Source organism: Schistocerca nitens, chromosome 10, assembly GCF_023898315.1.
Source record: "Schistocerca nitens isolate TAMUIC-IGC-003100 chromosome 10, iqSchNite1.1, whole genome shotgun sequence".
NCBI classification, from domain to species: Eukaryota; Metazoa; Arthropoda; class Insecta; order Orthoptera; family Acrididae; genus Schistocerca; species Schistocerca nitens.
In genome coordinates this window covers 122,141,123-122,285,301 of record NC_064623.1, presented here as the reverse complement: position 1 = coordinate 122,285,301, position 144,179 = coordinate 122,141,123, and the positions used below count along the sequence as shown (strand labels likewise).

Here is a 144,179-nt window from a genome sequence, read left to right as displayed (position 1 = left end):
GTACAGACACAGCGAAAGCGGTGTTCTGCGTACTGGTCGTCCGGTTCCCTTCTATCTGACGAAGGTCGGCCTCTTCAAACTCGAGAGTGGAGCACCACAGTAAACCTTCCCACTTGCGAACATTCTCTGACAGATACGTTAGGTAATGACCAAGGCCAGGATTTTTAGGTGTTCACCATTTTTTGTTAGGTTGAATGAAAGCTCTTCGGAAAGATGCCACAGCGCGAAATTTTGCCTCTAGTTGCGAAAACACACTTTTTTTATATCTTTCTTTCCCTTTTTGGGACTAATATCCATTCTTTACTCCAACAATTACCCCAGATTTTCACTGTAGCTTTTCCACGACTACACCTACCTAGATACTTCGCTAGCCACCGTACGGTGCGTGGTGGAGGGTACCCTGCTCCATTACTATTCATTTCTTTTCCTGTACCACTCGCGAACAGAGCGATGGAAAACTACTACCCAATCTCTGTATGAGTCCTAATTTCTCGTATCTTATCTTTGTGGTTTTTACGTGTAATGAATGTTGGCAGCAATACAATAGGTCGACAGTCAGTTTCATATGCCGATTATCTAAATTTTCTCAGTAGTGTTTCTCGAAAAGAATGTCGCCTTCTCCCCAGGGATTCCCATTTCACTTCCTGAAGCATCCCGTAATGCTTACGTGTTGTTCGAACCTACCGGAAACAAATCTAGCAGCCTACTCTGAACTGCTTCGATGTCTTCCCTCACGCCGACCTCCTACGAATCCCAAACACTCGAGCAGTACTCAAGAAAAGATCGTACCAGTGTCCTGTATACAGCCTCCCCTACAGGTGAACCAATCTTTCCTAAAATTCTCCGAATAAACCGAAATCGACCATTCGCCTTCCCTACTACAGTTCTCACACGCTCATTGCGTCTAATAACGCTTTGCAGCGTTACGCCCATATATTTAAGCGACTTGACTGTGTCAAATGGTTGAAATGGCTCTGAGCACTATGGGACTCAACTGCTGTGGTCATCAGTCCCCTAGAACTTAGAACTACTTAAACCTAACTAACCTAAGGACATCACACACACCCATGCCCGAGGCAGGATTCGAACCTGTGACCGTAGCAGCAGCGCGGCTCCGGACTGGAGCGCCTAGAACCGCACGGCCACCGAGGCCGGCTGACTGTGTCAAACAAGACACTATTAATACTGTATTACACGTTTGATCTTCCTACTCATACACTCCAACTTACATTTCTTCACATTAAGAGCTAGCTGCCATTCATTACACCAACTGGAAATTTGGTCTAAGCTGTCTTACATCTTCCTACAGCCACTCACCTTCGACACCAAACCATACACCAGTAATCCTACCGTTTTAGTAACCTTCTCGAGCGCATTTTGTTGTTTATAAGAGAAATGACTTGCGACTTCAGTCTCATTTCTTTGTGGCTCCGAATTAATATGAAATATTTAACTTTAATAAACATCTGCTAAGTTTCCAGAGAACATGTCTTGAACAGAGTAGTTCGTTGAGTAAGCGTGTAACTGAAACCACACCTGCCATAGTGGAAAATAAACGTGTCTACGACAAATCCTATTTCTCTCACTTTACCGCTATAAATAGCCTCCAGGTGGCAACAATGCAAATATGAACGACTATATTTCATTCTATGCTTTTGATTTAACCAGAATCAATAGGCTGTTACGAAACCAATGTAGTCAACGCCGAATGAGCTCATTGGACGAATTTTTGTTCTGGCTGAGGAATTAAAACGAGATTCTATATAAACTGATGTAACTCTAATGCGTTGTGCAACCCTCATGCTCACAAATTAAGGAAAATGCTGATACATGGTGAATCAACGCTCTGGTGTGCGGTTTCCGGGCTTAAATCATCTCGGGGTATGACTATGCGGTGAATTTGACCTGCGGTCATCGCACGGTTGCGTTGGCAAGTCCACATACGCAGAGGTGTGTTGGTGCATGTCAGAGAACGGTGCAGCGAGTAAATGCGCAGATTTTTTCAGACGTGCTAATGGTCACTGTGTGTTGAAAATGGCTCAAAGAACACATATTGATGACGTTATGAGGGGTAGAATACTAGGGCGACTGGAGGCTGGTCAAACACAGCAGGTCGTAGCACGGGCCCTCCGTGCCCACAACGTGTGATCTCAAGACTATGGCAACGATTCCAGCAGACAGGAAACGTGTCCAGGCGCTACAATACTGGACGACCACAGTGTACAACACCACAAGAAGACCGACATCTCACCATCAGTGCCCGCAGACGGCCATGGAGTACTGCAGGTAGCCTTCCTCGGGACCTTACCGCAGCCACTGCCACACTTGTCTCCAGACGCACAGTCTACTGACGACTGAACAGACATGATTTACTCTCCCAGAGACCTGCAAGGTGCATTCTACTGACCTCTGGTCACAGGAGAATGCGTAAAGCCTGGTGTCAAGAACACAGTAGATGGTCATTGGATCAGTGGTTCCAGGTTATGTTCACGGACGAGTACAGGTATAGTCTGAATAGTGATTGTCACCGGGTTTTCATCTGGGATGAACCAGATACCAACCCATTAATGTCCTTGAAAGGGAGTTGTATGGAGGTCGTGGTTTGATGGTGTGGGGTGGGATTATGATTGGTGCAGGTACACCCCTGCTTGTCTTTGACAGAGAAACTTTAACATGTCATGTATATCGAGACGTCATTTTGCACCAGTATGTCCGCCTTTTGAGGGGTGCAGTAGGTCCCACCTTTCTCCTTCCATCGTGGAGGAGTACCTTGAAACAGAAGATATCAGGGGAATTGAGTGAGCTGCCTGTTCTCCAGACGTAAACCACAGCGAGCACGCATGGAATGCTCTCGGTCGACGTATCGCTGCACGTCTTCAAACCCCTGCGACACTTCAGGAGTTCCGATAGGCACTGGTGCAATAATGGGAGGCTATAGTGCAGCAGCTGCTCGACCACCTGATCCAGAGTATGCCAACCCGTTGTGCGGCCTGTGTACGCGTGCATGATGATCCTATCCCATATTGATGTCGCGGTACATGCGCAGGAAACAGTGGCGTTTTGTAGCACATGTGTTTCAGTACGGTTTTCTCAACTTACCACCAATACGGCGGACTTACAAATCTGTGTCGTGTTTGTTCCCTATGTGCCTACGCTATTAGTGCCAGTTTTGTGTTGTGCCACGTTGTGTGGAACCACATTCTGCAATTATCCTTAATTTATGAGCATGAGTGTATTTGCCCTGCGAGTATTTTGTTAGATGACAAACCCCAGCGGGATAGTATCAAACAACACATTAAGAGTCAAAAGAAGAAGTCCTTTCAAACAAACAAAACACAGCAGCCTCCATTACCAAATACATTTGAACAGTGTTCTTTAGAAAGCCAAAATCTGAAAGAATTCAACAGTGATTTGTGTGCAGCTGTTACACAAGCAGGAATTCTACTCAGTAAGGTGAACCAATCAGCCGTAATAGTACAAATATGCAGAAAAGTGTACTTGTCCGATGACGCTGGTTTAAGATACAACCACATGGAGCCTGTTTACCGAAGAGGCATTGAAAGAATGAAGGAGAATAGGTCTGATTAATATATGGGATTCGTTCTGGCTGAACCCACAGACTCAATGGAACGATCTGTTTTGAACATTTTTGTTTCTCCCCTAGTAGAGGAGAAAGTCAATCCCGCGTTGTTAAAAACGTATGAGTTGCACAAAGCCAATGCTACTAGAGTGATACACTTAGACTTCTGTCGGAAACTGTGGTTTAGTGTCACTCCAGGAGTAATGAATGGCAGATGGCTCAACCCTTAATGTTCGAATGCTCATTTAAGAGTGTGCCGCTTGAGAGTCACGTCGTTTAAATATCTGGGCGGTAACACGTCAGAGCGATGCGAAATGAAGCCCTCGGTGGCTCAGATGGATAGAGCGTCTGCCATGTAAGTAGGAGATCCCGGGCTCGAGTCCCGGTCGGGGCACACATTTTCAACATGTCCCCAATGAAGTACATCAACGCCTGTTTGCAGCTGGGGTGTCCATTTAATTATCATTTCATTTCTAGCAAAGCTGCATGGTCTTCTACGGTAACTGTTCTTTCGGAACAGATACTACCTTCATATATAACTTAAACTAACATACGATATGGACAACACACACATCCATGCCCGAGGAACGTTTCGAACCTCCGACGTGGGGAGCCGCACGGGGAAAATACGCAGCAGATATTCTGTGACAGATACCGCAGCGCCCACTACCGCGCGGCTTAATTTTAAGACAATGTGGTCCACCAATAGAGGAGACCAGATAACGAATACTATTGCGACCTATTCATGAGCACTGCTTTAGTGTTTGAGTTCGATACCAAGTCAGATTAAAGGAAGACATCGAAACAATTTTGAGGCGACCTACTAGGTGTGTTACTAGTACGTTTGTACGAGGTGCATTCAAGTTCTAAGGCCTCCGATTTGTTTTCTAATTAACTACTCACCCGAAATCGATGAAACTGGCGTTACTTCTCGACGTAATCGCCCTGCAGACGTACACATTTTTCACAACGCTGACGCCATGATTCCATGGCAGCGGCGAAGGCTTCTTTAGGAGTCTGTTTTGACCACTGGAAAATCGCTGAGGCAATAGCAGCACGGCTGGTGAATGTGCGGCCACGGAGAGTGTCTTTCATTGTTGGAAAAAGCCAAAAGTCACTAGGAGCCAGGTCAGGTGAGTAGGGAGCATGAGGAATCACTTCAAAGTTGTTATCACGAAGAAACTGTTGCGTAACGTTAGCTCGATGTGCGGGTGCATTGTCTTGGTGAAACAACACACGCGCAGCCCTTCCCGGACGTTTTTGTTGCAGTGCAGGAAGGAATTTGTTCTTCAAAACATTTTCGTAGGATGCACCTGTTACCGTAGTGCCCTTTGGAACGCAATGGGTAAGGATTACGCCCTCGCTGTCCCAGAACATGGACACCATCATTTTTTCAGCACTGGCGGTTACCCGAAATTTTTTTGCTGGCGGTGAATCTGTGTGCTTCCATTGAGCTGACTGGCGCTTTGTTTCTGGATTGAAACATGGCATCCACGTCGCATTCATTGTCACAACAGATGAAAAGAAAGTCCCATTCATGCTGTAGTTGCGCGTCAACATTGCTTGGCAACATGCCACACGGGCAGCCATGTGGTCGTCCGTCAGCATTGGTGGCACCCACCTGGATGACACTTTTCGCATTTTCAGGTCGTCATGCAGGATTGTGTGCACAGAACCCACAGAAATGCCAACTCTGGAGGCGATCTGTTCAACAGTCATTCGGCGATCCCCCAAAACAATTCTCTCCAGTTTCTCAATCATGTCGTCAGACCAGCTTGTGCGAGCCCGAGGTTGTTTCGGTTTGTTGTCACACGATGTTCTGCCTTCATTAAACTGTCGCACCCACGAACGCACTTTCGACACATCCATAACTCCATCACCACATGTTTCCTTCAACTGTCGATGAATTTCAATTGGTTTCACACCACGCAAATTCAGAAAACGAATGATTGCACGCTGTTCAAGTAAGGAAGACGTCGCCATTTTAAGTATTTAAAATAGTTCTCATTCTCGCCGCTGGCGGTAAAATTCCATCTGCCGTACGGTGCTGCCATCTCTGGGACGTATTGACAATGAACGAAGCCTCATTTTAAAACAATGCTCATGTTTCTATCTCTTTCCAGTCCGGAGAAAAAAAATCGGAGGCCTTATAACTTGAATGCACCTCGTACAACACGCTTTCTATAGTCGCTCCCGGAACTCAGATGGGAATTACTGTGGAAAAGGCGACGTTCCTTTCGAGAAATAGTATTGAGAAAATTTAGAAAAGCGACATTTGTAGCTGACGGCGTAACGATCCTAGTACACCAACGTACAGTTCGGGTAAGGACTACTTTTACGGAGGCAAATGAGAAGTTGTTTCTCCCTTGCTCTGTTGGCGAGTGGTACAGGAAAAGAAATGACTAGCAGTGGTACAGGATACCCTCCGCTAAACACCTTGCGGTGGCTTGCGTGGTATCTATGTAGATGTAGGTATAGGGGAGATGTAAATTTATTTGTGAATCAGCCTATATAAACTCCATACCTGCAGCCATCAGTCTGTACTAGAAGCCCCACAAAGCCACAAACCTGCTACATAATGTGGAATACTTGTCAACGAGAAAAATGCTCATACCCTGTTCGACTGCTGTGTTCCATTGAATACACAGGGCCGCAGAAAGGCTTTCTACTGATGGAACGCCTCCATTTGCACTTTCGCTAACGAGTCTGGTGTGTACCGACCTTTTTGTTTTCGATTTCGATAGACGCTGCGGTATCTGTCACAGAATATCTGCTGCGTATTTTCCATCCATCATTCGTTTGTGTACGGGAAACTAAGCCGAAGTTTACAGAAGCGACAACTGGATGACGCAATTCAGGTGTGACGTTAGCGTTGTTTCTAGATGTATCATTTGTTATCTTTACAACAATGGAAACTGAGGAGTGTCCAGAACAGTTCGTTCTCTGTTAGCATTAAAAGAAAACAGTGCTGCGAAAAACATAATATGTACCGGTACGTGAAATTTTCGTTGGAAGATTTTTTAACGTTTTTTATAAGAGCTATTTCAGCAACAATCTGTTCATTGAAATGATAAATTAGAGCCTTTTCTATCACATACGCAAGCACGTGAGTAATCATAACGAAAGTTTCCTTCATCCCGGCAAAGAAGGGGACATGGACGTGTATTTAAGTAATACTCAGTCAAAATATACGTTCTGAATATCAGAGAGGGGGCGGTTCAGATAGCGCTAATCATGGGCGCGTTGTGTAAAACACCCTCTGTTGTTTAACAGTCATCTTGGCTGCCGAAAAAAAAATGAGAGAAGAAAATTGCCGAATACACCGAGACACATAGGCGGTTATTGCGTCCTATTGTGGCCCTGAAACGTACCCACACACAGCCACCTGATATTATACGGATTTCAGTTTAACGGTATTCGTGATATGATGACACTCACTCTATGGACACGAAGTTTATTAATTCTTAAGGTAAGAAAATGGTCCCTAATCTGTCTCATCCTCAAGCTCACACCACTCACGAGTCATAATGTAAAACTAATGTAACGTATTGGAACACGTGAGGCAATACTGACCCTATGACTTATCTTAGAAGATAGGTTACGGAAATGTAAACCTACGTTTCTATCAGTTGTAGACTTAGAGAAAGCTTTTGACAATGTTGACTGGAATACTCTCTTTCAAATTCTGAAGGTTGCAGGGGTAAAATTCAGGGAGCGAAAGGCTATTTACAATTTGTACAGAAACCAGATGGCCGTTATAAGAGTCGAGGGACATGAAAGGGAACCAATGGTTGGGAAGGGAGTGAGACAGGGTTGTAGGCTCTCCCCGATGTTATTCTATCTGTATATTGAGCAAGCAGTAAAGATATTAAAATCCATGGAGAAGAAATAGAAACATTGAGATTTGCCGATATTATAATTCTGTGAGAGACAGCAAAGGACTTGGAAGAGCAGTTGAACGGATTGGACAGTGTCTTAGGCTATAAGATGAACATCAACAAAAGCAAAACTAGGATAATGGAATGTTGCCGAATTAAGTCGGGTGATGCTGAGGGAATTATATTAGGAAATGAGACGCTTAAAGTAGTAAAAGACTTTTTCTATTTGGGGAGAAAAATAATTGATGATGGTAGAAGTAGAGAGGATATAAAATGTAGACTGGAAATGGCAAGGAAAGCGTTTCTGAAGACCAGAAATTTGCTAACATCGTGTATAGATTTAAGTGTCAGGAAGTCGTTTCTGAAAGTATTTGTATGGAGTGTAGCCATGTATGGAAGTGAAACATGGACGATAAATAGTTTGGACAAGAAGAGAATAGAAGCTTTCGAAATGTGGTGCTGCAGAACAATGGTGAAAATTAGATGGGTAGGTCGCATAACTAATGAGGAGGTATTGAATAGAATTGGGGACATGAGGAGTTTGTGGCACAACTTGACTAGAAGAAGGGATCGGTTGGTAGGACATGTTCTGTGGCATCAAGGGATCACCAATTTAGTACTGGAGGGCAGCGTGGAGGGTAAGAAATCGTAGAGGGATACCAAGAGCTGACTACACCTTGCAGATTCAGAAGGATGTATGTTGCAGTAGGTACTGGGAGAAGAAGAAGTTTGCACACTATAGAATAGCATGGAGAGCTGCATCAAACCAGTCTCAGGACTGAAGACCACAGCAATAACAACAATGTGAAGTCAGTCATAAACACAGAGTACACAATGAGGCGCAAAAGTCATGGATACCTCCTAATATCGTTGTCGGACCCGGCATAATGCAGCAGCTGGACGTGGCATGTACTCAAGAAGTCGTTGCAAGTTCTCTGCGAAAATATTGAGCCATACGGCCTCTAAAGGCATCCGTAACTGCGAAAGTGTTGCTGGGTGAAGGACGATGTGCCAGAAATGATCTCTCGATAATGTTTCATAAATATTCGACAGGATTCATGTCCGGTGATTTGGCTGATGAAATAATCTGCTCTAATTATCCAGAGTGTTTTTTAAACCAATCTACACCAATCGTTGCCCGGCGACATTGCGTTTTGTCATCCGTAAAATCTCTGTCATCGTTTGGGAACATGAAGTCCCTGAATGGTTGAAAAAGGTCGATGATCGGTTCAGCTGGACCAATAGACCCAGTTCATTCAATACCAGCTCATCCCACCACCAGCTCACACAGTGTCTTGCTGACAACTTGGGTCCATGGCTTCATGGAGTCTGCGTCACACTCGAACCCTAACATCAGCTCTTACCAACTGAAATCGCGATTCACCTGATCTGGCCATGGATTTCCAGTCGTCTAGCTTCCAACCGATACGGTCAAGAGTACACGAGAGGCGCTCAAGGCGATGTCCTGGTGATAGCATCGCATATTAATGTCAGATATGGTTGCCTTGTCCTAACAGATACGGTATAGTAGTGGTGCGTCCCACATTGATTTCCGCGGTTATTTCACACGCAGTTCTGGTTCTCTGTAAGCACTGACAACTCCAGTGAAACGTCACTGCCCTCGGTCGTTATATCAAGGACACCGACGACTGCGTTGTCCGTAGTGAAAACGGCGCTGCTCTCGATCGTTACATGAAGGACGTCGGCCACTGCGAAGTCCGTGGTGAAAGGTAATGCCTGAAATTTGGTATCCTCGGCACACGCTTGACACTGTGGGTCTCCAAATATTACGATTTTCGAAATGGAATATTCCAAGCGTCAAGTTCCATTCACCACTTTGCTTTCAAAGTCTGTTAATTCCCTTAGTGAGGCCATAATCATGTCGGGAACCTTTTCACATGAATCACCTGGGCGCAAATCACAGCTCCGCCAAGAACTGTTCTTATATACCTCGTCTCCGCGATATAGGCGATATTTGTATATACACTCCTGGAAATTGAAATAAGAACACCGTGAATTCATTGTCTCAGGAAGGGGAAACTTTATTGACACATTCCTGGGGTCAGATACATCACATGATCACACTGACAGAACCACAGGCACATAGACACAGGCAACAGAGCATGCACAATGTCGGCACTAGTACAGTGTATATCCACCTTTCGCAGCAATGCAGGCTGCTATTCTCCCATGGAGACGATCGTAGAGATGCTGGATGTAGTCCTGTGGAACGGCTTGCCATGCCATTTCCACCTGGCGCCTCAGTTGGACCAGCGTTCGTGCTGGACGTGCAGACCGCGTGAGACGACGCTTCATCCAGTCCCAAACATGCTCAATGGGGGACAGATCCGGAGATCTTGCTGGCCAGGGTAGTTGACTTACACCTTCTAGAGCACGTTGGGTGGCACGGGATACATGCGGACGTGCATTGTCCTGTTGGAACAGCAAGCTACCTTGCCGGTCTAGGAATGGTAGAACGATGGGTTCGATGACGGTTTGGATGTACCGTGCACTATTCAGTGTCCCCTCGACGATCACCAGTGGTGTACGGCCAGTGAAGGAGATCGCTCCCCACACCATGATGCCGGGTGTTGGCCCTGTGTGCCTCGGTCGTATGCAGTCCTGATTGTGGCGCTCACCTGCACGGCGCCAAACACGCATACGACCATCATTGGCACCAAGGCAGAAGCGACTCTCATCGCTGAAGACGACACGTCTCCATTCGTCCCTCCATTCACGCCTGTCGCGACACCACTGGAGGCGGGCTGCACGATGTTGGGGCGTGAGCGGAAGACGGCCTAACGGTGTGCTGGACCGTAGCGCAGCTTCATGGAGACGGTTGCGAATGGTCCTCGCCGATACCCCAGGAGCAACAGTGTCCCTAATTTGCTGGGAAGTGGCGGTGCGGTCCCCTACGGCACTGCGTAGGATCCTACGGTCTTGGCGTGCATCCTTGCGTCGCTGCGGTCCAGTCCCAGGTCGACGGGCACGTGCACCTTCCGCCGACCACTGGCGACAACATCGATGTACTGTGGAGACGTCACGCCCCACGTGTTGAGCAATTCGGCGGTACGTCCACCCGGCCTCCTGCATGCCCACTATACGCCCTCGCTCAAAGTCCGTCAACTGCACATACGGTTCACGTCCACGCTGTCGCGGCATGCTACCAGTGTTAAAGACTGCGATGGAGCTCCGTATGCCACGGCAAACTGGCTGACACTGACGGCGGCAGTGCACAAATGCTGCGCAGCTAGCGCCATTCGACGGCCAACACCGCGGTTCCTGGTGTGTCCGCTGTGCCGTGCGTGTGATCATTGCTTGTACAGCCCTCTCGCAGTGTCCGGAGCAAGTATGGTGGGTCTGACACACCGGTGTCAATGTGTTCTTTTTTCCATTTCCAGGAGTGTATATGAGTATCGCAGTCCAATGATTTTTGTCAGCTGAGTGTAGATTCATCCAAGATCTAATATCCCGACGGTTGGCCGTGCGGTCTAACGCACGTTTTTGCGGGCGGGAAGGAGCGCTTGGTCCGCGCCACGAATCCCCCCGGCGGCTTTGTGTCGAGGTCCTGTGACCCGGCCAGTCTGTGGATGGTTTTTAGGTGGTTTTCCATCTGCCTCGGCGAATGCGGGCTGGTTCCCCTTATTCCGCCTCAGTTGCAATAAGTCGGCGATTGCTGCGCAAACAAGTTCTCCACGTACGCGTACACCACCGTTACTCTACCACGCAAACATAGGGGTTACACTCGTCTGGTGTGAGACGTTCCGTGGGGTGTCTACCGGGGGCCGAACCGCACAATATCCCCGAAAGAGTGGTTCGGAGTGGGGCGGCGGAGGTGTGGACTGTGGTAGTCTTCGTGGGGCTGTGGACCACTGCGGCTGCGGCGGGGACGGAGCCTCTCCGTCGTTTCTAGGTCCCCGGTTAACATACAATACAGTACAAGATCTAATAACATTAGCGGTGACTTTGTTAGTGATGAGATACCCACGTGTCACTATTTATATTCCTAGTCTCACTTCCACTTGCGAGTCTTTGAAAATGCATTGACAAATGTTCTTCCACAATTGTACAGTTACTTCCTCCGTTCACGGAACTCCTCAGAACGTTAATTATGCCGATACTTTTTCAAACTGGCATTCATAGTTCCTACACTGGGGGCGCAGCACGGTCGTCATCCTAGGACGCTCCTCTTCCACTGATTGTTTCTGGCGCGTTTCTGGCGCTTCTGCCCATGCGTGCTTGACCAAATGGAGCGACTATCCTCATGCTGGCGCGGCCGTACGTACTACAACCATCCAGAGGGCCAGCGACATGATATCCATTGTAAGTAGCTGTTTCTAGTCGGTTGCTGAGTAAGGGTATCGACGATGGTACCCTTAAAATAGCATACATAATTGATGCGATGATAAATTAGCCTGACTTTAAGTATGGTAAATAATTTTCTCGGTATTTTGAAGTGACTAAAAGCTTGTCCAGGTAGAGAAATAATGGGGCAGAGGTCTATATAATATTCAGTTTTCTAGAAGCCGAATGAGTAACATAATGCGAAGTTGGCTGCACTGTTGGTGAAACAGGTACTAGCCGTTACATTGAGACCCGTTTATCGTTAACGTTTCGGCGGAGGGAGACAGTGCTTATCATGGGAAGACCTATTGGGCGCGTTTTGAGAATGGCCAACATGAAAGCTCCATGGCTGCCAGTGCTATTCGTCTAATCTGCTAAAGGAGGAACATGTTGCCTCTCCGATCACACTGGCTATATACAAAGAGCGTTCAAAACGTTTTGGATTGTCATCTCTAATTTTTTTATCTTTTTCCAGGAGGAGAATGAATTTTTTTGCTAACGGACCATTTAGCTATACATTGAGCACTTGGTAAAATTCTGTGGATTGACTACTACAACATAGCTTCACACAGGAAATACGGTCTCTCTCACTATCAAATGTTTGGACGCGCAGGTGGGCCTTCAGCCGACCCAAGAGGCAAAAATCAGACTGAGCCAAGTGCGGACTGTAGGGAGGATGAGGAACAGTTTTCTAACCCATTTTGCTGATTTTCTCCTGTGCCTTACGGGCTTTGTGGGGTTTGGCATTGTCATGGTGTAGTCTGAGGAGCTGACCCTGAAGCTTTGGTCTGAAGGTTTTCATAGCACACCGCAGCTTGTCCAATGACAAACAGTAACTGGCATTGTCATGGTGTAGTCTGATGAGCTGACCCCGAAGCTTTGGTCTGAAGGTTTTTATAGCACACCGCAGCTTGTCCAATGACAAACAGCAACGGTCCCGGATAACTGTGGAGCCAGGTTGCCAAAAGTCATTGAAAATGACACCATACTGATCCCAGAAGAAGGAACCCTTCACCTTTGGACCTGCTGTTCGTGAAAGTCTTGGTTTCTTCTTCCTAGGGGATCCCGAGTGCCGCCACTCCATGGAATGCGTTTTCCTCTCAGGTTCGGACAAAAACAACCATGTTTCATCGTGATTAATGACGCCGTCAAAAGACTGTTTCCACTCTTCAGTAAAGGTCTTCGTGAGACCCTCGCACATATTCTTCCTCATAGTTTTCATTTCTATTGTCAATAATCTAGGAACCCAAAGAGCACAGATTTTTCTGTACCCTGGTGACTGTACCAGGGATACTACACTACCCAATGGCAAACGAGTCATTTCAGCAAGCTGTATATCGTCACACACCTGTCATTTTTTATGATTTGATCAATAGTCTTCTTATTCACATCACTCACTGCCGTCGATGGTCTACGACATCGTGGATTGTCCAGTAGAGAGAAATCACCTTCTTTGAACCTCTGCAACCTCCGCCGGATACTGCTGCGATCCACTGCGTCCTCCCCATAAACAGGGAGCAACTTCCTGTGAATCGATGTGACAGAGTCGGCGCTAGTCTTGAAGAGGAACTCCATCACCGACCGTTCTCGCTACCTGACGTGCACTTCACGGTCCATTATGGCTGACATTTAAGAAAATAAAATACTTTTGTACACCAACGTATAGCTAAATGTTCCAAGTATGTTCATAAAAAGTTTCATTCTCCTTTTGCAAAAAATAAATAATTTAGAGACGACTCTGCAAAACTTTTTGAACTTCCTTTCTAGTACTGTTTCTACTCGAATGTACTAAGACTACTGCATAGTCCCCGAGGTAGGGACGGCGTTTATTGCTGAAACAACCGATTTTTGGTTATATGAGGTTTTTCCCACACCGAATTAACCTCAATGTCAAATCCGTCTCTTTCCGAAACATAACATTTTCGGTTCTTTTATTCCTATTATTTCCTATAATAAACGTAGAAATCGAGCAATGACTGAAAAATTTTGACGCTCTCACTTTCAAGATATACGGAGTCAAAATATGAAGCTTATTCCGTCCACTGTTCGCTGCTTTTAGATAAAAGTGATAAGTCATTGAATACTACAAATATCTGCTGGTATTATCGTATTGATCCTAATTTTCTGAAACTCTGCTCAGATTTCGTGTTCTAGTTAAGATCACGCCACTATTTGAGTATTACAAATGGTCAGTTCTGATGGGTGAGAACTTAGGTTCATGAACTCTCTGTTTTTGTGTTAATTTGTCTGTGTTTTGAGTCTACAAACAGATAAAGTCATATTACATGGACACAGGCGGCAGTTATATGGACACAGGCAGCAGATCAGGTACTTTCTATTTTGCTGTGTAGTTTGAATGAATTATTGGTAAATTTTTAATTCATTACTATTTTCATAAGCATGGTTGGGCAATGGATCCACTTTCTTCAATTCGAATGCACAAATACGTCCGACCTTCTGCGGAAATCTCTAAGTAGCGAACAGGAGAGTAAGGGACAAGGACTGTGGATAGGTGGCGCTAGAGGGGAGTATGGATCGGCCGTGAGGCGTACCGAGACAGTCCGTGCAGTGGCGGTAACGCTGTGTCCCGGATGGCGCTGCGGTTACCGCACCTGTCCACTAAGCAGGAGGTCCCGGGTTCGAATCCCGCTCCAGCACAAATTTTCGTTCGTCGCCTCTGGTTCCGCTTAATGTCCCGCTGCCGTTGATAGCAATGATCCCCCCCCCCCCTTAATTTGCAATTCAAATCTTCATCTTCATGAAGCATTGTTCTTCATTGCTACGTCACTTTGTAAAAATGTTTTCAAGCTAGGATTGGTTCCATTCTGCAATACAACGGATGTCCGGCCACAACAGCTTCGTGTTTCAGCACGCACACGCATACCTCAAGCCACAACACAGTCAAACGCAGGCATGATTGCCTCGCCCATGCTGTACCAATACTTACAGGTCGTGTTTGTTACTAAAATGGCGTTTACCGCTTTATCTATTTTCTATAATAACACAGTATTTCAAACCAATGCTAATCTTAAGAAAAAAATTACTCTATTTTTAGAAAATGGTTTATTCAAAGACGAAAACTTTTGGGCACTGCTGCAATGGCTAACTGATACGAGGGTTGTCCAGAAAGTAAGTTCCGATCGGTCGCGAAATGGAAACGACAGTGAAAAACACAAACGTTTTACTTGCAACAGTTAGGTACACCTTCCATCGACATATCTACATAGTCGACGCATCAACTTCGAGTTTTGTCGTGGTGTTGTATCAGCTTTCCAATATCCGCGCCATAGAAACCAGCCACTGGTGCTTTCGGCCAGTTATCTGCACTGGTCTGCAGCTCGTTGTCTGTGGAAAAATTGTGTCTTCTTAGCCAGCGGTTCTTGCGAGCAGAGATGAGGCTCAGGGGGAGCCAATTACGGACTGTATTGTGGGTGATCAAACATTTCTCATCGGAAACGCTGCAGGAGCGTCTTCATTGCCCCTGCAGTGTGCGGCCAAGAATTGGCATGAAGAAGGAACTGCTCGACAGTTGTGTTATGTGGGCTGCATGACACAGGCGAAGTCTCTAACCAGGCCCTCATACTTGGCGGGAGACGCCATTCCCTACGCATCTTTACGTGCTCACTGTTCACTCAAAAGTGAAAAGAGCGACCGACAAAATCGACGGGCATACTAGAGACACTGCCCGACACATCTGTGCAAAGATTTACCGGATTTCCCCAGTGGTGTCCATTTCGCGACCGATCGGAAATTACTTTCTGGACAACCCTCGTATTTCGGTTTTTACTCGGTTGTTATTTAAAGATAGGAAACACCTGCTACAGCTGAGACCAAATAAATATCGAAACATACCGGGTTATTCACAACTAAAATACTGGTATCGATTTTAACCGGTCTCTTTTTCCCACCCCTACACCGAGGTGATAAAATCGGGAGACGCCCGCTCTGGACGTTCATGCAGAAACATCCGGTGGTCGCGATCAGTCGGTGAAAGAGTATCGGAAGATCGGCCTACGTGTCACAACATGTTCTGGACACCGTCACCTTGTAGCTGCGGACGGTACACCGGAGACACTACAGAGCCCTAGTCGTAACAGTCATTCTGACGCCCTCCTCGATTCCCCGTCTCTCATACCGTTCATTCATAATGTGTATATACTGCCGTTGACACGTTCCTGAAAAATAATGTATGTATCTTTCTCCAAAGACTGGATGAACTCATCCTGTCGTCTGCTTCTGCAATTCTTGTACCCACTTTACGAGGATTTTACCTTCTCGTGTGCCACTTTGCGGCGCTCTGCCTGTTGCCGCCAAGCAGCAGTGCTGCTCAGCCGCTGTCAGAGTACAGCGTACGCTTCGTGTCTCAGCGTTCCTCTCGAAACTTATTGACATAACGATTGTCACACTAGACTAATTTGGGACCGCTCCATCGAATGAGGAAGTAAAATTTCGCTTTAAAAATCGTTTGGTATGTAACGTGGAACGAACAGACTCTTGCGTAGACACTGATCGTCGTATGTTATCTTGCTGATATCATTTGTAGTCCAAAATTCTGGATTAAAGGCCATTGCCACTTCGTGAGGGCTGTCTTACTGTGCATTTGAGGGAACTATTAAAGAATCCGCCGTATGCGAAAATAAGTCACTCATTTTCCACAAATGTAGTTCATTGGAGGAAAATAGTATGCACGTCTACTCCGACGAATCAAATAGAATTAACACACAAAGTTGACTAATAGGCTGAAGCATTTGTTAAAGATCTCAAAGTCTCCTGCTTGGTCTAGTTTTTCCACTAACTAATATTGAAAAAGTTCAACTGCTGCACACAGATACCAAGTTCCGCTAGAGTTTTCTCTTAGTACTTGCACAATGGTATACACTGAAGCGCCAAACAAACTGGTATAGGCGTGAGCATTCAAATAAAGAGATACGTAAACAGGCACAATAAAGTGCTGCCGTCGGCAACGCCAACATAAGACTACAAGAGTCTGGCGCAGTTGTTACATCGCTTACTGCTGCTACAATGTCAGGTTATCAAGATTTAACTACGATTGAACGTGGTGATATAGTCGACGCTCGAGCGATGAGACACAGCTTCTCCGAGGTAACGGTGAAGTGAGGATTTTCCCGTACGACAGTTTCAGAAGCGTACGGCGAATATCACAAATCCGGTAAACCATCAAATCTCCGACATCGCTGCGGTCGGAAGAAGATCCTCCAAGAATGAGACCGACGACTGATCACAATCTTTCAAAGTGACAGAAGTGCAACCTTTCTGCAGATTGTTGCAGATTTCAGTGCTGGGCCATCAACAAGTGTCACTGTGTGAACCATTCAATGAAACATCATCGATATGGGCTTTCGACGCCAAAGGCCCAATTGACTGCACGACACAATACTTCACGTCTCGCCTGGGCCCGTCAACACCGACAGTGAACTGTTGACGATTGGAAACGTGTTGCCTGGTCGGACGAGTCTAGTTTCAAATTGTATCGAGCTGATCGACGTGTACGGGTATGAACATAACTCATGGATCAATGGACCGTACATGTCAGCAGGGGGTAGTTCAAGCTTGTAGAGGCTCTGTAGCTGGCCGGTGTGGCCGAGCGGTGCAGGTTCGAAACCTGCCTCGGGCATGGATGTGTTTGGTGTGCTTAGGTTTGTTAGGTTTAAGTAGTTCTAAGTTCTAGGGGACTGATGACCTCAGATGTTGAGTCCCATTGTGCTCAAAGCCATTTGAACCATTTGAGGCTCTGTAATGGCGAGGGGCGTGTGCAGCTCGCGCAATATGAAACCCATGATACGTCTAGGTATCGCTGACAGGTGACACGCACGTAAGTATCCTATCTGATAACCTGCATCCATTCGTGTCTATTGTATATTGTGACGGACAATTCCAGCAGGACATTGTGAGATTGCAAACGTCCAGAACTGATACAGACTGACTCCAGGAGCACTCTTCTGAGTCTAAACGTTTTCTCTGGCCACTAAACTCCCCAGACATGAGCATTATGAGCGTATCTGGGACGCCTTGCAACGTGCTGTTCAGAAGAAATCTCCACCCGCTCCTACTCCGACGGATTCATGGTGTCAGTTCCTTCCAGCACTACTTTGGACATTATCGGAGTCCATGCCACGACGTATTGCGGCACTGCTGCGTCCTCGCGGAGCCCTGCATGATATTAGGAAGGTGTACCAGTTTCTTTGGCTCTTCAGTGTAGATTCTTGGAGAAACAGAATACAATCAAAGTCCCACCAAAATCTACGAACCAGGGTACGTCAACTAGTTACGGCGACTGGACCGGAGGCGCCGCAAGGGCAAGGCGGCGTCCGTCGTGTAGGCAGCTGGTCTGAAGCAGGCAGTGTCGTCGTAGTGGATGTGCTTCTGTAGTTATGGTTCGACGTAAACTCACTCACTCTGCAGTGCCGGGCCTAAATACTGTCGCGCGGCAGGATATCGCAAGAACTATTTTGCGTCACGTGGATAACGGATGCAAATAATTTCCCCGTGGTCGGTGTCCCCTGGTGGCGTTGCTAGGGCCGCTTAGTGGGTGCTGCTAAACTATTTTCTGTTACAGAGGGGTTGCGTGGCATTTAGGCAACACGCGACGTTGTTGTGTCAGAAGGGTTGCCTGCCGTACAGGCGGAACGTCGCAACATGTCTGCAACACAGAATTTAATTTACTACGCTCAGTTACTTCTATGGCCCTGCCTCCTACCCCTAAATTGTTTTAGTCCTGCTACAACTGAAAGACTTGTATTCGTTTGAAAGGTTTGGTGCAAATGATTAAGATGACTTACAAATAAGATCTGATTTACACGTGTAATTAACTGTTATCAGCGCCTGAACTCACATACGAGTAGTTTAGATACGATGAGTGATGGTGAGTAAGTAGCTGTTGTACGTGCAATAGTGTGATATGCTCTCAGGTGTCTGGCCTTCAGGTAAGCAATAGGCATTCGCAGCATCGTTGTCAAGTGATGAATGCGGAAGGGCATGGGCAGGACCGAATATCTGTACATCGTGCTATGCATACAAAGTGTACATTATGGAACATATTGAATAACTTTTTGTCACAGTTTATGTTCAGTGACGTAAAAATTGATGTTTTATTCTCTACTTCGCCTTCTCAGCGGACTATTTTTCTTTCTTTCTTAACTTTCTAAAGAACCGCAAATTCTTAGTTACGGTTCAAGCTCAAACCCAAACTTTATCGAAATCATTTCAGAGGTTTAGCTGTAAAAAGGCAACAGATTGAGTTACTTTCACATTTATAATGCCAGTAAGGAGTAACCGAGAAGAAAGTATATTTTTATCAACACTACCCCGTCTTCTCTCTTACCTAAATCTGTCATGGGGAGTGACTAATTTACGGGATGACTTTCCCCAAGTCGTCACCGGTCAGGACTTTCGCAAACCACGATAGCACAATTGATATACAATCATCGTCAGAAAATACTCTTTACAATCTGTGTGCAGCGCATCACCGAACAATTTGGAAAGGTCGGGCACAGTTGCTTTTCCTCCTCCATTACCGGGAGGAACATGATTGCAGGCGATCGGCATGACTTGCTGCAAGATAGGGGAACCAGTAATCATATCGTAGCCTACAGTACGTTCGATTCTGGATGAACATGTAGCTGTTGAGAAGAAACTTTTCCCAGTGGGTTCCAGACATCTTCACTGAAGCTTAAAAGTGGGCAAAATCCGTATACGCCATAGCACGTGAAGAGAGAAACCTGTACTTGTACAAATAGGAAACTTAATAGATACCGACTGTTTACATTATTTGCAATTCCATCTTTGCAATGTATAACTAGTCAACCTGAATAAATACTGATCATTACGTTCGTCATGCAACGCGAAGTGTCCACAGAAAGAGACGGTTTGTGCGTCATTACAAGCAACTTGGTTTTAAAACGGAATTTTATGGGCGCATTAAATAGAGCAGTCCCAAATGAAGACCAGTGAAATCTTTGTTCGCCACTTGTCCGTTGCACGACTTGTTCCGTCACATGTCTCGTAATGAGCCGAGCTGCTCGGTCACTGTTTGAGTACTGGTTATTCTTCCCGTTTTATTCTCCTCTTAACACATACTGACAAATCGAGTACTGCACTCGACTCTATTTGGACCACTGTATAGAATGGACACGAAAAATTTCGACTTAAAAATAACTTTCGGTTGACACTCAGTGCCACATAGAACTGGTGATGAGCAATATGTGTATGGAACGACTCGATCTACACGCTGCAAAAACAAAATTCAAAATGTATGGTGATTCATCAAAGAAAATGCGCATGACCACTCGTAAAGAACACACTCTGTATACTGTATATACTTCCAATAGTTTTATTGTATCTAAGTACAGCATAATAACGGATCATAGCTGGAAAACGGCAGCAGTATATAAAATACAGAAAAGCAGCTGCGGTGTATTACTGCGACAACAGCATGCATTACATACAGTTTCAAAGAAAGTATTGCTTCGGTTACACCACAGGGCACGCGGCAGTTTATTTAAAGGGCTGAAGGTTGAAATGGCTCTTCGCACTATGGGACTTAACTTCTGAGGTCATCAGTCTGCTAGAACTTAGAACTACTTAAACTTAACCAACCTAAGGACATCAAGCACATCGATGCCCGAGGCAGGATTCCAACCTGCAACCGTAGCGGTCACGGGGTTCCAGACTGCAGCACCTTGAACCGATCGGCCACCCTGGCCGGCAAAGGGCTGAAGGACTGTTGATGCTGAACGGTATGTAACGACATATTTTCCATAAGTCTTGAACCCAGGGAAAACAACAGATAATGTCGCACCATTCTTGAGGGGGACAATGTCACACGTCAAGAATTAAACAATTACTTGACGGAGAGAAACACTGGAGCATTGCCCTGTTTCCCTTATTTATTACGTAACGACATCTATTTGCTCCCTTTGGGACATATAGAAAAATGCATGGACTTTTCTCCCACCTCATGAAATGGTGGAAGTCTTCAAAATCTACCAACAATACAGTTGAAATTATGGTTCCCTAATTGGCTTTAACGCATAGGAAATGGTAAAAATTAAATGTCAGGTGCACATATTTTGGTAAAAATGAGACGATGTGCACCGAAAAATACGGTATCTTACTTTGTATAAGCTTAAAATGCAACATTCGCATTCATTCGACAGTTTTGTAGAAAAAATTTCAAGTGATCTCCAGTTTCCGCACAGTTCGAGCAATCGATAGTCGCTTTGCCATATGCTCTCCCATCTTCCAGCCGTGTGCATTTTTATCCGATAATCCGACATTTCCTTTGAGAATCTAGCGTTCGATATTTATTCCTGTAAAGTTAATGAACACTGTTTCGCTACAGGAGATGAATAGCGGTTTTTAGAACCGAGGGGTTCCTCTCTGGAGGTTTCCTGTTTACAAAGCCGTATTTGCCCGGTTGTCACGTTCCGTGTCCAGCGAATATTCATCTCGCGAAAGTGGAAATTTGATGAAATGTATTTTCCTTGTTACGCTACGATGCAACTCCCGTGTATTTATACAGTTATCGTATGCCGCAGGTGGTACCAGAATAAACGCGAATGCTGTTGGCCGACATGGAGAAGAGTGTGCACATTACATTCAGTGCGAACGGATTCGAGCAGTTCAAATATACCATTTTCGAATGTATGACTTAATACTGTAATAAAAAATAAATACATTAAGAAACTAATTACGTAATGTACACTTAAAAGTTAAAACAATATTACCACTGTGAGGAAGTGCGTTGGACATTAGCAGCAGGTGCGTGTTAAAACCGGAGTCTGTGGAGATTGGGAACATCCCCTCTCTTCCCTCGTTTTCTGCTACGCCAACGGACCAACAGGGCGTCTGGGTGTGCCTCAGTATAACTGTGTAAAAGGGTATTTAAAAATTTATATTAATTTATTACTAATGCGTTTCAGAGAAATAGCCGTAGAGGTACTCATTTTACAGCCCATGTTTAGTGGATTTTTTTTTTTTTGGTTTTGTCCATACCATCTCATCCTAAAATAATAAAAACTAAGAGGTTGCAGTAGAAGAGATTTGTTTCACTGCCTCAAAGGCGAAGGAGTGATCATAGCTCCTTACATTATGCACATTAGAGTCTATGTTTACTAGAGTGTTTTGCTCGAGTGATCGTTCTTGTCATATCCCTGAATACCTACCATTCCTCTTCGGACATCCTGTATACCTTCCGTGCCGCACTGCATACCCATAGGCAGCATTCAGTCTCGTCGTAGGCAGTGGTAATAATGTTAGTGCTGAAAGCATTTAATGTCAGAAGAGACATTTATCGATGCAAATTTCCGTTCAGAGAATGGTTGAAACATTGTCAGAAAACCTTTATTCTTGCAGACAGTGAAAGTAACTGAGAACTTAGCATTTAGCTGGAAATGTTCTTGCCGGATGATCTATCCAGGAACGACTGACAGCATTATTTCTAGAATGAGATTTTCACTCTGCAGCGGAGTGTGCGCTGATATGAAATTTCCTGGCAGATTAAAACTGTGTGCCCGACCGAGACTCGAACTCGGGACCTTTGCCTTTCGCGGGCAAGTGCTCTACCAACTGAGCTACCGAAGCACGACTCACACCCGGTACTCACAGCTTTACTTCTGCCAGTACCTCGTCTCCTACCTTCCAAAATTTACAGAAGCTCTCCTGCGAACCTTGCAGAACTAGCACTCCTGAAAGAAAGGATATTGTGGAGACATGGCTTAGCCACAGCCTGGGGGATGTTTCCAGAATGAGATTTTCACTCTGCAGCGGAGTGTGCGATGATATGAAACTTCCTGGCAGATTAAAACTGTGTGCCCGACCGAGACTCGAACTCGGAAGGTAGGAGACGAGGTACTGGCAGAAGTAAAGCTGTGAGTACCGGGTGTGAGTCGTGCTTCGGTAGCTCAGTTGGTAGAGCACTTGCCCGCGAAAGGCAAAGGTCCCGAGTTCGAGTCTCGATCGGGCACACAGTTTTAATCTGCCAGGAAGTTTCATAGCATTATTTCTGTCAGTAGCTTTCTCCCACATTACAGGGGAGGTAGTGGCACAGGTAATCCTGTGAGAACGGGTCATCAGTCGTGCCTGGATAGTTCAGTCGGTTGGAAAACAAGGCCTTGGGTTCGGCTCCCGGTAAGGCACAGATTTTCAATTTCACAGGAAGTTTCAAAATAATGCACACGAGTGTACTTTTCGGCCTGAAATATTTTGGCTGTCATTTGTCATACGGACGTCAGTGATACATTAGGAAGGTGCTCATAAAATGTATCTCCACATGCATACATTGAAAACAGTTTTACAGTGTGTGACGGTGTGTACGTCTGGTACTACTGTCAAGTCGCCCTTCCTCTTCCATTCGCAAATGGTGCGTTAGATGACCGAATGTCCAATGCTTCTATATACACCGGTCATCCCGCTAGGCGAACAGGTGCTATTCTTTTCTCAACTACTGAAAGAAAGCAAAATGCAAACCATAGTGCAAATCAAAAATGTTTCATTTGGAGCATTTTGTTACACCTTCCAGCTACTTCTCTACATTGTCGCCTCTTCAACTTGGACATACTTTCCAGTACCGTCATCATAGAAGGCAGCTGCCTGTGAATTCCACCAATTCACTATGCTGGTCTGCAGATTGTTGTCTTCGACAATATGCTGTTCTTGTAGCCAGTGGTTCATGTAAACAAAGAGACGAAAATCAGATGGAGCCAAATCTGGGTTGTATGGCGGGTGATCAAACATTTCCCATCGAAAACGCTCCAGGGATGTCTTCTTTGCTCCTACTCTACGCGGCCAAGAATTCTCATGAAGAAGGAAACGCATGACAGGTACGTTACGCGGGCTGAGTGAAGTTAGGCGAAATTTCTCAGCAGGAGCTCGTATCTGGCGGAAGACACTATTTTCTAGGCATGTTTATCTGTTGACTGTGCACTCAGAATTGAAAATTGTGACGTGATGCGATATACGGTCATTCCAACACATCTGCCCAAAGCTTCGACAAATTTTCCTTGTGGCTATGACTTCTCAATTCACGATAGATCGGATGTTGAAAAAAGAAAAAGCCTCTGTATATTGTAGAAAGTAACACAGTAGTACATTATTTAAGAGGTTTCCAGTTCACTCAGGATTTATTATTGCAACAGTGAATATGAAGTACATGAAATGATCTTATTTACAGATCTATAACAGAATCGTTTCTGAGGTATCGGGTATTGACCGATGGTGAAACACCCAAATTAGTACATCGTGTAGTCTTTACAGGCGCAATACAAGCGCTGACTTTGGCATCCAGTCTATCGTACAGGTGGCGAGCACTATCTTCGTCATGCCACGCCTACTCGACCTGTACACGTACTTCTGTAAGAGTTGTTGGCTGACGAGTCGTAGATGTTGTATTGTATTGTATTGTATGATAACTGAGGACCCATAAACGACGGAAAGGCTCCGTCCCCGCTGTAGCCGCTGTGGTCCACAACCCCACGACGACTACCGCAGTCCACTTCACCCCTCCGCCCGCCCCACACCGAACCCAGAGTTATTGTGCGGTTCGGCCCCCGGTGGATCCCCCAGGGAACGTCTCACACCAGACAAGTGTAACCCCTATGTTTGTATGGTAGAGTAATGATGGTATAAGCATACGTGAAGAACCTGTTTGCGCAGCAATCGCCGACATAGTGTAACTGAGGCGAAATAAGGGGAACCAGCCAGCATTCGCTGAGGCAGATGGAAAACAATCCACAGACTGGCCGGTTCACCGGACATCGACACAAATCCGCCGGGCAGATTCGTGCCAGGGACCAGGCGCTCCTTCCCACCCGGAAAGCCGTGCGTTAGCCGCACGGCCAACCGGGCGGGCCGTCGTAGAAGTTACTACTGTCCGTAACATTCCAAACGTATTTAGGTGAAGACAACTCCGGAGATCCTGTCGGCCAGGAAAGTTGCTGCACATCTGTCAGAGCACGTTGAGTTCCACAGCCAGTGTGTGGTCGAGCACTATCTTGGTGGAATAACATCACTTTCTCAACAGCTTACCTTCCATTCAGAAGGCTGTTGCACTCAGCGACTGTTATATTGACTTGTAAATAATAAATTTCGCCTATGAGCCTTTTGAATTTTATTGACAGATCTAGATTTCAGCTGGAAGGTAACCACTCTCATCGCACTATCGCTGTGGATGAAGCCCGACCAACAGGCATTACATGCATTGATCATAAATGGTAGTGCATTGAGAATGGCTAGCTTCTTGCTGAAATCTAGATCTGATGTCTGAAATATATTATTTACATCACTTTGTTCTTGAAAGAAGGGCAACAGAACTGCTCCTACATTCTGTTTGTACCAAGCGCTGGTTAGGGCTCCTCAGGTAACACCAAAGCTGAACGAGAGTTGCAGCTTATCGCAACCCAAACCATAAGGCGTGGAGTTGAGCCAGTGTGACATGGAGAAATGCACTATGAGACGGCGCGCAGCAGTTTTACGTCGAACGCGCAATCGACCATCACTTGCGTGCAGGCAAATCTGCTCTCGTCGCTGAAGAGCAGAAGAGCACGACGTGCCAATTCAACTGATCTTCTGACGGCAGCAGCAGCAGACCGGTACAAGTGATGTCTTGGCGTATATATATATATATATATATATATATATATATATATATATATATATATATATATATATATATATATTGAAATCTCCAAATCGCCAATGGCGTTGGTTGGGAGTTAATGCAATGCACACTACAGGATGCCTGATTCGGTGCTGTCCTTGAAGTTACCAATTTTTAACCTTTCGTTGTGTCACTGTGATGCAAACTGTTCCTCAAACTGCTGCTGCAGATGGAGTAGGATGCACCAGACACATACACTGAACACGATGTTCTTCCCGTAGCGGTAGTGCGGTGTGACCGTTTGGAGCCCGGTCTTCTTGCGGTCATACATTCTCGTGGCTACCACTGCCAGCAATCGTGTACAGTGGCTAAATTCCTGCAAGTCTTTCTGCAATATCGCAGAAAATTTGTAGTAGGCTCCTATATATATATATATATATATATATATATATATATATATATATATATACGGTGGGAGCAAACTGCTGAGGTCATCGGTCCCAAGGCTTTCGCACTACTTAATCTAACTTAAACTAACATATGCTAAGGACAACACACACACACATCTCCGAGGGAGGGAGGGAGGACTCGAAGCATCGACGGGAGGAGTCACGCGAACCGTGACAAGATGTCTAAGACCTCACAGCTACCCCGCGCGGCGCGATTTCAGTGGCATCAAGCGAGGGCTCATTAGAGAGCAGAGTGGAGGACTGTTGCGTTATCTGACGAAAGAGTCTTCCACCTCGGTGCCAGTGATGACAGTGTGTTTGTTAGGAGGAGGCCACTTCAGTGCTTGCAATCAACCTGTCTCAGTGCTAGACACACTACACTTACACGTGGAGTTACGGTCCGGGTGCGATATCGTATGACAGCTTGAGGACTCTCATGACTATCCCACGCACCTGCACAGCAAATCTGTACGTCCCTCTCGTGATTCGATGTGTTGTGCTTTCATGATCTGAATTCCGGGGTGTGTTTTCCAACAGGATAACGGTAGCCCACATACCGCTGCTGTAGCCAAACATGCTCTATAGAATGTCGTTGCTTTGGGCTGATCGATCACCAGATCGGTCTCCAATAGAGCACATATGGGACATCATCGGATGATAACTCACGTCAACCACAAACACCATTAATCATCCCTGTGCTCACCGATCAAGGCAACAATCATGGAACTCCATCTCACAAACTGATATTCGACACCTGCTCAACATGCACGATTGCATGCCAGCATTCAACAGTCTAACGGTTACACCTGTTATTATTCAACCAGCATTTCACATTTACATCAGCTTATCTTGCTTCTACATTAACCTGTGATCCTGCAATGTTAATCGTTTGAATATGTTAGTAGACAAATATATACCCCAATTATTGCCCTACATTAATTATTTTTGGTGTTGCGATTTTTTTCCGCCTGTGTATTTGCAAGATGTAGAGTATGTATACAGCATATGAAGTCTCAGGTGGTAATGGGGGAGCATCGGAGCGTTTGCGACTTAATAGTCTTCTGCACGTGGCGTGCAGACGACAGGGAAAGTTGGTGGGAGCAGGTGTCGGCTGCGCTCCTCCCGGCGACACTAGCGCCGCCGCTGTCCCCGCCCAGGGCCGCATTAATCTCCCGCGGGGCGTAAATCTGGCGCCGCGGGGCGCGCACTTTGTCACGCCACGGCTGCCAACCTAATCCTAGCCGCGTACTCCGTGCGCCTGCACGCCGAGCCGTATGCTCGCCCGCCGCGCTAAGCTGCTACTCCGGTAGCAGCACTCGCAGGCGCTCTGTGTATGTGTACTTTCTCCACGCTGTCAAAGCTAGAAGGATCGTTAATCATGGAAACAAAACTAGCCGCAATAAAATGACCTCGAAGTACTTGTTGTACACATGCAAGACATATACGAGAGAATGAGTACGAGCTAATTCTGTAATACAACAACAAAAATACTCTCCTTGTCTTAACGAGCTCCAGCAGAGAAATAAACATGAAAAATGAGGCTCCACCACTAATTAATTATTTTGCTGTGTACTGAGAGACACTACCACAGGCTTCCTACTATAGCAACACAGCCGCCTTTAAACCCTTTGACAGCGGCTACTGTTGATTTTCGCGAAGCAATATTGATATGACAAGTCGTAATAAAATATGCTGAAAGGTTTCTGAGACAGTACACATTTAATGTACACTTATTTATTTTCTGTATTGGTAAGTGCAGCACAAGGTTTACATACGTTTGCAAATAGAAATGTTAGTAAATATTACAATGTGCGCTATGCATTGTATAAATTGAAAAATACGTATTTTAACACATTAACTTCTGATAATCAGGGAGCAGCTAGAGCACTACCGTCGCAGAAGCCGTAAATACACGTTGCTACATGTTCTTCATTAGAGCAGATGTGTGGCAGTGCGTGTACAAACACAGTTAACCGACGCCGCTTTGTGATGCACTCGCAGTCTCTTGTACTGTTTCACTCACAACACACCACAGCCAACTGCATGTCCCATGTGCTAGTTTAATGGCAGAAAAACCTCCCGAGCAAAGAGGCTGAAAACAACGAGATAGACTGGGATAGAATAAAGCGACAAGAAGGCTGCGTGGGTAAGACACATACGTGCCCACTACTAGTCCAAAAAAAAGGTACATTACTAGTTCTAGTTTAGAAACCTCTCAGAATGGGGCATATGACTATAAGAAGCAGTTTGCTTTAAATGAGCGTTCCTATCGAATACTGACGATTAATCCTGGGATGACACAAAGTGATTCACCTGCCGCTATCTGTGTGTGCTATGCGAACTGCAATGCCTCGTAAAGCAACGCGCGAGAGTTTCATATTCTATCGCTCGCTATTCCTGTAGAATAAATAAACAGGAGATTTAGAAGGAAATTAGATGTAGCTTAACTTAGTATTGTGATAGGCTTTCGCCGGATGCCACTGTTTTCCAGTTATTCAAGAATACCGCATTTTAAGATCACTTTTGTACGTTTTTAATCGAATGAAAACCATGGCAACTGGCGAAAACGTATCCCAGTAAAAAATATAACAATTTCAATTTTCTACAAAAATTTCATTTTTTCTCTAGGACTAATAGTTTGTGCGAAGGCAGCATAAGAATACGAAAATGTCGTCCGTGTTTTTCGAGGTGTTGCAGGTCGAATAAAATCCATAGATAGGGGCAGGGACAGCCGAATCATATACATATTTTGTGGCGGATGGAATAAATGACATTGCATGAAACAGAGAAGAAATGAAGTGTACACCGGCAACAGGAAGACAAGTGTTTTTAAAACATAAATTACACGGATGGAAAAAAAATCGCAACACCAAAAAATAAATAATGTATAGTAGGAAATTTCGAAAGTGTATTTGCCTAGGTACTTAAGTCGTCAACATTGCAACACAGCAGGATATCGTATGTGCGCGGTAAGCCATTCCACATGTGCTGGTGCAATAATAACAGGAATAGTTGCCAGAATGTTCAATGCAGGCATGCAGACGTGCATGGGTTGTTTTGTACAGGAGCCGGATGTCAGTTTGGAGGACTGAGTTCCATGATTGCTGAACTTGATTTCTTAAGACGGTTAATGGCGTTTAGTGTTGACGCTGGAATTATCCGGTGATGTACCATATGTGGTCGATTTGATAAAGATCTGCTGATTGAGTTGTCCAGCGCAAAATGTAGAGAATGCACCAGAGAAGCAGTTCTGAAGTTGCGGTTGCGGTTGATAATGGAAGCAAGACTACACGTTCATAGGACTTGCCGACCTGGAAAAAGCGTTCTACAGTGTCAAACGGTTATAAATACTGAGGAAAGCAGTGGTAAGCCACAGGGAGAGACGGGTAATATGCAACGTGTGGAAGAGCCAAGATGAATAATAAGAGTGGAAGACCAAGAATGAAGTGCAGAGATTAGGAAGAGTGTAGGATAGGGATGTAGTCCTTCGTGCCTACTGTTCAATCTATGCATCGGAGAATCAATGATGTAAATAAAAGAAAGTTTGTGCAGTGGATTTAAAACTCAAAGTGAAAAGATATCAATGATACGAATTGCTGATGGCATTGCCATCCTGAGTGGAAGTGAAGAAGATTTACGGGATCTTTTGGATGTAATGACCAATCTAATGAGTACACAATAAGGATTGAGAGTGTGTCGAAGAAAGGGTAAAGTAATGAGAAGTAGCAGAAAGGAGACCAGCGTGAAACTTAACTTCAGGATTGATGGTCACGAAGTAGATGAAGTTAAGGAAAATAACCAATGAAGGACGGCGCAAAGTGAACATCGAAAGCAGCCGATCACTAGCAAGAAGGTGATTCCTGATGAAGAGGGTTGTACTAGCATCAAACATACGGCTTAATCTCAAGGAAATATTTCTGAGAATGAGCGTTTGCAGCACAGCATCATATGGTAGTGAAACATGGACTGTGGGGAAACCGGAACAGAAGAGAATCGAAGTATTTCAGATGCGGTGCTAGAAAATAATGTTGAAAATTAGGTGGAATGACAACGGAAGGAATGAAGAGGTTGTGTGCAGAATAGAACGGGATATATGGAAAACTCTGGCAACAATAAGGGAGAGGTCGACATGACGTCTGTTAAGACATCAGGGAATAACTGCCATGATACTAGGGGAAGCTACAGAGAGTAATATCTGTAGACGAAGACAGAGATTGGAATACATCCAGCAAATAATTGAGGACGTAGGTTGCAAGAGCTACTAATGAAGTCATTGGCACAGGAGAGGAACCCGTGGTGGGCCACTTCGAACCAGTCAGAACACTGATGACGGAAAAAAGTGCTACTACAGCAGTCTACACTCACGAAAGGACTGAGATCGAGGCCAATTGACCATTGTTGTTAGTGGCCATAATAGGAGTGGCAATGACGTTTAGAATTCAGCTGAGGTCTATTGCTACCGGACGTGGAGTTTGTCTAGAAGCATTCCCACCTACCGAGTAGAAAAATAGGAGGAATATAAATGTAGTAGGTTAGGGGCGCCCTGGATGTTCAGAGCGCCTCGTCAGACTGGCCGAAGTTATTTAAGTGCCGGTGAATTGGTGGGTCGATTATAGGATGGGAGAAATACTGCACCACCACAGTTCCTTAAAAACTCACGTTTTTGTATTCGGAGGTTGTTCTCAGTCATATCAGCTGGACTGCTGCTCTCAAGATTTTAGTTGACATGCTTCTAGTGTTGGTTACAGCTGTCAGCTCTCACTCCATGTATTAAGGCACTTACTTCTGTTGTGCAACCGATTGCCTCCTTCGCTTTATCTGACATTTAGAATTAGCTTTCAGTGTAGTAGTTGCTGTCATCGCTAATTAACAGAGTTAATCAGATCCCTGAATTACATGAGTCTCCTGCTGCAATCATTGTGTGGAGTCCAAAAATCCGCGCCTCTCGCAGGTGTCCTGTGACAGTCTTTGGCGCTGATCCAAGCCATCACTGGGATTTGTGTTCCTGCATTTTCTCCTCATCGCTCGGAAACTGCAGACTGACCTCAAACCGCTTGTCTTCCCTCGGAACTGTGTTAGTACACGACAGTAGCAATTGTGAACACCTGCGTATGGAATTCGTAACTAATGAATTGTTTTTCTCAGTCATCAAGAACGAAATAAATTAGGATCTGAGAAAATTATAACTGTAGCTCAAATATAAAATCAGTTTCAACAACTATCTAGACTTTAATCTTTTGATCAATAAAGGAAGTCAGAACGGCAACAGAAAAAAAAACTGTAAATTGTCGGCTTTGTAAGTTGAAATTCACGACATCATGTCCCAGCACGTCGAAATTTTGATCTAAATGAAACTTCCTCTACCTTTTGGTAAATAGTGTTAGTTATAAAGTAATAAGAGTTTTATTGGCATTTGAAACACGGAAAAATAAAGTTGTAAACTGACACATAGGCTCTGACTTCACTCAGAGTAATGACAAAGTATCTCCACGGAATGGTAGATGACTCTTGAGGAGCTGAAAGTACCGTAGTAGCGCTATGCCACGTATCAGGAGAGAATAATTGTGACGAAACACCGTAGCAGCAGTTATAGCCATATTTGACACTGGGAACATATCCACAAGTAATGATCAATATTTGGGTACACAAATGAAGAAAATGCAAAGACAAATTTCTAATAAATAGGAGCAAAATTACATGATTGTAGAATCTGTTTAGAAGAACGAGTTATGTGAAACAGACCTAGCGTTTGTCATACACCATATCTTGGCAGTGATGGACGAATTTGAAGAGGTATTTTGTGTCTTACCGGACGTCTAAGAACAGTCTGACGGTGTGCCCTATCGTCGACTAATAATCAAGAGAATTTAGAACTAGTACAACGGTCTACCTTGTACTGGACGCAGAGTGCTGAAAACAAAAATAACATCGGATATGCCCAGGAGAAAGTGTGTTAGAATATGTAACGTTCCTAGCGTAAGTAACAGAGTTTCTTTCCGTCCCTGGATGGATAAATACATGTCCTGTACGGCATTAAAGAGTCTCTCACACCATTCTTCCCGCAAAATGGTAGCAAGTTCAGGTAACGGCGAAGAAGGTGGACAGCAATCACGGAACTTTCTCTCCACGACAGACCACAATGCATAGTTGAGATCTGGTTACTCAGGTGGCCAGGGGAGATACGACAATACGTCCTCGTTCTCACAAAACCAGTCCTGGACGATGTCAGCTGTGTCAGCAGGGGCCGTGTCGTCTTCGAGCACAGAATCATTACTGGGTAACAAATATTTTACCATGGGATTCACCTAATAAGCATAGTGGTCAAATTATCCATGGCAGTAATTGAGACCTTACAGAGTAAACATTGGCTCATGGAGTACTACGATATGGCTGCCCAAAGTATCACAGAAACCCCACTGTCTTTGAGTCCTGGGACACGAACTTGGCCAAAAGTTGGAAACAACGTCAAACAAGACGTTTCCAAACAAATGATTTTGTTCCTTTGCCCCAAAGTCCAGTTTTTATGACTTCGTCGCCACGTCTCCTTATTAAAGGCATTTCTATCCCTTATTATGGGTTTTGGAATTCAATTTCGACCTGCAGTTCCCTACTGATGTAGCTCCCTTCGCTATGTTTGGGTTCTAGCCACAACTGTAAGTGCGACATTTAGTTCTGCAGTGACTCTAAACCGGCACCGTTGTGCGCTCCATTTAAACCTTGTAGGCCAATATACACTACTGGCCATTAAAATTGCTACACCATGAAGATGAAGTGCTACAGATGTGAAATTTAACCGACAGGGAGAAGATACTGTGATATGCCAATGATTAGCTTTTCAGAACATTCACTCAAGGTTGGCGCCGGTGGCGACACCTCCAACGTGCTGACATGACGAACGTTTCCAACCGATTTCTCATACACAAACAGCAGTTGACCGGCGTTGCCTGGTGAAACGTTGTTGTGATGCCTCGTGTAAGGAGGAGAAATGCGTACCATCACGTGTCCGATTTTGATAAAGGACAGATTGTAGTCTATCGCGATTGCGGTTTATCGTATCGCGACATTGCTGCTCTCGTTGGTCGAGATCCAACGACTGTTAACAGAATATGGAATCGGTGGGTTCAGGAGGGTAATATGGAACGCCGTGCTGGATTCCAACGGCCTCGTAGCACTAGCAATTGAGATGACAGGCATCTTATCCGCATGGCTGTAACGGATCGTGCAGCCACGTCTCGATCCCTGAGTCAACAGATGGCAACGTTTGCAAGACAAACACCATCTGCACGAACAGTTCGACGTCGTTTGCAGCAGCATGGACTATCATCTCGGAGACCATGGCAGCGGTTACCCTTGACGCTGCATCACAGACAGGAGCGTCTGCGATGGTGTACTCAACGACGAACCTGGGTGCACGAATGGCAAACCGTCATTTTTTCGGATGGATCCAGATTCTGTTTACAGCATCATGATGGTCGCATCCGTGTTTGGCAACATCGCGGTGAACGCACATTGGAAGCGTGTATTCGTCATCGCCATACTGGCGTATCACCCGGCGTGATGGTATGGGGTGCCATTGGTTACACGTCTCGGTCACCTCTTTTTGGCATTGACGGCAATTTGAACAGTGGACGTTACATTTCAGATGTGTTACGACCCGTGGCTCTACCCTTCATTCGATCCCTGCAAAACCCTAAATTTCAGCAGGATAATGCACGACCGCATGTGCAGGTAATGTTCAGGCCTTTCTGGGTACAGAAAATGTTCGACTGCTGCTCTGGCGAGCACATTCTCCAGATCTCTCACCAACTGAAAACGTCTGGTCAATGGTGGCTGAGCAACTGGCTCGTCACAATACGCCAGTCACTACTCTTGATGAACTGTGGTATCGTGCTGAACCTGCATGGGCAGCTGTACCTGTACGCGCCATCCAAGCTCTGTTTGACTCACTGCCCAGCCGTATCAAGGCCATTATTACGGCCAGAGGTGGTTGTTCTGGGTTCTGATTTCTCTGGATCTATGCACCCAAATTGCGTGAAAATGTAATCACATGTAAGTTCTAGTATAATATATTTTTCCAATGAATACTCGTTTATCATCTGCATTTCTTCTTGGTGTAGCAATTTTAATGGCTAGTAGTGTAATTCTAGGATCACTGTGTTGATTAATGGAGTTTTGTGTAGCACAAGGAGAAGCTACTGGACTTAACTTTCATTTACTATGGCTATTGATTCTCAGAATGCTTATAATTGTGTTTTATTTTTGTCACACTTCCTTCATCATCTACTTGCCCTTCTTTGAGAGTATACTGTATAAAGTATCAATGTTTGGGTGATAGAAGGATACGACTAACCAGAGGTAGATAAAAGGTGGTGGTTTTGCTTAAGGAAGTCTATGAGTAGGGCTAAGCAAAGAAGTTTGCAGACGTTTCCACAAGATATCATAGTTTAAAGAATGTTAGGTGGCTCTACGAGTAGGAAGCTTCCTCCGCCCCCCTCCCCCACTAGTTAGAACTGGGAGACGAGACGTTGGCCCTGTGTGCGCCACATTAAGGCACTGTTCGGCAGGATGACTTGGGGTGAGGACGCGTCCGTAAGAGGTGTGCTGGTATAGTAAGAAAGACGGGTATAAAATGAGTTATATTATCGTGGATCCTGCTCGAATTACATTGCTGAAAGTTAGTGAGGATAGGGAAATATTAGAAGAAGTGGTATCTCCCAGAATTTTGACAAATAAAGTGATTGTAGTAAATGTTGTCACTATTGTTAGAACTCGATGTTCGCCATTGACGTTGCTCCTATATTTGCGTTTATTAGTAGCTGAAATGTCTTCATTTGAGTGAAAGGGCGATATAATGAATTTCTATGTATGGTTACTGTGATTTTTGTTTGACTTCAATGGTAATTTCTTTATTTCTTCGTGCCATTCACATGTTCTCGACAGAGATGTGAGCCTTAAGCAACTGAAATTCAAATTTTAGCTAGAACTTGTCGATGTTTAGTGATTTCTGTAAGTAATAGAAAGTTAGTTAGGATGCTTTCATGGGATGGTTTTCCGAATTTTATGGGGTTTCTTTGTGATTTGTTTATCAACCAATTTCGTAAGTGAGGTTTACTTTTAGTAACTCATGATATTATGTGGATTTAGCATTACTGAATACCCGCTGCGGGAAATGTAGACTGGGTTAAAGTAATTCTTCTGTGATATTTTGTGTATTTGACATCATTTTACCTGCGCTGTATCTGTGACCACCTGTTTTGCTCCAGTTTTCGGAAGTAGCACATGGCGAATAGTAGTCTGGTAACGGTATGTGTTTTCGTAACGTTAAGAATTGCCAAGGGAAACAGAAGCTCAGTGACAGTAGCTTTATTTATTTATAATGAATATTTTAATTGATTTCTTCGTGACTGATGAGGAGCCCCAAGGACTACCTCGTGGGAATATAATTTCTTTGTACATCATCGACAGGCTTTAGAATGTGGTAAATAGATTCAATGAATTATAGAATTGGTATAGTAGGCTATGAAATCATTTTTGTGTGACGAAATTTCCTTCATTTTAATTACTTTCACCACAGTAAACTCTATATGATGGGATTCCGGAAACAGCGATCATGTGAGACCCAACTCGCTTTATTTGTCCATGAGACCCAGAAAATATTAGATACAGGCTCCCAGGTAGATGCTATTTTTCTTGACTTCCGGAAGGCGTTCGATACAGTTCCGCACTGTCGCCTGATAAACAAAGTAAGAGCCTACGGAATATCAGACCAGCTGTGTGGCTGGATTGAAGAGTTTTAAGCAAACAGAACACAGCATGTTGTTATCAATGGAGAGACGTCTACAGACGTTAAAGTAACCTCTGGCGTGCCACAGGGGAGTGTCATGGGACCATTGCTTTTCACAATATATATAAATGACCTAGTAGATAGTGTCGGAAGTTCCATGCGGCTTTTCGCGGATGATGCTGTAGTATACAGAGAAGTTGCAGCATTAGAAAATTGTAGCGAAATGCAGGAAGATCTGCAGCGGATAGGCACTTGGTGCAGGGAGTGGCAACTGTCCCTTAACATAGACAAATGTAATGTATTGCGAATACATAGAAAGAAGGATCCTTTATTGTATGATTATATGATAGCGGAACAAACACTGGTAGCAGTTACTTCTGTAAAATATCTGGGAGTTTGCGTGCGGAACGATTTGAAGTGGAATGATCATATAAAATTAATTGTTGGTAAGGCGGGTACCAGGTTGAGATTCACTGGGAGAGTGCTTAGAAAATGTAGTCCATCAACAAAGGAGGTGGCTTACAAAACACTCGTTCGACCTATACTTGAGTAATGCTCATCAGTGTGGGATCCGTACCAGATCGGGTTGACGGAGGAGGTAGAGAAGATCCAAAGAAGAGCGGCGCGTTTCGTCACATGGTTATTTGGTAACCGTGATAGCATTACGGAGATGTTTAATAAATTCAAGTGGCAGACTCTGCAAGAGAGGCGCTCTGCATCGCGGTGTAGCTTGCTCGCCAGGTTTCGAGAGGGTGCGTTTCTGGATGAGGTATCGAATATATTGCTTCCCCCTACTTATACCTCCCGAGGAGATCACGAATGTAAAATTAGAGAGATTAGAGCGCGCACGGAGGCTTTCAGACAGTCGTTCTTCCCGCGAACCATACGCGACTGGAACAGGAAAGGGAGGTAATGACAGTGGCACGTAAAGTGCCCTCCGCCACACACCGTTGGGTGGCTTGCGGAGTATAAATGTAGATGTAGATGTAGATGTACCTAATTTGAAGTGAGACACAATTTTGCGCTTATTAAATTCTTAACGACAGTCAGCCACATTTGACGTAATAATTTTGGTAATTTCAAACAATAACATTAAGGAAATGGTTTTCTATTTATCTCCTTCGTCTGAATGATAACTGATACAGTAGCTGTTGTGTGCTACAAATTTCTTCTTAGACACCAACCAGTGCACAGTTCATGCAAATCCTACGCTTATCACTATTAGAGTTTGCTTTGCTACCGTATGCGATAGTACGGCCATAAAATGCAGTTGTTAGGGAAATCAGTGAGTATCTTGCCGTGTCAGTGTGAATACAATACGGAATCACATGCAGTAAAATCGTCACGCTACCTTACAACGCGAGACATACATCTATAGGAGACCGTAAGTAATCTCATCTTGTAATCTGCACTGGTAATTATGTAGATTTGTAAGAAACAATCTAAAAGCGTAAATGAACCGGATATATAAATTGCTAATTGTATAATAAAAAAAATTGCGGGGCTAAAGAATCAAATGTTGCTGCTGAAATGGTAGAATAAACTCCCCTTTTTCCCAGCCAATGAATAAATTTTCAGCTATTAATAATAGTTGAGGGAAGTGATTGAGCAGCTACAAGCTTAAAGAAAAAGGTTAAAGAAGGAGGTTGAAGAAGCCCAATTAAGAGTAATAATGGGACCACAGTTTGTAGTGGTTTGGTTGTGAACATGAACAAACCCCTTTCCCCTCCGTATTGATGGTGCTGGTTCATAACAACTTCAAGGACCATTTTCTGCTGCGTATTTAATGAAATGGGATTATGACACTCACTTTCAATCAGTAATTAATTAGTTCAAATCGCGACAATTTTAATAAAATACCCTGGTTCAAGAACCCCAGCACGCAGTAAGTAGTTATCTGAAATAACAGAAGTTAACAACAAACAGATATTGGAAACGAACGCCGGCCGGGGCGGCCGAGCGGTCCTAGGCGCTACAGTCCGGAACCTCACGACCGCTACGGTCGCAGGTTCGAATCCTGCCGCGGGCATGGATGTGTGTAATGTCCTTAGGTTAGTTAGGTTTAACTAGTTCTAAGTTCTAGGGGCTTATGACTTCAGAAGTTAAGTCCCATAGTGCTCAGAGCCATTTGAAGCTTTTTTTTTAAAAAAAAAACAAACTTCACGCATCACAGTTCCAACCAGATAATCAAGCAAGAGATAGGTTTCAAGAGATTGGTCTGCCCTGTGCTTTTTTTTAAAAAAAGTCGTTAGAGGGTACTTCGGCAGTGGATATAATGCAGCGAAAATTACTTATAACTGAAGCATGGGATACCACCCGTCTGCTTTTAGCCATGACGTCATCAACATCATCATGGTAGGGAGACCACAGAGACATCTATGAGCAGCTCTGCGTTTGATTGTACGCATATCCGTTTAGCACTACCATCGCCCTCTAATTAGCGGGAGAGGGCACTACATGCTTGTCGAACTGACTGCCAGCGATTTAGTTGTCGAGAACGGTTGCCGCTGCTTCGAAATGCTTGAAACAGTCAATGACATCGCTTTTCCCACCAAAAAACTGCACTGGTATCATTTCTATTGCAATCACCAACACGAAAAAATGAAATAAAAATATACGTCCGTGAAATAAATCTTTGGCACTCTTCCAAGTTCTCAACAATGTAAAAAAAAATACTTTGTCGACGAAAAAGTTTAGGGGTACTCATCAACCAGCGTTCCCCCTGAAAAACAGCACTGGGTCTGCCACTTTTGTTGTCGGCATCACCCTATTTTTCGTCACTCTCTCTTCAGTCACCGTCCCTTACAGTCTCTCTCTCTCTCTCTCTCTCTCTCTCTCTCTCTCTCTGTCTGTCTGTCTCACACACACACACACACAAATTCACCCTCCTTGTGTCTCAGCGGACGATGTTTTCTGCTTTCCCTGTAACTTGTATAAATTTTCGATACGGTGCCTCTTGAAGGACCAAACACTGCGGCTACCTCGGTTATGCAAACACTCAATGTAAGCGTAACAACAGTCTGCCCGTGTTCGAATTCACTTGGCTCCGATACAATGCACTGACTGTCACACAGAACACCATTTTGACCACGAATGAGAGTTGACAGGTATTGACGACATTCCACAGGTGGCACTCGTGTCCAAATGCAACAGCGCTACCTGCAGGCTTGCCTAGCATCTGCATTTGTGTTCAAAGGTGCATGTCTCAGAGTATTTCTGTATTTTTATCCAACCCCATACGTCCGCTTCATTATCGTAGGGGTACGCAGAAACTTAGTGTAAGCAAAAGTACCTCTCACTCAGTGAGGATAGATGCAAGATGATAATTACGAGTGGCTGAATAGCTTTTCAGTTGGACGCCCCATTGGCGACTTGCGTATCCTTAAGCCACCCCAGTGATCCCAGTGCGAAAAGGGAACCTACAGTTTACATCTATATCTTCATCTACTTACACTACTGGCCATTAAATTTGCTACACCACGACGATGACTTGCTACAGACGCGAAATTTAACCGACAGTAAGGAGATGCTGTGATATGCAAACGATTAGCTTTTCAGAGCATTCACTGAGGGTTGGCGCCGGTGGCGACACTTACAACGTGCTGACATGACGAACGTTTCCAACCGATTTCTCATACACAAATAGCAGTTGACCGGCGTTGCCTGGTTAAACGTTGTTGTGATGCCTCGTGTAAGGAGGACAAATGCGTACCATCACGTTTCCGACTTTGATAAAGGTCAGATTGTAGCCTATCGCGATTGCGGTTTCTCGTATCGCGACATTGCTGCTCGCGTCGGTCGAGATCCAATGACTGTTAGCAGAATATGGAATCGGTGAGTTCAGGAGGGTAATACGGAACGCCGGGCTGGATCTCAACGGCCTCGTATCACTGCCAGCCGAGATGACAGGCACCTTATCCGCACGTGCAGCCACGTCTCGATCCCTGAGTCAACAGATGGAGACATTTGCAAGACAACAACCATCTGCACGAACAGTTCGGCGACGTTTGCAGCAGCATGGACTATCAGCTCAGAGACCATGGCTGCGGTTACCCTTGACGCTGCATCACATACAGGAGCGCCTGCGATGGTGTATTCAACGACGAACCTGGGTGCACGAATGGCAAAACCGTCATTTTTTCGGATGAATCCAGGTTCTGTTTACATCATGATAGTCGCATCCGAGTTTGGTGACATCAGGGTGAACGCACATTGGAAGCGTGTATTCGTCATCGCCATACTGGCGTATCACACGGCGTGATGGTATGGGGTGCCATTGGTTACACGCCTCGGTCACCTTGTGTTCGCATTGACGGCACATTTCAGATGTGTTAACGACCCGTGGCTCTACCTTTCTTTCGATCTCTGCGAAACCCCACATTTCAGCAGGATAATGCACGACCGCATGTAGCAGGCCCTGTACGGGCGTTTCTGGATACAGAAAATGTTCGACTGCTGCTCTGGCCAGCACATTCTCCAGATCTCTCGCCAATTGAAAACGTCTGGCCAATGGTGGCCGAGCAACTGACTCGTCACAATACGCCAGTCACTACTCCTGATGAACTGTGGTATCGTGTTGAAGCCGCGTGGGCAGCTGTACCTGTACACGACGTCGATGCTCTGTTTCACTCAATGCCCAGGCGTATCAAGGCCGTTATTACGGCCATAGGTGGTGGTTCTGGGTACTGATTTCTCAGTATCTATGCACCCAAATGGCGTGAAAATGTAATCACATGTCAATTCTAGTATAATATATCTGTCCAATGAATACCCGTTTTTTCATCTGCATTTCTTCTTGGTGTAACAATTTTAATGGCCAGTAGTGTAAATATTCCGCAAGCCACTGTACGGTGCGTGGTACCCTGTACCACTACTTGTCATTTCCTTCCCTCTTCCACTCGCAAATCGAGTTAGAGCCTAATGTCTAGTATCTTATCTTATTGATCCTTAAGCGAAATATATACTGACGGCAGTACAATGGTAGCATCAAATCCTTGTCTCTAAATTTTCTCAATAGCGTTACTCGAAAAGAGCGTCGCCTTTCCTGGAGGGATTCCCATATCAGTTCCAAAAGTATTTTCGTAATACTTGCATATTGTTCGAAACTCCCGGCAAAAAATCTAGCACACCGTCTCTGAATTGTTTCGATGTCTTCCTTTAATACAAACCGGTACGGAGCAGTACTCAATAGTAGGTCATAGCAGCGTCTTATATGCGGTCTCATTTACAAATGAACCACTCTTTCCTACAATTTTCTCGATAAATCGAGGCCGTCCACCCGCTTTCCCTGTTAACAGTTCTCACATGCTCGTTTCATTCCATATCTCTTTGCAACGCCACCGCCAGATGTTTAAACGACTTGACTGTGCTAAGCAGGACACTAGTAGTACTGTGTCTCAACATTACAGGCGTGTTCTTCCTACTCAACGGCATTACCTTCCGTTTTTCCACATTTAGAACTAGCTGCCTTTCATGACACCAACTAGAAGATTTGTATAAATTGTCTTGGGTCGTGCTACAGTCACTCAACTTTGACACATTACCGTGGACCACGGGGTCTTCAGCAAACAGCCGTAGACTGCCACACATACTGCCCGCCAAACCATTTATGTATGCAGAGAACAACAGTGGTCCTATCACGTTTCCCTGGGGCACTCCTCACTCCTGACGATGCCCTTGTCTCTGGTGAACACTCGCCGCCGTCGAGGGCAATTTATTCGGTTCTATTACACGAGAAGTCTTCTAGCCAATCACATATCAGCGAATCCATTTTCATATTTTCCTTCACAGCCGGCTATGGGTCACCGTCTCAAACGGTCTCCCGAAATCTAGAAATAAGGACCCTGCCCGTTGCACTTCATCCATAGTTCTCACTACATCATGCGAGAAAAGGGCTAGCTGAGTTCAGAACGAGCGATGCTTTCTAAAACCATGCTGATTCATGGATAGACGATTCTCAGTCTGAAGAACGTTTATTATACTCTAACTGTGAATATGTTCAAGGACACTGCAGAAAACCCAAGTTAACGATATTAGACAGTAATTTTGCGAGTTCTGCGCTTTTTTCAGTCACTTAGGGCTTTGTGCTGGTGTTATCCCAGCTGTCAAGTTTGACTGTCATTAAACACAAGATGTTACAACAATAGTACAATTATAAAGACAATGTTCATCACAAAAGATTGAAACAAAGTTACCCCTTCCGAACAGCATGACTTCCACACATAGAAAGACAATACAAGGTGGTGTGCGAACCATTTCAGTATAAAGGTCCTGTAGAGCTAAACAGTAATTAGACTAGTAGTAGTAGTAGTGGTAAACAAAAAAATTTTTCGGGGCTCTGTTGCATAGCAATCAGACTGCTTTCAGTTCTGAGAAATTTCCAGGTACTATTGTCGATTTCAATGATCCATGAAGTGACTTCTTTTCCGAAGAAAACATCGTACTATTTCACTAGAACTGAACGCTCCCGTCGGAACTGTTCTCAAGCTGGTATTTATTATTAAATCACAATGGAAGTAAACGCTGGGTGTATAATAACACGTACCTTCTTGAAATGAACAATATTTTATTGTTCTATTAACTGATTTCCTTCCATATACACATATATTTTACAATGTGAATCAAAAACTCGCAATGCCGTCGATTTTTACGTCACAAGAATGGCTCTCTACTAGTCCAATTTTCTCTTAAAAAGAACGAAAGCTCTATGTCCTGAGAATAATTATGTGAGCACTGACCGCCACAGAGTAATAAACAATATCTTTGTCTCTCTCTCTCTCTCTCTCTCTCTCTCTCTCTCTCTCTCTCTCTATCTCTCTCTCTCTCTCTCTCTCGCACTGTCACAGCAAGTTACGCTGCATGATACATCATACTGGGCGGCTGATTCACTATAAATGCAGGCTACGCAAAGGGCCAGTGTCGTAGAGTACTCTTTATAAAATCGAATTGGATCCCATCCTAACATCACGATATATTTGCTTTCAAACCTTTCAATTGTTTTCGCGACAGGGACGCTTATTACGATGTCAACCATATGGGAGCCTATCCGATGGTCCAATGACGGTATGTTTGTGCGCTTCTCGTGTGTGATTCCTTGAAAATGAACTTCGGTTTACGTTTTTTTATCATCAACATCCGCACCAGGCTGGATAACAAGGAACTAAATAGAAGCATTTACCACCTCAGCGATCTGATATAGGACCAGAATTTCCTTCGGTTCTCTGCCTGATCTTTTCATAAGGTGTAACGGTGGGAGTAATTTGTTTTTATTGAGACACCTGGCAGCGTACCAGCCAAGCAAAATGCAATCTTATGACATGAGCCTATGGTAATGAAGTTCAAATAATGTGCTGTCCGCATACAGAACATTTTGTATCTGATGATGGTGCATAAAGCACTGCAACTGGTAATATGTAAATAAAATTAATTTGCGGTCGAGGTGGAAAATCTTCATGTTACTAATGATATTTTAGGACTATACGTTTTCGAGCTCGCTTACTAGCGTCAATTTCCTAAAGCACTTCGATGCAAATCTCATAAAATACAAAAAATCTGAAATTTAGAATATTTCCTAAGGCTGTTAAATATGAAGAATTTCCTATTTACAGACCCAGCTGTCCATTAGCAGAGTGCGAAGTGTGCGGGTATAATAATCACTAAGTCGTCAGCTCGAATCTTTTTGGTTGTAACTTTCTTCTGCACTTTAATTTCTTATTTATTGTCAATCGAAAATGTTAGTTAAAAATTACTGAATTGTAATCTATGCATATTAATATAAGTAACGTCATTGTATGTTTAATTACCACAACCTTTGAAAATATAAACGACCAACGGCCTTGACGCAGTGGTAAAATCGGTTCCGTCAGTTCACAGAAGTTAAGCGCTGTCGGACTGGGCTAGCACTTGGTTGGGTGACCATCCGGTTTGCCGAGTGCTGTTGATAAGCGGGGTGCACTCAGTCCTTGTGAGGCGAAAGCGGCTCAGGTCTCTTAAACTGACATACGGCCGGGAGAGCGGTGTGCTGACCTCATGGCCCTCTTTATCCGCATCTAGTGACGCCTGTGGGCTGAGGATGACACGACGGCCGGTCGGTTCCGTTGGGCCTTCCAAGGCCTGTTGCAACGGAGTTAGATTAAATTGTGAACATTCTCATTAATAACATTTGGAACAAAAATGCGAAACATCAACTGAAAAATGAAATGCTTTCTTATTCTTAGCGACTGTATAGTATGAATGACGTACATATGATTATCACTTCATATGCATTTTGCATGCTTATCAAATTTGTTTCTCTGAAGTTAGTAATTACAAATATAAACGTGTTATTTTTATTGTAAACTGTGATATGCTAAGTAACATTCTATTTGTTTGTATATATCGTATTGGAATGAGCATAGAAAGTTAAGTTGCTGCCAACTACATTCGAAGTCATCAGCTTCACTATTAGTGGAATGTTACCCAACGGGTCAGTTACCAGTAGATGTGTACGATGCCTGAAATCTTCTCAGAGGTGATTTTTTTATCACTATGTTTAAAAACTGCTTCGTTCTGTCTTAGGAAATGTATGTTGGGGCCCGACCTCCAAACCTGCAAGTATTAAAAGTAATCGAAGAGGGCAACATTGTACTGTCCACTAATGGCCGCTGCCTAACACCCATAAAACCAATGTCATTGAGGGCAAGAACATAGGGTGGACGAGTTTATGTCAGAGAACGTAGAGCCTATGTCCCTGTTCTCTCTGATGAGGGCTCCCGCAATACGTGGCAAAACATCGGCCAGAAAAATATGCCTTACACCACCGCTGAATCCCAGAAAACCGATGTCGGCAAGGGTATAAACACCAGCCGACGTACTCTAAGTTGCAGAATGTCTTCCCACAGTAGGAGACAGCAAAGCAGATGGAAAAAAATATCTATCTCACTGCTTAACTTCCAGAAAGCCGATGTCAGCCGGATAGTAATCACCGGCACTGAATTGCTGCGATGTATTATCGATGTGATGAAGCGTCAGAAAACTCGACGCTTAAAAAAAAATGGTTCAAATGGCTCTGAGCACTATGGGACTCAACTGCTGAGGTCATTAGTCCCCTAGAACTTAGAACTAGTTAAACCTAACTAACCTAAGGACATCACAAACATCCATGCCCGAGGCAGGATTCGAACCTGCGACCGTAGCGGTCTTGCGGTTCCAGACTGCAGCGCCTTTAACCGCACGGCCACTTCGGCCGGCGCTCGACGCTTCAAGCTGAGGTCTACAAGCATCACTTCACTTACACTATATGACATGTTGTGTCCCAGAAGAGGAGAACTTGTTATAGTAAAAATCTAACAACATATATTTATTTGTTCCAGTATTATTTAGGTACGTAAGATAGGAGAAAACGTACGATTTTACGAATGTAAAAGTATTTTTAGTCCAATATAACATCCACTTTATAGTAAAAGGGTTTCCAGTGGCTTAATATTTTCTTGTCTACTCCCTTAAAATTTGCTTACCCTTTCATGTGGTCACACAGAAAGACAAGCACTTCTATTTCTCTTACGAAAATACGCACATAGTCACGTCAAAGTTTTTTGCGTTACTTGTTTTCACACTTTTGCTTTTCGTTAACGGAAGTATGTAAAACGCTTTGCCGCCTAGTTTATAATGATGTCAAGTTTATAGTATAAGAACTATGACCATCTGTGTTTTAAGAACTCTTTGTGTACTTTCTCTCTCTAAATAATCGTTGTATTGCAGCAAGAAAACACCATTTCAACTTACGAAATCGGTATTTCTATTAAGGTAATTGACTAATCTGCGACGATGTCGTAGAACAACTTCATGTTTATAAAAGAGAAGCATAGAGCTGGCCATCTTCTGCTGTATTAATGTTCTTAGTTAAGCGGTTTTCAGCTTACAAGGCTATCATCACACTATATGATACAGTCTGATGGTGGCCTTTTAAACCAAAAATCTGTGAAAGTAAGGAAATTAACACTGTAAAAAATCCTAACCTTTGTGCTTGTTACATTCCCTGTAAAAACGGGACATTTTCGGCATATCTCTTTGTTGTCTATCTATCTGTTTGTTAAGTTCTCTTTTTCTCAAGGAATTACATACAGAAATGCGATATTTTTTAAATTTAAACTTAAAACTTAAAACTTAAAATTAAAACGTTCTCAAAAGTCTTTGAATTTAGGGGACTGATATTTTCCTGTATCGGTATCGATAACTGGATGCATGAAGTATGTATATATATATATATAATTAATCTTTAACATAAGCCTTACTGTGCGAGTCCTATTCTCACTTGGCCATTTTTTCATTCATAAAAAGGAATACTTCACTGGTCAGCCAGAACATTATGACCACTGACCTGCCATCGATATAAACCCATCGAGGCAATAGCAGTGTCACCTGGCGAAGAATGAGTACTAGTGAGACACACGCACGATATATGTTGTACCAGTGAGCTATCTGTCCGTGTGTAGAATGGGGAAGGCTTGCGAGCTGTCTGACCGAGGGCAGATTGTTAAGTCCTGGAGGCTTGGCACGAGCACTTCGAAATTGAACGACTTGTCGGGAGTCCGTGGAGTGCTGTGGTGAAATCACGTCTTGACGTCGTGGGATCGGGCAGCCACCACTCATTACAGATGTCGGACGTTCGGCTCCATTACGTTCTGGCGAACATTCTCGTAGGCACCCGCGAGCCCAGTGGAGCTCGTGTATGGATACCAAGATGGCCAGGGAGTACAGTACACTGGTTGCTGACAGTTTATACCCATTCGTGACGATCATGTTTCCCGATGACATTGACGTTTTTCAACAAGGTAATGTGCCATGTTACAAGGACAAGAGTGTGATTCTGTGGTTCGAGAAATACAACAGCGAGTTACAATTGATGTATTCGCCCACCAACTCGCCATATCTCATCGAACACATCTGGTATGTGATTAAACATGGTGTCAGAGTCCATTGCCCTCTTCCCTGGAATTAGGAAATAGGTGACTTGTGTGTGCAGATGTGGTACCACTTCTCTCCAGTGACCTACAAAGGCTTCATTGCTTCCTTGTCATGATGTGTAGCCACTGTTATCCATGCCAAAGGTGGACATACCAGCTACTAGGTAGGTGGTCATAATGTTCTGGCTGGTCAGTGACCGTATCTTTGTGGAAAAAAGTGATAGCAATAACACTGCAAAAAATATTGTGTACCAGTATAACATTTAGGTGAACAAATTATTTTCTGTAACGTTCCCTTTCTCTGCTTTAGTCACATGCAGTACGACTCCCGTGTCAAATGGCCCCTCAGGCGCCGACCACGGGGCTCGCGTCCTTTGCAGTCGCCGGCAGCATCTCGCCTCTCTCCAGCTCGGCAGCTGTGACCCCGGCCGATGCGCTGTTGCCAGACGTCCCACCGCTGGCAACAGGTGGCCGTGGCGACGGTGCTGCCGCCGCGACCCCACACTCTGATCGATGCTCCGCAGGCAGCCGGCTGGCAGGCGCATCCGGTGGAAGTGTGCCGCGCGCTGCCTGACGATGGGCAAGGCCTCCGAAACGACGCCGCCTTGGTTTCCAGATCTGCCTACTTACTGTATCTTCACAAGAACTACAACTATAAAAATATAAAAAAACTGTTTTTCTGGGTCACAAGTATTGTGACTAGTATGATACAGCCCGTATAGAATTTGTCTCCATGTCAGTACCTCATTCCTGGAGTAGCACTTGTGTCCAACATTCTCAGTTATTTGTTGAATATATTTCAGTCTGTGCTTAGGCTTACAGCTTCCACCATCTACAGTTCTCTCAAGTACCAAAGATGTTATCCCATGATGATCTAACACCTGCCCTATCATCCTGCCCAGTCATCTTATTGACGGTTCCATGCAGAACATCCTCATTTCATATCATATCGTCCATCTGTCATTCTACAGGAGTCGCTTCTTTTCTGGTTTTCCCACAGTCCATGGTTCACTTCCATGCAATTCTGGCCTCCAAATTTACATTCTCATCATTAAGCCCTGTGTTTGATTCTATTAGGCACTTTTGACCAAAAATTCGGTCGTGACACTGGTAGTTCACTGTTTACTGTCTACTTGATTCGTCCGTCAAATATTATTCCACTTCTTGTGTAACAGAATTCCTTAACTTTTTTACTTCTTGACCCACAATATTGACATTAAGTTCATCCAGAGTTTCTTTTCTAAATCTCCTCATTACTTTCGTTTTCCTTCATTTTACTATCAATCCATATTCTGTACTCATAGACTCTTCATGCAGTTCACCAGGCGCTGCAGTACTTCTTCATGTTCACTGGTGAAACCAATGTCATCAGTGTATCTTAACACCGATATCCTTTCACTCTGAATTTTGATCCCACTCTTGAATCCTTTTATTTTCATCACTGCTTCTTTGACTCAAGGGCAAAAGGCTGCATCCTTATTGTCTTTCTAATCCGAGCACCTCAATCTTCGGTTCCCGAATTTATTTGCCTCCTCTGATTTTATGCATTAGTACAGTACCACTATTTCCCTATAGTTCAGACTGCTTTTCCGGATAAATTGGAATATCTTTCACGATTTTACACTGACACATAAAGACTAATTGATATAGTTATCAGTCATATTTATTTTCTTCCATAACACGTTTCGAATGCTTATTACCAGATCTTTAAGTTGATCTATGGATTACACGAGAATTTCTTTTCCTTGATATATCCTGTTGTCTCCAACACACTTTCAATTGTTAAAAATTAGTTATTAGGTGTCACTTGAAATATGGGATTGAATTAATGCACAACAAGTAATAAAAAGGAAGCTGATAAATTTCGTTTTGTTTATTGGAACATTACAGATGTAGCCTTGTTATAATTTATAACATATTTCTTTAGTACAATACCATGATAAGTAATGACACATAATAACTAGTCTGTAGCGAAATGAAGTGCATGGCAGAGAACTGGTTACACCCAGGAAGAAATTGCTCTTATAGGCCAGTGATGAAACTGAAATCGTCGTGGAAGAAACTAAGGGTTATCGGCAGATATAATTGTTTTAATTACGCTATTATACAGTGAACAGTAGCTATTTTCGAATAAGAGTCCAGTAGGGACAACATAATGCTTTAATTTCGCGTATGTAAGCTACACACAAATGCATCAGCTTTTGTCTTATAAGATAGTCACTGATTGTTGATACAAAAATGGTTCAAATGGCTCTGAGCACTATGGGACTCAACAGCTATGGTCATCAGTCCCCTAGAACGTTGAACTACTTAACCCTAACTAACCTAAGGACATCACACAACACCCTGTCATCACGAGGCAGAGAAAATCCCTGACCCCGCCGGGAATCGAACCCGAGAACTCGGGCGTGGGAAGCGAGAACGCTACCGTACGACCACGAGCTGCGGACATGTTGATACAAAGGGGCATTCATATTCAGTTACACATTGAAGCATATTGACTCTTGAGTGGCCACGATAGTCAAGGAAACGTAGCTGAAGGTTTCCTTTGGCTATCTGTAAGAGAACGTTAACAACTAATATGTGTTTATTACGCATATCCGTATAGCGCTCTATGTTGCGAACTTTCGAGAAGCATCAGGTGCTTGCACCAATATGAAGCACAATAAGATACTTGATTATTATGGACGACTGTTCTCGATGCGTAATGTTATACTGACGGAAGCAATGAATGCAGAAGAATTATTGATATATATCAATGACTGTGAGCATAAACAAGTAGATACATTTTTAATTACTCCCTAATTGACAGTGAATAATGATTTCGGTTACGAATGATGGCGTGTCATGCTAAGGAAAATATATCTACCATTCATCTGGGGAGTTTCAGGTTCTCGATTTCCTGTCGTGGTTACCAACATATACAGCAATTATGTGCAACCCAACTTTCGGTATGCGATGGAGGGTATTGAGGTACGATACTAGAAATCAGTGGTATCTCACTACTGACTTCTAGTATCAGCCGCACGCAGTTGACGTCAACAACTGTATGGGCCTGAAGATGACGTTGTTACAACGTTGAAACTTGTTTCCTAAATAAAATCGACACCTTAACCACAGCTGGAGGAATTTCTTCATTTTCAATATAAATTTATACCAGCTGACATCCCACTGCCCTGCATTTCAACTATGGATGTACGAAGACTTCAGACATTAGTGAAGTACATGCCATGTCGTGTTGCGGCACTTCTGCGTACTCGTGCGGGCTATGCACGGTATTAAGTAGGAGTACCAGTTTCTTTGGCTGTTCAGTGTAATAGTGTAATGTTCACAATTGTTTTCCTCCTCTTGTAAAACGTAGCGTCTCTGGCTTGCAGTGAACTCTCGCTAATACGGACCCACTGGGCGAGACCTCTGTCGAAGTTGCCAAAAGAGTTACAGAATTTCTTTTCTGAAGTAGTAATCTTAAGCTGTAATTAAGGCATAAAATACAGTGTAACAATTGGTAAAATATTAATTACGTGAACTTACTTTCCTGCTAGCCTTCTTACTTTCGTGCTTGGACTTTCAGTACAAGGCAGTTTCATCTGCGTTGTATGTGTTCGCCAAAGAGAAATTTCCCTCTCCCAAAACAGGCTTCAGTTCATTGCGAAATAGTTCAGCACTTTCAGCGTCTGCACTTACACTTTGCACACGAAAGTTTGCCGGCCGCGGTGGTCTAGCGGTTCTAGGCGCTCAGTCAGGAATCGCGCGACTGCTACGGTCGCAGGTTCGAATCCTACCTCGGGCATGGCTCTGTGTGATGTCCTTATGTTAGTTAGGTTTAAGTAGTTCACAGTTCTAGGGGACTGATGACCTCAGATGTTAAGCCATTTGAACCACACGAACGTTTCTGTAGGTGATGATGTATCGACAGCGAAATTAACGGCCATTGAGTGCTAGAGCTGAAACGTGTTCATCGGCAAATCTTTCTGCTGCCGGCTGCTGTTAGACTCCTCCTACTGGAACTCCGACAAAGCATTACTGTTTTTAGCAGGGGCACAATGGTTAACCGTTATCGTCTGCTTTTCTTTTCTACGAGGGCAGTTCAATAAGTAATGCAACACATATTTTTTCTGAAACAGGGGTTGTTTTATTCAGCATTGAAATACACCAGGTTATTCCCCAATCTTTTAGCTACACAACACTATTTTTCAACGTAATCTCCATTCAATGCTACGGCCTTACGCCACCTTGAAATGAGGGCCTGTATGCCTGCATGGTACCATTCCACTGGTCGATGTCGGAGCCAACGTCGTACTGCATCAATAACTTCTTCATCATCCGCGTAGTGCCTCCCACGGATTGCGTTCTTCATTGGGCCAAACATATGGAAATCCGATGGTGCGAGATCGGGGCTGTAGGGCGCATGAGGAAGAACAGTCCACTGATGTTTTGTGAGCTCCTCTCGGGTGCGAAGACTTGTGTGAGGTCTTGCGTTGTCATGAAGAAGGAGAAGTTCGTTCAGATTTTTGTGCCTACGAAAACGCTGGTTTCTTCAATTTCTGAAGAGTAGCACAATACACTTCAGAGTTGATCGTTTGACCATGGGGAAGGACATCGAACAGAATAACCCCTTCAGCGTCCCAGAAGACTGTAACCGTGACTTTACCGGCTGAGGGTATGGCTTTAAACTTTTTCTTGGTAGGGGAGTGGGTGTGGCGCCACTCCATTGATTGCCGTTTTGTTTCAGGTTCGAAGTGATGAACCCATGTTTCATCGCCTGTAACAATTTTTGACAAGAAATTGTCACCCTCAGCCACATGACGAGCAAGCAATTCCGCACAGATGGTTCTCCTTTGCTCTTTATGGTGTTCGGTTAGACAACGAGGGACCCAGCGGGAACAAACATTTGAATATCCCAACTGGTGAACAATTGTGACAGCACTACCAACGGAGATGTCAAGTTGAGCACTGAGTTGTTTGATGGTGATCTGTCGATCATCTCGAACGAGTGTGTTCGCGCGCTCCGCCATTGCAGGAGTCACAGCTGTGCACGGCCGGCCCGCACGCGGGAGATCAGACAGTCTTGCTTGACCTTGCGGCGATGATGACACACGCTTTGCCCAACGACTCACCGTGCTTTTGTCCACTGCCAGATCACCGTAGACATTCTGCAAGCGCCTATGAATATCTGAGATGCCCTGGTTTTCCGCCAAAAGAAACTCGATCACTGCCCGTTGTTTGCAACGCACATCCATTACAGACGCCATTTTAACAGCTCCGTACAGCGCTGCCAACCGTCGGAAATCAATGAAACTATACGAGACGAAGCGGGAATGTTTGAAAATATTCCACAAGAAATTTCCGGTTTTTTTCAACCAAAATTGGCCGAGAAAAAAATGTGTTGCATTACTTATTGAACTGCCCTCGTACGAGGAGCATTCACCAAGAAATGCTACACTTTTTTCTGTAGGAAGGTTGGTTTTATTCAGGATTCCAATACACCATATTGTTCCTCATCTTTTGGCTACAAAGCCCTGTTTTTTGACATGATCTCCGTCCATTGTACCACTTGTTGTACCACTCTAGTGGTCGACGTCGGAGCCAAAGCCTTGCTCACCAATGACCACCTAGTCATCCTCGTACTGCTTCCCGTGGAGTGAATCCTTCATTGCATCAAACACATGGAAGTCGGACGGTTGGAGATCCGATCTGTAGGGTTGATGAAGAAGACCAGTCCAATAAAGTATTGCGAGCTCCTCGAGGGTGCGCAGACTTATCTTACCCCTTGCGTTGTCCTGAAGAAGGAGAATTTGAGTTCTATTTTTGTGGGGATGAATGCTAAGTGGGTTCCTCGATTTACTGAGGGTAGCACAATACACTTGATCGCTGACCTATGAAGAAGGACATCAAATAGAATCACCCCTTCAAAGTCCCAGAAGACAGTGGCCAAGTTTTTATCGGCTTAGGGAGCAGCTTTTAACTTTTTCTTTCGCGGAGAGGTGGTATGGCGCCACTCCATGGATTGCCGATTTCTTTCCCCTTCAAAGTGATCAACCTATGTTATATCACCTGAGACAAAGAATGGAAAAAAGTTGTCACGATCAGTCATGAAACATGCAGCAGATCTAGACAGATTGTTCTTCGTTGCTCTCCGTCGTCTTCTGTCCGGCGGCGGAGGGCCCATCGGGCACATATATATCAGTACCCCAACTGGTGGACGAGTGTGTCAGCACTACCAACAGAGACGTCCAGTTGTGCAGCGACATATTTCGTTATGATCAGTCGATCTCCTCGAATGAGAGTGTCCGCACGTTTCAACATTACAGGAGTCACAGATTCGTGCGGCCGGGCGATACGTTGGATTTCGGGTAGACAATTGCGTTGTAGCTGCGATGATGGTAGACTCTTCGTGCAATGACTGACAACGCTTTTGCTCACAGGCAACTCTCCGTAAACATCTACAAGCCCCTATGAATATCTGCGATACTCTGGTTTTCCGCCAAAAGAAAATCAATGACAGCTCTTTGCTTGGAGTGTAACTCCGTTACAGATGTCACTTTGAACGCAACGTATAGTTCCATCGTGAATCGCAAATTTATGAGACTGTACAGGCTGAAGATAAAATATTCCACGACGCCCCACAGCGAATTCAGCATTTTTTCAACCGAAACTGGGCAAAGAAAAAAGTGGTTTTACTGACTGAACGCCCCTCGTACGTAGCCTTGTCTTGGAATACAGTCCGAAGTTTCACTGTGGTATTTCTTATTGTTCCAAATAGTCCGTTTAACGAAGTCTGACTATGTCATAACACTCAGGGCAGAAGCACTGGCCTGAATTTTTTCAAGCACTCTCATTTTCTATCGTAAACGTAATTATTTGTATTTAATCAAAATTTTCACTTTTCTTGATATATTGAAATGTACGACAGTTTAATGTCTTTCAAGCGATTACAGACCTCCTCATGTGGATTTCAGTAAACTAACCGAGCCGTCTTTGTTGTCTGCTTGTAACCACTTGTTACACATATAATATTTATTTTCGGCCATGGATGAAGAGAGTGGGAAGGTAGAGGATAAGTCCAATAACGTATGATACAGTAAGGCGACGTTTCATTGCCCAGTTAATGGCTCTAAGCACTATGGGACTTAACATCTGTGGTCATCAGCTCCCTAGACTTAGAATTACTTAAACCTAACCAACCTAAGGACATCACACACATCCGGGCCCGAGGCAGGATTCGAACCTGCGACCATAGCAGCAGCGCGGTTCCGGACTGAAGCGCCTGGAACCGCTCGGAAACAGCGGCCGGCTTGCCCGGTTAAACAGCCACCCCGAACTGTCAAGTATGCAGATTAATGCGAAGGAGACTTGGGATTAAGTTGTCTAGAAGATCCAATAATGCTTCAGGCTGCACTGCGAATTCTAGTGAGGGATGCGCGTCCGAAAGGTGCCTCGGCCACATAACGTAGACCAGAAGCCATTGACAGAATGACTTTTCGTGTGCAGTATAGACAGTACTGTGTCTGGTGAGAAAGGAATACTCATGCAGATGGCAATAGGCCAGACGTATGTGATACTCCTGACTGAAGCGGGACTACTTAGAAATAGGGAGCAGGATTGGTCACAAACATTTTTTATGAGTCATCAGTCTTCCGAATGGTCTTATACAGCCCGCCACAAATTCCGCTCTTGTGCCAACTTTTTCATCTCAGAGTAGCACTAGCAACCTACTTCAATTATTTGCTGGTTGTATTCCAAACTTCCTCTACAGTTTTTCCTCTCTACAGCTCCCTCTACAACCACGGTAGCCATTCCCTGATCTCTTAACTCAAGTCCTGTCATCTTCTCCCTTCTTCCAGTCTGTATTTTCCATATACTCTTTTCTCCGCCACTAACATACATGTAATATAATTTTAATAAACATTTTTGGAACAGTGATCAAATTTTTTTTTTAATTTTCTTTTTGAAATTCAGCCTTGATCACATACGTGGTGTGATGAAGACTGAATTTTAAAAAGAAAAATACATGTAATAGTTTCCAAAATAGCAGCGGCAGTAAGAGTTACGCAGTGGGAACTGCTTCAGTACTTCGAGCAGCCACATTACCACTGAATGCAAACCATAGTGATCCTAAAATAGGGAATCGAATACTGAGCAATCGATGAATCTCGACCTTCATAAAGCAGGCTGGGAAGGACTTAGAGCCATGAGGTCGATAGCTCTGCACGTTTCTCAGGGTACACAGCTGCTTACACAGTGTATTGAGCAGGCACAACATGTCTGCATTACCAAGCAACGAGTGGCCAGGTCAGCTAAAGCACCGCAGACCACATTGCACTGACTTTCGAAGCTTAGGGCCACAAGGAGAACGTAGCAACGTTCAATAGAACAAGAAGAAAGAAATAGAAGAGCACACCTGTGCAGGAGAGCTAAAGAAGAGTATTAAGGAATGCTGTCTGAAAGAAAAATAAATATTTGGAAAATGTATTAGAAAAAAATGCAATTCTACGAGGTGTGGCTAGAAAAAAACCGGACTAGTACTGGTGAAACAATAAAACGAATGCAATAAGGCTGAAAGTCGCGTGGCCTGTCACGTGACTCTCGCTCCGCCTACTGCTCGAGTTTCATCTGCCTCCTGCACTCAGTCTGCCCGTGGCGTCTGTTTTAAGTAGTTGACGTTTTGTCTGTGCGTCGGAAAATGTTGAGTGTACAGAAAGAACAGCGTGTTAACATCAAATTTTGTTTCAAACTAGGAAAATCTGCAACTTGTCAACTCCTGTTAACTCAGACACTGCTCTGATTGTTAAACGGCGATCTTGTCGAACAAGTTTACCGATTTTTTCAATGTTTACATCAGTTTTTGCTGACAATGGTCTGCCAGTGCGAGTGTCATCACTGGTGTCTTCGCGGCCATCTTTAAATCGTTTAAACCACTCAAACACTTGTGTTCGCGATAAACAATCATCGCCGTACACTTGTTGTAACATTACAAACGTTTCACCTGCAGATTTTCCTAGTTTGAAACAAAATTTGATGTTAACACGCTGTTCTTTCTGTACACTCAACATTTTCCGACGCACAGACAAAACGTCAACTACTTAAAACAGACGCCACGGGCAGACTGAGTGCAGGAGGCAGATGAAACTCGAGCAGTAGGCGGAGCGAGAGTCACGTGACAGGCCACGCGACTTTCAGCCTTATTGCATTCGTTTTATTGTTTCACCAGTACTAGTCCGGTTTTTTTCTAGCCACACCTCGTATGTATGGAGGCATCCCTACAGTTTTGCTACAGAGAAAGTAAGAGGTCCAGCAGTTCTATGCGCCATCAGAAGAGCAGATGCTAACAGCGAACTGGATGGACTCGGCAGACAGTCTGTTAGGCTCGTTTTTACCTGGTGACGATGCTAACTCCGACAATGGAGATCATGTAAGTGATCCATCGAGTCTTGCAGCTAGACTACAGCAAGCCAACTGTGGTGATACCTTTTGTATCGGAGGAGGTAGCAGATGTGATCGTCACATTAAAGAACAATAAGGAATAACAACACGGAATGTACCAAGATAATGTAAAGACGAGAGGACCGCTTGTAGTGTCGTACTTGATCTCTTTAACGAAGCTTTAGTACAAGGAAACAGTCCCTCGCATTTGAAAGTGTCGCAACCAGTAAAACTCAGAAGGGGTACAAGATGCAGATGCGGCTGCTCCCAAGAGCTACACACCGGTATGCCTGTTGAACGGCCTGGCTAAGGATCAGGAGACCCCGTTGTGCGTTTGCTTGCAGGACCGTAGGAAACTCTTGGGAGCCAGTGCAAATACGGTTTCCGGCAGGCAGGTCCATCGATGACGCAATCAATTGTCAATGGCTTCAGAAGTAAGTACTGTAAGGAACGGCGGTCACGATTTGCACTGCAGGTGCATTCGACAGTGTCCGGTGGCCGGTGATGTTCTAGTGTCTCAGGGATCTGCGGTTCCCATCGTTTCTATACAACAGATTTCTAGCTCACTGTTGACTGGTTCACAGGAAAACAAAAATTTCCTACAAAGATAACTAAAGGCAGTCCGCAAGTCTAGATAAGTGGGCCTTTTTCTGGAACTTAATTACTGAACCCCTCCTGTTTCTCCTCAACGAGGAGAACACTCGCAGTGCCGTAGTGGCGTACGGAATCGAAGTCCTGTTGTTGGTAACTGTGGACTCTCGGCGCAAAGGGCCTTGTTGTGTGATCAAGCGGATGCAGCAGTAGTATTCAGGTAATATATTAGCAATAGCTGCGTACAAAACTACGAACGTATTGATCAAAGGCCAACTGTCTCTGACTGGAAAGTCTGCAAATAAAATTAACAACACTTCTTATCACGCAGCAACATCTACAGATATTTGGCAGTCAAATATGATAAAAGGAGGACATTTATGATAACGAACATGATGAAAAATGTACTGAGAGGACTCGAACCTGGATTTTCCGCTCTAAGCGAGCAGTCGCTTAAGCACTTTGGCCATCTGAGCACGTTTTACATCCTACTCAAATTCCTAACTTGTCACAAACTACTTCCATGGCACCCTCTGTGCATTTTCATCATTCGTCGCAGCATCTCGCGTGATTTCTGCAAGTTGCAGCAAGGGTATACCCACACTGTAGATATAGTAAAATGCAGTCAAGGCTTATACAGGGAGAAAATTAATAAGACCAACAAACTGCAGGGACTGATTCGTGATTGAAAATAGAAGAAAAAAGGTTCTATAAACATGTGTCCGGAAATGGACTGTGTGCGTGCAACGACAACATACCATCCTGGAACACAATACAAAGCTGCATCGCACCCACGTCACAACAGATGTTCCATGGTATTGCAGATGTTAGGTAGAGTCAAATGGTTCAAATGGCTCTGAGCACTACGGGACTTAACTTCTGAGATCATCAGTCCCCTAGAACTTAGAACTACTTAAACCTAACTAACCTGAAGACATCACACACATCCATGCCCGAGGCAGAATTCGAACCAGCGACCGTAGTGGTCGCGCGGTTCCAGACTGAAGCGCTTACAACCGCTCGGCCACTCCGGGCAGCTAGGGAGAGTCACTGCAGCCATCCCTTATACACATAATCGTACTTTGGCTTTCTTCGTATTGGCGGCTACTTGCCTGGAGCATGTACTAGATATTGTCTCAATATTCTATAGACCCCAGTCCTCCAAATCTGGTGTACGCATACTCCCCCACGAATATGCACGTTCGCTGCCTGAAAGGACCCATAATCACACAAACACCCAAAATCGGATTGAAATGTTGTGCGATGTGGTTGGTGTCTGTGAGCGTACTTGGTTTGGTATAGCCGTGCTGCCTCCCGACGGTTTCCATCTGCTTCGCCTTACACAAACACCAACTTTGCTTATTCCCGGCATGAGAGCGGACCATTCCGCTGCTTACAGCGCATTGCGTCAATCACACAGCCTGTACCATACAACACACGGCAAGTGGTCTGATGAACTGTCATTCGCCAGCGCCATCTACTGTGGCAACGATGTATTCACTACTTTTTCATTCAGTAATCCGTCCCTGCCACTTGTCGGTTTTATTAACGTTCACCCTGTATATTACTATTATATGTGTGGTGTATCTTCTTGGACGTGTGTTCATTGGAGCAGACACCACACTATCATGATTCAAGGGCGTATATATACATGATGTAAGAAAAATACTGATGTCAGCGACATGAGGGCACTGAAATAATTGAATGGCGACAAGTGGAATTTTGGTGCAGTACCGGGATTTTCTGCAGTTGGTCGCCTAACAACCTCGCTTACCAAGGCACGCTTCCCATCCAACACTACGTCCGACGTCTTGCAGGAATCATGCTAAATATTTCGAGTAGTGAGGGTGGTGGGCAGGGGGATGCTAAGGGAATAGAGGGTGGGGAATTGAGAATTGGGATTGAATGGTAAGCATGCTCGTATAACCAAACCTGTTTAGGCAACCACTGGGATAAAGTGGCGTATCCGTATCAGGACCGGCAAAAATTTTCATTAGTTGTCATTGAATTGCATCATTGTCCTTATGTAGCTGACATCACTATTTCTATGTCGTCGTTGATATATACAGCTGTGGGATCATGACAGTGTGGTGTCCGTTGTTTTCAACATGTCTGCAAGAGCAGACACCACATATACATTGGAGCGTCAACAAACTGGTATAGACATGTGTCTCAATATACAGAGATATGTAAACATGCAGTATATGCTGCTCCGGTCAGCAACTTCTGTACAACACAATAAGTATCTGGCGCAGATGTTAGATCGGTTACTGATGCCACAATGGTAGGTTATCAAGATTTAAGTCAGTTTGAACGTGGTGTCTTAGATATTGCGATGGAGTGGGGATATTCCCGTACGACCATTTCACAAGTGTTCCGTCAATATCAGGAATCCAGTAAAACACCAAATCTCCAACATCGCAAAGCCCGGACATACACTCCTGGAAATTGAAATAAGAACACCGTGAATTCATTGTCCCAGGAAGGGGAAACTTTATTGACACATTCCTGGGGTCAGATACATCACATGATCACACTGACAGAACCACAGGCACATAGACACATGCAACAGAGCATGCACAATGTCGGCACTAGTACAGTGTATATCCACCTTTCGCAGCAATGCAGGCTGCTATTCTCCCATGAGGACGATCGTAGAGATGCTGGATGTAGTCCTGTGGAACGGCTTGCCATGCCATTTCCACCTGGCGCCTCAGTTGGACCAGCGTTCGTGCTGGACGTGCAGACCGCGTGAGACGACGCTTCATCCAGTCCCAAACATGCTCAATGGGGGACAGATCCGGAGATCTTGCTGGCCAGGGTAGTTGACTTACACCTTCTAGAGCACGTTGGGTGGCACGGGATACATGCGGACGTGCATTGTCCTGTTGGAACAGCAAGTTCCCTTGCCGGTCTAGGAATGGTAGAACGATGGGTTCGATGACGGTTTGGATGTACCGTGCACTATTCAGTGTCCCCTCGACGATCACCAGTGGTGTACGGCCAGTGTAGGAGATCGCTCCCCACACCATGATGCCAGGTGTTGGCCCTGTGCGCCTCGGTCGTATGCAGTCCTGATTGTGGCGCTCACCTGCACGGCGCCAAACACGCATACGACCATCATTGGCACCAAGGCAGAAGCGACTCTCATCGCTGAAGACGACACGTCTCCATTCGTCCCTCCATTCACGCCTGTCGCGACACCACTGGAGGCGGGCTGCACGATGTTGGGGCGTGAGCGGAAGACGGCCTAACGGTGTGCGGGACCGTAGCCCAGCTTCATGGAGACGGTTGCGAATGGTCCTCGCCGATACCCCAGGAGCAACAGTGTCCCTAATTTGCTGGGAAGTGGTGGTGCGGTCCCCTACGGCACTGCGTAGGATCCTACGGTCTTGGCGTGTATCCGTGCGTCGCTGCGGTCCGGTCCCAGGTCGACGGGCACGTGCACCTTCCGACGACCACTGGCGACAACATCGATGTACTGTGGAGACCTCACGCCCCAGGTGTTGAGCAATTCGGCGGTACGTCCACCCGGCCTCCCGCATGCCCACTATACGCCCTCGCTCAAAGTCCGTCAACTGCACATACGGTTCACGTCCACGCTGTCGCGGCATGCTACCAGTGTTAAAGACTGCGATGGAGCTCCGTATGCCACGGCAAACTGGCTGACACTGACGGCGGCGGTGCACAAATGCTGCGCAGCTAGCGCCATTCGACGGCCAACACCGCGGTTCCTGGTGTGTCCGCTGTGCCGTGCGTGTGATCATTGCTTGTACAGCCCTCTCGCAGTGTCCGGAGCAAGTATGGTGGGTGTGACACACCGGTGTCAATGTGTTCTTTTTTCCATTTCCAGGAGTGTAGGTCCTGTAACAATGGCACTAAAGACGACTGAAGAGAATCGTAGAACTTGACAGAAATGAAATATTTCCGCAAATTTATGTAGATTTCAATGCTGGGCAATCAGCCAGTGTCAGCGTGCGAACCAGTCGACGTAAAATCATCGATATGCGGTTTCGCGGCCGAAGGGCCACTGGTGTACTCATATCGACTACACGACACAAAGCTTTACGCCTCGCATGGGCCCGTCAACCTCGACATGGTACTGTTGATGACTGGAAACATGTTGCTAGGTTGGAAGAGTCTCATTAGAAATTGTATCGAGCAGATGGACGTGTACGGCTATGGAGACAACTTCGTGAGTCCATGGACCCGGCATGTGAGCAGGGGACTGCTCAAGCTAGTAGAGGCTGTGTATTGGTGTGTGGCGTGTGCAGATGGAGTGATATGGGACCCCTGATATATGTATATACGAATCTGACAGATGATATGTACGTAAGCATCATGTCCGATCACCTGCATCCATTCATGTGCATTGCGACGGAATTCGGCAATTTCAGCAGAACAATTCGACACCCCACAAGTCCCGAATTGCTACAAGGGGCTCCAGGAACAATCTTCTGAGATTAAACACTACCACGTGCCACCAGAGTCTTCAGACATAAACATTATTGGGGATACCTGGGATCCCTTCCAACGTGCTGTGCGGGAGAGATCTCCACACCCTCGTACTCTTAGAATTAATACACAGCCCTGCAGGATTCATGGTGTCAACTCCCTCCATCACTGCTTCAGACGTTTGTCGAGTCCATGCCACGTCGTGCCGCCGCACTTCTGCGTGATCGCGTGGGGACGGGGGTGGGGGGGATCTACGCTATACACTATATTAGGCAGGTGTACCAGCTTCTTTGGCTCTTCAGTAACATGTTAAGCAACCCACTGAAAAAGGAGTGAAATTTACGCAAAATCCTGTGCTATTCAGTACCACGATTTATAAGTACCACATCACTCCGTTATTGCGCACCACACCACAATGTACAGTGCCATAGTTACCTTTGCACCCAGTGTATGAGTGCAGTGGCAGCGATTCATGTACTGTAGGTCCACCTTCAGAAGAGCGCACAGAAGTGTCGTCCTCAGGTTCAATAGGGCCTTCGACACAACAACTTTCGAAGCTGTACTGCTAATCCAGAAATCTCTGTCACCGACATTGAGGTACGATATAGAGAAGGGTGCTACTGGTTAGGCCGTGGCAGATTCGATTAAGTGATCACAGGGAAAAATATTGATAGTAAAATACCACTCCGAGCTTGGGGAATTGATGGATGGTATGAGATTGGATGGGTCCACCAGTACACGTGAGTGTAGGTTTATCGCTAATTTTACAGTCAGACCACAAGCTTGTCTACATGACCCAACGAAGAGAAGGGGGTGCTTCATTATTAGATGTCGTCCTCAAGCCGTCGACCTGCCCAGGACGTAGAGACGAACAACAGACCTCCTTGACTGCGGAATATTCAGGATGACTGAACATGCAGTGCTTCATTGGAATCTATACCAACTAGAAATGGGGAATTGAGTAAGTGATTTGGACTTGGACAGAGAAAGTCAATATCCGAAGGGTGGAAGTTACCTACCTGTGCCCCCAACAGATTATCAACAGCACAATAAATTGCATAGGGATTTTGATGACGACGCGCAGCATAACACACCTGGTAACCAAATGGGTCAAGATCAGCGACATTTGGAGCATATATGTACAAGAAGAACAGCCATAGCAGGACAAAGAGGGAAAGAAGTTCAACAATAGAACAGTGACTACGAAAGCGCTCTGGAGTTCCTAATTTCGGAATTAGATGACGATGAGTCGTAATGGAATAACGATCAGCAGAGGATGATGGATGTAATGTGTTAATTTAGAAGATTATTTAAATTTTATGAAAATTAATGATATAATGTGTTAATTTAGAGTGTACAACTGTGAAAAAAATTTGTCGTAGGAACACAAATTGTAGGGCCAAGTTCCTTGCGCTACCGATCCATGCAGACTTATTTGGCAATAGTTTCATAGAGGGACGAACTTAGATGTTGCATTACTGCATAGTCAGCACTGTTCGGGAATTCTAAGATTCATGATCATTATTGTGACAGTTTAAGCACAGAGAGTAATGTGATGGCGGCTTTCTCCTCTTTCTTCTACTTTCACATCACTCCTCTTGATTTTTTTCTTTTCTATATTTTTCTCTTAATAAACCTGTAGTATTTAGATGCAGACATTAATACTACATACTCAAGGCCAAATTGAAATTTATATAACGTAAGATCCACTATGTTGAACTCCGCTATGCCGGTCCCAGGCCCGGAGCCGCATTTCCAAGAGATGGGGAAGGAAGAGGGAAAGGAGTAACAACCTCGTAAAAGAGCCTGGGTCCATCTGGCCTCCGACGGTAGCACCCGGTAAGAACCCCTGTCTAGGATAACTAGGTGAAACCGAGTCAATGGTCTTAAGGGCGGAAGAGGGATCTCAGTTTTCATCAGCTGAGAGAGTGGAAGGACCTAGTGGAGTAAAACACATGCAAGATGTGTTGGAGCGTCTTGAAACACCTTCCAAACTGAAATTCAGGAAGAAATACTTCATTGGCTTCGTAACGTAAGTTCACTCCTCCAGAGTCGGAAAACAGAAAGAATTGGAAAAGCTGCTGGACGACCACGAAATTCAGATCTTTGCTGTGCAAGTGGCCAGATTCCTAGATAAGCACTTAATGGACCCATAAAACTACAGAAGATTAAAAGGAAAGGCAGCAATAATGATAATGATTAACACGCCTCTACTGGGGACTGCCTTTTATACAAGCAAAACCATACTGAACAAAGTAATAAATTTCTCATAAAAATCTGAAAGATTATCCATACTGAGAATCAAGTGCAAAAGCAAGGAATATTATAAACTGCCATGATCCAATTAACGAAGACAGCGAGAAGAATCCACAGAGAGTAGTTGACTTCTGGGATCTACTGGAAACAAAAATCTCCAGGATACCTGTGAACCATACAAAAATCGTTCCTGGAGACTTCAGCGCACAGATCGGGAGAGAAAGAAAATTTGGAGGCATATTCGTTGTAGGAGACTACCCAGCACACAGGAGAACAAATCAGAACGGAGAACGGCACATTAGACTCTGCAGAACTGTCCAGTTGAAGCTAATATTAACTCATTTTTGAAAACTCCCAACAAAAGCAAAGACATGGCTGTCTCATAATCCCAACCTAGGGGAATCCTAATTAGATCATCTATCACTAACCAGGACAAATATTAGGGAAGAGATGAATGTTAATCAGAGGTGGTAAATTCGAAACAGATCACTACCTCTCCGAAGTCAAAATGCGTTTTCTCCCACCAAAAGAGACCCACCGAGAGTCACCAAATATAATACCAACCGAATGAACATCAAGCAAGGCATTATAAATTTCCGAGAAGAAATCCGCTCCTCTAAAACAGAGACCCGGCAGTACCTCCGTATAGGGATCAATGAAACCGCAAAGAAAACATTCGGTCTGGCAAAGACAAATCGGGCAATATGATGGAATGAAAAACTTAGAAAGCGCTCTAAATGAGGAAAAGATGGAGAAGTTCAGGGAATACGGAACACTGGGAACAATTCATAAAACAAAGAAAAGAAACATCAAGGATATTCCGCAGAGTCAAACGGTCATTTCAGAATGCAAAATTACAAAATCTCCAGGACACAATCACATCGAATAATAGCAGAGATGTCTATCAAACTTTGAAAGACAAGGTCAAAGGATATCAGCTCCCAAGTGTAAGCTTCAAAAATGAACAGGGCAAAATCGGAATGAACAATCAAGAAAGCTGTAATATACCTGCCAGATACTTTGAGAAGCTGCTCAACTCTCCATCTCCAACCACCAAACTGGACCTTTACGCTCCTCCTGACAACCTAGAAGATGATATGCCACGAACTAAAGAAGAAATAAAGGAAGCCACAAAAAGTCTCAAGCAACAAGACCAGTGGAGAATAGAGAATACTCAATATCAGCAGAAATGCTGAAAAGGACAGAACCGGAAATCATAGACGACCTACACCGAAATTGCCAGGAAATATGGGAGACAGAAAAACTGCTAGATAAATGGAAAGCGGCACTGATCCACCCACTCCATAAGAAACCTGACAAACAAGATGTAAACAGCTACAGAGGCGTGTCACTAATCCCAGTAACTTACAAAATCCTCTCCAAGGTAAATATGAATAGAACTGAAGGAATCCTAGATACACAACTTGGAGAATACCAGGGTGGGTTCTGGAAAGGCCCCTCCTGTCCGAACAAATATGGAATTTGAAATCAGTAACCCGACACAGAATGCTCAATGGCAAAAATATATCGGTTTATTTCATTGACTTCAAAAAGCCTTCTATTCAATGGATACCCTGGATAGGTTCATCTGACGGTCTGTGGTCAAAAACAAGCTGGCAAGCATTCTCAGAGAAACCTTAACAGGCACAACTTCTAAAGCGAAGTTTATGGGAAAATTGTCCCAAACATTTGAAATCAACACAGGTGTGCGACAGGGCGATGGATTATCACCAATACTGTTTAACTGTGTCCTGGAGAAGACTGTGAGAATTTGGAATTCCGTCTACGAAGAAAATTGGAAGGAATGAAAAACACAACCTTGGCTTTCGTTGATGATTGTGCAATACTTTCAGAAAACGTAGAAGAATCGGCCATAGAAATCAACCTACTAGAAAGGATTGTTGGCAAGACAGGTTTTAGGATCTCGAAAGAGAAGACCAAATTCACGACAAGTGACCAACATGGAGCACAATTACTTGAAACACAGACTGGACCGATCTCAAAAATTGAGATTAATTAAAAACATTGATAACAAAAAGTGCATCTCTTGGAATGCCAAAATAAAGCACTAAAATGCTTTGGTAAAAACAGTGCCTGTATGGCAGCGAATACAAGTCTGCAAAGCTGGAGATTCTAGAAAGAAAAATATTACGGAAAATAATGGGTCCAACTCAGACTGAACCTGGCTGGAAACTTCGCAGCAACAATGAAATCTACAAAACGGCGGAGAAAATCTCGGAGACCATAAAAAAGAGGAGGTTATCATTCATAGGACATCTGTACAGAATTGACATAACCAGACGAAAAGGATATTCGACTACCTGTGGAAAAAGAGGACAACAACGACATAGATTAAGGAAGCTCGTACAGATCTGGAAAGGTTCAACATTCAGGAAGTTCAGATGTTAAATAAGGATACATTTCGGGTAATGAATTTAAATTTGAAAGGTTTCAAGTGAAACAGCAGTGTCCATATGAAGGAGTAATTGAGAAGGGGGAAATGAAATTGTAGCGTGGTCTTAAGTGGTTATAAGTGGTTTATTCTCAAAAAAAAGTCCGACTTAGAATCACAGGGGGACAGAGTCAGACGTCCAACAGTCAATCTCTGTATAAGGTGTCTCTTCTGTAGGTCGTCAGACGTATTTTCTCTGATATTTCGACTCATATTTGCCGCCTTCAAGGCAATTTCTCATCTAAAACTACCGCAATCTGTATTTGGTTTTTCAATCAGAAATACAGAAAATAAGATTTCCAGCATTTTTAGAGGTGCAGTCCGTAAGTGGATGAAGCACTTGATGAATGTTTTTTTTTTATTTGTAAACAAATCACTGTTAAGAAACTACTAACGATACCTACATCTACAGAAATTGATATCTGGATCCTCGATTAGAAATAAGGAAAATAGTTGTTTCGCTGTTTTAGGAAATACAATCCTTGAGAGGCTGAAGCTGTGGATGAAAAGTTTTATGAAAATATTTCATTGTGAAAGGGTTTTTGAAGCTAGATGTATGAAAATTTGTATTTGGCTCCTCTGTTGAAAATAAAAATATACATGTTTTAGGATTTTTGGAAATTCAACCCTTAATGGAGTGAAATAGTAGTTGAAAATTTTTATTTAAATATTTCATTATGAAAACTTTTTCGAAGTTAAATCTATGAAAATGGTTCCACAATGAGATTTTCACTCTGCAGCGGAGTGTGCGCTGATATGAAACTTTCTGACAGATTAAAACTGTGTGTCGGACTGAGACTCGAACTCGGAACCTTTGCCTTTTGCAGGCAAGTGCTATACCATGGTAGAGCACTTGCCCGCGAAAGGCAAAGGTCCCGAGTTCGAGTCTCGGTCCGGCACACAGTTTTAATCTTCCAGGAAGTTTCTTATGAAAATGTTATTTGACATCTTGCTCAGAAATAAAAAATTACGTCTTACAAAATGGTTCAAATGGTTCTGAGCACTATGGGACTTAACTTCTATGATCAGTCCCCTAGAAGTTAGAACCACTTAAACCTAACTAACCTAAGGACATCACACAATTCCATGCACGAGGCAGGATTCCAACCTGCGACCGTAGCAGTCGCGCGGTTCCGGACTGAGTGCTTAGAACCGCTCGGCCACCGCGGCCGGCTACGTCTTACAAAGTTCTTGGAAATTCATCCCTAAGGAGATGAAATAGGGGACGAAAATTCTTAAGAAACTATTTCCATATGTTCGTTAAAAATTATGAAATATATTTTAAAGGACGAAAGTTTCTATTGATATATCATCACAAGAACTCCACAGGCAGGATTAACAGAAACTTCCTACCAGGACTGGTTTTTGGTTTGAAGAACATTCGGAAAAGACCATGCCTCTATGGACATCATGAGACCATATAGTGTCATCGAGAGATTCAGTGGCCGCTAAGGTAGTGAGTAAATAAATAAACAACAAGTAAATATACTTCAAAGTAGTGAGGGTTTACTCTACTAGCTTACAAAGTCATAGCCTCAACTACAAAGATCCTAACGTTATCGTTGGCCATAGGTTCTTTAGCTTAAGGCATCGTATATACAGCAATTATTATTTGCAGATTTATCATTAAGAGCAGTGTGAACATATGCGTTCGACAGATCCGGTGTAGCACGCTTCCTTTTGCGGAAGTTCGCCGTCAGACGCACAAATTGCGCGGGTGGCGACAGATATCGCGGCATTGAGACGGACGGGCCTCGGTTCCGTAGCCCTGGCGCGGTTCACTAATGAGGAAGCTGTTACAGAAATAATTAATACGGCGCCGCCTCGCTGAGAGGCGCGCCAGCCCCTGCGAGCCGGGCAACCCAGCAAGCTCGCGCGCGCTGCCGCGCAGCCTAATTGGCGGGCGACTGTGCGAATACCGCAGTATCCTCACCGCTGCGGCGGTGTGCTTTCGCTGCGATATTGGCAATCAGACGGCTTCTGTTTGCAACCCGAGGTATTTCGCTTGCCGTTGAATCCAAAGCAGTCCATGAGTTATGCTAGTAGGGCAGCAAAATTGAAAACATTAACATGCAAGGAACTGTGCTGGGCAACAAAAATCATAATAATTTCTCCAGAAAAGGTAAATCAATATTTTATCTAGCTAGTTGTGCAAACTGTAATTATCAGTTTTTAACATACTCAACACAATGAAATTATTTATAAAAGTCCGAAAACCTTTAATATTTCAAATCTGATGATACCAATTTGAGATTTGAAATTGTGACCCCGTCAAAATTGAAAACATGAACATGCAAGGAACTGTGCTGGGCAACAAAAATCATAATAATTTCTCCAGAAAAGGTAAATCAATATTTTATCTAGCTAGTTGTGCAAACTGTAATTATCAGTTTTTAACATACTCAACACAATGAAATTATTTATAAAAGTCCGAAAACCTTTAATATTTCAAATCTGATGATACCAATTTGAGATTTGAAATTGTGACCCCGTCTAGACTTTCACCTGACTCCGGTGATTCTGTCTCAGATAATTTCAACAAAGTATAGTTCGAATTAAGATACTGTTGGAACGGAGAAAAAACTAATTATGTTGCAGAGTAATACATCAAACGTGAATAAACGTTGGTTCATAAATCAGTTAACAATTGTTAATAGACCAAAACATAACTGGCAATGGGCAACAATAAATAAAATGTGAAATATAAACATTACATAAATCAGAGGAAGACTTTTTGAATTCTCACAAATGAGTGGTGGCTATTTTCTCCATTTAAAAAATGGAGCAAATGAGGTTTCTCTCTGACCACCATGTTATTAATTTTGTTTTATAAGTCCAGTAAAACCACCGATGCTACTGCAAGGCAGAAACGTAGACCCTACTTCTGCGAATGCAGTGCACTGTAGCGGTCACTTACAGCGATCAGTTCAACATAAGGTGCGGAAGTTTTGCTACGAAATTTTACGAGATCTGCATCTTCAAATTTTTGTTATTCAGTTTACTTGATTTCTTCTAGTGATGGTATTGCATGCATCACTGACAGTGAAAGCATGCCTGTCTAAACCTACTGAAACCTGAATTTGTGTTTTTACAAGTGTTATAACTGGATAAAGATTTATTAAAATTTTAGGTCCGTTTTTAGCTCGTCGTTTATCACCATAATTTGTTTTAGGCATTATGATTTCATGGAAATTTAGAGACATGCCTCATGATCGAGTCGTCTCTACTTTGAAAGAAGAAATTCGGAGTGCTATGGATACAGATATATTAGAGGCAGAAAGTGACCCTGGTGAAGCTTATGTAAATGTTATTCACCAGGCCTGTACAACAGGAACTACAGTTCCTTTGTCAGATTCTGCGTTACTCAACTGAATACATTTCCTGAAGATACTGATGAGTGCAGTAAAGATGAAGTTACCATGGGGAACTCTAAAAAAAAATGGTTGACATTGCACTAACTGGCAGCTGTGAATGACTTCTCTGACGATTTCGGATCAAACCGAGACGTAATAAGTGATTATCCCATTGGACTGTTTTTAAGGTAGTTCCCACAGTGATTCATTTCTGAGCTATGCACAAGACTGATTTGTATGCCACACAATAAAGTGGGGTAGGTACTAACTGTGTACTTTTGAGCTGTGTAGGACTTTCTTAGAATCTTACAACCTGACCGAACATCAGTATATGAATGAGTCAATGATAAAATTTTAGGGATGTTGAAGGTTTCGCCAATGTATGCCTCAGAAACTATTGAAAAAGAATTACAAGATGTGGAGGAGAGCAAATAGAACTGAACATATGTCACAATTCCAGATATATATTGTAAATTCACCGGAAAAGCTATTCCATAACCGATTAACTAACTCACATATTGGTTGAACAATAGTCATAATATTTATTTTGACGTTTTTTCACTTTCGAAATCATAAGGAAAAAAAATATGATCATGGTGTCTATGGCTGCGGGACGGTAAAGCGTGATCGTAAAGATATTCCGAAAGATTTCAAATCTGAAAAATAATTGCAGCGTGAAGACTTCGAATATAGGTGCACAGAAGAAAGTATGACCGGAATTATTTGGAAAGAAAGACAGAAATAAATGTGATTCTCTTTCTCTAAAATTTCCATGACCGAGGCAGACGATGATAGTGCCTCAATAACTCGTAAAAGGATTAGTTATTTATATCATGTCTCCCGAACTCGTCAGAAAGTACAACAGACATATTAAGTACAACGATAAAGCAGACATGCTCAAATATTTGTACGAAATTCTGAGGAAAAAACAAAATATAGGTTCTCAGATTTGTTTAGGTATATGCTGGACTTCTGCAGAATAAATGACTTTTCATTATTCGAAGAAGCAAACAACACTGTCGTTGAAACTCTTTCGGGTTTCTGTCGTTCAGGTATTTATTGGCGCTGCAAGTGGTACAATACCAAAGTTCAACACATAATCAAATTCAGAAAGATGATGCGCCCAGAAATTCAACTTAGTAAATCTTAAGACATGCCAGTTCAAGAATGTTCTAGTCGTTGTGCAACCTGCAGCACAGAAACTGAACCACACAACACAAAACAGCAGTGCAAAATGTGTGACGTGAGACTGTTTGTAAGAAAAACGGGAAACTGTTTCCGAACGTATCATACTGAAGGATGCGTGGTTGAAAACTCTATGTCCCTGGGGTTTCGAAGTGAAATCGCCTCCTCAAAACAATTGATTGTTTACATTTTGCCAATTTCTTCTCGAACCCGTTGTTTTCTATGGAAATAAAGGATAATTACGTGGGAAACTTGAATATGGCACGCAAAGGACAGCCGGAGATTAGCTCTGATATGAAACTTCCTGGCAGATTAAAACTGTGTGCCCGACCGAGACTCGAACTCGGGACCTTTGCCTTACGCGGCCAAGTGCTCTACCAACTGAGCTACCCAAGCAAGACGCACGCCCCGTCCTCACAGCTTTAATTCCGCCAGTACCTCGTCTCCTACCTTCCAAACTTCACAGAAGCTCTCCTGCGAAACTTGCAGAACTAGCACTCCTGGAAGAAAGGATATTGCGGAGACATGGCTTAGTCACAGCCTGGGGAATGTTTCTAGAAAGAAATTTTCACCCTACAGCGGAGTGTGCGCTGATATGAAACTTCCTGGCAGATTAAAACTGTGTGCCGGACCGAGCCTCGAACTCGGGACTTTTGCCTTTGGCGGGCAAGTGCTCTACTGTAATATCTCTTTATATTCGATGAATTATTCTGATACAATTCTACCCTTGAATGACGTTTACTAGTTTTCTATCTTCATACTCGCACAATCCATGCGCAAAGTAGTTTCGTACAATAGCTATGCCATGAGCGCATAATTATTCTTTGTAGTACTCTCTCTGGTGGTTGTTAAAAAATAAGAGCTTCCGAGATTGTCTTCGTGCCGATTAGCCGGAACAATGTTTGAAGAATTGTAATCTGAATATTGAGATTTATGACAAAAGATAACTGATACGAAATTGTACGATTAAAAGGGATATATTGCTCCTTCATGCAAAAGACGTGTAACAATTTACATTATATGGCATTTGAGAATTAATGATATTCATCGATATATTGCGTATTTGTTAATCAGAAGGGAACTTCCGAAAGACTGGATACGAACCTGCATTTAATCATCCAAGAGCCCCTTTACTTCTTCGGAAGGTTAAACTTCATCAAAGCCAAATATCCGCTTGATCTGAGGTTTCCCGACTGATTATACAACGCTCCTAAGAATACGAGGCATTTTATTTGTACAGATTAGCAGACTGCCGCAAAGCACGAGCCTGCAGAGAAGAAGAATCATCGCCTGATTTCATTCTATCAAGTACAATTTCTTTATCATTTTGAGTGACTGACTTATGACTGTGTTTCCTATTATGAATGATTGATTGCTCGAACGAATTGAGAACAACATAACTACATAATTACATAGGAGGAAAAATTACACTACCAATTGAGGTATCCAAGCACGACTCACGCCCCGTCCTCACAGCTATCATTCCGCCCGTATCTCGTCACCTACCTTCCAAACCGTGCAGAACTAGCACTCCTGGAAGAAAGGATGTTGCGGAGACATGGCTTAGCCACCGCCTGGGGGATGTTTCTAGAATGAAAGGCTAAGGTCCCGAGTTCGAGTCTCGGTCCGGCACACATTTATAATCTGCCAGGAAGTTACTGCCACATGGCTTCACCTGAAACAATAGGTAGTAAAACTGATCTTATATAAATTCTCAGTACTAAATAAATTACACATAACCAGCAGAAATAAGAATCATGAATTATTGGCGGAGGTCATATCCGATAGACAGGAATTATGCACTTGCCTTAAATGGTTATCTATAACCGATAAAACTTGGAAAAGATCTTTTTTGTGCCAGTAGCAATACAGGTTTGGTTATTCTCCTCCAGTTTCTGTACTGGCTGAGATGGAATTAGGACAAAGTTAGCTCTAAAACTGGGGACTACGAAGGAGACGAGTTCATAGAATGCTACTATCCAGGAAGCAATATGACGTGACGGACGAAGAAAAGAGGACTTAAAAACAGAGTAGCACAGGTGAAGAGGAATTACTGAGAAAATAGTATTTACTAGTATCACACACTGGCTTACTTTCAGGTAGAAATTTATGAGAACGTATGTTTAGTGCCCAGCATTGTACGGAAAAATTAATGAACCTTAGGAAAACTGGAAAACAGCGAAATTAAGAGTCTTTGAATTAGTTCCTAAGATAATTGTTCAAAATCAGATGGAATGATAAGAAATGAAGTGCTTCTCGGCAGTTCGAGGAGGAGAGGAATGTAGAGGGTGTTTCCGTATGAGCGCGCAAAGCTGTAAAAGAACATAGACAATGCTCCACTGATGAATTTGAGGTAGGGAACCTGGGGTCGGTGAAACCAGGTGTGTAGGAGATATGAAAGTAAACTTGGCTACCGCTCTGTCTAGCATTACTACTTTCCAGCTTAATTGCAATTAACGTGCTTACAAGTCTACACGCACTGTGGTGTTTATTTAGATTTGCATTCTTTTATTTCCTTCAAGGAAACAAAGAGGACGGGAAACATATTCTACCTGGCCGCCTGAATGTCCATCTGTAGTTGAGGTTCATGCAGAGAGCTATAGCTGAGTTGCTGGAGAACGAATCTTGGATGTTCGTGAGAGTATGTCGTTATAACATGACGGTACACTGCCTCACTTCAGTGTGGATGTCCGCAACCATCTCAATGCAGTATATCCTTGCCGCTGGATTTGAAGCAGAGACCTGCGGGGTCACCTGTCCTGAATCGCCTTCATTATTTCCTATGGGGATATCTAGAGCCTCTTCTGTATTAGACCCCAGTGGATACGGAGTTGAAATTAGTTGCCATAATTGTAGCTGCCTATGATTTGAATCGAAACACACCAGGGATATTCGTCACTGTGCGTCAGAATCTTGCTCGCCTGTGTCATGACGTTTACGGTCGTCAGTTTCAGCATATTTCTTAAGATACAGTACAAATGGTACATTCATTTTATCAATTACGGTATCTGCAATTAATTAGAACTAATGTAAATAAAGAAAATGCACAGTAACGTGATTGTATTCATATTACCTCCTTAAGGTGGCTTCTGCGAACCCAGGTTCTCTACCGCAAATTGTTCAGTGGAGCATCTTGTATGTCCCCCTAAATTTTCGCACATTCTTACAGAAACACCCCGTATGCAGGGACAATGATATTAAGAAGTTACAGGTTGATACATGTGTGAAAATACCAAGGAATTTCTTCCATGGTACTGGATGGAGCTGCATACGCTACAAACTGTAGAGGAAGATAGAGACTGTAATGCATAAAGAAATATCAAGGACCTGGGATGGAAGTGTAACTCTACATTAACAGTTTGCCGCATGAGAGGTAGACCTGGTAGTCAGAAGACTGATATCACAAAAAGACAGTTCAGTGTATTTACCGCCATATAATTTTTCTGCCAACAGATGTATTCGCATAATATGTCGCTCATGCAGAATACGAGGGGCGTTCAGTGAGTAATGCAACACTTTTTTTCTGAAAGTAGGTTGGTTTTATTCAGGACGGCAATAAACCATATTATTTTCCACTCTTTGGCTGCAAAACCCTTATTTTCGTAATAATCTGCAATCAGTACATACGCCTTACACCACCTAACTGGGAGGGTCTGTAAACCAGCATGTTACCACTCTACTGGTCGAAGTCGGAGTCAACATCTTAATGCATCAGTAACTTCCCTCTACTTCACTTACTTCTTCCTGCGGAGTGCATTCATCATTTGGCCAGACTTGATTGAAGTCGGAAGGTATGAGATCTGGGCTGTAGGGTGGACGAGGAAGAACACGTTTCTTCATTTTCCTGAGTCTGTGTGTGGCAAGACAGAATGCGGAAGATTGAAAGTTTATCGTGATCTCTTTGCGATGTCTCATTGGCTCCTGTGCACTGACGGGTCTCCGTGGACATTCTGCAATGCTTTGGTTTTCCGCCAAAAGAAATGCAATGACAGCTCTCTGCTTGGAACAATCCTCCATTAGAGACGTCGTTTTTAAGGCTACGTACAACGCCACCACCAATAGAGACTGAAGCAGGAACGTTCCAGTATGCCCCACAACAAATTTCCGCATTTCTTCAAGCGAAATTAGACGAGAAAAAATACAGGGTGATTCAAAAAGAATACCACAACTTTAAAAATGTGTATTTAATGAAAGAAACATAATATAACCTTCTGTTATACATCATTACAAAGAGTATTTAAAAAGGTTTTTTTTTTCACTCAAAAACAAGTTCAGAGATGTTCAATATGGCCCCCTCAAGACACTCGAGCAATATCAACCCGATACTCCAACTCGTTCCACACTCTCTGTAGCATATCAGGCGTAACAGTTTGGATAGCTGCTGTTATTTCTCGTTTCAAATCATCAATGGTGGCAGGGAGAGGTGGCCGAAACACCATATCCTTAACATACCCCCATAAGAAAAAATCTCAGGGGGTAAGATCAGGGCTTCTTGGAGGCCAGTGATGAAGTGCTCTGTCACGGGCTGCCTGGCGGCCGATCCATCGCCTCGGGTAGTTGACGTTCAGGTAGTTACGGACAGATAGGTGCCAATGTGGTGGCGCTCCATCCTGCTGAAATATGAATTGTTGTGCTTCTTGTTCGAGCTGAGGGAACAGCCAATTCTCTAACATCTCCAGATACTGTAGTCCAGTTACAGTAGCACCTTCGAAGAAAAACTTTATTGGCTGAAATGGCACAGAAAACGTTCACCTTAGGCGAGTCACGTTCATACTGAGTTGTTTCCCGCGGATTCTCAGTGCCCCATATACAGACATTGTGACGGTTGACTTTCCCGTTAGTGTGGAAAGTTGTTTCATCACTAAACACAATCTTTGAAACGAAAGATTCATCTGTTTCCATCTGAGCAAGGATAAAATCACATAAATCGATTCTTTTAATCTTATCAGCTGCAGACAGTGCTTGAACCAATTTCAGACGATAAGGTTTCAGAACTAACCTTTTTCGTAGGACTCTCCATACAGTTGATTGTTGAATTTGAAGCTCTCTGCTAGCTCTGCGAGTCGATTTTCCTGGGCTGCGAACAAATGCTTGCTGGATGCGTGCTACATTTTCATCACTCGTTCTCGGCCGTCCAGAACTTTTCCCTTCGCACAAACACCCATCCTCTGTAAACTGTTTATACCAACGTTTAATACACCACCTATCAGGAGGTTTAACACCATACTTCGTTCGAAATGCACACTGAACAACTGTCGTCGATTCACTTCTGCCGTACTCAATAACACAAAAAGCTTTCTGTTGAGCGGTCGCCATCTTAACATCAACTGACGCTGACGCCTAGTCAATAGCGCCTCAAGCGAACAAATGTACAACTAAATGAAACTTTATAGCTCCCTTAATTCGCCGACAGATAGTGCTTAGCTCTGCCTTTTGTCGTTGCAGAGTTGTAAATTCCTAAAGTTGTGGTATTCTTTTTGAATCACCCTGTATATTGCATAGTTATAGCATAATAGTGGCACGAGTGCATTTTGTAAGTGTGGGGTGCATACATTCAGGAGCCTCTTTGATTGAATTATGACCCTGTGGATTGTTTTGAAACTCCCTGGGAATAATCAGTCCCTATGGAAGACCCTCCAACCGTTCCCCTCCCCTCCTCACTCCTAACAATCTGGTGAATCAGCAACCCTCCCCCTTATTGATATCAGCACATTGTTATGTCAAATTAATTGACAGTTAAATCGATCAATTACCTTACTATCAAAAGTGTGCTTGTATCAGTGATGTGAAGGGTGGAGAGTTGCCGGTTTCCCAAAGTGATAGTGGTGAGGAACGGAAGGGAGAGTGTTGGGGAGTGTCTCAGAAGGACTGATTGAACCCAGGGGTCATAAATCAATTAAACCCTAGGGACTCATAAATCAATCAAGTTTGCCCTTGAATGTATACAACTGGCACAAAGAAAATGCCCCACTGCCCAACTACCTTGCATTATGTATTGAATACCCCTCTCTTAAAGCTCTTAAAGCTTTTCTCTGCTTCGGCACAATGTCATCGTGTTTCCCACTTGCTGTTCGTAGAACACAAAGCCGATGTCTGAATTCCAGCAGTGTACCAGTACCACTCAGTATTGCAGCACCAATAATGGTTATTGTTTCAATGATTCATGCATGAAATGCAACAGTGTTATTTTCTGGTGTACACACAACTTTGACGTAATGTTACAAAGAGAAGTCTAATGGCGTGACATGGGACACCATGTAGGAAATGCTATGGGTCCATCACGAACTATCTGTCTCTCAGCACATATGTCATTGAGCACACTGTGTGTCGTCAAACGCCAGCGTGGAGATGCGCCATGATACTAGACGATGCAGCTCTTCACTCTGAGGCAGCAGGAACTGTCGACGATGCCCACATACACATTTCCTGTGACGATTTTCTCTCCAAAAAAGAGACATCTTATCAGATGACCATGCATTAGATAACTTCATCAAATAAACTTTAGGGTTATCGCGGATGTGTTAATGTCTAGTTTGTAGGTTTTCTGAGCCCCAGTTTCTAATGTTGTGGCGATTCACATGTCCAAAAATGTGGAATATCCCTTCTTCTGCGAACAGTCACTTCTTCTGATAAAAATTTGCAGCTTCTATTGAGGTCAGTATGCAGCGCCAAAATGCTTACTGCAGACGATGATCATTTGGCTGGAATGTTTGGATCTTTTATATTTTGTATGCAAAAATACGCAACTCCTTATGTATCACACAGGCTGAAGCAACGAATGAAAATTTTGTACCAAGGCAAGGATTCGCTTACCTGCTCCCTAAGCAGATGCGTTAACCACTCTGCCACCCTGGCACAGTGCGTTTTTACAACAAGATGGACTACTGTAGCACACTTCTCTCAACTCAAATTTCCAGTCAGATCTCGGGGAGGCGTGCTAGGTGGTATGTGCAGTTGTGTCAAGACACTGTGCCTGGATGGCATAGTGGTTAATGGGTCTGCCTAGTGAGCTCAAATACTGGACTTGGTCCACATTTGCATTCGTCACTGCCGTCTGCATATATACATCATAGATGTTGGACTCTTGAAAAGGTCCCTGGAACTTCTTGGGGCTGCATTGAAATGCAGTTTGCACTGTGTCAACACTTGCTTGGGATACAGAGGGACGTCCATTTCGAGGAAAGTCTCTGACACTGCATGTCTCTTTAAACTCCGTGAACTTCATAGATGCCTTTCATAGTGGCATCGATAATTCCACAGAACCGTTGCTGCAGAGTCTGCATACCATATGACGCACTGGGCCTTCACCTGCCCTTTCTTCATTTTATTACGCTCCTAATCGAAACTCTAACAGAGTTTAAAGACAAAATCTTGACAGTTGCTAAACGTTTCACAACAAACCACGGTTCTCTGTATCTTTAGTTCCCAAGTTACTATTTTTGTAAATGATAGCGGTACATCCTCTACGATGCTACCCTCATTATACGCACACCAAATTGCAGTAAAAAATAGCTTGATGTCAAACGACTACTTGTAGACTAGTTTCACTGGGAAGCAGCAAGGGACTTCGACATCGTCTTCGTATTACGTAATACCTGTTGGCGTAGCACAGGGGTCGGGAAAGGGGCTGGGATGGAGAGGTTGGGGAACATAATATGCGGTTTGGGAGTGCGGTTTATTAGAGGGGAGCTCGTAGGCATCCACAAACTGACGTCTCCTGTTCTCGCCGGGGCTGTCTTTAATTATTCGTTACTTCGCTTCGTACCCAGCGGGAAACTAGAGGGAATTCCTGACTCTCAAGTCTGCAGAAAGGCATGGAAGTGGGCTAGAGAAGAGAGAGTGATAGGTGAGCGGAGAGCAGAGAAAGGTGAGGAAAGAAGAATGCAGAAGAAAATACCCCTGACGGGTGAAACCTGAGAAAGAAAGCGAGGTTAATGAAGCCATTGAAGCGTACGCCAGTCGCAGGCGTGGCGCAACAAGCGACAGGCAACCACGTCTGCCTTTCACGCCTAATGAGTTGGTGTTACGGCGGTACGTGAGGCGAATGCCTAGCTCTGTCTGGTTAATTACCGCAGCATACAGTGAGGAGGGAGGGGGGAGGATCAATTAAGTGTTATGTCAGTGCCGGAACTCCACCCACGGCAGTCTGCGTCGTCTTAATGTTGTGCCGCTAAGGGCTACACTGCGTGACAAGAAACGTGAAGCATCCAGGTGACACGGTCGGATGCTACTGCAGCTTCATACGTGTACACACCATCGGCGGGTACGTAAATGATGATAGCTGCTGTTATTTGTGACAGGCAGAACCACAAAAGGGGCGCGGACAGTGTCGGTTGTTGAGTAATCACCGTTGAGGGCGCAGAAATGCCATGTATACGTATGAGACAGCGTTATCAGCATCTGGCTTACTTTGAAAGGCGGCATCGTGGTTCTCCATTTCGCCAGCTTGTCGAATTGGACAGTATCCAGGTTTGTGTCGCGTTCGGATGCGGCACTGCCTCGATATTGGACATCACGGGAACGTGAGAGCAGGCACACTAATCGCCAAATTTCTGGTGACCACGTATTACCACCAAAAGAGTGGACCACCGTATTTTGTGCCAAGCACATTGTACTCTCTTTATATCGGCACCTGCCATCCGTGACCAAGTAATGAACTTCCTGCAAGATTCTGGGCCACACCTGCACCATTGATCGGAGACCAGCTGCAGCCTGACTAGGAAACTACCGTCCCATGAGTAGGTCATCTTTAGCACCACAACACAAACGGTTGCGTTTGGAATTGTGCCGCAACCAGCAACCATGGGCTGCTGATAAATGGTGTCGCAGTGTGTTCAGCGATAAATCACAGTTCTACACTACCCTACATGACGATCGTCAGAGAGTGTATCGATGACCTGTGGAGTGGTCTGTTTCTTCGAATGTTTTGGAGAGTTACAGTGGTATAACTCCTGGCAACAATGTGTGGGAAGCCATCGGGTATGACTTTACATCACTCTTGTCAGGGTGAGAAAGAGGAATCGAGGAACATTTGCGAACAATTAGAGAGGTGAGCATGGTCCAGTGAGATTAAATATTCTCCACCTGTGGTGGACGATATTGGAAATTCCGAGGCCGTACCTGTGACAGACTGCTCGATCCGCAATATTGCTGAGCCACAACGCAATCCTGTCGCATTGTAGACACACTAAAGCAATGTTGACGGCAACATTAAGCCACACATTGTCGTAAAACATGGTCTGTCTGAACGCTGTTTTAGGACACTAATGCGTTTAATGTCCTCGTGTCTCCGGCTGATAGAACTCACCGAAGTAAAATTATATATAAGACGCAGTCAAATGTAAATGAGAGAGTTGCAAGACGAGCATTGCGCGGTCGTGTGTGCGTTCGACTTCACTATGAAGGCTGGGAAAGAATAACAACGAGGTGTAGTGCTGTTTCTGACTGCGAAAGGATTGTCGGGAAGTGAAGCTCATGTCCGAATGTCTGCTACACAATGTGATAAAAAGTATCCTGTCACCTGGCTGGAAGTGACTTGAAAGTTACTGGCGCCCTCCATCAGTAATGGTGGAATTCAACATGGTGTTGGCCCACACTTAGCCTTGATGGCAGCTCCCACTCTCGCAAGTATACGTTCAGTGAAGTGCTGGAAGGTTTCTTGGGGAATAGCAGCCCATTCTTCGCGGAATGCTGCTCTGAGGAGAAGTATCGATGTCGGTCAGTGGAGCCTGGAAGTCGGCGTCAGGACTCTGTGTACGCCCGCCATTACAGGTATGTTATTATTGTGTAACCACTCCGCCAGAGGTCGCGCATTATGAACACGTGCTCAATCGTGTAGAAAGATTCTATCGCCATCCCCGAATTGCTCTCCAACAGTGGGAAGCAAGAAGGAGCTTAAAACATCAGTGTAGGCTTGTGCTGTGATAGTGCCAAGCAAAACACCGAGGGGTGCACGCCCGTCCTTGCCAAGCACGACCACACCATAGCACCACCACCTCCGAATTTTACTGTTGACATTACACACGCTGGCAATGACGTTCACAGGGCATTCGCGATACCCACACCCTGTCATCGGATCGTCTTGTTGTGTACCGTGATTCGTCACTCCACACAACGTTTTCCTACAGTTCAATAGTCCAATGTTTACGCTCCTTACACCAAGCGAGGTGCCGTTTAGCATTTACCAGCGTAATGTGTGGCTTATGGCCAGCCGCACGACCATGAAATCCATGTTTTCTCACCTCCCGCCTAGCTTTCATTGTACTTGCAGTGGATCCTGATGCAGTTTAGAATTCCTGTGTGATTTGGTTGGGTTGTTTTGGTGGAGGAGACCAGACAGCCAGGGCATCGCTCTCATCGGATTAAGGGAAGTATGGGGAAAGAAGTCGGCCGTGCTCTTTCGAAGGAACCATCCCGGCATTCGCCTGGAGCGATTTAGGGAAATCACGGAAAACCTAAATCAGGATGGCCGGACCCGGGATTGAACCGTCGTCCTCCCGAATGCGAGTCCAGTGTGCTAACCACTGCGCCACCTCGCTCGGTCCTATGCGATGGTGTGGATAGATGTCTGCCTACTACACATTACGACCCTCTTCAGCTGTCGGCGGTCTCTGTCAGTTAACAGACGAGGTCGGCCTGTACGCTTTTGTGTTGTACGTGTCCCTTCACGTTTCCTCTTCACTGTAACACCGGAAACAGTGTACCTAGGGATGTTTAGGAGTGTGGAAATCTCGCGTACAGACGTATGACGCAAGTGACACCCAATTACCTGACCACGTTCGAAGTCCGTGAGTTCCGCGGAGCGCCCCATTCTGCTCTCTCACGATATCTAATGACTACTGAGGTCACTGATATGGAGTACCTCGCAGTAGGTGGCAGCACAATGCATCGAACATGAAAAACGTATGTTTTTGGTGCTGTCTGGGTACTTTGATGATACAGTGTATGTATGGCGAACACAGTGTGCCGCGTGCGTGTATGTTTGCTTGCAATTAACGATTCGAGAAAACAGCAGTTGTCCATGACAGACTCATCATATCATTGTCCATTGCATCGCTGTTATGTGTATGCTGCCTTCAGAAATGACCAACTGCGGACGGTGAAAGATACTCGACTCGTGCTGGTCTTCAGCCACGGTACCGTTCACGCCATCACGACTGGTTATTCGAAATTCCCGAAAATATGTGCGCAGTGGATTCCCCACAGCCGGACAGTGGAGCAGTAGTTTAACAGAATGTCGGCATCACTGCAACACCTGCAACTGTATGATTATGAAGAATACCGCTTCCTGTCCCTTATTATTGTGTGTGTCATCGTTTTGAGCTGGAGCGCAAGCCTCAAAGCCAATAATGAAAGCACATGGGTTCACTCTCACCTATCAACTCAAAATCTGTGCACACAAGCTCCGGGAAAGTAATAATGGCCTTTTTAGTTGACTGCAAGCGCCCGCTGGGTATTGTCTTTCCGCAAAATGATGCCACAATTACCACGCAGCGGTACGCGTACACTTGGGGAAAGCTGAAGCGCGCTATCAAGTCTAAACGCCCAGGAATATTGTAGGACAGCATCGTTCTCTTGCACGATAATGCCGCCCACATGTCTCCGGGGTTGTTTAGCCTACACTGTAAGTTTCGCAGGGAATCCCTTACACATCCTTCGGACAGTCACGATCTCTCCGGCATTGAGTAAATAATCACCCTGGAATAAATGTATCAACAATTACGGCGGTAACTTCTGGTACAATAAACATGTTACTTACTTTTTTCCCATCTGTCTCACTTTCATTTCACTGCTAAGTAAAAATAACAGCTCGCCCAAGTTTTTTTATTCATTCCTCCTTAGCTCCAACAGTGACTGTAAAGGGGAGAACCTCCTGTGTTCTTTCGATGTGACTGATTAATGGCGTACATATACATCTACATCTGCACAGATAGTTTGCAAGCCACCGTACCGCTAAGGCTAAGGATCCCTTTACCATCGTTTTCTTTCCTGTTCCACTGGAAAATAGATCGAGGGAAAAACGAATAACTACACTCCTGGAAATTGAAATAAGAACACCGTGAATTCATTGTCCCAGGAAGGGGAAACTTTATTGACACATTCCTGGGGTCAGATACATCACATGATCACACTGACAGAACCACAGGCACATAGACACAGGCAACAGAGCATGCACAATGTCGGCACTAGTACAGTGTATATCCACCTTTCGCAGCAATGCAGGCTGCTATTCTCCCATGGAGACAATCGTAGAGATGCTGGATGTAGTCCTGTTGAACGGCTTGCCATTTCATTTCCACCTGGCGCCTCAGTTGGACCAGCGTTCGTGCTGGTCGTGCAGACCGCGTGAGACGACGCTTCATCCAGTCCCAAACATGCTCAATGGGGAACAGATCCGGAGATCTTGCTGGCCAGGGTAGTTGACTTACACCTTCTAGAGCACGTTGGGTGGCACGGGATACATGCGGACACGCATTGTCCTGTTCGAACAGCAAGTTCCCTTGCCGGTCTAGGAATGGTAGAACGATGGGTTCGATGACGGTTTGGATGTACCGTGCACTATTCAGTGTCCCCTCGACGATCACCAGTGGTGTACGGCCAGTGTAGGAGATCGCTCCCCACACCATGATGCCGGGTGTTGGCCCTGTGTGCCTCGGTCGTATGCAGTCCTGATTGTGGCGCTCACCTGCACGGCGCCAAACACGCATACGACCATCATTGGCACCAAGGCAGAAGCGACTCTCATCGCTGAAGACGACACGTCTCCATTCGTCCCTCCATTCACGCCTGTCGCGACACCACTGGAGGCGGGCTGCACGATGTTGGGGCGTGAGCGGAAGACGGCCTAACGGTGTGCGGGACCGTAGCCCAGCTTCATGGAGACGGTTGCGAATGGTCCTCGCCGATACCCCAGGAGCAACAGTGTCCCTAATTTTCTGGGAAGTGGCGGTGCGGTCCCCTACGGCACTGCGTAGGATCCTACGGTCTTGGCGTGCATCCGTGCGTCGCTGCGGTCCGGTCCCAGGTCGACGGGCACGTGCACCTTCCGCCGACAACTGGCGACAACATCGATGTACTGTGGAGACCTCACGCCCCACGTGTTGAGCAATTCGGCGGTACGTCCACCCGGCCTCCCGCATGCCCACTATACACCCTCGCTCAAAGTCCGTCAACTGCACATACGGTTCACGTCCACGCTGTCGCGGCATGCTACCAGTGTTAAAGACTGCGATGGAGCTCCGTATGCCACGGCAAACTGGCTGACACTGACGGCGGCGGTGCACAAATGCTGCGCAGCTAGCGCCATTCGACGGCCAACACCGCGGTTCCTGGTGTGTCCGCTGTGCCGTGCGTGTGATCATTGCTTGTACAGCCCTCTCGCAGTGTCCGGAGCAAGTATGGTGGGTCTGACACACCGGTGTCAATGTGTTCTTTTTTCCATTTCCAGGAGTGTATATGCCTCCGTATGAGCCCTAATTTCTCGTAACTTATTTTTGTGGTCCTTACGGGAAATATATCTTGGCGGCAGTAGTATCTTTAGGCAGTCACCTTCAAATGCCCGTTGTCTAAATTTTCTCACTAGTGTTCCTCGAAAAGTACGTCGTCTTCGCTCCAGGGATTCCATTTGAATTCCCGAAGCATAGTCGCAAGTGTTGTTCGAACCTATCAGTAACAACTCTAACAGCCCGTCTCTGAATTGCTTCGATGTGCTCGTTCAACCCGACTGGTACGGGCCCCAGACATTCGAAAAGTTTTCAATAACAGGTCGCACCAGTGTCCTATATGCGGTCTCGTGGGAGACCAGACAGATGAACCACGTTTCCCTAAAATTCTTCCAATAAAGTGATTTTGCCAATTCTGCTTCCCTGTCACAGTATTCATATGCTTGTTCCAATTCATATTACTCTGCAACGTTACTCACATATATTTAAACAGCTACACCAGAATATTACAGGTTTCTTTTTCCTATTCATCAACATTAACTTACATTTTACCACATTTAGAGCCAGCTGCCATTCATGACAACTAGAAATTTTGTTTATTTTGTATCCTCCTATTCTCATTCAACTTCGATACCTTGTCGTACACCACAGCATCATCGGAAAACAATCGCAGACTGCTAGACTGCTGGCCACCCCATCTGCCAGATCATTTATCTAACAGCGGTCCTACCACACGTCTCTGGGACATTCCTGACGATGAACACTTGCCGTCGAGGACAAAACACTCGGTTAAAACCCATAATTGCACCATTGTGGGAAGACTGTTTAATTTAACGGAGCCTCCGCAACGCATATGCTCATCTTATATCCTCCTTTCAGGACCCTGTCCATTCCGTTAAACTGCTCTTCCGGGTCCTTTGCTGCCTCTGACAGAATTACAATCTCATCGGCAAACCTCAAAGTTTTTCTTTCTTCTCCATGGATTCTAATTCCTACTCCAAATTTTTCTTTTGTTTTGTTTATGCTTGCTCAACATACAGATTGAATAACATCGGGGATTGGCTACAACCCCGTCTCATTCCATTCTCAACCATCCCTTTCATGCCCCTCTACTCCTATAACTGCCGTCTGGTTTCTGTACAAATTTTGAGCAGCCTTTCACTTCCTGCATTTGATCCCTTCCACCTTCAGAAGTTGAAACATAGTATTCGAGTCAACATTGTCAAACGCTTTCTCTAAGTATACAAATGTTAGAAACGCAGTTTTACCTTCATTCTAAGATAAGTTCAAAATGGTTCAAATGGCTCTGAGCACTATGCGACTTAACTTCTGAGGTCATCAGTCGCCTAGAACTTAGAACTAATTAAACCTAAGTAACCTAAGGACATCACACACATCCATGCCCGAGGCAGGATTCGAACCTGCGACCGTACCGGTCGCTCGGTTCCAGACTGCAGCGCCTAGAACCGCACGGCCACTCCGGCCGGCCGAAGATAAGTCGTAGGGTCAGTATTGCCATGCGTGTTCCAACATTTCTATGAAATTCAAACGGATCTTCTCCTAGGTCGGCTTCTACCAGTATTTCCGTTTGTCTGTTCAGAATTGGTGTTAGTGTTTTGTAGCTGGAGGAGGTACAGTGTAAATTTCATTGGGTAGCGTACGGTGTTCAGAGGTTTGGAGGTCAGTACGCCCACGCAACGTTACGTCCACTCACACGGTAACACCTGAACCAGCACATGGATCCTGTTCGACGATGTCTCTGGGTGCATCGCGTTTTCGCACCTGAGCCAGCGAACATTTTAGGTGGTCTTGGAACGATAACATACACGGTAGAGCGAATGGAGTTGCAAGCCCCTTCCTCCGATCTAAATCCCACAGAGCACGTGTGGAAAGTGTCGATGGAACATACTGCAGCAAGTCGAACCAACAACGATTCAGCAGTTTCCAATCGTTTCATCACACTTCCCACAAAAGTGACATCGTTTTGTCGTCACTGGCAGTATCGACAACCGTATGACAGGCTATAGAGTGTCCATTATAATTATCCGGGCTGTTATGCCCTGGTCGGTTGATGAATTCTGTGCCAAATCCCAACGTTTCGTCACCGTCTGCGGAGGACATCGTCAAGGGGGTCTGTAGCTCGATGGAATGTCAAACACCCACTGCCTCGCTACTGTCGGTAGCCACCCACGGCATAACAGCCCGGATAATTATAATGGGCCGGCCGCGGTGGCCGAGCGGTTCTAGGCGGTTCAGTTCGGAACTGCGTGACTACTACGGTCGCAGGTTCGAATCCTGCCTGTATGTGTGTGTTGTCCTTAGGTTAGTAGGTTTCAGTAGTTCTCAGTTCTAGGGGAATGATGACCTCAGATGTTAAGTCCCATAGTGCTCAAAGCCAATTATAATGGACATCACATTTCCGGCAGTGAAAGTCTACATTTTAGTATCAGGCTATACAATGTCTTCCATTAGATATGAGCCTCTAACAAGGGCACGTACCGGAGATTTATAAAAACACGCCATACTTTAAATGATTTGCTACAATTTTTGCTGTAATAAAATGTCACATAATGATTTGTCGCCGCGCGGGATTAGCCGAGCGGTCTAGGGCGCTGCAGTCATGGACTGTGCGGCTGGTCTCGGCGGAGGTTCGAGTCCTCCTCGGCCATGGGGGTGTGTGTTTGTCCTTAGGATAATTTAGGTTAAGTAGTGTGTACGCTTAGGGACTGATGACCTTAGCAGTTAAGTCCCATAAGATTTCACACACATTTGAACATTTTGAATGATTTACCTACGGTTAGTGCCTTCACATAAGAGTGCTGTCTCAGGAATGAGTTGTTATCGTCAATAGTTTACAAATTAAGCATGAAACACTCTTGTTTTATAATTTACACTTTGCTTTTTTAAGTTAATTGAAAAATGAAATTTATCACAAACAAACCACCATTGTCGTTAAATGTAACTTAATAACGTATCTACGATATAAGCATTCGAGAGAGAATATAATAATCAAATAAGGCAACAAATATCAAACAATTAAGTGACAGTGTAATGGGTATGTCGTGATTTGCGTTCCGTCACATGCAAATATTTCTTTCTCATGTTAGCGTTGTTAAGACGTTCTGCGACTTTTATGGATGCCATACAAGTATATTGTGCAATATTCGATGATATTTACATGCCATCTTATCTGAGAAACAAAAATGAAGAAAGTATTTAGCGATTTCCGATTGTTTGGCTAGGCAGGAACCTCACAATACATCTTAAATTTCTGTGACTGAAATGAGCGAGAATGAAATTCACGTTCTTCCTTTCCAGAAATATTTGGCTCTTTATTGGCGACTATATGCCGCCTTTTTAATGTGTGGTTAGGCTGGAAACTAAGACGCCAGCTTAAATTGCTCCGAGTGAATCGAGGAGCAATAACATTGCTATTCTTCCTTGTCACAAACTCGATAGCCGATCACACAGTTATCGATATTCAACGTGACGACAGAATGACGTTACGTGTGCAGAAAATGTTATGGAACGATTGTTGCTCTTGTCAACCGCGTCTGTGAACGAATGAAACATCCTACCACAAAAACTCCTCAGCAGAGTGGAAGCACATTGCAGATCACCCACTGCCATCCACGGTGATCGCACACTGTAGTAAAGATCATGTTCCGCCTCTTGTTATGAGCAGGGGACCATCATACTGCGGTACAGCTATTTTCGTTAAATGAAAGTGTCTTTCCTGTTCTTCTCTTTCTGCGCATTTATTTCTCGTGCGTTCTGCACTATACTGTAGCAGTCCTATCAGGTTATGATTCAAGTTTCATCTCGCCATGTTAGTTTGCAGTAACACATCATACAGAAGTTATTCTCGTCGTAGGCTTTGCACACCAGTACAATTCGCAAATGAACATTCATCACCAACCACGGATTTTAGAGTATATAGTTCAAATGGCTCTGAGCACTATGGGACTTAACATCTGTGGTCATCAGTCCCCTGTATATATATGTATGTTTTTTTTAAATGGACCTCCTGTATTTTTTCTTCAGCAATCCATAGCATGACGAAGCACATACACAATGGCGTTGATTGCGTTGCAATATTCCCATTACATCCCGAGATATTGAGACGCGAATTTGACGCCTGAAACACCCGACATGCGCTGCTAGCGCACGTCCTGAGGCTCAGGCGTGAACCCCATGCTGCCCGTAATCGCGATGTGATTGACATGTGTAATCACACCTCCATACTTATCAAGAGGTCCGAAACGAATAATACGGTCTGCTGCCATCCTGCATTAACGTCGTTCATTCCAGCAGGTATTTATCCCATAGGCTAGGGGTGATGCGGTTCTGTAACATATCTGTGGTTCAAATGGTTCAAATGGCTCTGAGCACTATGGGACTTAACATCTATGGTCATCAGTCCCCTAGAACTTAGAACTACTTAAACCTAACTAACCTAAGGACAACACACAACACCCAGCCATCACGAGGCAGAGAAAATCCCTGACGCCGCCGGGAATCGAACCCGGGAACCCGGGCGTGGGAAGCGAGAACGCTACCGCACGACCACGAGATGCGGGCAACATATCTGTGTACCGCAACGTTAGTCACAAAGTTAACTTCGCTTATCGTTAATCCGTTACTAAAAAGGTAATGCCGTTCAACGTTAAAACTTTACTGTAGATCTAGCGCAAGTGACAGTTAATCATTCACTCGTAATAGTAAAATTCATGTTGCTGGTTTTAGTGAAACGAGCAAGTGGACTAAAAGTTTTACCGTTTTACAATAGCTGTTATTGTTCCAGAGATATTTTGGGTGGACAAGATAGCTGGGACACCCTGTATATAGAGATCCATTGATGGTGACAGGGCCAAATATCTCACGAAATAAGCATCAAACGAAAATACTACTAAGAACAAAACTCGTCTAGCATGAAGGGGGAGACCAGATGGCGCAATGGTTGGCCCGCTAGATGGCGCTGCCATAGGTCAAACGGATATCAACTGCGTTTTTTAAAATAGGAACCCTTATTTTTATTACATATTCGTTTAGTACGTAAAGAAATATGAATGCTTTAGTTGGACCACTTTTTTCGCTTTGTGATAGATGGCGCTGTAATAGTCACAAACGTGGTATCGGGCATAATTGCGCCAGTGCGGACGGTATTTACTTCGTGATACATTACCCGTGTCGAAACGGACCGTTTAACAATTGCGGAACGGGTCGATATCGTGTTGATGTATGGCTATTGTGATCGAAATGCCCAACAGGCGTGTGCTATGTATGCTAGAAAAGTTTCGTTCTTTGTAGTTTTTTCGTTTGACGCTTATTTCGTGAGATATTTGGCCGGCTTACGATCAATGGACCACTCTGTATACATCAAAAAAGCTTTGCATCGCTACGGTTCCCAGAACTCCTGAATATAAGCGTTGACTGTGGATATTGTATCACAGACACAGTCCGTTTGACTGTTCAGAGATGACACTAAACCCTCCCAAAGATGTGTGTGATCTTCACTTAAAACTTCCGGGCTGATAGGCCGTGGTCGAAGTATAAAACTGTCTCCTGACGTTTCGTCTCCGACTGCGGGAGACATCCTCGGAGGTAAAGCGGCGAACCTCCGAGGATGTCTCCCGCAGTCGGAGACGAAACGTCAGGAGACAGTTTTATACTTCGACCACAGCCTATCAGCCCGGAAGTTTTAAGTGAAGACAATACCGGCCGTGAAAGTTTACATTGTATGATGTGTGTGATGTCCTTAGGTTAGTTAGGTTTAAGTAGGTCTAAGTTCTAGGGGACTGATGACCTCGGAAGTTCATAGTGCTCAGAGCCATTTGAACCTCTCAAAGATGTAAACAGCCATCCACAAATAGCGCCTATTAGACGGAAGGGGTCAGACAGCGGATCAGTTCGCGTGATTCAACTACGAACGAGGTACACGGCTCATGTTGTCTGTAGTTCAACCATGCCTAGACGATCAATACCGCGGATCGATCGCGTCCTCATTGTTACTTCGTGCAAGGATGGGCTCTTAACAACGGTTGTGTCCAGACGTCTCGAAGTGAACCAAAGGGATATTGTTCGGACATGGAGCAGATACAGAGAGACAGGAACTGTCGATGACCTGCCTCGCTCAAACCGCTGAAGGGCTACTACAGCAGAGGATGACCACTACCCACGGATTATGACTCCGAGGAACGCTGGCAGCAGCACCACCATGTTGGATAATGCTTTTCGTGCAGCCACAGTACGTCGTTTTACGATTCACACTGTGCGCAATAGGCAGTATGTTGCGCAAATTCACCCCCGACTTCCAAGGCGAAATCCATCTTTGCAACCACGACACCATGCAGCGCGGTACTCATGGGTCCAACAACTCGCCAAATGGACCGCTCAGCATTGGCATCACGTTCTCTTCACCGATGGGTGCCGCATATGCCTTGAACCAGACAGTTTGGAGCCCACCCGGTCAGGCCGAACGCCTTAGACACAATCTCCAGTTGGTGCAGCATGCTAGAGGCTATCTCCTCTATTGGGTGGGCATTATATGGGGCTGACGAACGACGCTAGTGGTCATGGAAGGCGCCGAAACAGCTGTACAACACGTGAGTGCCATCCTCCGACCTGTAGTGCAACCACATCGCCAGCATATTGGCGAGTATTTCGTCATCAGGGACGACAATTCGCGGCCACATCGTGCACATCTTGTGAATGGCTTCCTTCAGGATAACGACATCGCTCGACTAGAATGGCCAGCACGTTCTCCATACATGAACCCTATCGAAGATGCCGGGAATAGACTGAAAAGGGCTGTTAAAGGAGGACGTGACCCACCAACCACTCTGAGAGATCTACGTCGCCGGCCGCGGTGGTCTCGCGGTTCTAGGCGCGCAGTCCGGAACCGTGCGACTGCTACGGTCGCAGGTTCGAATTCTGCCTCGGGCATGGATGTGTGTGATGTCCTTCGGTTAGTTAGGTTTAAGTAGTTCTAAGTTCTAGGGGACTGATAACCACAGCAGTTGAGTCCCATAGTGCTCAGAGCCATTTCAACCATTTTTTGATCTACGTCGAATCGCCTTTGAGGAGTGGGACAATCTTCCTTGATGAACTTATGGATAGTATGCCACGACGAATACATGCATGCATCAATGCAAGAGGACGTGCTACTGGGTATTAGGGTTACCTGTGTTTACAGCAATCTGGACCACCACCGCCGAAGGTCTCACCGTTAGGTGGTACAAGACGCAATGTGTGGTTTTCATGAGCAAGAGCGGAAATGATGGGTGTGTGTATAAAAGTAGTACGTCCGGTCTAGTATATATACTAGCCCTGTTGTTCTACTAGTACACAAGGAGCATGTCTGGCGTGTCTGTGCTGTCGATCACCGTAGGTAAGTTGAGGCACAATCTACTGATCTTATATATTTATAAAATTAAGGCGAGATGGTCATTGATCACTTCAGTGCAGACGCGCACACTGATCGAACTCTTATGGTAATCAGTGAAACGCTGCGAGTAACGTGGATAAGGGGGAATGGGCACTGCATTCGTAGTGGGTGCATAAGTTGAGAATTTGTGTCAGACGGAAGGCGCGCTAGGGCAGTGTCCAGATGCGTCAGTGGCTAGAGCAGGGACGGGCAAACGTTGCACGCGGCTCATGAGCGCACAGCGCTGCACGTGTGCTGCTCGCGTGCAGGCGTTGACCGGTGGTGTGGCGACAGCCGGCAGGTTGCGGCAGTGTAGTGCCAGGCTAAGCTGCGGACGTTGATGCGAAGCGAACACTATGTAGTGAACGTTGTATTTCAAGAAACGGAGAAGTGGAGATTTGGTATCTTTTAAAAAGTAATGGGAGAATCATTTTTTTTTGTGCAAAAACGTGAAATTCGAAATGTTTAATATGTGGCAGCATTCTCGCTGGTCAACGGAAGTTTAGTATTGAAGGCCATTATAATAAATTTCACAAGGACGAGTACAATTTATTGTCGGGATTGTGAGCGGATGGGGAATTGACTGAGCTTAAGAAGAGCGATCTGACGATACCAGATGAATCTGTCGTAGTTGGCCGGCCGAAGGGGCCGAGCGGTTCTAGGCATTACAGTCTGGAACCGCGCGACCGCTATGGTCGCAGGTTCGAACCCTGCCTCGGGCATGGATGTGTGTGATGTCCTTAGGTTAGTTAGGTTTAAGTAGTTCTAAGTTCTAGGGGACTGATGACCACAGCAGTTAAGTCCCATAGTGCTCAGAGACATTTGAATTTGTCGTTGTTGCTGTTGTCACGAGAGATCTGCGACTTTCTCTCGTCATGTCTCTCATCTAACTGATTGAAAATTTTATGGAGCACTGTTTTCAAGTTTTCAGGACGACAACAATAATAGCCCAGCGGTATGTGCAAGTTATAGGACTGCGCTTTATATAGCGAGAGCTGGAAAACCATTTGCTGAATTAATAAGTCTCGGTTAAGAGCAAACATCAGTGACGAAAATTTACGTAACTGTTTGTGTTTGTCTGTTTGTAGAAATTTTGTTCCAGATATTAAACGTATTGTAAACTCCACCTGTGATAATTAAATAAAACGTATCGTAGGTAATAGGTACTCTTTCAAACCATGATTTCCTTCAAGCACTCCTACTAATCTTATTGATTCCCATATTAAAGCAAGCTAGGAAACAAAACGCATTACAGAGGAAGGAGCGGACAGAAGGTATGGTGGGGATGGGAGATAAGCGGGTGGCCAGCTTGCCCCTGTGTGCACGCGGAACACCTGTTAACTGCACGCGTGCAAGTGCACCGCACATGTGCAGGATTCCTGCCCGCCCCTGGGCTAGAGCATCTGCTTATTGAGCAGGAGAATTGGGTTCGCATCACGGCCCATCTCAAATTTTCTACTTACCCCATTGATTTCAGCGAATGCCCACTCGCAGTCAAGATCTGTAATTCATGTGTGTCTTAGTTATCGTTCACATGGTTCTAGAACAGACCAATAGTCACAGAGAGTCATATATAGCTTCCCGCGCCACACTCAAGTTATATAATGTATCAAGTTTTTAATAAATTGTGTTTAGTTACTTTTTCATGTATTGCCAACAGTACTCTGTCGTAGTTGAACGACATTAGCCTTGCCCTGTTTCGAAACACTTAGTTGCTGCGTGCTTAGCGAGCCCAATCAAATACAGTGACTAATTTCTGTGGCAGTGGGTTCTCTTTCTCCCACTTTTCGAGTACACAAGATAATGACGTGAAGGTCTTACGGACAATAATATGTTGGAAAATACACAAGACACGTAGCATGGGCTACAACTGAAAGAGTGTACTTCAGAACCTAAAATTAAAGAAAATAACGTAATAGTCGTAACAGACATAAAATAGGACAAGTATGTATTGGAAGTCCTACACAACGTAACACACTATAAAATGACATAACGATCACAAAAGACATGGAAAGGTGCAATAATGTAAAGAAAGTGCAAAAGGACCTAAGATTCTACAAAATAACAGGAATGACAACAGACACAGAATAGTGTAGTAACTTCAATAATAGTCCAACGTAATGCACCATTCTAGAAAATGACGCATTATTTGCAACAGGCACCGAATGTTTTTAATCTTCATTTCATCATGGAAGTTATTAGTGAAAATAGTTTAAATTTTATAGAACTTAATGAAAGTACCCACTGGATAACTGCACTAAAATGCCGAAACCTGTTTGGGAGTTAGAAAGAAACAGTAGTCTCCATATTACACGGACCGAAGTTTCGTCAATACGCGGTAACTAAAAAAAAAAATCTAGAAACTTTCAAGTGATTACAAAAATTTTGAGCATGGCTGTGCTGCAGCAGCTGTACATGCAAGAGCTTAAACGAATTAGAAATAGCACACAAACAGTTGCACTATACACGTTTATTAATTCTTGACCATGCTTCCGACGTTTTTAAAATCGACTTCTTCAGAAGAATTGTATGTAAGTACATATTATCTACATTCAACTTGGGAGTCGTTGACTCTGTCTAATACATGTTATCCACTTAATCACCATTTAAAATACTTTATATAAAAGTAAGTGGTTAAGTAGATGACACGTACTACCAGGACCAACGATTTCCACAATGGCTATAGATAATGTGATTCTCCATTCAACATCTTCTGAAGAGACGGTTTTAAAATAATTGAAACCATGGTCAAGGTTTAATAAACCTGTATTTTGTAACTTGTTGGCTCCTATTTCTAATCCTTTGAAGCGACTGTAAGAATGTTTGTCTTCCAGTAAGGTATTATATTATTATACGTACAGAAACAGTGCTTCAAGAAATTCTTTGTGTCATATTCACAAATGTTCAATGTGAACTTTTCGTCACACGACACACGTCCAGTTTTTAGTCCAGTCCGGCCCACATTCGCCACAAAAATGTCAGTCACAGCTGGTCTGATACATTCGTTTTTACAAGATGTCCTCTTTGTACACGTTCGTTAATGTACTGTTTGAAAAATGAAGTCTTGCTAAGTGTGGTCCTGAATTTCTGATGCACTGCGACTGTGAACTCACTCTTGCATAATATCATGCAAAACGTCTTTTCTGTTGGTGTGGCAACCATGTTGTTCGAAGTAAGTGCAATAAAAGGAAAACACTTCATGAGTTGCTGTATCTACACATGTCAGGTGAGTCAACTTCCCCTACTTGCAGGTTTTACGCAACCCACAAATCATTCAAAACCCACGTGTGGAATTTTCTTATTCTCTTGTTCGCTATGCACTAAATATTAGTCCTACAGAAAACAACAAACAGGACCTTTTAGAATCAAATTTACTGTAGTTAAATTTTGTACTGGGATACGTTTTCGAAGAGAGACCACATTTTCGAGATATTCAAGGAAGACGCATTTGGAGATCAATTGTATACGTTTTTCTTGAAGAATTCGAAAAATATGGCCTCTACTGAAATCGTATTTAATTTCCTACAAAAGGTCCTGTTCATTGTTTCTATAGGATTAATGTGACTCCGTAAAGTTCCCTGTCGTAATAACTGGTGGTATTCATACATGGTCTCCAGCCAGAACACCTTGTCATCTGGACAGAATATAGGACTAGTAGTCTGCGTGTAGCGAATATGAAAATCTTGCATGTGGTACATCAAGGCGTTGTGGGTTGCATGAAACCCATGTGTACGGGCAGCTGGATCACCATGCGTAATCATCTAACAACATACATAAATACATACATTTTTTGCAACTACTTGAATTCTTTAAAGAGTTCACTTTTAATAATCTTGTAAATAATAATATAGACATTAATCTTACGACACCCTACTTCAGTGCTGCAGGATTTACTGCGAGCAGGTTTCCAGAATCCAGAACCCGTATAAATACCAACCGGGGCATTACTCGGCGATGTAAATCTCGCCTCCACGGCGGAAAATGCCGAGAGCGAGAGAGACAGAGAGAGGAAAGCGCAAGAAATAAATAATTTTTCAAATAAAGAAGGCGTTCCTCTTTCTTGGCTGCGTGAGCTGCGATGTGGTGGTTGTGTGAATTCTCGCCGCCGCTCGCCTTCTGCCTCCAGCTCTGGGCTCACTCCGGAAATTAAACACTGTCTCTCTGTCTGCGTCTCCCTGCAGGCGGCCTGCACCAGTTCCTTTCTGCTGCGGCGAAAAATTCCCTGCAAGCAGCGTCTCTGCGAGTGCCTTAGAAGACAGCTGGGTGTGCCAAGTTTACACCTGGGCTGGAGCGTCCTGGTAGTAGTCAGGCACGGTTACTGATAGAAGCAGCTCCAGTTCTTCCATAGTCCGCGGACCCCTTGTATCCATTAGTGGTGTTAATGAGAAAGATCTGCTATCCCGATTACAAATGAGGAGTGATTATAAATATTCAGTTTCCACCTCGAAAAAGTCGGGGATTCTGCTTTAGCTGATAGAATCAGTAGACAAGACTCATAATGTTGTGTTGAATAACTGAAACAATTTTGTACCGGTAAGAGTAGAAAATTTTAGTAACTCAGTGGAAAGAGTCCCACAGGGTTCAATATGGGCCCTTCCTTATTCCTTCCATATGTGAATTAAGTTCCACTTAACATTCAGCAGGAGTAATTTCTCATTTTTCTGTGACTTTCTCTCTAACGGACGTGTTATAAGTCCGTTAGAGAGGAAGTCACAGAAAAGGTTGTTAATGTCGTCTTTGAAACAATTATTAAGTCCTTGAGTTTCTCCCGGCGTATTTGACAATCAAAATATCCACGGGTGTACTGCCGGTCTACAGTGTCCGACGGGAACAATATTTCGGCGATCATACATGTTGCCATCATCAGGTGAACTGACGGACTGAGCTCCTGTGAACGTGCCGGCACGGAGATCCGTACACTATGGCTGCTCAGGGGGAACTGGGTTCGGTCGCGGCGGCGGCCGATTTAAATACCCTCCGCCCGCGGCGCGCTCACTCCTCCGCCCGCGCCCCGCGCCACGGTCGCGCGGTGGAACAGATTGCGACGGCGTCTGAGATGACGTCGGTGTGATGGCTCTGTCCGCCGTGGTCGTCACAACTATACATTTGCTCGATTTACTCTTGATTAACCCAATCGCTGGTTCCCAAGCCTTGCTAAGATTATAGCCACAGTCACGTTTTATGAGGTCGTCATTGGTGCGAATTTCGATGGCCTCTCTAACAACGCTGTCCCAGTATCTCGACGTCTGTACCAGAATCCTCGTGCGTTCATACTCCATAGCGTGATTTTCCGACAAACAATGTTCAGCGACCGCTGGCTAGCTCGGATACATCAGTCGAGTGTGCCTCTGGTGTTCACGGCATCGATCCTCGACGGTACGCATCGTCTGACCAATATACGACTTGCCACATTGACACGGAATCTGGTTCACGCCGGCCTTCCTCAAACCGAGGTCAACTTTGGCGCTCCCCACCAGTGCACGAGTTTTATTCGGAGGACAAAACACAGTTCCGACCCGGTGTTTCTTCAAAATGCGGGCGATTTTCCCCGAGAGTGCGCCTGCATATGGGATAAACGCAGTGCCTACCTCCTCCCTCGTGATTTCATCCATCTCCACAGGTTGTGTAGTGCTGGGATTGGATTAATGGTGTCACCTGGGTTGCAGCTGATTCCGCCCATAAGAAGGCAACGGGACGTCAAACAGCTAAGTTCTCACGTCTCCTTGACAAACCATCTCTGCAGGTTCCGGGCAAGACTGTCATCAATTTGAGTGGCATGGTGTTAAGTGATGATGTGGTCTCGGTTTTGCAGAAAGGTCTCAACTTCGCTCCCATCCCCAAGTTCACTCCGGTCGCAGAAATTGTTAGTGCTGTTGAACAGGTTGCAGCCCGACTTCCGCCTGAATCAGCTGAGGAAATACGTCGTGAAACCTGTCGTGCGTTGACGAAATCCAAGCCGATGAAGTCAAATATCACTAGTAAAGAGAGGGCGGCCATTCGTGATCTGAGGGAGCGCCCTGAAATTGTTGTCTTACCGGCTGACAAAGGCAATGCTACAGTTGTTGTCTCTCATAATGACTACACTGATAAGATGCACAGCCTGCTAAATGACGATTCCTACCGGAAGATCAGCATTGACCCTACAAAGAAGGTGGACAACAAGACGAGGTCGCTTCTCAAGGACGCAGATTTACCGGAGGGTGACGCTAAGAAATTGTTACCCCACGGTCCGGTACCGCCTAGACTATATGGACTCCCGAAGGTTCACAAAGAGGGGTACCATTACGCTCCATTGTCAGCAACATCAGGGCACCTACATATTTGTTGGCCAAATACCTGACGGGAATATTAAGTCCTTATGTGGGTAAATGCCCTCATCACATCCGTAATTCCGTCGATTTTGTTAAACGCCTTGATAGCTTCACGTTGGGTGAGTCAGATATCATGGTGAGTTTTGACGTCGTTTCCTTCTTCACGAGGGTACCCCTGCGAGAGTCACTAGAACTGATTAGTCAGAGGTTTGACGAGAAGACCACTGAACTTTTTAGGAATGTCTTGACTTCCACGTATTTTCTTTTTAATGGAGAATACTACGAACAAACGGAGGGAGTCGCCATTGGTAGCCGACTCTCACCGGTGGTAGTGAATTTGTACATGGACAACTTCGAGGAGGAAGCCCTGTCGTCATCCGAATGGAAACCTACTTGCTTTTTCCGTTACGTGGATGACACGTTCGTCATCTGGCCACATGGTGTGGATAAACTCCTTGACTTCCTTACACATCTAAACTCCATACACCCCAACATCAAATTCACTATGGAGACTGAAACGGAGGGTAAACTACCTTTCCTTGACGTCTTGGTCGAGAGAAGGCCTGACGCCACCCTAGGCCATGGGGTGTATCGGAAGACAACGCACACTGATCTGTATTTGCACGCAGAGAGCTGCCACCACCCTTCACAGAGGAATGGGGTGCTTAAAACTCTAGTACATAGGGCGCGCACTATCTCTGACACAGGGAGTCTACCCCAGGAATTGTAACATCTGAGAACTGTATTTCGAAAAAATGGGTACTCAGAGTGGCAGATTCAACGTGCTCTCCTGTGGAGATGGATGAAATCACGAGGGAGGAGGTAGGCACTGCGTTTATCCCATATACAGGCGCACTCTCGGGGAAAATCGCCCGCATTTTGAAGAAACACCGGGTTCGAACTGTGTTTTGTCCTCCGAATAAAACTCGTGCACTGGTGGGGAGCGCCAAAGTTGACCTCGGTTTGAGGAAGGCCGGCGTGAACCAGATTCCGTGTCAATGTGGCAAGTCGTATATTGGTCAGACGATGCGTACCGTCGAGGATCGATGCCGTGAACACCAGAGGCACACTCGACTGTGTATCCGAGCAAGTCGGCGGTCACTGAACATTGTTTGTCGGAAAATCACGCTATGGAGTATGAACGCACGAGGATTCTGGTACAGACGTCGAGATACTGGGACAGCGTTGTTAGAGAGGCCATCGAAATTCGCACCAATGACGACCTCATAAAACGTGACTGTGGCTATAATCTTAGCAAGGCTTGGGAACCAGCGATTGGGTTAATCAAGAGTAAATCGAGCAAATGTATAGTTGTGACGACCACGGCGGACAGAGCCATCACACCGACGTCATCTCAGACGCCGTCGCAATCTGTTCCACCGCGCGACCGTGGCGCGGGGCGCGGACGGCGGAGTGAGCGCGCCGCGGGCGGAGGGTATTTAAATCGGCCGCCGCCGCGACCGAACCCAGTTCCCCCTGAGCAGCCATAGTGTACGGATCTCCGTGCCGGCACGTTCACAGGAGCTCAGTCCGTCAGTTCACCTGATGATGGCGACATGTATGATCGCCGAAATATTGTGCCCGTCGGACACTGTAGACCGGCAGTACACCCGTGGATATTTTGATAATTATTAAGTCGTTTTCTGAAAATGGCTATCTCAAAATTTCCAGAAGAACTTCATTTCAATCCACGAAATAGATCCGTATGAACAATCGATGTATCTTGTGAACAGGAGTCTGGAAGTAGGATATAAAACTCCCAATTTTTGGATGTACATGCTGATCAACATTAACACTTGATGAAGCGTGTTATTGAATTTCTCGAATAATTAATCTTTGCTCTTCGTATAATTGTTAGTTCTGGAAACAGACGGATCAACCTCCTGCCATGTTTGGCATATTTCCACTCAACATTATCTTGTGGAATACTTTTGTGGGTTGAGTCACTACTTACAAGGGAACCTCCCCATCGCAACCACCTCAGAATTAGTTATAAGTTGGTACAGTGGATAGGCCTTGAAAAACTGAACACAGATCAATCGAGAAAACAGGAAGAAGTTGTGTGGAACTATGAAAAAATAAGCAAAATATACAAATGTGTAGTCCATGTGTAACATAGGCAACATCCAGGTGAGTATGAACCAATGCGCGCCGTGGTCCCGTGGTTAGCGTGTGCAGCTGCGGATCGAGAGGTCCTTAGTTCAAGTCTTCCCTCGGGAGAAAATTTTCATTTTTTGTTTTCAGACAATTATCAAAGTTCAGGCACTCACATATAATCAACTTCGCTCTCCACAATTCCAGGACAAGTTCAGATTTGCTTGGACATATGCAGGATTTGACGGTCTACACACGGAAAAATTTGAAAAAGTTAAAAACATATGTTTTGACAGAGCACAGACAAAACTGTGCGACTGTGAAACTGTTGCATTCGTTTGTTGCAGTTAATGTGACAAACTCTTATGTTTTCACACTTTTTTGGGAGTGATTATCACATCCACAAGAAAACCTAAATTGGGCAAGGTAGAAGAATCTTTTTACCCATTCACCAAGTGTACAAGTTAGGTGGGTCGACAACATATTCCTGTCATGTGACGCACATGCCGTCACCAGTGTCGTATAGAATATATCAGACGTGTTTTCCTGTGGAGGAATCGGTTGACCTACGACCTTGCAATCAAATGTTTTCGGTTTCCATTGGACAGGCACGTCCTTTCGGCTACTAATCGCACGGTTTTGCGGTGCGGTCGCTAAACACAGACTCTAAACTTATTACACTGAACAGAGACGTCAATGAACGAACGGACAGAACATAACTTTGCAAAAATAAAGAAAGTAAACTTTTCACTCAAGGGAAGATTTGAACCAAGAACCTCTCGTTCCGCAGTTGCTCACGCTAACCACGGGACCACGGCGCTCCTGAACTCGGACTCTCCTAGATGTTGCCTATCTTGCACATGGACTACTCAGTTTGTATATTTTACTTATTTCTTTCATAGTTCCACACAACTTCTTCCTGTTTTCTCGATTGATATGTGTTTAGTTTGTCAAGGCCTAAACACTGTGCCAACTTATAACTAAATCTGAGGGGGGTGCGATGGGGAGGTTTCCTTGTTAGAGTGAAAGTAGAGATTATACAGAAGTGAGCACTGTGAATATGACTTTGTGTTGACCCGTGACCATCATGTAGGTACTTCTTCAAGGAATTAATCATTTTAACTACGAGGAGTCAATACATATATTCCTCACAAATAATCCGTCGCAGTATGAGAAAAAGAGTTATGTCTATACCTTCAACAGTAGATGAAAAATGATCTTTATTATCCACTATTAGAGCTGTCAGTTGTTCCAGAAGGTGCTCAACATATAGGAAGAAAATTTTTTGATGATTATCGCAACAACATAAAATGTCTGACAGGTAGCGAAGCAAGTTTTATATCTACTTTAAATACTCTCTCCTGGAGTTTTCCTTCTAATCCTTGGACGACTTTTTTTTAAAAACAGCTAGCTTGGAAAAAAACTTACATTTTAAATTTAAGTGCATTTGCAGAATAAGAACTAAGAATAATGTGTGTAAGTAATCATAAATAGCAAGTTAACTAACTCATTCCACATCATTTCGATACAAGAATCGTTCATATTATCTTTGGAGCATGTAGCTAATTAACTACCCCTTCTATGCATATTCGCCCTGAAAAAAGAGACTGCTTCCTTATGCATAAGCCTCTCCTCATCTTTAGGTAGTTCTGCTTGTTCCAAAACTGTCTGAAACATGTTAGTTCTACTAATAGTTTAGAGCAATAATGTGGTCGACACCATTGTTGGATATAAAACACTTAAATATCACTCTTGGTGTAAAATATATTTACTGATATGGCCAGTTTCTGGCCTCTTATATACCGGGTGATCAAAAAGTCAGTATAAATTTGAAAACTTAATAAACCACGGAATAATGTAGATAGAGGGGTAAAAATTGACACACAAGCTTGGAATGACATGGGGTTTTATTAAAACAAACAAAAGGTCACAAAATGTCTGACAGATGGCACTGGACAGCAAAACGTCAGTGACAGCGCATGACAATCGTGTATAAAAGGAGCTGTAGTGAGAGAGAGAATCAGATGCACCGGCAGTCGCAGCATGTTGACGTTACCTGAAAAGGCGCTTTTAGTGAAGCTGTATTTTCAGAATGGGGAATGTGCTAGTTCAGCGTTATGATCCTATCGCCATAGGAAGGGGATTCAGACGGGTAAAGGTCCGTTGACAAATGCAGCTGTGGCGAGAACGATTTCGAAGTTCGACGCCAAGGGTTGTTTAGACGATAGACGCCGTAGTGGCCGACCGGTTACAAGGCGTAATGCTGCTGAGACAGTTCAGGAAGAAATGGAGACTGTAGCGGGTTCGTCTATGCACGGGGAAGTCAGCGCTCGTGGAGTCGCACGTCGCACCGGCATTCCATACACTAATGTTTGGTTGGCACTGAGACGTACCCTCCGATGCTATCCTTACAAAATCCATCGGCATCATGAACTGTTACCTGGCGATTTAGTGAAGCGGAGGGCATTTGCCGTGTGGGCGTTTCAAAAGATGGCGGAAGATGACGATTGGTTGAGTAACGTTTTGTGGACCGACGAAGCTCATTTCACGCTCCGAGGGTCTGTCAACGCCCACAACTGCAGAATTCGGGCTACCGAAAATCCTAGAACTATCGTGGAAACTCCATTGCACAACGAGAAAGTCACGGAATGGGTTGGATTTGCCACATCTACCGCTATCGGGCCTTTTTTCTTCGTGTAAATGCGTGATTCAGGTTTTGTAACTGCTACCGTGACGTATGAGAGGTACGCCGACATGTTATAGAATCGCATCACCGCCAGCCTGGCTGATAAACACCTGCTGAAACGTACGATGTTTATGCAGGATGACGCTCCACCCCATATTGCTAGACGCGTGAAAGAGCTCCGTGAGATTATTGGCTTTGGGGTTACCTGAAGTCGCAAGTGTATCGTGATCGACCGACATCTCTAGGGATGCTGAAAGACAACATCCGACGCCAATGCCTCACCATAACTCCGGACATGCTTTACAGTGCTGTTCACAACATTATTCCTCGACTGCAGCTATTGATGAGGAATGATGGTGGACATATTGAGCATATCCGGTAAAGAACATCATCTTTGCTTTGTCTTACTTTGTTATGCTAATTATTGCTATTCTGATCAGATGATGCTCCATCTGTCGGACATTTTTTGATCTTTTGTATTTTTTTAATTCTAATAAAACCCCATGTCATTCCAAGCATGTGTGTCAATTTGTACCTCTCTGTCTATATTATTCGGTGATTTATTCAGTTTTCAAATTTATACTGACTTTTTGATCACCCGGTAGTTCGAATTAAAGGAAAGCAGTTTGTTACCTGCTACGTTAATTCATAGGTTGTTAAATTGTCCTAGTATAGTAATCACACAACACAGTCCTGAGGTTCAAAACTATTCTTATGTAACACAATTTTAACGTGGTAGTTCACCCTACCACTCTTCTCATACACATTTAAGGAACTCTAAGCACTTCCGATAATGCACCGCGATGCTCAGTAAGTCCGTCATTGCACAGTGTTCACGACAAGTAACATATGTGAGGCTCCCTTTACTCTGTCACGAACGCCTGACATCAAGTTTTCTGTGTGTGTGTGTGTGTGTATATAATTTGGTATCTGAGCAATGTGTCTGACACTGCTCATTACCGATAGCACCTATCTTAAATAAAATATTTTATGATCCTCAAATGGAACACAAGAAATATATGAACAAAATTGTAATGCCAAAGATCACAATATAACAGTAATTTTGAAACAACCTATAACTGAACTCAGCAACAATTCAATACAGAATTAGTCCCAGACAATTGTAGACACCTTCTGGAAAAGTTGGAGAGAATCAGCTAACTAATCACTGCCACTATATTAGCAATTACTATGTAATGAGAAACGAAATTCAATGAGAGTAAACTTTTTTGTTATCAGTCGTCTGACTGGTTTGATGCGGCCCGGCAGGAATTGCTCTCCTGTGCCAACCTCTTTATCTCAGAGTAGCACTTGCAACCTACGTTCTCAATTATTTGCTGAATGTATTGCAATCTCTGTCTTCCTCTACAGTTTTTGCCCTCTACAGCTCCCTCTAGTACCATGGAAGACATTCGCTCATGTCTTAATAAATGTCCTATCATCCTGTCCCTTCTCCTTTCAGTGTTTTCCACATATTCCCTTCCTCTCCGATTCTCGTAGAACATTCTCATTCCTTACCTTATCAGCCCACGTAATTTTCAGCATTCGTCTACAGCACCACATCGAAAATGCTTCGATTCTCTTCTGTTAAAGTTTTCCTACAATCCATGTTTCACTACCATACAATGCTGTACTCCAGACGTACATTCCCATAAATTTCTCCTCAAATTAAGGCCTATGTTTGATACTAGTAGACTTCTCTATTGCCAGGAATGCCCTTTTTGCCATTTCTAGTCTGCTTCTGATGTCCTCCTTACTCAGTCCGTCGTTGGTTATTTTACTGCCTATGTAGCAGGATTCCTTATGTTCATCTATCTTGATGTTAAGTTTCTCGGTGTTCTCACTTCTGCTGCTTCTCATTACTTTCATCTTTCTTCACTTTAATCTCAATCCATACTCTGTACTCATTAGATCGTTCATTCCATTGAGCAGATCACGTCATCAGCGAATCGTATCATTGATATTTTCTCATCTTGAATTGCACTTCTGAACTTTTTTTTTATTTCCATCATTGCTTCTTCGATGCACAGATTGAACAGTATGGGCGAAAGACTACATCCTTGTCTTACACCCTTTTAATCTGAGGTCTTCGTTCTGTGTCGTCTACTCGTATTTTTCCCTCTTGGCTCTTGTACATATTGTATATTACCCGACTCTCCCCGTACCTCACATCTACTTTTCACAGAATTTCGAACATCTTACGCCATTTTACATTGTCGAACGCTTTTTCCAGGTCGACAAGTCGTAGGAACGTGTCTTGATTTTATGCTAGTCTTGCTTCCACGATCAACCTTAAATTATTATGCACTCATTGGCTACTAGGTACTCTATCTGCTGTGTCTCCTACAAGGAGATGTTTGATAAAAAATAATAAGCTACAGGTAAGAAAGAACAAGGGTGTATTACGACCACAACAGAGAGATTTAATAACAAAGGAAAACTCTTCTCAATAAAAAGTAATACAACTTCTTAGAGATTAAGAGGCACACGCCTGGACCACACAGTGAATAAATGTAGTGGGACGTGAGGGCTATGATACAGACAATCCCTAACGACGGAGGTCGAGCATTCTACATCTACATCTACATTTATACTCCGCACGCCATCCAACGGTGTGTGGCGGAGGGCACTACGTGCCACTGTCATTACCTCCCTTTCCTGTTCCAGTCGCTTATTGTTCGCGGGAAGTACGACTGCCAGAAAGCCTCCGTGCGCGCTTGAATCTCTCTAATTTTACATTCGTGATCTCCTCGAGAGGTATAAGTAGGGGGAAGCAATATATTCGATACCTCATACAGAAACGCACCTTCGCGAAACCTGGACAGCAAGCTACACCGCGATGCAGAGCGCCTCTCTTGCAGGGTCTGCCACTTGAATTTGCTAAACATCTCCGTAACGCTATCACGCTTACCAAATAACCCTGTGACGAAATGCGCCGCCCTTCTTTGGATCTCTATCTGTCAACCCGACAGTCTGCATAGTCGGTGGACAGGTACGTCTCCGGATATCGCTGGGATGTCGAAGGTCCCGTTGCTGTGGCCTCCTGCCGGGCTCTGACTGTTGGGCTGCTAAGAGCCAGCGCACGAATTGGTCCAGAGCGAAATGCCGACGTGTTGGCTTGCGCAGCCCTATATAGCTGGAGCGTCGAGGAATTCGTGCCGATCCATTTTCGCACATGTGACACGGCGGTGGAAATAGGTCCCTGGCACAAAGGACTTCCGGTGGTGCGTGTCCTGCCGCCTGCCGTCTGCAGCCTTTGTTTTGATCGACGCAGTGCGGGCTGGCAACGCCTTGTACATATGCAAACTCGTGATGCTTCGATGCCTGAGGAGTTGCCGAAGCATTTAGGCGAACGACGAATACATGGCACCATGATATTGTCGTGATCAAGGTTTAAAAATTAATTAAAAAATCTTGGGAACCAGAAAAACAATGCAGATGGGATTGGACACTCAGCTTGTTTCGTCCCAACCCACCAATACTTTCACCATCCACGATTGTGCCCCGTGTCTGATGACCGCGTTGTGGAGCGAACGACTTTAATCTTTATTCCTTCAATGGATGGGTTTTTCCAGTCTGCATTTTGGATGTCGGGGAGACTCGAAAATCGCACCGTCGTGTCTGGAAATGTCTGCCATGCAATGATTTCATCGTACGAAGAAATTAGGGAGAAGTCACTGGGTGCCAATTCATGAGCATACGGGGATGCCGAGGTGAAGTATGTCATACCAAAGAAGCAGTAAGGTACATACGGACACCCTAAGAGGTGTTTCTAAAACAATTAAAAGAATAAAATTTCTAATTTTTATTTTATATCACTAACAAGCTTATACCTTATGTCGAAGTAAAACAAGTTTAATTTTTTAACTTTATTTTTAGCCCAGAAATATTGAAATAAATGGAAGGTGCACTATTCTCTATTGGCCCCCAAGTATAGGGCAAACGGACAATCAAAATGGGGCAAATAGGCATCTGACTTTTTAATCAGTCTCATCATTGGAACAATTCTGGCAGGAATAGCAATGACCATTTCCATTTAAAACACGTGACACATGAGACCAGACAAAATAATATGGACACTGCACCCAATTTTCACCATGTTCGTGTAGTTTATTACACACTTCATTCTTATGGGTATCACATTTAGTATTTTTCGCTACCTTCTTGTTTGCTGCTCTGGCATTTTTCTCTTTTACATCAGTAATAGAAAAGGGGTCTATCAGAATGAATGATGTTATCACCTATTTGTTTTTGGCAGATCGTAAGCCGATGAGACAGGAGTGATGTCCCTGAAACTACTACTCCCTCTGTTGTTGGCTGTGCCTACAGTTCCTGCGTTATGTTATTTGCTGGTACAGTTGTTACTTTTGGGTCTGCGGTTTAATTCTGAGCATTTGGTACTGTGGAGTTAGTGGGGTCTTCATTCACAGTTGTAGGCCAAACACTTGCTCAGGCAAGTGATTCGGGTTGAAAGGATTATTCATTCGACCAGTGAATTCAGTTACAATGTTCCCGACCGTAGCATGCCTCAGCAAAAGTAGCATCAAATGTCACTTCCCCTGGATGTCTCCTGACATACAGCCTACAGCCCTCACGTAAAATGTCGTTAGCAGAGAGAATGAATAGACACAAAGGGGTTTTAGCCTCGGAGGGGAGGGGGGGGGGGCAAACACGTCAAATGCACACTGTTGAGTACAGCCTTCTCCAGAGTTGGAGGACCTAAACAATGTGAGCCACCGCCATCCAAAATAAGAAAAACTCCATGAGGCTTCACAGTAATAAAATGGTCTAAGATCTGAGAGAACTGTTCCCATTTCCTGTAACCACCCTACGACAGAATTACTTTTGTGCGACGAGATAACCGTAGTTCATAATTATCGTATCACACCTTCACATAACAACCCAAGAAGGCACATACCGCCGGCAGCTGTAACCGAGTGGTTCTAGGCGCTTCAGTCCGGAACCGCGCTGCTGCTACGGTCGTACGTAGGAATCCTGCCTCGGGCATGGATGTGTGTGATGTCCTTAGGTTAATTAGGTTTGATTAGTTCTAAGTCTAGGGGACTGATGACCTCAGATGTTGAGTCCCATAGTGCTTAGAGCCATTTGAACCATTGGAGGCACATACCTTTTAGAACTACGGACCATTCTGTAATTAAATACATTGTTCAGGCAAAACTACTTAGATTGTCAGTTAAAGATATCCGAAATACCACTATAATTATTTTATTAAGAAAAAAAGAATGCGTCTGTTTGCTCCCCACAAACATGTATCAGTCTGCCCCCCCCCCCCCCCCCTGAATGACCGAGCACTAAGCACTATTTGAGTTAATGTTCATAAAAACCCAACAATGACACGACCAAAGCATTTCGTCCTACTGGCACATGGAGGTGAGCGGGAGCCCGCCACCGCTCTAAGATCCTCAATGGTTTCATGGAAATGCAAACAATCCTTATCTCCCAAAAGTTATTCTGAACAAAGTCACTGCCGGCACAGCGTCTATTGCTTACCTGCCTAAGTTTTACGAGCTAGAAGGAGATTCTGAATAGAATATTTCAATCGATATTTATCACACTCACGCGTATACACCACACTGCAGCATACTGACTGGAACGAGCAGTGTCGCCAATGTCAACGACGTGATACCACATAACTTCCTACGTTGTATCCATCTGCTCATATGTCCTTTTGCTCCAACTGTACCCTACGTGTCACTGTGTCCTAAGAGCAATGAGGCGGGCTGCTGTCTCGGAGCAAAAGCATCGCCTCGGAAAGCTTCCTGTGATGCTTTGTCTTTATAGTCTCCTTAACGTCGCAGGGAGACTGCGGTGGTATGGTGCTCTGACTTGCCCGTTAACATCACACCATGGTGGTCCTAAATTACTCAGAATCACATTGCCCGAGGGTGGTTCGGTATTTGCCTTTTTCAGCTCTGGTGAATGCTCATGTTTCCAGTGCTTCTTTTGTTTCATTATCTCTCGGTCATATTGGAACACCCAGCACTCGCCAATAGCGGTTAGGCGGCTGAAGAAGTCATCCAGATTGATCTGCGACTGCTGCAAAACTCCCGCTGCTGCTTCGGTCCAGAGGGCTTGTTGAGAGGGTGTAGGCAGTCGCAGAACTGCAAACGGCAACCTTTGACACTTTCAAAATGTTTTGCAAGATGTAAAAAGGTGACCCTAGATTGACAATTAGTTTTTTCACTGTCCCTTGGAATGTGTTTCTCCGGTCTTCGTCTACCAAGGGTGCGCCACTTCTTCGCTGTACCACATGACGTAGCTGTTCTTGGCGTACACTGCCTCTAACTCAGCACCGATTGTTGCGGCGTTGTTCTCCTTCAAATAAACAGCACTGGTTATTGCACGATACTACACCGCAACTATGGACTGGATTCGTCTATGTAGCTCGCTAACGCGACTCTTACAGGTCACAAGGAGGGGAGCGTGACCTGAGTCGAATCCTACTCGGAGTTTAACGACGAGAACCTGTGTACCGCCCAGCCTGGATGCGGGTTTCAGGCGGTTTTCCACATCCCACTAGGAGAATACCGTACAGCTACTACCGCCGATCTCATAAGCTCGCTATGCAAACTGAAAACGTTCTCACGCTTGTATACGAGAAATCCACTGAGGTGACCAAACTACGGGATACCTCCTAATATAATGTTGCTTTCCCTCTGTACCACGCGTTGTGCAGCAGCTCGACGTATTATGGACTCAGCAAGTTGTTGAAAGTGCCCTCCAAAGATATTGAACCTTGCTGCCTTTATAGCCGTCCATAATTGCGAAAGCTTAGTCGGTGCCGGATTTCGTGCACAAACTGACCTCTCGTTTGTGTCCCATAAATGTTCGATGGGATTCATATGGAGCAGGATGGGGTGGCTAAATCATTTGTCAAAACTGTCGAGAATGTTCTCCAGATCAACTGCGAGCAATTGTGGTCCGATGACTTGGCGCATTGTAATCCATAAAAATTCCAACGTTTTTTGGGGATACGAAGTCAATGAATGATCACAAATGGTCTCTACGCAGCCGAACATAGCCAGTTCTAGTCACTGATTGGTTCACTTAGACCAACGACCGGGACCATTCCATGAAAACACACCCCACGCTGTTCTGGAGCTACCACTAGCACACACAGCGCCTTGTTGACGACGCAGGACCATGGATGCGTGTGGTCTGTGCCACATTCTATCATCAGCTCTCACCAACTGAAGTCGGGATTCATCTCGCCAGGCCACAGTTTTTCAGTCGTCTAGGGTCCAACCCATACGGTCACGAGCCCAGAAGAGGCACTGCAGGCGATGCCATGCTATTAGCAAAGGCTCTCTCGTCGGTCGTCTGCTGCCGTAGTCCACTAACGACAAATTTCGCCACACTGTCCTGATACATACCTTCATCGTAAATCCCACATTGCTTCCTGCGGTTATTTCACTCAATGTTGCCTGTCTGTAAGCATTGGCAATTCCACGCTAACGCCGCTGCTCTCGGTCGTTAAATGAAAGTCGTCGACCATTGCGTTGTCCGTAGTGAGAGGTAATGCCTGATATTTGATTTTCTTGGCTCACTCTTGACACTGCGAATCGCAAAACATCCAATACTCTAACGATTTCCGAAATGGGATGTCCCATGTGTGTAACTCGAATTATCATTCCACGTTGAAAGTCTCTTACTTCCCGTAGAGCGCCCATAATCACGTTGGAAATCTGTTCACGTCAAACACCTGAGTACAAATGACAGCTCCGCGAATGCAGTGCCTTTTATACGTTGTGTATGCGTACTACTGCCATATCTACAGTATGTGCATGTAACTATCAAAAATGTTCAAATGTGTGTGAAATCTTATGGGACTTAACTGCTAAAGTCATCAGTCCGTAAGCTTACACACCATTTAACCTAAATTATCCGAAGGACAGACACACACACACCCATGCCCGAGGGAGGACTCGAACCTCCGCCGAGACTAGCCGCACAGTCCATTACTGCAGCGGTTCAGACCGGTCGGCTAATCCCGCGCGGCATATAACTATCCCTTGACATTTTTTTTTGACCGCAGTGTACTCTACATGCAGACTGATAGGATACACAGATTCTGTTCTCGGAGATGAATGAGGGACCGATTACCACAGACATTTAAACGCATAATCATCATCAACGCCATGAAAAAGGTCTGCGTTGTCTTGCTTTCACTACTATAGCGGCCTGCTACGGTACTGTGGGAAGAGGATATCAACGTGTAACAGGAATGAAGACAGGCACCTGGGCACAAACACGAGATCAATCTCTTAGGTTTATTTTTTGGGGTCATAAGAGAGAGCTTAGCACTAACTCTGATGCAAGAATTTCTCTGACGATGCTGTTGACCACATGAACCTATCGCCATTGGACGAAAAGTGTCATAGAGACTATATCAAATAATTCACTTGAAATTCCCAGCACATTTTTATAAATGTGTAGATATTCAAGATAGGGAGTACGACAAGGAAAAGAGTCTTATTGTTGTTCACAAGACTAGTGCCGAATATATCTAGTACCAGTGAGCAGAGGTATGAATTGGGAAGTAAGCGTTTAACCAGTTTAAGAACGGCAACTTGAGTCTTACGTTTACTGTAAAGGTAATTTGAACCATTTATCGACCTTCATTGTTTCAAAAATATGAAAAGATTTCCCAATACCACTACCAGTCACAGAATTTGTTGACTACTTAATAACTTATTAAGCGTCATGTTTCGAGGGCATACCTCATCATCAGGCAATAGTGGCATAGAAAAATATTAAAGATAATTATATACAGATATTAAAGTTTCCTTGCATTACTGCTGTCATCATCCTGCAGAGAGAGAGAAGGATAACCTACTAAGAGGCTATATCACTTTGTATATTGGTCTGCCGTTCACTTGCAAATTTTTGTAAAGGAATCACTCCCTTTGTTCTTACGGCTCGGCAGTTTTCTTTTGATGTGCTGAGATACAGCTGCTTCCACAGCTCCCTTACTTCTTCACCATTGACCACACACTTCACAAGGGTGGCTTTGAAACACGCTAACACAAAAGAAATTAACAGTTTAGAAAACAAGATGATGGTCTAAACAAGGCTAGTTTCGATTTCATTATCGATGTGTAGATCCTGGTGTCGTCAGTAATAACGTCTTCTACATGTCTTGCTGTCGTATCACTGCTGTTGGCTGGCGTAATTTATTACAAAATGACCAACTGTGACAATTTTATAATACAAATTACATTATAAAAATATTTTATTTTAAGATTGACACATATTTCTGGAATCTATCGTCATTTATGAACCGAGGATTTAATTTCAAAGAATATTCTCAAAATTTTATTTTATTTACTTGCGATTCATCAATAACATTAACACATTTAATCACACTATGTGAGCGTCGAAGGGAGTAACTGATGAAATCAAAATGAAATTGCTTTCACCAAATGGGAAAGTTATTCCTAAAAGTTTTTTTTTAACAAACAGATTTAAAATTATAAGCAGAAAGCACCCTCTAAATATCAAGTTACAATTTATTCAGAGGCAGAATGAAACAAATTTTTGAGTGTACGACCTTTCGGACTGAGAATCTTGCCGCTCCCTTTTGTCACGGCCGTAGTCACGACCGCTCACAACAACCTCTGAAAGAATACACAGGTGCAAATCTGCAACACATCGGATTATCTTAAAGTAAAAGCTTTAACAATTCACAAACTATGCACCCAGTAGGAGGGATGGAAATGGTACAAAACACTAAAATTAAAAGATTAACTTGCCACCGAAGGTGCAACTTGATTTTAACTTCTAAGAAAAGACTTATGGTGGAAGGGCAGCAACATTATATACTAAAATGATCATCTAAATGAAAGCCCATGAAATGCAATCTGAAATAAAATTATACAAGGTTGGGCAAACATGCTCTACAGTACTCATATACCTCCTCTCAAGATGATAGGCAAGATAATAACATATTTCAGGAATTAGTCCGTTACACTTCTAGCAAATAAATTCGTTAACACACCGAATCCAACAAACATAACAGAGGCAGCTCCGAACGACAGAAAGACATTAACTGCCTAACAAATGCGGACGAGAGACACACGAGCAAGCTGGGGACGAGAGAGTGAGCAAGAAAACAATCACTTAACTTCTGATAAACTGCGATTTCTCGAGAACACCTGACGCAGAACCTCCAGATCGCTCTCCCAAACCGTCTGCTGCCAGCCGCTTCAACGGATGTAGGAAGGCGCGCCGATCTCCCGTCTTTCCTGGTCCACACCAACCGACCGACTGCCCGCTGCTCCGTCCGCGACTGCTGCTCCGCCGCGACTGCCCTGCTGGTGCGTCTCCCACTCACTTCCAGACACACGACGGCGGAATTACTGACTCGGACCATACCATGCAGAGGAAACATGCCGTCTGGCAAAAGGACATCCCAGCACCAGGAAAGGAGGAAGCCAAGTTCCACAAGATGGTAACTGAAGCGGTCGGAGAACCAGTTACACCACGGCGTCGCAGCTCGCACCGGCCATACCGATGTCGTGGGTTGACTCTTGTTGCTCTCGTGTCGACGGCGAAGCCACTACCCCTCGCTATACGGCGCGGCCCACTGGACTCACGTGGCGACATCACATGCGCCGACGCTCAAGACGGGAAAGTCATCTTGTGTCTCAGTGCGCGACCGACCAACCGATCGATCCAACCACCGATGACCATTGCCTGAGCAAACTCGAGCAGACTAGCGGCCTAACGCACAGACTCAGATGCCGGAACTACGCCCCGACCGGGCGACCACTCGCTGAGTTCTCTTACTGGCAGAGTGGAAAGACTCTCATTTTGCCGGCTTTAAAGGTTGATCCGAACGAAAGACATACTAAAACTCCTGACGACAGACAAACACTTACTGCCTCACAACTGCGGACGAGAGAGAGACTAGCAAGCTGGAGACGAGAGACTAACCCCAGACTGACCCAGACTGACCAACAGGCGATTTTTTTTTCCTTATTGTTATTTTCAAACCTGCTTACAGGCAGACCAGCAGCAGCATACTACGCCGCTCTGTGGCCTCAGAGAAACACAAAAGATACAAATTAAGACATTGAGAGAAAAAAACATGGAGGACATAGAAACGGAGACAAACACTTTTTAAAATACATGGAGCCGTTCACAGGCGTAGAGTACAAGATAAAATTTGTTCAGACACTTGGACACAGACAGAGACGAAAAATTGTCACACATGAACGTAGGTGCACAAAACGAATAACACTGAACCACTTAAGCACAAAACGACGGCACACACAGAACACGAGGCGTTGATCTCCGGCGCGCAAATGTTCACTAACCGTGTACGAGTCCTGGTACCTGCCAAGGGAGGAGGAGGGGCGGTGGGAGAGGGAGAGGGGAGAGCAGATGCCGTGGGCAGGGGAGATAGGGGGAAGGGAGGAAGGGGAGGGGAAGCCCGGGGAAGAGGGGTGCAGGGAGGGGACGGGGGAAAAGGAAAGAGAAGGGAGGGAGGGTGCCTAAAGGAAAGGACACAGGAAGTGGGGGGGTGGATCAAAGTTGATAGGAGGGGTAGATGGAGGGGAGGAGGACATCATCAGGGAGGGGGAGCTGGCGAAAGCCACCTTGGGAGAGGTCCAACTGGTGAGCTCACAGCGATCTTTAAATTCATGTGAACAGGCAACCTTTCCCTTTTCCCACCAGAGGGAGACACCAAAGCTGCGATTGCCACAGCGCCGCCACCGCCGGAAACGGAGGGCGACTGCTTCACACAACGCGCTGTGGCACGCTCATCAAAACAGCAATTTTTACCAAGGCTCGATGTATAACCTTATTGTCATGTACTTACTATTTTGAAAGTACTGACTTTAAATTCGTAAAGAAGTAAGAATTTATGAACTCTAACGTTTCATTTAGGACCTCGTTTTTTGACTTAGGGCCATGGATGAATATTTCCATTTCTTGCAGGATGTCCCTTCTCCAGGTCTTTTCCAGAGTATCAATAATTTGAGGTCATTGTCTATTGCAACACTGTGTCTTTCATCATTTATATCAAACTGCCTGCAGCGGCCACGAGTGAAAATGTGGATCGGGCCAGGATTTGAACCCGGTGTCTCCTACTTACTAGGCACTGCGTTGACCACTGTCATGTCCAGGACACAGCGTTATCACAAGTGCGTGGGCTATCTCGGCTCATCTCACGACCGATCCAGTTTCCCACTGAGCGCCACCTGTCCTCAGTTCCTGCATATTTTATCCCCGATCGCTACTCTGAGATTCCCATAGGAGGTCGGATGAATCTGTGCAACCGCACTGGCGGGCACAGGCCTACCGGTTGTATACGAAAGCGTGGTGTCTGAAAGAACAGAAATCTCGCAGTCATACATATTTTATGTTTTGCGATAGTTCACTCATTGTCTTTATGTAATGTGAAATACCCAATTAGTTTTTAAAAATTGTTTTAAAATTTCTTCCTGTATGGCCAATGGAATATTTATTGGAATGGCTTGATGTACATTTATAAATTCACGATTTCCTCAGTTTCTCTCTAGATTGTACACATACCAAAAAAAAGTTTTCCCCCATACCAGTTCTGTAAACTCCTGAAGATAGTAGTTGACTGTGGATATTGCATGGCAGACATAGTCCGTTTTACTGTTCAGAGACATCACTGAACCCGCCCAAAGACGTGAGCAACCATGCATGAGCAATGCCTATTGGACGGTGGAGGTCCGACAGCTGATCAGTTCCAGTCATTCCACCAAGAAGGAGGTACACGGCTCGTGTTGTCTGTAGTTCAAACATGACTAGACGGTCAATAACGCGTTTCGATCGCGTCCGCATTGTTACTTTGTGCCAGAAAGGGCTCTCAGCAAGGGAAGTGTCCAGTCTTCTCGGAGTGAACCAAAGCGATGTTGTTCGGACATGGAGGAGATACAGAGAGGCAGGAGCTGTTGATGACATGCCTCACTCACGCCGCCAAATGGGGTACTAGTGCAGAGGATGACCGCTACCTACGGATTATGGCTCGGAGAAAACCTTACAAATGGCTGGTTCAAATGGCTCTGAGCACTATGGGACTCAACTGCTGAGGTCATTAGTCCCCTAGAACTTAGAACTAGTTAAACCTAACTTACCTAAGGACATCACAAACATCCATGCCCGAGGCAGGATTCGAACCTGCGACCGTAGCGGTCTTGCGGTTCCAGACTGCAGCGCCTTTAACCGCACGGCCACTTCGACCGGCGAAAACCTTACAGTAACGGCACCATGTTGAATAATGCTTTTCGTGCAGTCACAGGACATGGTGTTACGACTCAATCTGTGCGCAATAAGCTGCATGATGGGCAACTCCACTCCCGACGTCCATGGCGAGGTCCATCTTTGCAACCACGACACCATGGAGCGCGGTACAGAAGGGCCCAACAACATGCCGAATGGACCGCTCAGGATTGGCATCACGTTCTCTTGACCAATGAGAGCCGCATATTTCTTCACGCAAACAATAGTCGGAGACATGTTTGGAGGCAACCCGGTCAGACTGAACGCCTTAGACACACAGTCCAGCGAGTGCAGCTAGGTGGAGCTTCTCTGCTTTTCTTGGGTGGCATTATGTGGGGTCGACGTATGCCGTTGGTGGTCATGAAAGGCGCCGTAACGGCTTTACGCTACGTGAATTCCATCGTCAGACCGATAGTGGAACCGTATCGGCAGTCTCTTGGTGAGGCACTCTTCCTCATGGACGACAATTCGCGCCCACATCATGTACATACCGTGAAGGACTTCTTTCAAGATAGTGACATCGCTCGACTAGAGTTGCCAGCGTGTTCTCCAGACATGAACCCTATCGAACATGCCTAGGATAGATTGAAAAGGGCTCTTTATGGACGACGTGATCCACCAACCACTCTGAGGTAACTGCCCCGAATCGCCGTTGAGGTGTGAGACAATGTGCCTTGTTGAACTTGTGGATGGCATGCCACGACGAATAGAGGCATGCATCAATGCAAGAGGACGTGCTACTGGGTATTAGAGGTACCGGTGTGTACAGCAATCTGGACCACCACATCTGATGGTTTCTGTGTATTCTGGTACAGCATGCAATGTGTGGTTCTCACGAGCAATAAAAGGGCGAAAATGATGTTTATGTTGATCTCTTTTCCATTTTTCTGTACAGGTTCCGGAACTCTCGGAACCTAGGTGATGCAATACTTTTTTGATGTGTGTATTACTTCAATTCTTCACTCTTAAAATAGTAAGTACATTCCTGATGAAATCAAATTCGGTTAACTACATGACGTTAAGGTTATATTCCTGATGAAATCAAATTTGGTTAACTACATGACGTTAAGGTTATATATGAGTATATATACCAGAAATATCTGTGTAAGTCTTAAAATGAAATGGTTTTATTCTCTCATTTGCGCTATAACATTGTTACAGTTGCTCATTTTGTAAAATGTTACGCCAACCAACGTCAGTGATGCGACACCAAGACATGCAGATAACATCGATGCTGACTACACCAGGATCGACATATCATTAGTCAAATCGAAACTAGCCATATTTTGAACACGCTTTCACCACTTCCGATTTGTTCTGTGTTAGTGTGTTTCTAAGTCGCCTTTGTGGAATTTGTGAAAAATGGCGAAGCAGTCAAGTCAGTACACCAGAAGAATACTGCCACTCCACAAGAATAAAGTGAGTAATCGTTTAACAAAAGTTTTCTTGTGAACAACAGGCCAATACACAAAGTGACATCGCCTCTTACTAGGTTGTCCTCTCTCTCCACAGGACGATCTCAGAGGTGATGTAAGAAAACTTTAATAACTGCATAATAGTATGTTAAATGTTTTTGTAATGCCACTGTTGTCTGATGATTAAAGGAACATCCAGCTTCTCGTAGCCCTATTACCCAAGCTCTTTGAAACTGAGAGAGATGTTGGCAATGGCTTCATTGTCCCCTTAAAGGATTTCTTAACTAACATGACCTCACGACGTTCAGTCTCAAAGGTAACTAACACTCACGACCGTTAAAGTGTTTATTTAAATCAAATGTGATTTGCATCTTCATAGTGGCGATACTAGTCTACTCTTAAGCGAATGGCACGAAATTTGAATAGAAAGCCCATCAGCTTTCGTTTATGCCGCGAAAGTCCCTCATGGCGTTACGATTTTTTTCCTCCACTGTATATCTTTTTCAGTAATTAATTCTGATGCACAAGACGCATATGATAACAATGTCTAAAAATTCGGTACTGAAATGAGGTAATGAATTATGATGTGTATCGTTTTGCATCCTTGTGGTTGTGCAATTCCCGATGGGTTCCCAGAACTAGATAGCAATTTCGAAGCTTCAAAATAAAGTTTCTAACTCGGCGATAAAAAAAGAAAGAAATTATCACATGGGTGCGTCGGTCATTACAGTGTGGCGGTATTACTTACACCGTTCAAGTTGGCTGACCCTCACCCCAGGAGCGCTTTATCATAAGAAAATATGGCTTTAAAAGATACATTTTGCACATTTAACTTGACAGTTTCTCCTAATTTTAGCAAGTGATGTAATATTTTCTAATGCGTCGATTGAACGATTGCCTGCCCTACACCCCAATGATCTAGTTAATAATTAGTTACTTATCGGCCGCGGTGGTCTAGCGGTTCTGGCGCTGCAGTCCGGAACCGCGGGACTGCTACAGTCGCAGGTTCGAATCCTGCCTTGGGCATGGGTGTGTGTGATGTCCTTAGGTTAGTTAGGTTTAAGTAGTTCTAAGTTCTAGGGGACTTATGACCTAAGATGTTGAGTCCCATAGTGCTCAGAGCCATTTGAACCATTTGAACCAACAATGTTTCACACATTTTGCTGGAATATTGGGACGTGTACAAATGCGTTATTTTACGTATAATAGCTCTTGCTGTGTGGGTTAATTTTATTATTTTTTCCCTTATGTGATAGAGCATCTGTCGAATGCTCATCTTTACAGCAGTCATGCTTGCATTTCTTTCCGTACAACAAGGCTTAAAATACTAACTTTTTACAAATCGAAATTCTTTGACAAATTTATGTTTCTACCACGGTATGTTCCCACCTATTTCGGAAGTGAAAATAGCACACAAATAAATGTATATACTTCGGAATCGAACACACGTTTCCTGGTCCCCAACCAGATGCCTTGATCATTACGCCAGTGGTGATTTTGTTGCAGAGCGTTTAACGTACGGATACATAAGCAGTAGTCGAAAAGTTTCTTTCCACGTTTTCTAGTAAAATGTGCTTCTGCGTACACCATAGATCCTGATGAAAAGTGCTCAATTTCAGTTATCTATCGGTCTCATCATTTTCGAGTGGAACGGATGTCATGAACCTCAGGGGTGGTTTTCTCAAAAAGGGGGAGATGTGCCAAATTATTTTAGATTCTTTGATTTTAGGTTACACGCAGCCGACCTACCAAATATGAGCAGTGTCGGTTTTCCGCATGTGAGGCTCTCCCTCCAGAATGGAACCTCCCCGTCGCACCCACCTGAGATTTAGTGGTAAGAGGGCGCAGTTGACAGGCCGTAGAAAAGTGGACACAGATCAAGCATGAGAACAGGAAGAAGGTGTACTGAACTGTGAAAAAAGAGCAAAGTAGAAACAGTGAAATGTCCAAGAATAAGAAGTGTAACTAATGCAGAGGAGCCTGTAACAGTACTGTCACCAAAGTTGAGTTGTTATGGTGGTGGACTTCCAGGCGGGTGAGCTGTGTTCAAACCCCCTTCGAGATTTTTTTTTTCTTTTTGCTGTATTCAGATTAGTGTCTGTGTCGTCGTGAAGCATCTAGCTGCGACAGCGAGGTGTCAGATAGGACAGTTGATTCTGAACAACTACTCTAATAGCAGCCGAAAGGAAGTGACTTTCGAATGGGAGCCGCAACCGTTTGATGGCAAGGCGACAATTCAATCGAATTCCGCACCGGAAAACAGGTCTGGTGTGTCATACACGGCATTAGTGACGGTACGTTTGACATATGATAGGAATCTCTTACAGAGGCATGTAATTTGTACGCCTGGTAAGTGAGGGAGATATGCCTCTATGCCCGGTTTAGGTGTTCCAAAAATGGTTCAAATGGCTCTGAGCACTATGGGACGTAAATCTGAGGTCATCAGTCCCCTAAACTTAGACGTACTTAAACCTAACTAACCTAAGGACATCACACACATCCATGCCCGAGGCAGGATTCGAACCTTCGACCGTGGCGGTCGCGCGGTTCCGGACTGAAGCACCTAGAACCGATCGGCCACCGCGGCCGGAATTTAGGTGTTCCTTGTATGTACATGTGATCAGTCCCATGGAAATGATGAAAACATGGAGTTTGTCACATAACCCGGAACAAATGACTGCAAGAGTTTCACAATCACACAGTTTCTCTGTGCCCTGTCAAAACATACGTTTTTAACTTTTGTGAAGCTGCGTTCCGTTTTGCAAGTCTTGACTCTTGAATTCCTTTGTTGTAACATAGTTCACACCCGTCTATTTCTTGTTTTCATTTCTGTGTGATGTCTATATGGTATCCCGCCTACACTCGCGATTCATCACATTTACTTGCAACGGTAACGTATCATATGACTCGTAATTTATAACCAACGTATAGTAAGACAACTGCCAAGATTACAGAAAGAGAACAAACGATTCAATGACCGGACGGACAGTTCATAAATTTGTGGAGAAAAAAGAAAGGGAGTTTTCAGTACGGCTCTCCAACTTGTCCACGATGCGGTTGCTGTTTCACCCTGCTGTATATTGCTCTTCTGTTCTTGGATCGTTTAGTGTTTTTATTTCGATTTTTTCACACTTAAGTACACCTTCCTGTTTTCATGCTTGATCTGCGTTTTTTGAGGGGCTATCTACTGGGCCATCTTACTACTAAATCTGAGTAGAGATTGATTTGGAAGTAACCCTTGTCAGTAAATTGCACGAGGTCATGAATAACACCGTGAGGCCCACGAGAAAGATAGGCTCTGGCACGACAAGTCTTACTTAGTGCCAGCAGCCGTCTTCGGCGTGGAGCGAGTAACTATTTCAGACCTCCTGAGCCCCAAACACCCAGTTACATCAATAGTTGTACGGTTCCTTCGTACACTGTCGAAAGATTTCAGCCTGAGGCGGCAGGGTAGACCTCTCAGAGTCTGCAGAGACGAGTGGGCGGCAGTAAAACGGCGCCCTACACCCACCTGCGTCAGATTACGTTCCACTGTGGCGCGACGCGCGGTAGCCGCGCTAATTACCCGCGCTCACGGCGCTGGAGCTGGAAGCTGGAAGCCGCCGCTGGAGCCGGGACGGCGCCCACCGCTAAATCCCCGAAGCCCTCCGGTGCGCTGCAATTCTCCCCACGCACACACACATACGCACAATGCTGACACGCTATGCCGCAGAACCCGCCGCTGAATTGCGTAATTAGCCACTTCACAGGAGAAAGGGCAAATAGTTGGTGCTTCAGTACTAAGCCGAACGGAAAACGAGCGTTCGGTGTGTGCGCTCACAAAACAGCCGCCGACACCAAAACTTTGCATTTGAGACGACTTATTACTGTCGAGCGCAACTCGCTTTATTTGTTCATGCGACCTAGAAAATATTAGATACAGGCTCCTAGGTAGATGCCATTTTCCTTGACTTCCGGAAGGCGTTCGATACAGTTCCGCACTGTCCCCTGATAAACTAATTAAGAGCGCCGACCGCGGTGGTCTAGCGGTTTTGGCGCTGCAGTCCGGAACCGCGGGACTGCTACGGTCGCAGGTTCGAATCCTGCCTCGGGCATGGGTGTGTGTGATGTCCTTAGGTTAGTTAGGTTTAAGTAGTTCTAAGTTCTAGGGGACTTATGACCTAAGATGTTGAGTCCCATAGTGCTCAGAGCCATTAGCCAAACTAATTAAGAGCCTACAGAATATCAAACCAGCTGTGTGGCTGGATTGAAGAGTTTTTAGCGGACCAGAACACAGCACGTTGTTCTCAATGGAGAGATGTCTACAGACGTTAAAGTAACCTCTGGCGTGCCACTGGGGAGTGTTATGGGACTATTGCTTTCCACAATGTCCTAGTAAATAGTGTCGGAAGTTCCATGCGGCTTTTCGCGGATGACGCTGTAGTATACAGTGAAGTTGCAGAATTAGAAAATTGCAGGAAGATCTGCAGCGGATAGGCACTTGGTGCAGGGAGTGGCAACTGACCCTTAACATAGACAAATGTAATGCATTGCTAATACATAGAAAGAAGGATCCTTAATTGTATGATTAAATGATAGCGGAACAAACACTGGTAGCAGTTACTTCTGTAAAATATCTGGGAGTATAAGTGCGGAACGATTTGAAGTGGAATGATCATATAAAATTAATTGTTGGTAAGGCGGGTGCCAGGTTGAGATTCATTGGGAGAGTCCTTAGAAAATTTAGTCCATCAACAAAGAGGTGGCTTACAAAACACTCGTTCGACCTATACTTGAGTATTGGTCATCAGTGTGCGATCCGTACCAGTCGGGTTGACAGAGGAGATAGAGAAGATCCAAAGAACAGCGGCGCGTTTCGTCACAGCGTTATTTGGTAAGCGTGGTGGCGTTACGGAGATGTTTAGCGAGCTCAAGTGGCAGACTCTGCAAGAGAGGCGCTCTGCATCGCGGTGTAGCTTGCTGTGCAGGTTTCTAAAGGGTGCGTTTCTGGATGAGGTATCGAATATATTGCTTCCCCCTACTTATACCTTCCGAGGAGATCACGAATGTAAAATTAGAGAGATTCGAGCGTGCACGGAGGCTTTCCGGCAGTCGTTCTTCCCGCGAACCATACGCGACTGGAACACGAAAGGGAGGTAATGACAGTGGCACGTAAAGTGCCCTCCGCCACACACCGTTGGGTGGCTTGCGGAGTATAAATGTAGATGTAGATGTTGATGCTGAAACCTCAACGTCTGGAGACGGTAGTAATATTTCCCGAAAGTATGGTACATTGGACCGTAGTTTCCTTAAGTGTTCGTGGATGACTATTACTATTCGGAGATGTTGCAAACGTGGTTAAAGCCTCAACTCCGAGAGAATCATGACTAAGTATTGTTATAGCAGTTCGGAAGGTGGCACATTTTCAGTTATATCAGTTAAATGAACACAACTTTCGTGGCACCTGGATAAGGCGTGACTAAGCACTATGAGTCACGAAACCTGGAGATTACCATGCCAGAGAAGTAGATATGGGAATAATCGAGAGCCATATAGCTCAACGTCGGTACAAGAGTAACGAAGGATTGTGCAAAGGCGGTGAACAAGCCATTCGAAGCATAACTCCGAAGATGCTGTGCAAGATGTCATGCAAGGTCTACATAGATGTAGACCCAAGATAAGTAGACTTGGTGCCAATGCTCCACGATAGTTCACAAGTATGACTGTATTTACAGAAGGGAGAGCGTGTTGTTCAACAGCAGAGTCGCCATTTTCACAGTTGTAATTATCTGACGTTGTCAGAAGGACACCAGTCTCTATGTCAGCCTAAGAAAAGCTTTCAAAACATAGGGTTTATTGCCCAGATCGTAGTTGAGACATACCCTGATTGTTAGTTACAGCAAAGCTATACTGATCTTCACATCATCGGATAAGTGATTTATAAATCCCCTACGTGTGGCACATTAATATCCGCAGACTGAAAACATGGAGGTAAAGAAATTACCATGCAAGACTAAGTACACTAAAGTAAAATCCACAAGATTCCGATGCACTTATGACTTATTTCATTGCACTTACAATTGCATGGGGATGTATTTTCTGCACGTTTATTTCCATGCTTCACAATCCACGTATCGGACTATCTGAAGATGGTAATATACACTCCTGGAAATGGAAAAAAGAACACATTGACACCGGTGTGTCAGACCCACCATACTTGCTCCGGACACTGCGAGAGGGCTGTACAAGCAATGATCACACGCACGGCACAGCGGACATACCAGGAACCGCGGTGTTGGCCGTCGAATGGCGCTAGCTGCGCAGCATTTGTGCACCGCCGCCGTCAGTGTCAGCCAGTTTGCCGTGGCATACGGAGCTCCATCGCAGTCTTTAACACTGGTAGCATGCCGCGACAGTGTGGACGTGAACCGTATGTGCAGTTGACGGACTTTGAGCGAGGGCGTATAGTGGGCATGCGGGAGGCCGGGTGGACGTACCGCCGAATTGCTCAACACGTGGGGCGTGAGGTCTCCACAGTACATCGATGTTGTCGCCAGTGGTCGGCGGAAGGTGCACGTGCCCGTCGACCTGGGACCGGACCGCAGCGACGCACGGATGCACGCCAAGACCGTAGGATCCTACGCAGTGCCGTAGGGGACCGCACCGCCACTTCCCAGCAAATTAGGGACACTGTTGCTCCTGGGGTATCGGCGAGGACCATTCGCAACCGTCTCCATGAAGCTGGGCTATGGTCCCGCACACCGTTAGGCCGTCTTCCGCTCACGCCCCAACATCGTGCAGCCCGCCTCCAGTGGTGTCGCGACAGGCGTGAATGGAGGGACGAATGGAGACGTGTCGTCTTCAGCAATGAGAGTCGCTTCTGCCTTGGTGCCAATGATGGTCGTATGCGTGTTTGGCGCCGTGCAGGTGAGCGCCACAATCAGGACTGCATACGACCGAGGCACACAGGGCCAACACCCGACATCATGATGTGGGGAGCGATCTTCTACACTGGCCGTACACCACTGGTGATCGTCGAGGGGACACTGAATAGTGCACGGTACATCCAAACCGTCATCGAACCCATCGTTCTACCATTCCTAGACCGGCAAGGGAACTTGCTGTTCCAACAGGACAATGCACGTCCGCATGTATCCCGTGCCACCCAACGTGCTCTAGAAGGTGTAAGTCAACTACCCTGGCCAGCAAGATCTCCGGATCTGTCCCCCATTGAGCATGTTTGGGACTGGATGAAGCGTCGTCTCACGCGGTCTGCACGTCCAGCACGAACGCTGGTCCAACTGAGGCGCCAGGTGGAAATGGCATGGCAAGCCGTTCCACAGGACTACATCCAGCATCTCTACGATCGTCTCCATGGGAGAATAGCAGCCTGCATTGCTGCGAAAGGTGGATATACACTGTACTAGTGCCGACATTGTGCATGCTCTGTTGCCTGTGTCTATGTGCCTGTGGTTCTGTCAGTGTGATCATGTGATGTATCTGACCCCAGGAATGTGTCAATAAAGTTTCCCCTTCCTGGGACAATGAATTCACTGTGTTCTTATTTCAATTTCCAGGAGTGTATATTTCCTACAAGTAATAACCAGGGTATGTATCAGATCTAGACAACAAAACTTCTATTTTGGAAGCTTTTCTAACGTTTACACAACTGATGAGCCTCAGGTGTTATCAGCGAACTAGACGTTACTCAGTAATGGAACGTGATTAGAATGGAACATTGTTTTTCGAGTGTGTGTGGTTATTAATGCGGGTGCGGCAGGCATTAGCGAAAGCAGCATAAAATTTAAAAACACTGGAGAAGAATTGGACTGTTGAAAGAAAAATATGAGCCAGTCGGCTGTTTCTGGTAATGCTTATGTCAGGTTCGCCACGATAGAGAAGGGATGGAGTGACCCTGCTACGGAGGACAACTTGGCTTCTGGGGTAGTTAACATCTGTTGCTGGAACGTTGGTTAAATTCATCAATACAACACATAAGCGGAAGTCTGTACCTGCGTATGTCTCTTGAGGCAAAGTAAAAACTACGTCTCAGGACAGAGACGCATATTGCTGGAAGGTGACTGCTCACTTTGCTCACAGCCAAAACCAATGACCCTAAGACACTGCTGGCAGCGGCAGAGCACAGTATTGTTACTGTTCGTTTGTCTATAGCACAAGGAAGATGTCAGCCTGCTCTTGTACGGAAACCAATACTTTGATAACAACATACTGGTGACGCACCGACTGCTAATTAAATTCACTGATACGAACGAGTGCAAATCGGCATATTCTTGAGTCTGTGCAAATAAAAATTGACGCCCAGCAAAGTACTCCTGAAATTGTAATTAACACGGTTGTTACGTCACTGTCTTCACTGTAAAACACAAGGGCACTGAAACCTGGTCGTCAAGGGAAGGCGCGATTCGGTTAGGATTGTGGACGGGGCTGTAATCAGTTACTATTGGTTGCCTTTTACAGTTGCACACAATTTATTTTAAATCAGTAACTCCAGTCTCAACAATAAATAAAAAATAACACACGTTATTAATGAAGAAATAAACAACAGTGTAAATAATAGTCTTTTCAGTGAGTTACAATTTAGCAAATCACCTTCAAATACAGTTACAACAGATAATGTTTTAAAAGTAAGCCACTGTGATCTGTGCAGAAGGCCTTACACGCCAGGAATGGCAATAAATTAAGAATTGTTAAAACTCGCTGCAACTAAAAAATTACAGGTATTTTTGCTGTGTCAAGACAGCCTAGACACAATGAGAGGAAGCCGAAAGGCACGCGCTTAAACTCACGCAGGCTGGCGTGAGGTCTGAAACAGGATACGTAATGAATGCTATAAAGAAAAGTACGTAGCTTCTGGAATACTAAACTTTAATCCACATTTGTAGAACATCGCTCTTGATGATACATTAATAGAATCTCAATATCAATTGAATACGGCGCCTTGCTAGATCGTAGCAAATGTAGCTGAAGGCTATGCTAACTATCGTCTCGGCAAATGAGAGCGTATTTGTCAGTGAACCTTTCCTTGCAAAGTCGGTTGTACAACTCGGACGGGTGCCAGGACGTCTCTCTAGACCTGCCGTGTGGTGGCGCTCGGTCTGCAATTACTGACAGTGGCGACACGCGGGTCCGGCGTATACTAATGGACCGCGGCCGATTTAAAGGCTACCACCTAGCAAGAGTGGTGTGTGGCGGTGACACCACAATTGAAATATTAAAGGCAAGTCGCTACAACCACAGCAGGCGGCATCAGACGCCAGGAATCGCAGTAAATAACGTTTTAAAGGATTACTGTGTACATACAAATACCAAATTATAATTTTAAGGCAAGTGAGAACAATCACGGCTGAAAGCCTTACACGCCAGGAACGGAAATAATATAAAAATATTTCCAAACCTGCTGTAAAACAGCAAATACAATAGCAAAAATTCATTTAAAAAAAAAAAAACAAGCAACTGATCCAGACGATGCTCCAGGGATCGACCTCTGAGAAGGTCCGGCATTAAACACTTTCAAGAGCGATGAGATAGGCAGCCAAGAGTTGCATTCACTTCACAGGATGGTAACTCAGACTAGTGGCAGTCTAATGAATGACTAATGATAATCTTGCTGAAGCCACCAGACGTCCGATAAACCAAATAGTAATGGGAAGTAGAGGAAAGCTAAGCAGATCCGCCTTCCCAAATCACTACACTCGCTGCTCTTCGCCTCGGCGACACTACGAGCAGTAACACGAACCCAAGTCACTGGAGAATCGCGAGATATCACAATGGTGGAGGTTTCTCTACTTGGATCGAAACGCACTCATCTTAAAGCTTGCTGGATCCAGTGATCATCCATCCGGCAGTCCTCGTGTGCCACCAGCGGCTCAGGCGCGTTCACGTATTGCGCGGACCTGGCTCCTCCTGAGTCTGCCACTGAACTGGCCCACTCACACGACCCGCAAAAACAACGACGCCGCCCCAAAGATAAGGCAACGCTTTCGAAACAGAGTGGCGCCAGTCAACACGAGAAGAAGACAAACAACCACAACTATGCCAACTAAAGGAAACCGTCTGGCCTCCAACACAGGGCGGAAACCTACAAATAGCACCAACGCGAGCCGCAGCACGGCTGAAGCACGTTACGAACTAGCAACCACTTTGGAGAGTGCTGTTAAGTTTCCTTGGGAAGGACATCTTAGTTGTTTTATCACTTAAATGTTTAGGTTTCAGTTCTTGCATGTTTAACTTATGGTAAACTGGAGGTTAATTTCTGACTTGTGAACAGTTATTTGGTAGTCAGCACAAGATAAGTGTTGCCCCTGTTCAAAAATGGTTCAAATGGTTCTGAGCACTATGGGACTCAACTGCTGAGGTCATTAGTCCCCTAGAACTTAGAACTAGTTAAACCTAACTAACCTAATGACACACAAACATCCATGCCCGAGGCAGGATTCGAACCTGCGACCGTAGCGGTCTCGCTGTTCCAGGCTGCAGCGCCTTTAACCGCACGGCCACTTCGGCCGGCGTTGCCCCTGTTGCTGGGTACGGGAACTATCAAAACTTACATTTGTCTCACCCATAAATAGCACATTAGGGTATTTAGGGGTGAGACCAATGTGAATTTTCATAGTTCCCGTGCCCAGCACTTATCTCTAAGTTTTCTCATTTGAGTGTTAGACCTGAGTCGAAACAAGGCCCCGGGAGTAGACAACATTCCATTAGAACTACTGACAGCTTTGGGAGAGCCAGTCCTGACAAAACTCTACCATCTGGTGAGCAAGATGCATGAGACAGGCGAAATACCCACATACTTCAAGAAGAATATAATAATTCCAATCCCAAAGAAAGCAGGTGTTGACAGATGTGAAAATTACCGAACTATCAGTTTAATAAGTCACAGCTGCGAAATACTAACGCGAATTCTTTACAGACGAATGGAAAAACTGGTAGAAGCGGACCTCGGGGAAGATCAGTTTGGATTCCGTAGAAATGTTGGAACACGTGAGGCAATACTAACCTTACGACTTATCTTAGAAGAAAGATTAAGAAAAGGCAAACCTACGTTAGAAACGTAGACTTAGAGAAAGCTTTTGACAACGTTAACTGGAATATTCTCTTTCAAATTCTGAAGTTGACAGGGGTAAAATACAGGGAGCGAAAGGCTATTTACAATTTGTACAGAAACCAGATGGCAGTTATAAGAGTCGAGGGGCATGAAAGAGAAGCAGTGGTTGGGAAAGGAGTGAGACAGGGTTGTAGTCTCTCCCCGATGTTATTTAATCTGTATATTGAGCAAGCAGTAAAGGAAACAAAAGAAAAATTCGGAGTAGGTATTAAAATTCATGGAGAAGAAGTAAAAACTTTGAGGTTCGCCGATGACATTGTAATTCTGTCAGAGACAGCAAAGGACTTGGAAGAGCAGTTGAACGGAATGGACAGTGTCTTGAAAGGAGGATATAAGATGAACATCAACAAAAGCAAAACGAGGATAATGGAATGTAGTCAAATTAAATCGGGTGATGCTGAGGGGATTAGATTAGGAAATGAGACACTTAAAGTAGTAAAGGAGTTTTGCTATTTAGGGAGTCAAATAACTGATGATGGTCGAAGTAGAGAGGATCTAAAATGTAGACTGGCAATGGCAATGTAATCGTTTCTGAAGAAGAGAAATTTGTTAACATCGAGTATAGATTTAAGTGTCAGGAAGTCGTTTCTGAAAGTATTTGTATGGAGTGTAGCCATGTATGGAAGTGAAACATGGACGATAACCAGTTTGGGAAAGAAGAGAATAGAAGCTTCCGAAATGTGGTGCTACAGAAGAATGCTGAAGATAAGGTGGGTAGATCATGTAACTAATGAGGAGGTATTGAATAGGATTGGGGAGAAGAGAAGTTTGTGGCACAACTTGACTAGAAGAAGGGATCGGTTGGTAAGACATGTTTTGAGGCATCAAGGGATCACAAATTTAGCATTGGAGGGCAGCGTGGAGGGTAAAAATCGTAGAGGGAGACCAAGAGATGAATACACTAAGCTGATTCAGAAGGATGTAGGTTGCGGTAGGTACTGGGAGATGAAGAAGCTTGCACAGGATAGAGTAGCATGGAGAGCTGCATCAAACCAGTCTCAGGACTGAAGACCACAACAACAACAACAACAACCGTATATCGTCGCATGTCTCCAGTTCAAACCAGACCTTACTGACGGTCGTTCACAGTATTAAATGCCAACAGTATAATCGTCCCTCGTCTCGATCACCATCGCACAGACAGATGGAAGGCGTCCTATACCATCAGTGCATCCATCACAGTCGAAATCTTTTAACGGCTGCTATGTGGCACAGTTGATGTCTTCCCTTGTGTTGTAGTGCGTAACACGAAGGGGTTCCATCATTTTGGTGATGAGATCGTAATCGCACGGGCTCGTATCGGGCGAACACGATGGATGTTCTAGTGTTTCCCAACCCTCACCTACGTAGGAGCTCCAGCAGGGGACTCCCCGTGTGGCATCGAGCACTGTCATGAAGGGTGATGGGATGCAGAGCCAGAAGGAAACACTGTTTTGCGCTCCGACCACTTGTCACTTCATTCATGATCCACGCACGTTGTTCGCATTTCCTAAACGTTCTGGTGAGGTACTACAACTGGTCCCCTGCACCTTCAGACAGCACACTCTGCAAACAGCTCAAACACAACCTTTGTCTCTCTCTGCACTACTTCAACTGGCCTTCTGCTATTACCGGAAACCCCATGACACATACATCCTTCTTTTTACAGCACTGTTGCCAATACTTTTTATCCGGATGCTGATAATTCCTTAGCCTTTCCTACTGAGAACGGATATATGAAATTAATTCTGATGTTTTGACATTAAACTTTGTTCTTTACATCATGTACGACGGTAAGTGGATAGTAGTAACATTTTTCTGTGCAAGTCTGATGTGAGCATAGCACAAGAAAAGAGAAAATTCACAGTTACAGAATCATCCTATAATTAAGAAACTTCTTATCAAAGGGAACGCAGTCAAACAAATTTATGATGATAAGTCTGGTACACTGGGTGGTAACTGCCCTTATTCCTCCACTATTGAGACTTGGAAGGTTGCATTTACAATAGGGTATCGGAGGATAGCTGCTAAAACAATAGCATGGACACAGGGTATGTGCAGAGAACGTGAGGGTCGTATTATTCATGAGATTTAGGACATGAGAAAGTCCGTAAACAATTGGGTCCCCAAATGTATCAATGCAGACCGAAAGCGTCAGCGAGTAGTTACTTCAAAGACCTTTCTGATCGATCTGCACTGTGATATTGTGTGAGTGTTGGACCGTCTCGTCACCATGGATAAAACATGGATATACCTATGTGACGCAGAGACCTAAAAACCGTCTGAACAAAGAAGACACTGTGGTTCTCCAAGTCTAAAGATGTTCAGGACACAAAGATCAGTAGAAAAGTTGCTCGCATCCGTCTTTTGGGATAAAGATGAGTTCCTATTTATTGACCACTTACAACACGGCACACCATCACAACAAAGTGCTATTTTAAGCTTCTCGATAAACTGAAGCAACAGCTTGTCTTCAGACATCGTGGAAATCTGAGAAAACTAAGCTCGTTCCGTACAAACTTTTTTATATTCCGGGCAACCGCAGTTGCTGGAAGGCATGATGTTAGAAAGAACTCCGCTCACAGCTGGTAAAATTGTTGGTTATTGAAAGACGACAGGTTTCGCGGCTTCAAGCTACATCATCTGGTGAACCTACGTGGTAATAAGCAAAGTACGGTGTCGCCATCTTTTGCGAATATTAAAATTAATAAAGGAATGTCTAAAATATACTCACAATGTTAAAAGATCATAGGCATACACATCGCTCATAGTCAGGGAATATCGTCAATGTTATGGCGAGCGAAAGGTAACAAAGAAGTGCCCCATTCTTCAAAATTTGCCTGCGTCTAAAAAGAACAACGAAAGAAATTTGCAGCCAGCGGACGATAATTTACTTTTAAAAAAAGGACGGTTTGGCGACGAAGAAATGTCATTGTTAACAAACATGATTAGTGGCGGCACGCGCAAATTACGAGGGCTGACTGAAAAATAATGCTTCCACCTTCATAAATAGTGAACAGTTGGCAGCATCGGTATGCGGTAGGTACTGGCATGTTCCGCAGCCTCTTCTCTACACTTCCACTTGGCGGCAAGCCTTAGCATTGAACGGTTGTGTTGTTACAGTGAAACAATATGGAACGCTAGGCACACGGTCGGTTAATGCGATTTAAGCAACGTGTAGTCATTGAATTTTTGACAGTAGAAGGTGTCACCCCAAAGGAGATAAATCGGAGAATGAAAGCCGTTTGTGGTGATTGTGTTGATGTGAGTACCGTGCGTCGTAGGCCAAGTATGTTTAAAGATGTTGAGGCTGGAACATCTGCGTGACAAGCAAAGAGTTGGACATCGTGTGACAACAAGCGCCGAGTTTCACAAGCATAATGTTGGCCGATTGATTAAGGATGATCTGACTTCCGTCTGTTCCCGATAGTGAAAGACGCACTTTGGGGACATCATTATGCTTCTGATGAACACATTGAGAGAACTGTGAGACTGTGATTGCGGAAACAGATTGTGGAGTTCTTCCGTGGCGGCTTCAGAAAACTTGTTCATCGTTGGGAGAAATGTATCCAATTGGTTGGTGATTATCTGGAAAAGTGAACATTGGTAATTAAAGATGACATTCTAAGGATTATTTCTGAGTTTGATTTATTAAAATATTCCAGAATGAGATTTTCACTCTGCAGCGGAGTGTGCGCTGATATGAAACTTCCTGGCAGATTAAAACTGTGTGCCCGACCGAGACTCGAACTCGGGACCTTTGCCTTTCGCGGGCAAGTGCTCTACCAACTGAGCTACCGAAGCACGACTCACCCCCGGTACTCACAGTTTTAATTCTGCCAGTATGTCGTCTCCTACCTTCCAAACTTTACAGAAGCTCTCCTGCGAACCATGCAGAACTGGCACTCCTGAAAGAAAGGATACTGCGGAGACATGGCTTAGCCACAGCCTGGGGGATGTTTCCAGAATGAGATTTTCACTCTGCAGCGAAGAGCTTCCGTAAAGTTTGGAAGGTAGGAGACGCGATACTGGCAGAAGTAAAGCTGTCAGTACCGGGCGTGAGTCGTGCTTCGGTAGCTCAGTTGGTAGAGCACTTGCCCGCGAAAGGCAAAGGTCCGCAGTTCGAGTCTCGCTCGGGCACACAGTTTTAATCTGCCAGGAAGTTTTATTAAAATATTCCTTCTTTCTTTTGCTTGTGCCTTTTTTCCCGCGGATACGCAGCGTCGGCATGGTTAGTCTGATGTGGCAATGTTAGTGGAAGCGGTGGCCGGATGCCCTTCCTGCCACCACCACGTACCCCCCGGGACAGAATTAGTATACCCCGAGTGTCTACGACTAGTGTAATCCACGGAATAGTGCGAAAGTGTTCAGATGTCTGCGAGCTGTGCAACTGAGGCGGGACGTGGCGACGAGCAGGGTATTCACCTAGTGGGATGTGGAAAACCGCCTAAAAACCACATCCAAGCTGGCCGGCACACCGGCCGTCGTCCTTAATCCGCCGGGCGCATTCGAACCGAGGCCGGCGCGCCTACCCGAATCCAGGAAGCAGCGCGTTGGCGCCCTTGGCTAACCTGCCGCGTTATTAAAATATTCCTATCCAAACTCATTACTTTTCATTCAACCCTCGTACAATGGTGATAGAATCAGGTGGTAGTCTCTTACCAGTATGGCACTAGGACAGCAGGCAGCTCAGTGCAGGGCAAGGAAAAAGCGGTCCGCACGAAAGACAATGACAGACTAGCTGACTGGCGGAACGGAAGCTGTCCATGTGGACAATGTGATGTCATATACTTACGACCAGGAGCGCTGGGTCGCTACCTTTACAAGCGAGAACAGCACAGAATTTTATTACATACAAGCGCATAATCGTACAAACAACCAAAATTAGCCATAATCTTGTTTCTGCAAGACAATGCCCCTCCCCGCGAGACGGCCATCACATAGCAAAAATTGGAAGACATCCTCGGGCATTCAAGCTGTTCACTGATCAGGCGCACTCATTTTTTGAGATTCTTCAGCAAGTCGTATTTGAAGACATGCGTCGCGTGAATCAGTTTTTGAAAAGTAGCGACCAGCGCCTTATCTGACCACGAGATCCTCTGGGCGAAGCAGTGGATAAGAATCAGTCACATTTTGTAGGTTGAGCGTAGATTTAAAGTCAACACAGAGGTGTATGCGACCTGAAGGGTTAGCCGCTGTGGCCGCACGGTTCTAGGCGCTCCAGTCCGGAACCGCGCTGCTGCTACGGACGCATGTTCGAACCCTGCCTCGGGCATGGATGTGTGTGATGTCCTTAGGGTAGTTAGGTTTAAGTAGTTCTACGTCTAGGGGACTGATGACCTCAGATATTAAATCCCATAGTGCCTAGAGCAATTTGAAGCAGACTACTGTGTGTTCCCAAATCTCAAGAAAGGTTCCCAGCGAAGTAGATATCTGAATACTGAGTGAGCCAGAAAACATGCGGATGAGTGTTTTTCAGCACAATCAAAATCGTCTTTTTCATTAGGTGGTTTAAAGAAGCTACGGCAAACATGCCATTAATGTGTTAAGCTCAAGAAGCAATTTTTGGAGTAAGCGAAGTTTTCCAAGCCCGTAAGAACGTTTTATGGTATCCGTGTATCGAACCGTAAAATCTGAACCCTTATAGAAAAACTTCGTTGTCGGTATGTATGTCTCTCCGACTACTCAGGACTATTTTTCGCAGGAAATGGTGGACGTATGAATTTCAAATTTATCCCAAATAATAATTTCTATGATGTTTCAGCGGGGAATAAAACTGAAGCTTCTAAGTCAATACAGTCAAAAGACACGGCCATGTATGTATCATATTTTGACAGTCGCAAACTCACTCATTACGTACATAGTACAGGGTACTTCGCGTTGACCTACAATGACGAAATTTGGCAAGAAGTAAAATTACATGAGTAAATGAAAACTCCTAAAATTGTTAATTTTACATTATTTCATACAAAAAACATTTTTGAGATTTGTTGTCCGACTGTCTGATCCTGCATAAGACCCTTCTTTTCTTCAGGAATTGGTAGACGTATCGAGTTGAAATTTGTGTCACCTACAGAGTCTACTGTTAGGGTTGTACGTCAATGCAAGAGAAAGATATCGCCATTTATGAACCATATTTTGATGCTAGGAAACTCACTCATTAATACCTATAGCGTATTTCTCCTTCACGAAATTTGATAGGAACAAAGTTTTCACAGTACAAGCAAAAGAAAAAAAATCAGAAAACTGTAAACACAAAAAGTATTTCTTTTGTGATTTGTTATCCAACTTAAAATTAAAACATTCTTGGAAATTTTGAAATCCCTTGGACCGATATCGTGCCAGTATTAATGTCGATGACAGGCAAAAATCTTTGTGGTTCTCGATTGATGGAAAAGATGAACTGGGTCAGGGATTTTCTCTGCCTCGTGATGGCTGGGTGTTGTGTGATGTCCTTAGGTTAGTTAGGTTTAAGTAGTTCTAAGTTCTAGGGGACTGATGACCATAGATGTTAAGTTCCATAGTGCTCAGAGCCAAAAGATGAACTGTCTTCATACATAATTATGTTCTTATAGAACTATTAGTGTGCGAGTCCTACTTACACCTGGCCTATTTTATTTCTTTAGAAAGCAAGTACCTATCTGCACTCCCTCATATATCTGACTGTATCTGTGTGTCCCCTTGTACTTTGCTATCTTCCCGTTTCCACAGTCTAACAATGTCCAAGCGTATATCGAGTATTGTAGGTGAAAGGCTTTACCCTCTTTACTCTCCTGTGTTGACACAAACTCTTAATATTCCTACATCTACATCTACGTGATTACTCTGCTATTCACAATAAAGTGCTTACAATCGGTTCAATGAACCACCTTCAAGCTGTCTCTCTACCGTTCCACTCTCGAACGGTGCTCGGGAAAAACGAGCACGTAAATTTTTCTGCGCGAGCCCTGATTTCTCTTATTTTATCATGATGATCATTTCTCCCTATGTAAGCGGGTACCAACAGAATGCTTTCGCAGTCGGAGGAAAAATTTCACGGGAAGGTCCTGTCGCCATGAGAAACAACTTTGTTTTAATGATTGCCATTCCAATTAACGTATCACGTGTGTGACACTATCTCCCTTATTTCGCGATAGTACAAAACGAGTCGCCCTTCTTTGAACTTTTTCGAGGTCAAGCGTCAGTCACGCCTGATGCAGATCTCACACCGCACAGCAATACTCCAAAATAGGGCGGACAAGCGTGGTGTAAGCAGTCTCATTAGTAGACCTGTTGCACGTTCTAAAGCACTCCGTCTTCAGGCCGCAAGCGGCCCATCGGGACCATCCGACCGCCGTATCATCCTCAGGTGAGGATGCGGATAGGAGGGGCGTGTCGTCAGCACACCGCTCTCCCGGTCGTTATGATGGTTTTCTTTGACCGGAGCCGCTACTATTCGGTCGAGTAGCTCCTCAATTGGCATCACGAGGCTGAGTGCACCCCGAAAAATGGCAACAGCGCATGGCAGTTGGATGGTCACCCATCCAAGAGCTGGCCACGCCCGACAGCGCTTAACTTCGGTGATCTCACGGGAACCGGTGTATCCACTGTGGCAAGGCCGTTGCCGTTGCACGTTCTAAGTGTTCTGCCAATGAATGGCGATCTCTGGTTTGCTCTACCCACAACACTATCTATGTGATCGTTCCAGTTTAGGTTATTTGTAATTGCAATCCCTAAGTATTGAGTTGAATTTACAGCCTTCAGATTTGTGTGACTTATCGGGTAATCGAAATGTAGCGGATTTCTTTTAGTAGAAATGTGAAAACTTCACACTTTTCGTTATTCAGGGTCAACTGCCACTTCTCGCACCAAAATCATTTTGCAGTTCGTTTTTGTCATCTGATGACTTTACAAGACGGTAAATGACAGCATCATCTGCATACAATCTTAGAGGGTTACTGAGATTGTCTCCTATGTAGTTAACATAGATCAGGAACAATAGAGGGCCTATAACACTTCATTGGAGAACGCCGGATATTACTTTTGTTTTACTCGATGACTTTCCGTCTCTTACTACGAACTGTGACCTTTCTGACAGGAAATCACGAATCCAGTCGCACAACTGAGGCGATACTCCGTAGGCACGCAGTTTGATTAGAAGACGCTTGTGAGGAACGGTTTCGAAAGTCTTCTGGGAATCTAAAAGTATGGAATCAATTTGACATCCCCTGTCGATAGCACTTATTACTTCTTAAGTGTAAAGAGATGGTTTTTCACAAGAACGATTTTTTATGAATCCGTGCTGACTACATTTCAATAAATCGTTTTCTTATCGCATAATCGAAATGTAGCGGATTTCTTTTAGTACTCATGTGAAAAACTTCACACTTTTCTTTATTCAGGGTCAATTGTCACTTTTCGCACCACAATCATTTTGCAATTCGGTTTGGTCGTCTGATGACTTTACAAGACGGTAAATCTTTAAACAATGTGACAGGGTTACTCAGATTGTCTTATATGTTGTAAATATAGATCAGGAACAATAGAGGTCCTATAACACTTCTTTAGGCTAACGCTGGATATTACTTTTATTTTACTCGATGACTTTCCGTCCGTTACTACAAACTGTGACCTTTCTGACATGAAATCACGAATCCAGTCCCATAACTGAGGCGATATTTCATAGATACGCAGTTGGGTTGGAAGACGCGTGTGAGGAACGGTTTCGAAAACCTTGTGGGAATCTAAAAATGTGGAATCAATCTGGCATCCCCTGTCGAAAACAATTATTATCTCATGAATGTCCGCCCCCGGTAACTGAGTGGTCAGCGCGACAGAATGTCAATCCTAAGGGCCCGGGCTCGATTCCCTGCCGGGTCAGAGATTTTCTCCTCTCAGGGACTGGTTGCTGTGTTGTCCTAATCATCATCATTTCATCCCCATCTCCGTGCAAGTCGCCGAAGTGGCGTGAAATCGGAAAGACTTGCACCCGGCGAAATGTCTACCCGACGGGAGGCCCTAGCCACACAGCATTTAAATTCTTTTTTTTTTTTTTACTTCATGAGTACAAAGAGCTAGTTGTGTTTCACAAGAACGATGTTTTCTGAATTCGTGCGGACTATGTGTCAATAAATAGTTTTTTTGTAAACAATTCATAACGTTCAAACGCAGTAGCAAATCGACGTTAGTGATATGGGCCTGTAATTCAGTGGAATATTCTTATTTTCCTTCTTGCATTAAATGTCTCGGATATCATAGTATTTCCGTTATGTCCCAAAGCTTGCTTTTGTTTACGAAAGCGTTTTCACAATTTGATAATCCGGTAGAGTATCGAGGCTATATTCTCGAGACAGGACCATCACTTGAACTATAGCGACGACGTTGTAGCATGTATCGACGAAACCGATCCGTTAGGACGCTGTTACACTGTTTAGAAATTTGGCGTACGTAGCAGAGCACAGCACGTGGTGAGCGTCCGCCGGCGGCGGTACAGAAGGGAGCTGGGACGCCGGCGGCCTGTGTAGGCAGCTAAGTGGATTCTGGCCAGGGCGCAGCCGCGGCTAACTCAATTAGGAGCCGCGCGTGGAGGGGGTCAGTGGGGGGGGGGGTAGAATGAGTGGTGGGGGTGGGCAGGAGAGGCACCCCGCTGTTTATTGGGCAGATGCCTGTTTACCTTTATGAGATTCCGTACTGCCAGCCCGCCGTGAAACACGAACACACAAACGCAAGGTACATTCCGGGGTCCGCTTTGGTTGCCACGTGTTGGTTGTGGAATGCAATTTTGTGATTCCCTCTCCCCGAAACGGGCCTCCTGTCGCGGCCGGTTGCAACGCTAGTGGAGAAGCAAATGAACTGGACACCCCTGCTTAACACTGGGGCCTCCAGAGCTGCATCCTGCGGATCATACCTCGCCTAGTCCGTCCACGAGACCCGGAAAACTTTAGTTACCAGGGCGCAGGTTTCTGCTGTATTCCTTGACTTCCTGAATTTGTATGACACACTCCTGAATTCTCGCTTAATGAGAAACAATGTATAAAATAAAAATAAATTAATAACTAGGAGTGTACTGACAAGGGAACCTCCCCATCGCACCCCCCTCAGATTTAGTTATAAGTTGGCACAGTGGATAGGCCTTGAGAAACTGAACAAAGATCAATTGAGAAAACAGGAAGAAGTTGTGTGGAACTGTGAAAAAAATAAGCAAAATGTACAAACTGAGTAGTTCGTGGGAAGATAGGCAACATCAAGGACACTGGAAATGCAGGAGCGCTGTGGTCTCGTGGTAACGTGAGCAGCTGAGGAACGAAAGGTCCTTGGTTCAAATCTTCCATCGAGTGAAAAATTTATTTTTTATTTTCAATTTATGTGGCAAACTCTTATGTTTTCATCACTTTTTTGGGAGTGATTATCACATCCACAAGAAAACCTAAATCGGGCAAGGTAGAAGAATATTTTTGCCCATTCGCCAAGTGTACAAGTTAGGTGGGTCGACAACATATTCCCGTTATGTGACGCACATGCCGTCACCAGTGTCGTATAGAATATATCAGATGTGTTTTCCTGTGGAGGAATCGGTTGACCTATGACCTTGCGATCAAATGTTTTCGGTTCCCATTGGAGAGGCACGTCCTTTCGTCTTACTAATCGCACGGTTTTGCGATGCGGCCGCGAAACACAGACAATAAACTCATTACAGTGAACAGAGACGTCAATGAACGAACGGACAGATAGTAACTATGCAAAAATAAAGAATGTAAAATTTTCACTCGAGGGAAGTCTTGAACCAAGGACCTCTCGTTCCGCAGCTGATCACGCTACCACGGGACCACAGCGCTCCTGAGCTCACGTACTCCACGCTGTTGCCTATGTTGCCCATGGACTACTCAGTTTGTATATTTTGCTTATTTTTTCACAGTTACACACAACTTCTTCCTGTTTTCTCAATTGATCTGTGTTCAGGTTTTCAAGCCCTATCCACTGTGGCAACTTATAACTAAATCTGAGGGGGGTGCGATGGGGAGGTTCCCTTGTGAGTAACAGACCAGCTCTACTATTAGATTAAGAGCTCATAGAAACATATGACAGTTTTTTTATAAATGATGCTGCCGCCATCAGAGTTCGACCTTCAGCCATTTTCAAGTACAAAAACTGGAATAAAGAATAGAAGCATGAATCACAAAAGCAGGCATGGCAACCATGAAAATTAGTGTATAAATACCAACATTGTTTACCTTATTTATATGTCAAAACACATCAGACTATTATGAAATACAAGTCCTTGTCCGACAAGTATATTTGATCATATAGTCCAGATATCTCATTAGTAAAAGCGAGGACATCTCTAAAACGCCAGTTTAAGATTTTAATTTCTGGACCCTACAGCACAACTGTTATACGAACCTGCTAACGAATAAAAAGTTACGAGCCGGCCACGGTGGCCAAGCGATTCTAGGCGCTTCAGTCCGGAACCGCGCGACTGCTACAGTCGCAGGTTCGAATCCTGCCTCGGGCATGGATGTGTGTGATGTCCTTTGGTTAGTTAGGTTTAAGTAGATCTAAGTTCTAGGGGACATATGACCTCAGCTGTTGAGTTCCATAGTGCTCAGACCCATTTGAACCAAAAAGTTATTAGCCACACTAGTGTTTATGAACAACAACTGTAAAGGACATAGGACGAAAAGATCTGCAACAGATAACCTGAGAGACGTCACAATCAGCACAACGCTATCTGTGGGTGTGTTAGGGAACAAGGTAGGTGAATTGTTTATTTTGCGTAATGAATCCATTATCTTTGCATACGCTGCTACATAAAAGTGTTAACTGTATATGACATGGAGGCCCACTATTAAAGTTCGCATTTAAAAACGTATTTGTAACGAACATGGAGTTTTTGGCTTGTAATACAGTTAATTATGAAAGTAGTAATAACGTTCATAAAAGTTCCTCACACCAGCACAATGAACAAATAAAGTCACAGTGCAGTAGTGACGAAGGATGATGGGGGGGGGGGGGGGGGGAGGAATGTGGGTACAGTTGCGGAGCCGACAGAATGTGAAACATTCAAACTAGACTGGGGGGCAAGGAAGGGGGGAAATGAGAAGGAGAGGGTAGCTCGAAGGAATGGGTCCCCAAGGGGGGAACGGGGAGGGACCAAACTTCGTAAGGTTATTGGACTCAGATCCATACTACACTCCTGGAAATTGAAATAAGAACACCGTGAATTCATTGTGCCAGGAAGGGGAAACTTTATTGACACATTCCTGGGGTCAGATACATCGCATGATCACATTGACAGAACCACAGGCACATAGACACAGGCAACAGAGCATGCACAATGTCGGCACTAGTACAGTGTATATCCACCTTTCGCAGCAATGCAGGCTGCTATTCTCCCATGGAGACGATCGTAGAGATGCTGGATGTAGTCCTGTGGAACGGCTTGCCATGCCATTTCCACCTGGCGCCTCAGTTGGACCAGCGTTCGTGCTGGACGTGCAGACCGCGTGAGACGACGCTTCATCCAGTCCCAAACATGCTCAATGGGGGACAGATCCGGAGATCTTGCTGGCCAGGGTAGTTGACTTACACCTTCTAGAGCACGTTGGGTGGCACGGGATACATGCGGACGTGCATTGTCCTGTTGGAACAGCAAGTTCCCTTGCCGGTCTAGGAATGGTAGAACGATGGGTTCGATGACGGTTTGGATGTACCGTGCACTATTCAGTGTCCCATCGACGATCACCAGTGGTGTACGGCCAGTGTAGGAGATCGCTCCCCACACCATGATGCCGGGTGTTGGCCCTGTGTGCCTCGGTCGTATGCAGTCCTGATTGTGGCGCTCACCTGCACGGCGCCAAACACGCATACGACCATCATTGGCACCAAGGCAGAAGCGACTCTCATCGCTGAAGACGACACGTCTCCATTCGTCCCTCCATTCACGCCTGTCGCGACACCACTGGAGGCGGGCTGCACGATGTTGGGGCGTGAACGGAAGACGGCCTAACGGTGTGCGGGACCGTAGCCCAGCTTCATGGAGACGGTTGCGAATGGTCCTCGCCGATACCCCAGGAGCAACAGTGTCCCTAATTTGCTGGGAAGTGGCGGTGCGGTCCCCTACGGCACTGCGTAGGATCCTACGGTCTTGGCGTGCATCCGTGCGTCGCTGCGGTCCGGTCCCAGGTCGACGGGCACGTGCACCTTCCGCCGACCACTGGCGACAACATCGATGTACTGCGGAGACCTCACGCCCCACGTGTTGAGCAATTCGGCGGTACGTCCACCCGGCCTCCCGCATGCCCACTATACGCCCTCGCTCAAAGTCCGTCAACTGCACATACGGTTCACGTCCACGCTGTCGCGGCATGCTACCAGTGTTAAAGACTGCGATGGAGCTCCGTATGCCACGGCAAACTGGCTGACACTGACGGCGGCGGTGCACAAATGCTGCGCAGCTAGCGCCATTCGACGGCCAACACCGCGGTTCCTGGTGTGTCCGCTGTGCCGTGTGTGTGATCATTGCTTGTACAGCCCTCTCGCAGTGTCCGGAGCAAGTATGGTGGGTCTGACACACCGGTGTCAATGCGTTCTTTTTTCCATTTCCAGGAGTGTATCTGACAAATATAAATGAAACTTCTATACAGTCCACTTTATAACACTTAGTAAATTACTATCAAAGTATGTGTACCTCTATCCGTAACATGCACCGTAAAACTGCTTGCCATGTCTTTTGTTAACATCTACACCAAAATTTACATATGGGTTAGTAAACATACCAGTGTTTTGTCAAGTGTGAAACAATAGTTATTACCAATATCTAAATTTTGACTAGTTAAATCAGTAGGTTATTCTTTGAACTAGAAACGTATGGGACTCTGTGGTGGAGTAATACTGAATACTTTCTATGGATTCTATAACAATAAAATAAAAATTGTCATTGTCAGCTGGCGGCTGCATTATTCAAGAAATGTACCATGACGGCGATTCCATCCAGACTTAAATACCACAGAATGTCATTTTTAAGAGGAGGAATTGTTTGGTTCAAATGGCTCTGAGCACTATGGGACTCAACATCTTAGGTCATAAGTCCCCTAGAACTTAGAACTACTTAAACCTAACTAACCTAAGGACATCACACACACTCATGCCCGAGGCAGGATTCGAACCTGCGACCGTAGCAGTCCCGCGGTTCCGGACTGCAGCGCCAGAAGCGCTAGACCACCGCGGCCGACCAAGAGAAAGAATTGTTCAGACGTGAAAACTAATTTCACGTGTGCCACAACGGAGTGTTGTAAGATAAGTTTTCACAATATAGTGAGTGTTCCTTTCAAACCTCCTACATTTCAAAGACCCAGGAAGAAAACTGCAATAGCTACGATAATGAAGTTGCAGCAAATGCTAAGGCGTCTCAAATAATTTATATTCCCGCATCAGAAGTACGAACTACTGTCGCCAGAGTGCACCATGACCGCACGATGTCAAAATGACTACTTCATAGCAGCGCACGCAATAAGTCATGTGGCTTTCAGAAAGAAAACCGCAGATTGTCGTGCGTGATTCACCCGATGAGAAAACAATTAATAATGGCATCGTAAGTTTTTGGAAACTGGAAGCGTCCTGAAACATCCAGGCGAAGAACGTCGTTGTTTTTCGTATGAGACAGTGGAGTACATCAGACAACGTTTCATTTCGGCAGGTAACTTAATGTACTCGAACCCCAAGCGACATTGCATCGCGTACTATACCAGCGTCTTGGTTTCCATGCTAACAAAGTGCGAATTCTGCAACATCTGATACCGAACGACAAAGTATGACATTAAAAAATTTTCTACGAATAGGCTGCAGCGTACTCACATGAATTCCAGCTTCCTGGAAAGATGTTTTTGCTCAGACGAGGCAAAACGTGATGTGTCAGGAACGGTTAATTAGCACAAAAGTTATAATGCTCGGATTTGGTTATCGCAACTTCCGAATCTTATCATTGAACATGTTGAGATAGCCCTAAACGGAACGTTTGGTATTGGCGAATACCCGACACAATTGTGGGACCGTTCTTCTTTGCAGAAAACATAGCGAGTGGGCCAGTATATCTGGACACGTTGGAGCAGTTTCTACACTCCCAGACACAGGACATGAGATCCAACATTATATTTCACCAAGATAGAGCTGTGCTGCATTGGTCGAATGCTGTATGCAGGAACCTACACTCATGCTCATAAATTAAGGATAATTGCAGAATGTGGTGCCACACAACGTGGCACTACACAAAACTACAGCTAATAGCATAGGCACATACGAAACACACACGGGACAGATCTGTAGGTCCACAGTATTGGTGATAAGTTGAGAAAATCGTCCAGAAACACAGGTGCTACAGAACGCCTCTGTTTCCTTCCCATGTAATCCGACATCAATATGGGATATGATTACCATGCACATGTACACAGGCCGCACAACGGGTGGCATACTCTGGATCAGGTGGTCGAGCCGCTTGTGGGGTGTAGCTTCCCATTCTTGCACCACTGCCAGTCCGAGCTCCTGAAGTGTCCTTGGGGTTTGAGGACGTACTCGATGGGGTTTAGGTCTGGAGAACAGGCAGGTCACTCCATTCGCCTGATATTTTCTGTTTCAAGGTACTCCTCTACAATGGCAGCTCGGTGGCGCCGTGCGTTATCATCCATCAGGAGGAAGGCGGGACCCACTGCAACCCTGAAAAAGCGGACATACTGGTGCAAAATGACGTCCCAATACACCTGACCTGTAACGGTTCCTCTGTCATAGACGTGCGGGGGTGTACGTGCACCAATCATAATCCCACTCCGCACCATCAAACCACGACCTCCATACAGGTTCCTTTCAAGGACATTAAGTGGTTGGTATCTGGTTCCTGGTTGACGCCAGATGAAAACCCGGCGAGAATCACTGTTCAGACTATACCTGGATTCGTCCGTGAACATAACCTGGGACCACTGTTACAATAGCATGTACTGTGTTCTTGAAACCAGGCTGTACGGGCTCTCCTGTGACCAGGACTCAGTGGAATGCACCTTGCAGGTCTCCGGGCGAATAAACCATATCTGTTCAGTCGTCTGTAGACTGTGTGCTGGAGACAACTGTTCCAGTGGCTGCGGTAAGGTCCCGAGAAAGGCTCCCTG

At 44.7% G+C, this 144,179-nt stretch overlaps 1 pseudogene; it reads right to left on the bottom strand.

Moving 5' to 3' along the window:
* Positions 1 to 135,534: 135,534 nt before the first annotated feature.
* LOC126211031 (5S ribosomal RNA) lies at positions 135,535 to 135,651 on the bottom strand (annotated as a pseudogene).
* Between the last annotated feature and the right edge of the window lie 8,528 nt (positions 135,652 to 144,179).